General features: G+C 44.6%; 2 protein-coding genes across 5 annotated transcripts; one reads left to right on the forward strand and one right to left on the reverse strand.

Annotated features, from left to right (window-relative positions):
* Nucleotides 1-17,143: 17,143 nt before the first annotated feature.
* Nucleotides 17,144-104,513, forward strand: FLI1 (Fli-1 proto-oncogene, ETS transcription factor). Of its 4 annotated transcripts, none has more exons than XM_075723250.1 (9): nt 17,144-17,217; nt 65,314-65,525; nt 74,187-74,341; nt 77,690-77,893; nt 84,575-84,643; nt 98,205-98,270; nt 99,562-99,624; nt 100,905-100,952; nt 101,945-104,513. In XM_075723250.1, the coding sequence occupies exons 1-9, from the start codon at nt 17,179-17,181 to the stop codon at nt 102,472-102,474; spliced, it is 1,386 nt and encodes a 461-aa protein (XP_075579365.1). In that variant the 5' UTR covers nt 17,144-17,178; the 3' UTR covers nt 102,475-104,513. The 4 variants fall into 4 exon arrangements, with proteins under 4 accessions (XP_075579365.1, XP_075579368.1, XP_075579366.1 ...); XM_075723253.1 differs by lacking the exon at nt 17,144-17,217 and adding an exon at nt 26,819-26,845; XM_075723251.1 differs by lacking the exon at nt 17,144-17,217 and adding an exon at nt 28,277-28,454.
* Nucleotides 104,514-116,060: 11,547 nt separating this feature from the next.
* On the reverse strand, nt 116,061-117,176 carry KCNJ1 (potassium inwardly rectifying channel subfamily J member 1). The gene has a single exon (XM_009479343.2). The coding sequence runs from the start codon at nt 117,174-117,176 to the stop codon at nt 116,061-116,063; it is 1,116 nt and encodes a 371-aa protein (XP_009477618.1).
* Between the last annotated feature and the right edge of the window lie 26,466 nt (nt 117,177-143,642).

Here is a 143,642-nt window from a genome sequence, read left to right on the forward strand (position 1 = left end):
ATGCGCATTCCGCCGCAGTCATTTAAAAAAGGCCTAGGCAGAAATGCAGAGAGATTTCTCTACACCAGCAAATTTGATTTACTTGCCACTCTGCCCAGGTTTGAGCTCTGCCCTCTGCATCACTAAAGGTATTAAACCCCTGCAGCAAGGCATTAAGTAAAATAAATAAGGAAAATAAGAGCTCTAAAGCTGAGGGAGCAGAAACTGGCTTCTTTGCACAAATAACATTTCTTTCTCTGGGTGGTGCTGTCCTGTCTCTGGCCAGCATGGGAAGCTTCAGCGTCCTTCTCCTTGGCTGCCAAGGTTGCTTGCCTCCAGCCGGGTCCACCTCATGCTGCCGAGCCACATGGAAAATACCATGATGTATATCTTTCCTTGGCAATTTTGAGATGCATCAGGGCAGCGAATAATCTCAAGCCTTGAAAACTGGAAATCTTTCTGTGCCTTATGAAACTACCATGAGTGAAAGAAGGATTCTGACTAAAGCAGAGAACAGCAAGGTCCTGGCCTCGGTGAAAATATTTGCTGGTATTTCCACATGCCACCAAGTGCAGCAGCTTTCTCTAGGTGGCATTGTATTTTCTTCAATATGAAGAAAAATGCAACTAATGACAGAGAAACTGGCTGTGACCTTGTGCAGGGGCAGGACCATCCATGGAGCTGGGTTGATCATCATGACCTTGGCAGGTGATCTGAATTTAGCGGATAGGAAGTGCGTACGTGGGGTGGGGAAACTTAAAATCAAAAGAGATGTGATCCCAGTTACACTTGTGCACTGCAAAATCTGGGATTTTGAAGTATGCCAGGTAGCTCCAGATTTGGGGGAGGGATACTTTTTTCCCTAAGTGTTGCTGTTTCAACTGTTGCAATCATTCAAGCCAGCTCAGCTGGAAGCTGTGGCCATTTTTCTGATGCAGATGGGGAACGAGGACAGCCAGGCTCCGCAAGCTTGTGGGATAGCCGAAATTATCACTTTCCAAATCAGCCAGCAATCACAACACCCAGCACAAGGGACTTTTTAGTGTCAGGAGCTGCTTCACGGGCACACATACCACTCCTGGTATGCAAGTCACTTCACAGTGGTCTACCCATGGTGGGTGGTGGTACCCACTCCTGACTCAACTTGTGCCCAGACTCTCATGGGAGCCCCAGAGTAAGTGGTCTGGCTGTTACTTTCGTAGTACGCTAAGTAATAGGAATAATTTGCCCTCCTCCAGCTACTCAGCTTGTGATATGGCCGCCTGCCCAGAGACAACGTTTCTGCTGGGTGAGGAGGTGTTTTGGATGGCGAGCTTTCTAGGGTAAGGCTTGTCTTTCTCAGGAGTTTAGGAGACACGCAGACCACGCTGGAAACTTTAATAAGCACCACAGTAAATCCTCAGAGGATCTGATTTTATTCCAGGACAAAATCTGGGGCATGGCTTTGGAGAGGAATGGAAAGAATTCCCCCCTTGGAGGCAAAGCTGCGGTGTTTCGCCGTGTCACCCTCTCCTGAGGCGATACAGCAGCTTTCCACTTGCCGGAGAGGTACGGGGCGGAAGGCACGAGGGCGATGGTTTCCTTCGCAGACCCATTAATCTGCACGCGTGCTGGAGAGGGATGATCGCCGCGTCGCTTTACAGGCTGCTCATGCGAAATTTCATGCTGGTGAACGTAAATCTCCACCCTGGGTGACATCACGGCTGTCTCTATAATTACCAGGCAGATATAGCCTGGGCAGGAAGCCTCCACGCTCCGCTCTGCCCTGCCTGCAGCTCAGCCACAGCCTGCGTGGCTCAGCCTCGGGGTTGCGGTGATCCTCATCCTTCATCCCAACACTTGCCAAGCGCGCTGATACTAAAGATGCATTAGGACCGAGCCTACCTTTGGCAAATCATTTTATTTATGGTAGCAGTGTAAGCACCTTTTAGCTTTCAGACATAAAAACAGAGTAAATTTCCCATCGCCTGACAGCCGGTTGTGTCTTGGTCCCATTGAATTCAACAGCAACATGGCAGTGAGAGCAGGACGAGGAAGAGTCAGAGATGAGCCAGGTCCCCCAGGACAGGCAACTCCACTAAGCAGTGCAAAAATGCACTTTCTGATTCATTGGTGATTTTGAGGCTTTGACTATTCCAGCTAAAATATGTTTAAAAAAAAAAAGAAAGGGGGGAAGGAATCATGAAAATAGGAATATTTATTTTTGAAAGAATCGAAACACCTAAATATTGATAATTATAAATATTTCATGCTGCTTGAAATAGACTCAAAGGGCTCTCTCCAACCAAATGTTTCTCAGGATGGAAAAAAAATATAAACATTTGACAACTACCAAAGCAGGGCACTTCAAATTTGAAAACACTCAGAAGAAAGTGTCAGTTCAAGAGACATTTGTGAAGTATTTCAGCGCTGCTGAACCTGCGCAGCAGGGAGGGTTAACCAGACTCCTAACGAAAGGAAGCTTGAGCAATCTCCCCACTCGCCCGTCCGCTTTAACTCCCCTCTCCTCTTTACCTCCTTGACCAACTCCAACCAAACAGCCTCTAAAAGGCTAGATGTCCCCATCATAATTAAATTTCTACAGATTTTGCAAAAATCAGCAGCTGGGTGGAGGGGAGAGGCCCATTAGCCCCCCACCAAGGAAGAGGCGGGCAGGGCGCTGATGTTACGCCTTCTGCTCAGCGGCCAGCACTAATCAGCACCAGCCCAGCCCTGGCCTAATCTTCGCCTGTCGGAGAGGACACAGTGGGAGGAATGTGATGAGTTAGGGGACAAGGAACATGAGCCCACAGGAAACCAGGCTTTATTAATTTTGCTGTCCGCAGAACATCTTGTAACAAAATAAAAAAAAAAAAAATAGCAATCGCCATTGCAATGCTGTTGCATCCTTCTCCAGGACACTCCTTGCACCCTCTGCTGAAGCATTTGCTGCTGGGTGCCAGGGCAGACGAGGACCAGGGCAAGGCTGGGGGACTCCCCGGCTGGGGTGGGTGCCTCTTTGATCCTCCCTGCGGGGCTGGCCCCCTCCTGCTCCCACGTCCCGGTCCTCTACGCTCGCTTACGTTCTGCTCCTCTGTTTCTGTTTATTTGTCCTCGATTGTGTCATTGTCTTAACCAGAAACTTGGAAAGCTTGCTGGCTTGTGTTGCCTTGCCATCTGGCGGCTAGCTAATGATTACAGTAGCAAACAAAACCCAAACATTTTAAAATAGGCCTGATGAAAGTTAATTTTTATGAAGAGGATAATGGGATGGGAAATGGGAGAGAGAAACATGTCTGAATCCCTGTCTCCTCCCCAGCTGATGAGGAACTGTCACCAGGGCTCTTCAGACAGGGAGCTGTCGACAGGGCTCTTCAGACAAGCAGAGATGCCCGATGGTTTTGGATCTCAAAAGTCCCGATGAACAGGGTTGGGGAAACTGAAGCACGGGGTCATTTAGTGTGTCTGTGGCAGAGCTACCTGTCCTGATTGCCAGGAAATGTCTGCATTGTTCAGGAGGGGAACCAGCCAAGGGAAGGTGGCTCTGAGGACAAAGAATCTTCTTCTGGGTAGTTTAGGTCTTGACTCTACTGAAGACAGCGGCAGCCATGCCGTTCCTCCTGGAGTGATCACACTTGCGAGAATTGGCTGGTGAAAAATGGATTCTGGCTTAAATGAAGCGATCTTATCTTTGGCCTCTTTTCCTCCCCCTGAGGGGAAAAATGAATGACTGTAGCTGCCTGGCTTAGCTTCTATTTCCCTGGGTGGTTACGGGTGGTTGGGCCCTATGAATCAAAGTGTCGCAGCAGGAGCCAGGAAATGGGGAAGGATGGAGAACAGGAGCTGAAACCACTCTACCACGAAGGGTCCAGGCAAGGGAAAGCCCAAAAAGACCTTACCTAACTTCAGCTGGGGACTCAGGCGCGGTGTTTTAGCAGCCCCCCAGGCCCTCAGATTTCCACCCCATATTTTTTGAGGCCATTTTTTGAGGGCTTGGCCACAGAAGCTAAGTTTCTGCAGCTGCCATCTGCTTTCATTGCCCTTCTACTTCAGTAGCAATGCATAAACACGAGCAAGATGAAGGACTTTGCTGAGGGAGGTCAGAGACAGTGGTGCAGGGAGGTGAGAGGATGTGATGGAGCAGAGAATCCACATGGATTGAGACTTCTCAACAAATAGGAGATAGACGTCCACTTTCTTCCTTCCTAAAATAAACTCATCGGATACTTCAGCCACTCCCCGCCTGTGAGACCTGCACCCAGTTTCTCTGGGAAAGGACTGATGAAGGGAGGCTCTACTGGTTTGCTCCATCCTTTCCCAGCAAAAAGGCCATGCTTGACAGAAGCCAGCTCTCTGCCCTTAGCATCCCTTGCTATCTTCAATATTACACAGCCCTTGTTGCCATAGCATCTGAGCATAGTTATCTCCACAATGACTTTGTGTAATGGAGCCATGCTATTATCTCTATTTTGCAGATGGGGAACAAAAACACAGAAAAAATGAAGGACAAGTCTACAAAGTACTGAGACTCTTAAACTGCATGTGACAAAGCACATTAGGACTTAATTCCCACTGCCATTTCCTGGGGCCAGAGAGCTTTGTAAGTCCCACTGGGACCCACTTACATCTATAGGTACAGACATTTTTTTTGCAGTTGACTTGCTGCAAGTCAAGGAGCTGCCTCCATGGAGCGCTTGGTCACCAGCTGAATCAGCGGCTCATCCTCCTCTTTCAGCTCCTGGAGCTTCATCAGAGCCTCTCTGACCCCAGGAAATGAGTCAAGTTTTCCAAATGAGGTATGCCTGGTCTGTGGATAAAGAAGGCACCAATGGCCAGTCCAATTTTTTCTTTACTTTCTTACACTGCAGAATTTCTCCCTGTTTCTGGTCATTTCCAATACATTTGTTCCCAAAGACAATTCTTGAGAGGTTGTTGGTCTGAAAGCTGTTGTAAAAATCTGGGTGCTTCTTGCACATGCACCCTAAAGCTGCCTGGGTCTTACATGTGCACAGGGAGGAGGATTAGTGCCTCAAATTTTCCTGTGTTTCTTGTATTCCTGCTGTATCCCAGCTTCCCAAGGAATGTGTACCAAGGACTCCAAATTTATCACAACAGAAGGTCTGAATCTTGCACCCAGTGGAGTCAACAGCGGGTCTTCCTGACTTCAGCACCATCAGGAGATCAATTCATAAATTTACATAGCACTTTCCATGCAGGGATCACAAACTCTCTTTATCATTCCCTTCAGACCTGGGCTGCCTCGGGCCCTGAGTCATTATCTGATCCGTGGAAGTTGGGATATCTTGGTACCTCAAAGATCAAAAGGAAATTTTGCACGGTTCAGAGAGAAGCGTTCTGGGGCTGCTGGATGTGCTTGCTTTGAGCAGATTTCTCTTCCTGTAGGAGTCAGTGGGAGCTTTGTCACCGTGATCAAAATCTGTGCTAGAAAGCTTTTGCTGCGTTAACTGTAGTGATACAGCTAAAGGGGCCATCCCTGCCTTGTACAGAAACAGTTGTATAAAAGTGTTTATAGCCATGTAGCTCCAGAGTTTTCCTTCACCCTGAGCATTTTACCGGTGGTGTCACATACCCCACAACACCCCTAGCACAGACGGAGCTGCTCTGGCTCTGCACTGTAGCTGTGCAATAAAACCACCACATCAGCAAAGTCAGCTGCACCTGTAAAAGTACATTTTTTGTCACTATAACCACCCCAGCACCATAATGCTGCTGGCAGAGCAGTGTCAGGCAGGAATCATTGCTGCTTCACAGGCATCTACAGAGCTGTGCCTACCAAAGCCTGCAGTTAGACCTGACCTCCTCTTGAGCTGGGAAGTGAAGTAAGTTAGTTCTGCTGATGTGAGCAGCAGCTAATACGGACAAGTGACAATATCTCATCCAGCGCTGCTGGGATATGAAATAAGACTTTTCATGCATGCAGGAGAAGGGAGATAAAGGTTTCCTACCCTTCTGCTATTCCAGTTTGAGCACTGGGTATAAGTGTGTTCACACTGGGATTTTTTACCAGTTTAGTGATTAAGTCACGCCATTAGCACGGTAGCTCGGCAGAGCTTCTCTCATGTGGACACAGCCTGGAGCCCTTCCCCATGGCTTGACCACAGGGAAAACTCCAGCAAAACTTGGCCTCGGAGCGCCTGGAGGGAGATGGTCATCCAAGGGCTCCACTGCGGAAACACCACCTCCCCTTTGGGAATGGTCTGATGTTTAGGAACGGGGCAGGATAACAGGAGCACAGGGTTTACAAGTGTCTGTTGCACCGGGACCTTCATTGAACTTCCTTCATCAATCTCCATCAATCCTCCCTTTCGTATGACCTGATTTGGTCTCTAAAACAGCTCCCTTCCTCTTTTTTCCTCCCCTCTCTCGCTGCCCCCCAATGCACACATGCACATTTCCTTTTCCTTAAGCAAACAATTTTCAGATTTAAAAGTGAATTCTCCGTGCAGGCTGGAAAAAGACAATGTGGCCTCGCTCCTTATCTCCTGCTATCTGCTGCTGCTTGTACTCACAACAAGCTGTGAGCCTAGATTGGGTTTACAGTGGATTTCAAGTGTTTATGAGCCACAGGAGGGAGAGAGAGGAGGGGAAATCTGGTCGGTGAGATAAGTCCAGGAAATAGGGCTAGTGACTGGAGCAGAATCAACAAGCTGAGCGAGCAACCGGACACCTCTAAAGACCCAAGGATGTGTGACTCAGTGTCACGACTTCAGTTCCTGCAGCAAACAGGAGTGCTTAGAGGGGATTCACTTGAAATTGTTCAGGGAGGGGTTTGTGCCTGGGATGGAAAAGGGAAACATCTTGATCTCTTTATAGACTTGGAATATTTTCCAATTAGGAGCCCAAATTTAAGCTCCTCAATCCATAGGCAGGCTCCTAAAATAAACTGCTTGATTTTCAAGGATTGCAGAGCACATGCTGGCTTCAACGGCAGCTCACAGGTCCGTCTATCACACTACAGGGTTTTATAATGTGTTGTGTAAATCTAGAAGCTCTCTGGGGCCCGGAGCATCATCTGGTCTTTGTTCATATGCCACCTAGAGCAATGTGGCTCGGTACCAGCAGGACGAGGTAGTAGCTGTTCACATGGTCACTAGGATATTTTTATAATCACCTTTTATCCCCATGTGGACAAGGTTTGTGAAAGTAACTGGAAAAGTGTGTAGGCTTCATCTGTAATGTATTTCAAAGACAAAAATATCTGGGCTAGTTATATCAGAGAACAGTAATTCACATTGTTCTAGACAGCTCAAAAAACTGTCTCTAAACATGGCTGTAGAATGAAAAAGTGAGGTTGCATACTCTTTCTCTGAAAGCCCAAATGGAAGAAGTCTTCATGTTCTGAGGGTTGTTTCTAAACTGGAAAAATTTTGCAAACCATGTCCTTCAGGAGAGATGGTCTGGTTTTACCTTAAAATCTATAATTTATGACATACCTTTCATACCTTAGCTACTGAGCGGAAAGAGAGCCTTATGGAGACCATAGTGACATTGATTTCCGACAGCCATCAACTGCAGAAGCCTGGACCACCACAGATTTTGTACTGGTTTAGCTAACTGAGTTGACATTAGTCTCATTTGTTTGTTTTGTTTGTTTTCTCCGGTACTGGTACAACCTTTCATTTGGATGCAGTTATTCTGTAGTTAACTTGCTCTAGCATCTTCAGTTTTCCTCTGCGTGTTGTCACAGTCCTAGCACACATCCAGCTTCAGCAATGAGCTCCAACATCCCAGGGTTCGTGTGCTCAGGCTGCTAGGGATTAACCAATACCCCAGGCAGTGCCCCTTGTCCAGGCACCTCTGAGCATATTCCTCAAGTGCTCTCCATCGTTTACACAAAAGGTAACGGAGCCTTCCCTTCTTCGCAGATTCCCCTTTCACCCACACACTTCCCCTGTGAATCTCCTTCGAATCCCTGTTTCATCCCCTCCACACTTTTGTTGTCTGAGGCAAATGTGCACTCCTCCCGTCTCCTTTCCTTGCACAGGGAACGTTACTTTCTCCTTGTCTGAGACAATCTCTTTGGCCCATAAAACGCAGGTCAAAATAAAGTCTGTTGAGCTCAGTACTTTCTGATGTCTCTATTCTGGTAGGGATGTCCCGGAGGCCCCGTCAGCGAACAGGGATATGCCCTGACATTGAGCCATTTCATGATACAGCAAACGCTCACAGCAAGCACTTCATAATATTAACCAGAGAGATTTCCCAAATCATCGCTCCTTTCCGTATGGGAATAGTTATTCTCGCATAAAGCACCTTTATACCGAAAAGGCTGCAGCCTCGCTCGGGAGAAGCGGGCACTGAAACGCTTTAATTTGACTGGTATAGTCCAAGCTGTCTGATGATAGTGCGTAGACAAGGCCCGAGGTATAAGATCTCTTCAAGGAAAAGCCTTTTGTGGAAAGGGCTGTAAAACACCATTTTACAGTGTTGTTCTAAATTTCCTTTTTATTTTATGGTTCATCTAATTCGAAGAGAAACCTTCTCTGCAGAGAAGTGGAATGGGAAACATGCTTCCATGTCAAAACACTTGGAATCGCATCAAGCTCCTGTTTCAGCCATTTATTTTTCTTTAATTCACCTTGGTTTCCCCCCTCACCCCCTCTTTTCATGCATTCAGCTGTTTACGTTGCCTTTTGGTGGAGCCGACTTCCTTCTCGCTCTCTTCCCTCCTGCTCACCTCCTTTACCATCCACATTGGCTCAAATACAAGGTGAGATGTTTCCAAGAAATTAACCTCTGGAAAGAAATAATTGACATGTTTGCTTGCTTGTTTGTTTTTCTATGGACACCAGAGCAGATGGAGCCCCTTTAGAGCTCCAGATGTGTCTTCACCAGCTGCCTGGTCTCTCCCGAGCAGCAGCTACTCCAGGAGCTCAAGCCAAAAATGGCCGGGGAGGCTCTAAGGGAGCTGCAGACTCCCATCAGCACAGTGCAAGACTTCAGCGTTTTGCTGAGAGAAAGCAAAGATGAAACCCCAGAGCGAGCAGATGCAAAGGGTTCGAGCTGTGGAGCTGGACTATACAAGGAGGGGGAGCTGTGTGGGATACAAGAGCATCCTCGAGTTTTGTATTTCAAAAAAAAGATTTTGATTTTCTCTTCTCCTTCTTTTCTCCTGTAAAATCAATGACAAAAAAGCAAAGCAACAGTGAATCTTGCAGTGAACTTGAGGTCACCGCTACTTCTCTTTTCTTAAGAGGCAAAACTCCACTGCAGGAAGAGGCTTGCTTTTAATTTCTTTTACTTTTTTCTTCTATTTTTCTAGTTAGTGTCAGCTAGGCAGGTGTTTATGCTGGTGTGTGAAAGCAAAAGAGAGTGGTAGGGGCTCATTTGGGATGATAAATATTAGTATTATTTACTTAAAGGGATGCAATAGACATATGGGGCAAAAACAGGTGTGGAAGAGGGACACTTCTGAAAAAAGCAGGGCAAAAGAGGGATAGCTCTGAAAAAAGGGGGGCAAAAGAGGGACCCTTCTGAAAAAAGCGGGGCAAAAGAGGGATAGCTCTGAAAAAAGGGGGGCAAAAGAGGGATAGCTCTGAAAAAAGGGGGGCAAAAGAGGGATAGCTCTGAAAAAAGCGGGGCAAAAGAGGGACCCTTCTGAAAAAAGGGGGGCAAAAGAGGGATAGCTCTGAAAAAAGGGGGGCAAAAGTGGGACACTATTCTGAAAAAAGGGGGGCAAAAGAGGGTCAAGACAGAGGAGGGAGCACAGGGGTTTGGGGAGGAACGTGCCGAGTGCCACGGCCGCCATGGCGGCTGCGGGGAGCGGCATGACGGCAACTTCACTGCCCCTGTGGAGAGGTGTGGGGTGCCCGTGCTTCCCATTGGCTGCCCGTGGCCCTTGACCCGCCCTCTGGGGGAGACCAGCCAATCGCAGGGGGGCCGCTCTCCCCTGACTGGCTGAGACTGACAGGGCGGGTTGCTCCTCACGACGCATGCCGCCATTTTGTCTGCTCTGGAGAGGGCGGCAGGGCCCCCCCGCCATGGCCCCAATCCCCCTCTCCTCACCCCCCAAGGGCTGCAGGGTCCCCCACAGCACAGACCCCTCTCCGCTCAAGGGCCGTGTCCCCCCAGCAAGGTCCCCTCGCCCCTCAGCGAGCCTGAAGACCCCTCAAGGCCATGACAGAAAGGAGGCCCTGGCCACCGCCCATGGCTGAGGCGTTCCCCTCAGGCGTCTCTGCCACGAAGGGGACATCAGCGTGACCCGTCTTCATTCAGGGACCTGGGAGTGGGTGGCAGCCCTGTCACCAGTGGCCATGGCTGCTCAGGTAAGTCTCTTGCATGTGCAGCTGCAAGGTGTGGCATGGCCGACAGGCGTTTTGTCACCAAACGAAAGCTGAAGGGGCCGAATACAAAAATCCTGGTAAAAAAGGCGTCACCAAGGAGATGTCCAGAGTAGCGAGGTCCCAGGAGAGCGGAGGCTCCGTGCAAAGGCTGCTGGGGATCACTCAGGAGGATCAGAGCTCGCATGGTCTGAAGGGTGCGCAATGATTTCTGTCCCGCTTCTGCCACCAAGATGCTCTCGTGAGGCCTTACCACCCTGTCCTGAAACTTTCCTCCCTGCTTTTTTGTCTGTTAAACTGCATTTGGGTCAGGAAATGTCTTGCATTAGAACATTTCTATTCTGCCTAACCTAACCTGCAGGAGGATCTCTCTAAAGTCTAGTAAGAAAACTGAAGAAAAAACAAAACACATGAACTGAGAAACACATGAGTCCGGTCACAAACAAAAGTGGTTTAACAGGAGAGTTACATGACATCCTATGGAGAGTAAATAATTTCTTCGAATGTTAGTAAACAATGGGGAGTGGAAACTCCAATGTTTTGTAAATGATCATGTCTTTAAAAAAAGAAAAACAAACAAACCCCACTCTCTTTCTGACTTCACAAGAAACACTAGTCAAAATAAATAGTGCGAACAGTAACATGTCCTCAAATTGAGACAGTTCAGCAAAAGTGAAAGATTCTGGTTCCCATTAAGCAGAATTTATAATTCCTGGGACATAAATGAACCTTCACCTAATATTCCCTTTTCAAGAATAATACAGAATCTAACAATTATGGCAATTCCTTTTTTCCTAGCCCCTCATTTTATCTCTGTAACTACAGCTTTTCTTTTGTTGTGATAATGTCTTTATCAATAATTTGTGATTATTTATTTTAATGTACTAATCACATTCATCATTCATATTAGACCAGGGTGAAACATATTCTATTTCAAAGGTGGTTTTTATGGTAGAGAGTGATTTAGCAAAGCTGACTTTTTTTTCCCAAAAACATTTATAGCGGTTTTGCTGATTTTCAGTGGCATTTATCAAAGTGCTTTTAGTTACATGGACTAGTGAAAATGAAACAGCCTGTCTTCACTGAAATGGGTCTTTCTGATTTCTCTGAATGAAACCTTTCTGAGATGATCACTTCAGTTTTCCTTGAAGTAAACATTACAGAAATTTCTTCTCATGCTAAAATTCTACATTTGCCCTTCTTGTCAATTCTAAATGAAAATAAATGTTAACAGGTAGGAGTTTCCTATAGAATTAATATTTTAATTTCAGCAATATTGTACTATTACGACTAATGATAATGAAATTCAACTTTGAGTTCCAGGTATCTATTGTATTAGATGCTGCTTAAAGATAGTGCAGGGAAAAAGAATTTGCAGCCACAGAGGGGTTCTTATCTCATCCAAAAATTCCCCAGCAGTACACCAGATGAAAAATCAGATTAACATCTCTCCATGGTAGTTCTCTGTTTCACCCTTTCTTCCTTGAGGGGGAAATTTATGAGGCTATTTTCATTCCATTTCTTGGACCTATCTGTGAGATACGTTTGTACCAGCTAAAGCAAGTTCAAAGACACCATCCCTGCTTCGGGAACAGAAAGTGGGAAGGTGTGTCGAAGTCCTTCACGCCTGTGAGATTTTGCCCCTGGGTCATGGATGGGTCTTCAAGCTTTCTCCCTCCCAGACACACAAAGTTGGCTGTCGTGGTGGCCGATTCCACTGGGCTACTCGGACAGAGTCATCACCCCAGGCTTTGGCTGGTCTTCTTGACCATGGGCCCAGGCTACAAAGTGCCTTCAAATTTTGGACCAAGACCGTGAGAGGAGCAGGGGGAAAAAACGTTGCTGTTGTCATTTTCCCATAGCATGTGGGAATTATGATGGCCAGTTAAAAATCATGACATTTTCCTCCTAGGAAAGAGAAACTGAAGCGCAGAAGTGTGCGTGTGGTTATATGTCAAGCACTGGAACTCCTTTTGACTTCACATACTTTCCCCTTATTTCTAATTAACATGTTGAGGAATTTTAAAATGTAATAAACATTATGTCTAAACAACCAGAAAGTAAAGCTTGCTTATTTCTGGTTTGATGTAAACATTTATAGCGCAGCTCCATCCTTAAACAGTTAATCTTATAGTGACCTATTAAAATAAAATGAATTGTGTTATAATTCATCCTAAAGCAACCTCAGGGTTAGTGTATCAGGTAACTCCTGCTTTTGCAGTCCTCATGACGTTTTTAATCAAATTCAGCTGTAATTGCTGGAGCATACACATGCCTCTTTTAATACTCTGCCTACATTTGGGACTCATATGAGTCTGTTTTCTCTTAACGTATCTAATAAATAGAAAACATGAAAAGAGCACATTTTGCAGGACTCCGAGCTTTTCCACCGTTTCATTTGTTCTAGCAATTGTCCAACAGGCTTATGAGAATCAAGCACTTGTCAGGTTTCCCCCCCGCCTTGGATAAAATTCTTTGTGGGTTTTAAGTCACTGTTTGTGTTGCTAGCACCCTGTTAAAGGGGGCATAGGCGCAGGGAAAAGCAGCTGCCACAGGAGCCAACTGGAAGCGCCTATGTGCGAGAGGGAGAGATTTCATAGGCATCTTTAAAAAATCACTGCCAGTGATGAATGTTGAAATGTTGCTTACGTACAAGTCACCTACGGTTTGTTGATGAAAACTTGAAATGTCATGTCTGCTGTTTGTGTAAACAAAACTTCTGTAACTTTCTCTGCTCAGGAGTGGCGGGGGGGTGGTGGGGTTTTGGGTTGGGTTGGGTTTTTTTTGTCTCCAATGCTACAGCTGTTTCCAATTTGCCAGCAATTTTCTTTTGGGCTAGTAAAGCTCCCAAGATGACTGCAACTAGCCACATGGGTTTCTCGACTCGACTGTGGGGTTTGATTACAAGGGGTAGCAAACCCAGCTCAGGATTCAGGGCAAGCGTTTCCTCTGAACTTGTAAGTGCTTTACGTCCAAAGTTTTTGTTAACACCAACCTTTAAAGTTTATTTCATTGCAGCGTATTAGGTGCGTGTGCTCAGTGGTCCCTGTCAGAGCTAGGCTGAGGTTTGGGGGCACGTTTGGTTAAAAAATAAAGGAAACTCGCGGGGGAAAACGCACGGGGGAGAGATGCACACGCCTGTTAGCTGCCCCACAACGCAAATAAGAGAAAGGGGGTTTTGTTTACACAATAGTAAGCCCTCGGGGTTCCTCTTCAGCGACGTGTTTTGTGTAATTCACACGTGGAAAGGTGAGAAAAGAATGAAAAATGACTTTGAAATGTGATCTGATTCGGCCGCTAGCTAGCTCGGTTGCGAGTGTGCAGAACATCCCCACAGAATAATGAGATTAAGGCTTGCAAACGGCGTTTTAAACCCCGATGCACGCGATTTTTTAAAGCTATTTAAAAATGACAACGCCGATTATCTCTCTTTTTTTTCTTTTTTCCCCCAATCCCCTTTCCTACGCACCGCGCAGGTCCTTCCTGTCGCTCTGATTTTTCCTTCCATCGGTAGTTACCTTCTCCCTGAAATCCCTGTCGCTTTAGCTTGCCTGGGAAACTGTTTCTCTTCACGCAAACAACAACAACAATTATAATAATAACAAAGAATCCGAAGAATTTCTATATTAAAAAGTGGCTCTGGCGAGGTCCCTGGTCACTGGGTACAGGTCTGAGTCTGTTTTCCTTGGAAATTGGGAGGAATGCTAAACGCCTCGTCTACCAGAGAGAAAATTGTGTGCGGAGCTCTAGGCACGGCTCCCAAGTTGCCCTTTCACCTCTTCACTTTATATGTTCCTCTTATTAAGGAGAAAAATGTTTCAATATGTTGGAATTTGGGGCAAAGCTGGGAAGGAGAGCAAGAGAATAGAGAGTGGAAGGACATTTTCCACATAGTTTTGGTAACCCTTCTGAGGGTTACGTTTAAAATTGATGTCGTACTAAAATCCCTGGAAGTTTCTTCCCCAGGTTAGCGCAAAATATTATCTGCGAGCCCTTCTGAGATGACAACATGCGCCAGAAACGTGACCCCGTTGGGGGAAAGAAATACCCCTGAAGTGAAGATGTGTTTCCTTCCCCTCCCTAAATGCGTTACTGTTCTTAAATAGCTAAAAGGATCTGGAGGTTTCGGCTTGCAGAGAGAAAGGCTGAATTCTTGATCCGATAGAATAGTTTCGAGACGATTTCATCTCGCTTTTCCAGCCGTGCGCATCTGCAGCCTCGGCTGTCATATTTTCAGTTCTGCTTCAGGGGGAAATGGGTTAACTGTTTGCAAGGTAAGAGTCAGGGGAAAAAAGCTCAAAGTAAGGAACGATGATTTAAAAACGGATATTTGAAACTTCCTTGTTTAAAAAGGGGATTTAAAGCAGCACTTGAGCTCCACTCAGCGTCTCTTTTCGGCTTGACTCCTCAGCAATATTTTTTTAAGAAAGTTGCGAATTTTTTTTTCTTTTCTTTTTTTTTTTTTTTTTTCTTCCTTGGTTCTTTAAAGTTGCGAGTAGCGCCAGGCGGGCTCATTGGGCGAAGATGTCACATAGCCGTGATTAATCTGAGGGAACAGCCGAAATATTGATAAGGGGAAAAACGGAAATCAAATGAAAAGTAGAGGGCATAGAAGAGAGGGAAAGGAAAGCACGTCCTGGAGCTGCGAGCATTACAGAAGCCCTCTGAGGAAATGCCTGGTTGATGCAGCCTGTCTGGATGGGCTGGGAATTTTAACTTCAGCGCTGCTTTGGATCTAACAAGTTTAATCTCTCCTCTTTGCAAAACTGCAGCGGCAGGGTAGTAATCCAGAACTGGTGGGGAGTTTTATTTTCGGTCTCAACCTGGATCTTTACAAACTGGTCTGCCACTGGTTGAGGGGAAAGGGTGTAAAAGGTGAGTCATTTAAATAATAGTAATAAGAATAAGCAAGAGGCGAATCTAAAAGTAGTTTAAGAGGCCCTTTTATATTGCGACTGATGCTGCCAGGGCAATACGATTGATAAATAATCCACAGCAGACTTCTTAAGACCGGCTCCAAATATGCAGATGCATTTATTTATGTGAACACGCGTAATTATAAGAGGGAGGTAAGCGGGGGTGGGGGGAGCGCTAATTAGGGGTAAAGAGGGGAGCAGGGGAAACTGATATGTGAATCCTTGACCCTAGAAAATTTACTGGCTAAGCAAAATTACCTTGTCCCTCAACTCTGTCTACCCCCACCCCCCGTCGCAAGTTCAGAAGCAAAAGAAACTGGAATGTGTTAGGAGGGAGGACGACAGAAAAAAAGAATTGTACTTATCAGAAACACATTGTCGATTTTATAATCAGTTGCCCTCCCGTGCCAGCTGGCCGCGTAATAAATGCTTTAAAAATCAATAAAAAGGGGGGGTGACGTGCAGATAGCGAACTTTTCTTTTCCAGAGTTGTTGGGCTGTGGGGTTTTTTTGCTTGCTTGCTTGCTTTTTTTTTTTTTTTTTTTTTTAACATCAGCAGATGTTTCAAAGCAAGCCAGCGGCGCTGGCTTTGCGGGCACGGAGGTGTTTCCCTGGCTGTTTGGCATCGTGGGGCGAGGAGGAGCGCGGCTGCGGAGCCCTTTCCCCCGGGGCTTTCCCCGGCGGGTGGCAGCTTGGGGTCCAGCGCTTCAGCAGCCGAACGAGGGCTATTGCTGATGAACCAGCGGGGTCTGGGCTGCAGTAGATCCGGGCAAAGCGAACTGGCTGCAAAGTTAGGACCCCACAGCTTTTCTTGAAGAAAAAAAAACAAAAAAACAAACAAACCAACAAACACCCCAAACCAACCCAGGACCTCTTGTGCAAGTCTTTATGCATATTCATCATTCTGTAGGATAATTTGTGGTAAATTCTGGGTAGAATTCTGACTTTTCCCACCCCGGGAAAATAGGACGGTCAGAATAGCAGCACTTAGGAACTGAATGCTAAGGGCGGGTGGGCGTGCTCCTTAAAGATGCACTAATTACAATAGCTAATCGCTTTCTGGCGCTTTGCAAGGGGACTAAAGATCCTGAGAGGAGCGGGTAGAAAAAATAGCTGTCGGATATTTTAGTGACTGCGGATTTATTTTCCCACAGACCATTACATTTTTCACGATCGTTGTTAATCTCTGCATCTCTGTAGTGATGACTGGGGGGGGGCGGGGAGGAAGGCAAAAAAACCTGTTCATCAGGAGACCATCAAGTCTTAGAAATACAGAAAAACAGATGCAGTGCATCGATGCAAGCCTGAGATAAAGCACCGCTAGGTCTGAGTAACGACACTATCCAAAATAGGAGGGCTGAGATTGACAACCCTGGGGGCTTTTATTGCTATTTGGAATAATACTTCCCTTCGCTATTTTTATTTTTAATTTATTGTTTAATTATTATTGGTGAGAAAGGTCCTTTAAATCAATAGAGGACGGCAGGCTAATGGCTCGGAATGGTTTCAATGAGTCAGGAAAGGCAACTGCCCTTCATTTAGCCAAGTGAAACCCTTGGATACAAGTCAATAGGGTTAACTAGTCTCGACATGAAAACATGAGTATTTCAGCTGGCTTTTAATTGTTGGCTAAGAAATTCAGTTAATCAAATGTCAAACATTTCCCTCTGCTCTGGTCAAAAGTGAAGAAGGCTCTTTTCCTGGGGGAGGGGGGGGGCAGAAATCCAAAAGCAAAACCAAACTGTTGTTAAAGCACAGAAATAAAACCCTGCTTTATGAAGTCCTGTCTATTACCTGCCTTTTAGTTACTGTGGTGGACGTTTTGCTGTGTCCTTTAAAGGGTACACTTAAATGCTTGATCACTTCTCTTTAAATTTTATTACTAATCTTACTTCTTAAACAATGCTTTGTTTCTTTACTTTTCTATGTACATATATATGATTTTAATTTTTTTTTTCAGGTCAATTTTAGGACCTTTAAATACATCTATTAAACAAGTAAGGATGTTTCAGACTGTACCAGACACTTCGTCTTACGTCAAGGTAAGACATGACAGCATCTTTAAACAGGTAATGTCAAAAATTACAATCCTCCAAAACTCACAATCATTTGTATTAGTTGAAAAATCGTGTTCCCATTCTCACTGAATTTAGCAAGGGAAAGAAAAAAATCCCTCTACCTTCGGTGGGAGAGGGGTTAAGTCTCAAGTATCACAGTTATCATTCTGGAAATATGCAGGGTTGAGTCAAAAGCTGTATCATCAGGGACCAACGATATGTTAAAGTGGTCTTGTCTTTTATAATGCATTGATGCTTGGTTTGATGGGTTATACTAGTATTATAGTGAGGGTGTCCTGAATTACATTATAGTAGTGGTTTGTTGTTCTGAAACCAATATGACAGTGGTGGTGTGCTACCAATGTTATATCATAGTGGTTTCTTAAATTGGCTTCCAATTTTCTGATTTCCTAGATACCATTTAGTCTTGAACCAGGACTGAGTTTCATTTAATACCCCTCTACTTCTCTGCTGCGCCAACTACTGAATTCAATATGCAAGATGATATGTGAAGTTATGTTTTTTGCAAGGTACATTTCACAATGGATTTAGAGGGGGAAAAAATATTTAAGGAGTTAAACCAAAACATCTCTTTCAGTTACTGAAGAAATGGATTTTCACACCAGGCAACGCTACATAATACTGCGATTTCTTTCACAGTGTTACTTATGGTTTTCCTTGAGCAATGCTTCCATACAATTTAGTAGGCAAACTGACTTCAGTTGGTTTTCCTGATAATGGCTAAAGCCAGATATTACTAGATCTTGCACTCTAAATAGTTGTTTGGATATCTCCTTTTTTTAAGTTAAAAAGGGGATCTTAGAATTTTTTTTGATGGGCCACTTCTGGCTCTTTCTTTTTCATAAGATTAAAACAAATACCAAAGAAGGGTTGGCACAGCCTTGTCCCTTTATAACTCAATTGAGTACTATATTATATTTGACATCATATAGGTTTTTTTCCACAACAGTTCCCAAGAATGTAAATAAACCGAGCCTGGGACATCTGGGTTACACGTTTAAGGCAAACCCTGCATGCAACAGCACTTAGGGAAAATCTAAAACACAAGCTTCTTCTCTCCCAGGCTGAAGAAACACAGAAGGGTGTTAACTAGAGCTGGGTGGATAATTTGTAATGAATAATTTATCACAGGAATTCTGTCTTTTTTTTTTTTTTCCTTCTTCCCCCCCACTTAGTCAATGATCCATGCGCCAGTTGTGATTTTCATGTACATACACACTATTGGAAATGATTCACTGAATGATTTCTGTATATAATCCCTAGGCTACAGCTCATTTTGCAGGCAGTTTGTTAGGAGTATTAGGATTTGAAATGCAAGGCTGGTGGGATGACTCCCAGGTCATGTGGCATTACTTGTATTCCCTGATTGGGTGAACTTGTGCGGCTCTCTGGACCAGGTTTTTAGAGCAAATCTGACTGGGAAAGGTCAAGATTCCACATTCAGTTGATATACCCCAAAGTCACACTCGTAGTTCAATCTTTCAGGGAATGTCGGTGATTTAGTTTTGCTTATGAAACTCGTACAGCTTTGGACCAGATTCTGGAAGAATAGAAACTCTGTGGAAAACAAATGAAATTCAAGTCTCATGAAAGCAAATTCACTCAAAGTTCAAATAAAGAAACATGTTAATGCAGTCTGTGCCCAGCTTTAGCATTAATTTCTCTTTGGAGTTCCTGTATGTGGGAAATGATCTGAGATGTGTTCTGTTTACAATGAAGAGATGAAGGCCCTTTGACATCCTATATTATGGTATCATTGCCTTTTGTTGTGAGGCTAAATCCAGCTGCCGCTCCAGTTAGTAGCAAAATTCCTTTTGAATTAAATGGAACCAAGATCCAGGCCTACATAATTTAACATTCCAGCAGGATTGAGTGAGTCTGTCCATAACTGTGTTGGGATAGCCTTCTCATTAAGTACAATCCTGCAGGCAAAGGACTTGGACAAAGTTCTCTTCACATATGCATGTGTTTTATCCACCAGGAAGAAAGCATGAGGCTGGACTTACATCCAGTGTTTTAGCAGTGGAGGGATAACTGAGCTGTGTGATCCTGAACTCTCTGCCTTTTATTACAACTCTTCATCACCAGCTGCCATTATTCTGGGCAAGGACCTTGTCTTTGGTATTTTGTCTGTAAAGCTTCATTCACACCAATGTCATTGGGGAAATGACTTGCTCCTGCACTTAAAAAACTCACCAGGATTTTGACAGAAGTCTCTCAGGACGGATCCAAAGTCCTCTGAAGACAAAGGAAATATCTCCCATTGATTCTTAAATTTTTAAGTTGGGTGGCTCACTACCGTTGGTGCAAAATGGATAGCTCATTCAGCTTAGTGAGGCCCTTCTTGAAAGTAGGAACATGCTTAAATTCAGGAGGATCAGAGCCTTAAACGCACAGGTTAGGTCGGTCTCTGGCCCCTCTGAGTTTGGTGACAGTTTCCACCGACTGAAATGCATGGACCGACAGAGAGATCCTGAGTGTGACTGGTTTATCTGCAGAAGAGGTGGGATTGACTAATGATCTAGGCAGATAGTTGGGCAACGTGGGTACGGTTCCAAGCCCTGCCAGGGTGGGCTTGGTGCCCCTGAGCGAGACACTTCAACTCTCTGTTCCGCCATTTCTCCATCTTTAAAGTGCAGGTGAAAGTGCTGTGTAAGAGCAAGGCCCTGTTCTGATTTAGATAGCACCTGCCTTCTCTTTCCTGCTTCTCCACACTCATCTTTGAGGACTTCCCAAGTTGTGGTGAGCAAGAAGTTTGAAAAGCAGGAGGTTGAGTTCCAATTCCTCTCTCTTCCCAGGTCTTTTTTTGTTTATTATTTTCTTTCATGTCATTCCTTCTCCAGAAAAACTAATTTGATTGTCTTGTGGGCGGGAGAAGTATTTTATTTATTACTTTCATGGAATCTCAGCTGGTGGTGTGTAAAGTACCCCCATGACGCAGCAGAAAAAGCAAGATCGGGATCAATGTCTTCTATAAATCCTCTTCAACAAATGCATCACGTATATAAGCTTTATGTTTGTCCTGTGCCTTGTGCAGAAAAATGCCTCGTCTCTGTATGTTGTAACCGCGAGGGGGTTGCTAGCAGGGTGTTCCACGGGAGCTCCCAGGGGGAACAAATTTGCTGTCGTGCCCCTGTGGTACAGAATAGCCTACGACCACCTTCAGGCCACACTAGTTTTCTTGCCCTGGCTTTCAAAATGCAAAAGGGCTGGAGGAGGAAGAGGAGGATTCCATTTTTAAAATGGTTTGTTTTAACAAGGATGGTTTATGTTGAGTCATGCTGGCAAAGTTCAGCTTCTCGGTGTTGTAACCTTGATTTACATCACAACCATATAGGACGTGTGGATCTCTAGCTAAAGATAAAAGATCCTGCATAACCTTATGGCAGGACTACCCATTCTTCTCTCATACACGCTTCTTGTATGGGCCTTAACGCAGTAAAGGGGTAGGAAATCATAAATATAAAAACTCATTTTGATCCTTACCAGTTCGTTCTACATAACTGATAAAGTATTTCTGTTCCTCATACCATTACGGGACTTACTGATCTGCAAGTACTTCGTAATTTACAGCCTATCAGAGGGCGCTAATCTCTTCTAAAGATGAGTATTTGACTTTAGAGAATGAAACATGTAATATAATTGGGAAATTAAATTTTAAAAGATGGCACTGGAATCCTGACTGTAGGGATATGGAAAGAATTAGGGCTATAAGCAAAGCAACATGACCTCCGAATACTGCATTTTTAGTTATTACCGCTGCCACAAGCTTCTCTGGGCCGCAGCAGTCTTCGCTCCCCTCCTGCGCTGCCAGTTTGTGGTTTAATATGCGTGTAAAGGCGGTACAAGAATCATTTCGGGAGCGTGTTAATAGCCCTCTCTTTTCTTACGCCCTCCGGCAACATCCAAACGCTTATCTCCTCTTCTATCGGCAACATCCAAACGCTTATCTCCTCTTCTATCGCTCCCCTTCTTGCACAGAGAAAGTCATTGCTTCTGCTTTCGGTTCCCCAGCTTGTAAACACAGCTCCTGCCCCGCTCCCCGCGGGGCTCTGCAGAGCATCCCGGCGCCGGGCCGCACCTCCCTTCTCCCCGAGCTTTTCCAGCTCCCGGCTTGCGGCAAGACCCGCCGGGTAAAACCCCTTGGCCTGTGCAGGAGCCAAAGGAGAGGTGATGCTCCCCCTCGCGCAGGGGCGGGTATCCTGGCATCACCCCTGCTCCCCCCTCCTTCCCTCTGCCAGGCGCTGGGATGGTGCTGCCAGCAGCCTCCCGAGGGGGAGCATGGAAGGCAGCTCCCCCGACGGAGGGAGCGAGCGCCTTGGGACGCAGAGCTCCCGGGGGAGGCAGCGTGCTTGCTCCCCGCTCCGACCCGCGGGGGAGTTTTGGGGAACACCCAAAAACCAACTGCGTGCTCCCCCCGGCCGGGCTTGTGCGGGAAATGGTCTCCAGCCCGGACCTTTGAAAGGGCACGAAGGCGGACTGTCCTCCCGGGAGGATCCACCGGGCAAGCACGGGATTTCTCGCTTTAAAAATGGATTTCATGCAGCCAGAACGTTTGTGGTACCGTACAAAGAAGCATATTCATGGAGGCAAAATAGTCTGGGTGGCTGGAAACAATATTTGGTTTGTTCTTGCTTTCACTCTGCCTGGAAAGTTTACGGAATCCCTAAAGAGAGAGGGGGGTTTATTATTATTTTTCTTTTTTTTCTAAGGACAAAACAGTGAGATTTTCTTTGGAGCAGGCAAGACGAAGGCTGCTAAACGCTGACACGGACGCGTTATCTTTCCCGCTGAACAGTAGCAGCCAGAGGCTGCTCGGGGACAGGTTGCAAGGAAAGAACATCCCGTTATTTCTTTCTTTTTTTTTTTTTTTTCCTTTTTAACACCAGAAGTCTGGCAGCGGAGTGGTGCCTGAGGGATGAGCCGCGGGGAAGGCGCTGCGGAGGGAGCTGTGCGCGGCTCATCCCGCAGGTGCTCCGGGAAGGAGCAGGGATGCTGGAATTGCGGCTGTGTGGAGCGGGCAGAAACCTGCACCACGCTCTTGGGAACAGCTAGGGAGCCTTAGCCTGGCCGAAAAGGGAAAATCAAAGCCTTCATGGGCTGTTTTGTTTTTATTTTTTTACTTTTTCCCTGTAGTCTTATCCGTACTGAGAGCATCCTCCAGCGCATCATCCCTTTCTGCGCCCCGCAGAATTGCGGTTCCTCCCACCCGTGGGGAGGATGGGGCCAGGCACCCTCAGCGAAGGTGGGAATTGTGTTGGGAAAAGCTTTGTCGGCAGGAGGAGAGAGGGCAGAAGCTGCCGTGAGCTCTTACGTCATTCTCGCACTTCGTGACGATTCATCTACGTATCCCCCGAATCGTTCTCCTTTTGCCGCTCATTTCTTAAGGCAGAAACGCTGCGAAGTTGTTAGATTTGAGCAAGTCGCTGACTAATGCCTTATGACAACTTGGTGCTTAAGGATTTAGTTCTTGTTTGCACCTACCTCCCTGTTTTAAAGAGAAAAATCCCTTTCCATTTCCCGGTGTCCAGCGAATCCCGCCTGACACTTTTTTTTTTTTTTCCCGTGCTGAACCCCAGCACTGCATGGGGAAGGGCTGGCATTGTTTCTCCCCACCTTTACCTTCAAGGCACGGTTTGGATGTAGGTGGAGAAGGTGGGAGAAACGTTGTTTCTCTCCTGGAAATGGAGCCTGTTGGAGCTTTCTAAAATAAACCAGGCTCTCGGGCACAAGGGACGAGCTTTTACAGTGACTCCCGCCTTTAGACAGCAGCATTCAAGCAAACCAACCCCCCGCCCCAACTCTGCGACCTTCTAATGGCTCCATTCTTTCACGATTTACAGAAAAACGCCCCCCCCCCCAAAAAAAAAAAAAAAAAAAAAAGCTGGATCCAGGGAATTTTGTATTCCAGCCTTTCCTATGCCCTCCCAGCCCTGTGCTTAGAAAGAGAGGAGGTGTGGAGGGAAAGGGGAGCAAAAAGGGAGGAAAAAGAAAGTGGATGCTAAGGGGGAAAAAAATGCTTTAAATCTTTCCTGCAAATCTCCGAATATATGAAGTCTGAGGGAACAAATTCAAAGCAGGCACGGACGCCTGAAGAGAAGTTAGAGAGAAATATTCTGTTCCATTCAAGCGCATCAAGGGTCTAGCTGAAGTCTTGTTTGGCTAAGGTCAGACGAGACTGGGTTCTCCAATAAAAATAAATCTCAAATTAATTATGGCCTCAAGCGAGGGGCCAGACGTTTGGAGCTAGTGCACTGCAGTCTGTTTTTTTGGCCTTCGGTATTTTTGGGTTTTTGTGCCTTAGCTTTTCAATAATTGCGGGATGGGGGAGGAAGGGAGGGCGGGGGCTGTTTTATTGGGACACGGAGCTCAAATAAAACTAGCCAGGACACTGCTTACCCCACTCCTCGCCTAATTGCGATGCGGCTTCAAAGCTACTGCATCTTCTCCACGCCACTTTTAAGACATTATGTTTTACTTAGGACCGATTAGCAGTGAATAACTTTCCGGCTTCAAGTTCCTAAATCCCATGGGCTGTTCCTGTAGAGCAAGAGGTAGGAGGGACCCGATCCTTCAGCTGTGGGGCTGGGAAACGCTACTGATGCCCTTTTATTGCTGCAGCTGAAAAGCAGAGGCTTGCCCAATTAGTTTAGTTTAGAACTGGGATTCGTTTCTGGGGATCAAATCCCAGGGCTGTAGTTTGGGTTTTTTTGCTTGTAAGAATGTGGGTTTAGAAAATAAACAAAACACGCTGCGTTTTTCATTCTGCAACCGAGTCGGTGCCAGAGGAAACTCAGACCCGGAAATTTTAAACATTCACTGAAGTTGGTGGAGATTTTCCCCTCTGGTAGAGACCAGAGCAGAATAGACCCTGGCCTTCTGCAAACACAGCTCCGGGCAAGGAGGGATGGTAAATACTGCAAATAGGTTTGCAGGGCATAGTCTCTCTAGCAAGGTTTCTGTGTGTGTAATACACGATATACCTGGCACAAGGCATGTAAACGCGTGTCTAGGGAAGCTAGTTTAAAAAAAAAATAGAGGCCACTTCGTCGCACTTAGTGGGAAACGAGCCACTTCTTAGCGACAAAGTCCGGGCGTGGCTGCTGGTTTCTGGGGCTCCCACTAAACCGGGATTTAGTCCGGAGCACCGGTCCCAGGCTGGGCTTAGCGAGGGCTCAGCTGATGCTCTGCGGGTAAGAGAGGCTGAAATAAGCCAAAGCCCTTTCCCATCCTCCGAAAAGAACACTTCTAACCTGCAACTGAGGCCCGGGAAGGTTTTCATTATGTTTATTCCTACAGAATAACGAGACGGTTTTAATTATGAAGTGATGACCACTAATCCCGCGTGAATTACAGACAGAAAATCCATATCTTTGAGGTTATGTAGTCCCGCCAAGGACTGGCATTGAACTACACCGAGGGCTTAACTCCTTTGATACTGGACGTGAAATGGTCCCGGGCCAAATCCCCCCCAGCCTGTCCTTATTAATTTCAGCCGGATCACGCCAAACCCGGCGTTTTCACCTTCTCCGTGTGAGGCTGCAGTCGCTGTAACCCAATTATAAGGACGAAAAGAGGAGGTGGGGACATGCCAAGCGCTTGAGGTCAATATCGAACTAATTAAAAACTTGGGTGGAGGATTTCGTTTCATTCATAAGCGGAGTGAAAAACAAACAAACAACAAAAAAATCATAATTGAGGAGTAACCGATTTCTACCAGCCTGTCCCAATGTAAGCATTTGAAATCTTCCGCGGTTGCCAAGATCAAATGCTTTTCCAGATGTCTGGTGGTAACCACATTAAACAGACGATAATTCCTTTGCTGTCCATACATGTGCATCCAAAAGCTGAGCATCAGATTAAAAGTTGCGCACATTGATCAGCGGCGTGCCCGGCGGTGGCTTTGCTTTCCCCTGCCTGCCTTTGCTGCCTTCCTCTCAAACAGTTAAATACCCAAAGTGGCTGAACAATCACCTAGGATGATTCAGACCTTGGCGCACCGAGTTTATGAATATTCCAGCCTTTTCCAAAAAGTTTGAGATAACTTCAAGGGTGGGTTTGTTTTTGGGTTTTTTTTTTTTCTTTTTTTTGGGGGGGGGGAAGAAAAAAAAGAAAAGACGAAGCACAGGTTCTATTGTTACATTATTTAGGAGGAAAATAGTAGATTGTTCAGCTTGTCTGTTATAATGTTTAACTCTGCTCATGACCTTATCTCTTGGACTTTTCGCAAATCTTATTTTAGACCAAACACAAGGGGTAAAGCACGGCACATCCCTGACGGACCCGATCTAACAAGCGACCCGAACGAGCTTCATTCTGAGTCAGCCTCAGACATGCAAACTAAGCCCCTGGGGGTCATGGTGCCCGTCTGGCAATAAAATGCAGAGTTGGGCTCCTAAAATATCCCTAGGTGGGATGGAGGGGGGGCTGTCTGACATCTTCCAGCCCTTTGGGAGCCCCGGGGATCCGCGGCGGGTGCCGGACTCCTTTGGCCCTCCAGCCCGGGGATGGGGACAGGCTGTTCTGCAAACGCTGGGCTCCTCTCCTGTGGGCCGGGCACCTTTTCAGGTGGTTTCTCCCTGCATCTCTCAGCTCCCCGGCCCCTCCGAGACCTGTCGGTCACGCAGCCTAAAACCCAAATGCTCTGTGAGGTCCGTGGATGACAGAGGCTCCTTCCAGTTTTGGGTTTGTTTTTTTTTTTTTCCCTCCCCCCTTTCCTTTCGCGGTTAAGATCCTCAGCCTGTCCTCTCCCTCACCCCCCACCCCCGTTGTTTTTCGGGGCTGGTAGGGAGTGTTGTCTAGAGAGGAAACCATTTGGGTTTTGAAAGGATGCGTTTCACTCTTCCCTTTAACCTCTTGCTTTTCTGGTTGCTGCAGCCTGCCATGTGGTAACGCTGAAGGGGGAGTGGAGAAAAGAGTATTTGCGGGGGGGGGCAGGGGAGAAAGAAAGAGGCCTGAGGAAAGCAAAGGGTTAACGGTGATTTCTTTTAATTGAACTCCAGTTCTTGTGGCCCTAGGCGAGGGGGGACCTGACCCCGCTAGCAGCATCCAGATGTGCTGCTCTCCGGGGACCCCGGCGCAGACCCCTGGATTGTAAAGCAGACAGGGGGAGGACGGGGGCGGGGGGGGAGAGGGGAGGCGGTGGGGCTGTCCTCTCTGCTCCCCCTCTCTCCCCGCTTCACCTCCCGGCTGCAGACGGCCTCAATCGCTGGCAAGCAGCAAGGCAAAACCTCCAGGTCTGGTCACGTTCAGTCCCGTGTCTGCATCCGAACTAAAAAATTGTAGCTGAATTGATGAGGCTAATTTCAGAGGAGGGGGGAGGGAGGGGAGGGAGGGGCGAGGGGGATCTACAGCTCTCTCCTGCCAGCTTCGGTCTCGGAGAAATAAAGTATTAATAAGGCATCTCTGCCGCAGCCGAGCAGAAACACTAGTGGCATTATTGCATTTCCCTTTTGGAAGGGGCGGGTGCAGAATAACTTTGGATATAATTTTGCTTCCCCCCCCTCCCCCCCTTCCCTCCCCTTCCCCTCCCCGTGGTTGGACTAAAGACAGGGGGAAACAAAAAGACTGGACACAACCGGCACTGGACAAGGTAATCCTCTCCACCCAGAGATCTGACGTGCAGGAGTGCCCTCCTGCCTTGACACTTTTCTTTCTTGGCTTCGCCCTCCTTTTATTCCACCCTCTGCTCTTTTCCCCCGGCTGCAGCAGTTTGCAGAAGTGGGGAATAAAGGACGCCCAAAGTGTTGCATGATGTGTTCCGCTGTTAGCTGCTTGTTATTTTTGCAAGGGGGGGGGGGGGGGGGTAATGTGTGCGTGGAAGTGGAGCGGGTGAGCTGGACAGGCGGGTATTGTCTCCTTTCCTCGGGTCCTTTGGAGGGTTTCAAGCCTTTCCCGGAAAAAGGAAAGCGCCTTTCTTTTCTGGGGATGTTTGAATGAAAGAGAGGATTGCACGTCAGGGGCTCGCCAGGTCTTAAAAATGAGATTTAAAGGCTGGTGGTTGGGTTTTTGCAGTGCCCATTCTGACACGGCATCCGGGAACGGAAAACTCAGCCGATCTGACAATTATTGTAAATTTTTGTCATTTTTTTAGCTTATAAAGTGTGTGTGTGGGGTCCCCCCGCCTTTTAACAGCTTAGGGAGAAACCTGCGCTGCGAGAGGAGGCTGGGGCAAGCGCTCCCAGCCCCTGGAGCGAACTGCATGGACTTCCATCCATCGCAGCATCTCTGCCTCAGAGCCCGATATCCCAACCCCCGAGGTGACTGGGAGTGAAGGGAAGGGCTGAAAGTGGAAAAGAGCCTCCGCTTTCCCCATTTCCAGCCCGTGTTTAATTGCTGGAGTCGTTTGTCTGTCTCGCATTATTGCCCTTGCCGCTCATTTCTGGCAGGGACCGGACCCTCCACTCACGCTCCTTGCTGGGAGGCGTGAAGGAGAGGGGCCGAAGTATGTTTTAAATACGTTTTAATCGCCAGGCGTTTTTATTTTCTCCCTCTGCCTGCCGCGAACCGAATTGTATTTACGGTTTTTCTCCCCTTAATTTTTGCCTGTGACTGGAAAACGCATTAATAAGAAAATCTGTGGGAAGAGACGGAAATTCAGTGAGTCAGGCTAAAGCCGCTCCAGCCAAAAGCAGAGGGGAAAAAAAAAAATTGCAAAAAACATGTTAAACTAAACTGTGGGATGACACACGGCGCTCGCTAATACGGTCTGGGGTGCAAGGCAAGGGCTGCGCTGGACCGGCTGCCCTGGCGACAAACAAGAGCTGACAGAGGTAGCTATTGTTCTGCCCCTTCTTATCTAAATGGAGCAAATATCCTGTATGTAAAATATATATTTTTTCATCAAGAAGGCAGGACCAGTGGAGAGACGAAAGTTTCCTCCTCGAGTGACTTCACTTCCCAAAATTAGCAGAAAAAAACGTTTCATCCGGTTAACTGTCTCTTTTTCGCTCTGCTGCAACAACCAAAGTTAAAAAAAGAGAGAGACGGGGAGAGAGGGAGGGAGGGCGAGGGGATACAGAGAGAAAAGCAAAACCGCTGCAAGGGCAGGGAGAAGAGCGAAAAGAGAGAGAAGGATTTAAAAAAAAAAAAAAAAAAACACCCAAACTTCAGGAGGCTTCGGTTGCAGGCTAAACCGGGTCAATGTGTGGAATATTGCTGGTACCGGCTGGAAGTTATTCTAGATGGACGGCACTATTAAGGTAAGGGGGGCAGGAGGGGCTGGGGGACCCCTCCGGCCGGGGGGCGCTGGGAAGGGGCGCGGGGGCTGGGGTCCGGCTCCGTCCCTCCGCCCCGGAGCGGCCGCTCTCTCCTCCTCCTCCTCCTCCTCCTCCTCCTCCTCCTCCTCCTCCTCCTCCTCCTCCTCCTGCCCCGCCGCGGCGTGCCGGGGCTCCCCGCCTCCGCTGCCCGGGGGGCTCGGGAGCCGCGCCGACCCGCTCGGAGCCCGCTTGGCCGGGCGGTGCGGGGCCGCTGGCCCTCCCTGCCCCGCCGAGGGGGCACCCCGGGGAGCTGCCCGGCTGGGCGGAAGGCGGTGACAGCTCCTGCCCCGGGGCTCTGCGCCGGCCGGGGCTGCGAGGCGCCGGGGAGGGCGGCGGGGGAGAGCGCGGCTCCGAGCTGGCCCCACATGCGTGCCCCCGGCTCTGATTTCCTCGGCCGGCCCTGCTTGAAATGCGCTGCTGGCTCTGGTGGTCGCCCGTGCGTTTCCTCCAGCAGTTTGGGTTTTTTCTTTTTTTTTTTTTTTTTTTTTTTTTGGGGGGTGGGGGTGGAAGAGAGCGAGGGATGGGGCGGTTTGGAGGAGAAACATCACCCTGGCTTGGGGCGAGGCAGGGGGAAGGGGAAGCAAAGAGTGTGGCAAAAAACCACGAACATAACCAACCTCTGGTGGCCTTGAGCAACCGAGGACGCTGCTGGGACTTGGAGAGTGGTTCCCCCTCCTCTCCCCCATCCAACCGGCCGGTCCTTCAGCCTCTGCAAAGATAAACCGAGCCTTTTCCAAGCCCCTTGAGGTGGCTCACGCCGTTTCTCAGAGCCTAGGCAGCAGAAGGTTGGCTTTCTTGCTTTGGGGGACCCTTGTGCAATTCTTACGGGCTCTTCTTGGGGGAGCGCTGTAGTACAGAAGCAGCTCGAACAGAAGAGCCTTGAAGCGAGAGACGCTGTGGGTGTGTTTGGGTTGGAGGATTTCGAAAGATGCCTATCGCCTGGGTGGGGTGTTGATCTCTTCTTAAAAGTCGTCTTTTCTTTTTTTTTTTTTTTTTTCTTTTTTTTGCTGACCTGGGGAGAAAGAAGCTGCAAACTGGCAGGAACCGAAACTTTCTCCCTTAGATTGCAGCTTGCGACAAGTGCACTGTTTGGAAGGGTCTTAAAAGAAGGGGGAGGGAAAGAGATTGCCAAGAAGAGAAAATGGAAAGAGGAAAGAAAGAAGGAACGGGTGAATGTCAGAAAGGAGGAGAGATAGTGGGAGCGCTGAAAGCACAAAATTTGGCAGGTACGGCAGGAATAAGACACATCTCCCCCCCCACCTCCTCAGATCTGTAGCAGAAGTAACCCGGGCCTCATTCAGGATACATTTAGTGCACCACAACCTTCTTTGATTTGTGGAGCCCTAAATATTGTGCAGTGAAAGTGCAGAAATTTCCCATCTGTACATTTGCTGCGGTGCACACATGGACTTGCTTTTCTTCACAGGCCACGAGTCCTCCGCACCATCCTCGGGAAGGTGCTGAAGTATTCCCATGGCCCACGTAGCCCATGGTGCCTACTGGGAGCTCCTCCTCTCCCCAGTCACCCCGTGTTGCAAAGTATTATTGCTAACCCCCCCCAGCCTCCCCAGTTTGGAGATGAGGAACTGCCACACTTAGCAGCTAGGCCTACAGTCACGTTGGGGAGTCTGTGGCGAAAGGAGGAACTCGGCCACATCCCAGGTCACTGCCCCGGCTCCTGGATCTGCTCGCTGACTGCTCTCCAGCCTTTTCTTATATTGTCCTGCTTTGTTTGTAGTCCAGAAGTAATTTGGCTGTTTGAGCTAAGAGAGATGGGATCCAGATACACCAGAGTCTGCTCTTGGGTTCATTTACTGAGCAATTCCAGGATCATCAGCAAGTTGCTGCAGGTCCCCATGTCCTGTTTGCCTCCTCCTATAATCTACCCCTTTTCTGTACCAGGCATTTAGATCAGTGCTGCTGTAGTGCCCTCAGGATTATCTGCGATTTCTTGCACATTTTCTTACCGGGGAGAAAAAGAGCGGGTTCCTGAGGAATATCAGACCCGCGCATTGACAGATTTGCTGCAGTTCACCACTGAAAGGAAGGGGTTAGGCCACCTTGCCTAGCTTGCCTCAGGTGAAGGGCAATGGGAGAGGATGTGGCTTGAGATGCTTAAGTGTTTTTAATGTGCTGAGCTCTATATATAACCTGTGCTTCAGGGTAGATTTTGTAAATTCTGCGATGTAGTAAAGCAAACCTGTACTCTATCCAGAGGAAAGCAATTTAAAAGCAATTGTATCCTTAGGGCTGCTCTTCTGTAGGATGTATGCATTGATTTCTCTCAAAGCTGTGCCTTTGGGCTGGGAAATAATATGGCAGAAAGATGCACGTAAGTGACTAGAGGGCAAGAGAGACACAGAAAAAGGCTCTTTCTTTATCAAGAGCAAGAACACGGTGAGGGACCAGATGAAATCTGGGTACCGGCGTGGTTAAGAAGCACTTCCCTCCGTAAACTCAGAAATATACTTGTCCGCGTAGAAGAGAAGTGCTACACAGCACAGAACAGATACGGGAGAGGGCTCCGCGTTCCAGGTGATTGTCCTCAATTTAAGCAACACGAGTGACTGTTTTTGCAAGTCTGTGCATAACTATCCCATGGACTAATTGTTTTAATTGAGCCAAAGACTTTTAACTGCACGTTTGACAGACACAGGAGGAGTCTGAGTCCAGACTACTATAAAAATCTCTCCCTTCACCCTGTCATCCCCAATATTGGGCCTGTACTTTTAATCTTTTTATGCCATTCAGAAAAAACTTTGACAACAGACTCTCTAATGGCTGGTTTTGCCTACCTGGAATAATTTAACTGCAAACCTGCCCAACTGCAGGGCAACTTTGCGGTGAAGGGGTAAATCAGTGTATCCTTGAGCTGTTCTAAGGGCTCACAACCTGGAGAACCAGTTTTCCTGGGGAAACGGGGCATGGTCAGAGAACAGATGTGGCCAGGATGATCCTGGGCTACATTCGCATCCTTTGTGGACATTGCGTGCAAGTGTGTATTGTTTTCAGAGATCTTTAACCGAAAGCTCAGGGAATGCCATGCGTATAAACATGTCTTATGGGAGCAGCTCAGGGCTGTAAGTCATCTTTGCCCATCACGCACTGACTTACGTCACGTGTGATATCGCTGAGCCAGTGCACCGGGTCTAGAACGCGTCTTTATTTCTTCATAAATAATTATTTATCTTGAGGGGAATTAGATCACTTACTGAGGTGGTGGGAGGCAATTTTTGCTGCATTCTTCAACTAATCTGTTTAATACCTGACACAGGAGGTGGACTGGCTGGCTTGGAAAGCGACCTCTAGAGCAATGCTTTAAGGTCTTTTATGGAGAAAGATGTGCAGTAAATCTTTTATCTTTACTAGTTCATTTCCATATTCAGTTCATATTCTGTGAACAACACTTGCAGAAGATGTTTGGGAGCCAGTGAAACTCATGACGGCTCACGTTTGCACTAATTTTAAATAGTTGATAACGTTTTTATTGTATGCCTCCAAATACTTCACATCTTCTTTGGGTTAACATCCCGCTTTGACTTAATTTACATTGTGTTTGGGGGGGTTGGTTTTTATTGCCTCAAATTCAATCAAAAAAGGGTACATCTAATCGCAGCAAGATGCCCACACATGGGCTTCCTCACAATAACAAATGGTGTGGTTTCAAACTGGTTTAATTGTTTCAGTTCCACTTTACATGTGGACAATAATTAAAGTAAATACACTTGTCAAAGCCTGACTGTTAATAAAAAAAGCACATTTTGTGCAACTGCTGCCTTCAGTCTGCGACAAGATGTTTATCCTTATGTTCTGGACATAAGAGATAGACCAGCTGAAGGACATTCAATGAAAATTTTGCATTACTCAAGTAGATGACAACCGTACTTGTCTCCTTCCACGAGAAGACAACTTGTATGTTGGTGTTGCTATAGCAAAGGGTGGGGTAGGGTTTCTATTGCAATCACTGTTTCTTGTCATTTGTGAACTGTAGGCGTTCGCTCTTGTCCTGAAACTTGGCCATCAAGATCTTGAACTAAGAACATGTTTCCTTTTTGAACAAGTTTAAATGTCTGTTTTGCCATTTTTAAACTGCCCTGGCTTTGGCCTTTTAGAGATGGCCTTTCCTGGCAAAAAGGCGTTGACTCCTAGGGCAAGACACTTAACCTCCAGATTGAAAAAAGAAAAACAAAAATCACAAAGACATTTGTTCACTGGAGATTTTCCACATTGCTGTCCCTCAAAAGCAATTTTGAACAAAACCATCTGAAATTTCCAAGACATAAGTGATGATATTCCCTGATACCCTAGTCCCTATTCAGGCGACATTTATATTGCATAATGGCTTTCTAATACTTAACAGCAAAAACCTGTTAGAAATGTTTTGTAATTGGGATATTTTTATAATGCTGCTTCGTTTCCCTCCAAGATCTGCATGCAAATGCTCGCCTTTTGCCTTAGTATGAACTTACAACCACGCTGTAGCACTGGGTGCTGTCGGCTCGAGGTGTTCAGTACTAACTCCCTTTTGCTACACAAGTAAAACACTGGGAAAGTTATTTCAGAACTGGTAAACTGAGTAGCTCTGCTGCTCTGTAGTAGAATCGTTCCAGCTATGGGAAGGAAGATTGGTGTGAAGCAAACCTAATACACAACAAAACAGCATCAACTGCTTAGATTTTAGGCACTTGGGGTTTCACCCTGAGGCTTTAAAGAGGTGCTGCAAGCCTTGTATAGTTTCTCTCTACCACTGTGGATTTTACCCTAACAGGATGTGGTCACTTTAAGTAGTAGCATGCATGTCTTGAGGATTTCATGCTTTTATTTTATTTATTTATTTTAATTTTGTGATGCTCCTGCTGTAAGATGGGGGGAGAGGCCTAGCTTCTATCACTCCTTGCAAAATTTCTTCTATGGAGAGTTTTGCTGGAGCCCTGCTGCTAAGAGTAGAACTAGTCATTGGAGTATTATGACAAAGGGACAGAAGTCGAGAAGCAAAGGGCAAGGTTGCACCTCAAAGTGAGGTCTTAGATGACATGCTGATAAGGTGAGGTGTGCTGGGGGAAGGGCACTTATAGCAATTTTTGCAGGAAGCAGAGTTTATTTGCTTCAGGTCTCTCCTTCTTGGTCTTACAGAAGGCTTTCATCTTGATTTCAGCTCACATCTTCTCAGAAGGGTCAGGCCTAGAACTTATGAACGGATAACCAGAGCATCTTCCATTCTTTTTCTCCCAGTAAAACGTCAGTGTGTGAAGTTCTTTTACAGCACCCCATAAGTTGCCTTTGAAAAATGAGTGTGTCTCATTCTGCTTGAGTTTACTTGACCACTTAAAGAAAGACTCTATGTCCCATCTCAGCGCAAACATGCACAAGCAGGAAAATGAAAGGAGCCAAGGGAGCCTTAACTTCAGATTTTCAGATATTTGTGGGTTTGCTAAACACCTAATGCTGCAGAAGCATGGTGTTAGTGCTAGGGCGTGCATGAATGTGTGCACGGTTTGCCTAGGAAAACTGGTCTAATACATTAAGCTTAGCTCTACAGGTTGGTTTGAAGCCAACTGTCCCCCCCAAATATAAAATTCTCTTTAGATCTTTTGTTCTGAATTGAACAACAGATCTATTTCCAGTGTCTGTGCCTCTCGTGCTCTCATGCGCATGTGAACACGAGCGCACAATGCACATGTAGCACTGGCATGTAAAAAGAGCTGCCTGCAGTGCGCTTCTCAGTTATTCAAAGACCCATCGCACTTCCATGGGTGATGCCTAAGAACACTTTCTGAGTGAACAAATGTTTTCTTACAAGGCTGTGAGTGCATATTTACAGCTGGTTTTGAAAATACAGACTAAAATATCACCATGCAAATGTGGTTTTCTGCCTCCTTCTGGAAATAATTCACCCGATGGCGGACTCAAGTCTTTGCTAACCTGCGTGCTGCGTCATCACAGACGCCCGGTCAGTCAGGGCACCGATCAAGTAACGTACCACCAACCTAAATTATGCTGGTATAAACAGCAACGGATGGTACAGGACAATGTACAATCTACTCTACTGCGTTCCAAATATCAAAGCCTTCAAAATGTTAATGCATCTACTGCTTATTTGCTTTCTTCCTCTCATTACCCAGGCCACATAATTACTGATGCGTATCTACACAGCTAGTAACACTGATCTAGAAACCTGTCTCTTGTAGTAAAGCCACAAACGTTACCTCCCTCCTCCCCCACCTCCGCTACCAAAAGCTTTGCCTTTAGCTGTAAGACAGAGACCCAAACAAAAGGCATATATGTTACTGTATGTTACTGTTGAAGACATTTAAGTATGTCCTGATCAACCTTCTGTTTCTCCAGTGAGAAATAGCACCAAAGGCAAAATGTTGAAATAATGACCTGACAGGGACCATCAGTATTTGATGTCAGAGACACTTTGATGCATCTAATTCTGTTTTGTTTCCATGTTTTGAAGCCAGAGCCCTAAAAGTAGGTATGTAAGTGCATATTTATCTAACTAAGCAAGCAGCTTGATTTGTAAAGGTACCGATAGCCTGTAACTCTCATTAGCTTTTGAAGGTAACTGTTCCCCCTGAAGACCAGGCTGCTTTCTGGGTGCTTAACAAAGTATTTTGATTCTGCATGTAAACATGTTGATTAAGATTTGCAAAACTGGCCAAGGGGCATTGAACGTACAACTCTCACTGGAAATAGATGGGAGAAGTAAGGCTACATCCCACAGGCGTCCTGCAAAATCTCAGCCTCTGCTTCTCTTCAGCATTGGTATGATGCTGTAAAGAAAATGACCCTGGCTCTTCATGTATATCAAGCATTCTTTCTTTTCCTGATTTGGTTCTAAAATACAGTCAGAAATGCAGCTCAGTAGAGGCTCCTGTAGTAAATGCCATGGATATAGCTAAGCTTACTGGTTTATTTGCATATACCTTGTTCCTGTTCTTCCAGCATAGACTAACCCAGAGCTCAACCAACCACGGGGCTGTAAAGGAGCAAGAAACAATTAAAAAAAAAGAAAAAAAAAGCCCCCACACCCCAGCCTGCCAAAGCTGCACACCCAGGAATTGAACGTTAGCGTATTGCCTCACGCTTGTCAATCATGCAGAGGGAGTGAAAATAACATAACGGGCAGCACAGCCTTTAATTAGTCATTTGCTGATTTCTCACTCAGCAAAAAAACTGGCCTTCTTAACTAATGCTGGTTGTGATCTGAGGGGAGGAGATAAATCAGCAAGAATACAGTTGATGACTGAAAAAAAGAAACTGGAGTAAGGTATGGTGGGGTCAGTGGAAGGTGTGGTGTGTTCAAGAAACTGATTTTTGTACGATGAAAAAATTCTTATTTGAACGTTTTTTATAGCAGCTTTCTTTTAAAGAAGAAGAGAAGGAAAAGATTAGGCGAGGTTAAAATACCTTTTTTACAGCTAAAAGCAGAATTTGGCTTTCTGGTTTCTTCTGAATAGCTCTTCTTGTTGTTCCAAGCTTAATTGACTTATAACTGCATCTGAACCAACCTCACATCAGTTCCCTTTTATCAGCCAAAGTGAGACTTCCTGTGCTCCACAGTCTGGTTTCCTGATGTGTTTCCTTTTTCCTTTTAACAGAACAAAGGAAACTGTAACTCCTCCGCTGCTCCTGTTCCAAATCTCTTTGGGACTTCATATAATGTTAGCATCGAATGTTTGCCTTTTATTTTTTTTTTTCTGCCCAGTCTCTGAGCTGCCTAGAGTGATAGTGCCCTCTTCATATCTAATTGAGTTTTGCATTGTCAGCTGCAGAGGGGCAAGAGCTGTGGTGGCGTTGAAATGAAACCACTTCCAGAGCAGTGGGCAGCCACCATGTTCTAGTCTACCAAAGTAAAGCAGAAAAGGAAAGTCTTGGCCAAAGACTCTGCATGTTACTAGAGGTAAAAGATTTTTAATGTTCTGCTAAAGCAAATAATCAGCTGTTGAGGTCTCATTGATTTGCACAGGCTTGTCTGTTGTGAACTTATTTGGTATTTGAACTTGGGGCTGGAACTTTGTGTCCTGAAATATGTAGGCCACTGGCAGAAATGCTCCCCAAAACGGTCACACATATACGGTACAAATGGCATTGCCCTAGTACATACTGGAACTGGCAGCCCTATACATTTTGACAGGAATGATTCTCTTCAGTCACCACACTGAATGGCAGTTACTGTCTTCTTACAACTATTTTCCCCTTAGCTGTTATGGGGATGCAGTTCTATCTCAGTCCTGCCAATCACATCAGGAATATGCTGCGGATATGAAAGATTCCATGCACAATCCAAATTATGCCATGCAGTAAGGAGCCTGTTCCCTTGGGAAAGCACCACTTCTCCCCAGCTAATCCCCCCCACCCAGCTGACAAGCGTACTGTTTTGCTGAGATGCTCCGTCCCTTCACAATCCGCATGTCACAGCCAATGCTTTTTCTTTATAAGAATCACAAGTTCACTTGAATGACAAGAATCGCTTGTCTTCTTGTTCAGATAGAGGAACATGATCTCGGATCAGGGCTGAGGAGATGCCTATGAAAGTGCTTCTAAACACAACTAAAAGCAACTACAGAAGTATGGAGTTGTATGTTAGCACAGAGATAAGTGCAAACACGGGCCTGATTCTGAGAAATAGACGCTGGATATCTGCAAATTCCCACTGAAATCAGCGCAATTCGGTCATGTTTAGAGTTTATCCATTTATCCAAACAACCAGAGCTCAGACAGCCTTAGAGAGGAGAGGGGAAACTGCAAGCTGCGCTGCCTACTGCCCATCTGCATATGGAGGCAAAATGAATTTGCAAGTTCAGCCTCTCCAGAATAGGTAGCTTATATCCCAGGTTCATTTATCCAAACCATCAAAATTCAGGAACGGTGGAAGGAATAGGATAAAAGATTCTGGACTTGGCCTGTTTTCTGTATATGCCTTAATGTATGTATGTGGTGTCTAAACTTGGAAGGGTGGCCAGAGACAGGCAGTGGTTAAACCAGACTGAATCAGCAGAGGATTACTGCACCGCACCAGCGAACAAGGCGGCAGAGTTTCCAGGGAGCCCTGCTCACCCAAGCCTAAGGGAGGAGCAGGAGCTATGTTACTTTAAGCAAGGAAAAGAATTAGCATCGTTGCCCTCCTACAGAATTCCTTTTCTGCAGGTTTCAGTGTTTGAAAAAAACTGGTTTGAGGTTTTCTCATGTAATAACAAAATCCTAGGCCTCTACATTGAAAAATGTCATTTTTAATCAAATAACTTTGGCTTACCTAGGGAAAGGTATCAGAAAATTGTATCACTTCTGTAAAATCCAGGGGAAAATCAAGGAAGTTTCGCCTTTTCTGCTGTGTTCTGTTTATGGAACAATTTCTATACAGTATAATTCAATTTCCATAAAAACTCCATTGATTTAATCCCTATTAAATTCTGAGGATTTGTCCAGGAGGGTCGTGTTGCAGATCAGCCTTTAGGACTGACTCCTGATTAGAACCAGAAGTCGTGACTCGTATGATTAATTCCTTGTATTATGGTATTTGTCCCTAGAGGCTCCCACTAAGGGGAAGCATGGCACGTAGATGGAATAAAAGCCCATAATCTAAGCAGGAAAAGAAAAAAAAAACCTAGGAGGTGAAATGCAGGAAGCAACTGGTCGCTCAGCAAGTCACCATCAGAGATGCAAAGGGTCCTGGTCACAAGTCCCTGGCGTTAGAATTGCCCAGGAATTTGTAGCAGAAGGTGGACCTTAAACACCCTTACATGTCTTTTACCACTGACACACAGAAAAATAACCCAAGCCAGAAATTATTGATGCATGTACAAGCTCAAAACTCGGACAGATCGCCGTTCTAAATTGATCCCCAAAGACTGAAAGTCATTTTGAGTAGGTATCACTGTTGCTGTGAGTGTCTTTGAGGCATACCGAGAATCTAGACGACAGTCTGTGTAGCTCGTGGTCCTTCAGAGACAGTTTGCTGCAGCAAGAATAATTTTTCTGATGATGACACTCCTAACCCGAACTTGCTTGCAAAATTCATGTGACATGCGTGGTAACATCCTTCCTTAATTAGATCTAATATGCACATGTATATCTTTCCACAGCACAAATATTTATGTTTTGGTGATATTTCTAAGAGCCATAAACTAATACATCTGACTTCATTAGAACCAACCAGGCTTTAAAATAAGCTCTCACTGAAGTGATGTTAGGCAAGAACTCCCAGTATCATCCTGCAAATATTACCAAAATTGTCTGTAACAGCTCCACTCTGACAAGAGAAAGAATGATCTTCTGTTTAGTGAGGAACTGACGCAAAGAGAAACCCAATGTATCTTATCAGGATCTGGGGTGTTTTCAATTGCATATATTTCTTCTGAATCCCATTTTCCACCAGGCAAGTGTGCGTGCAAATTTTGTGTGTGCTACATTTTATCCAAGTGATGGTGAATTCCCTCGCGACACTAAGATTGTACTTGAAATCTGAGACGTCTCTAGTTAAGCCGATGGGAAACTGCTACCATTCCAGTGGCATGTGGCCCAAACTCCAGCTCCTCGCCGGCCTGCCACAGATCGAGCGCCTGTGCAGAATCTCACAGTACAGAGTTTTTGTGCTAAATCTGCCTTCTGCCTTGCATAAAGTGGAAGAAGGAGCACAGACAGGTCCAGGCCGAAAAGTATTACTTCTTACCCACGCAGAAATTTTACAGAGGAAGATCTGGAACAGGGCATTGCCACGGTACCTTCTAGTCCTTCTGAAAAGCAGCTCTGTCCTCCCCTTGACAATGGTACCGGGTCCTCTGGATTTTGAGTAGCGTTATATGAAAGGCTGTGTAAAAAACTTACCCAATATGCATCATCCCCACACTTTTTTGGTGGGAAAAGGGTATATCCACTTTTAACTCCGAGCCCCAACAAACTCATGCCCAGGACACAGTTTCTGTAAGTTGGTATTAAAGATGACAGTGGTGTCTCTGTCCGCTTTGCTGGTTGCTGTTTGGCATCCAAAACCCTGCTTTGCAGCTATAGGAATCCTTTGCCTTCACAGCACTTCCAGAGCAGTGGGCAGAGGTTTTAACAAATGGATGGAGTTCATCCCCTTTAGGAAGAGAAAGCAACGCCCTGAAGTTCAAGCTTGCTTGCAATGAATCCTCTGGATGTGCACCACTGTATCTGAGAGCAGACGTTTTCTCATTCTCACAGAATATGGGGTGGTCATTAATGGATGGAATAAGCTCGCAGTTAGTTCCCTGCTCTTCACTTTTGGTATTCTCATATGTCATCTCTACTTCAGGAAGGATGTAATTATGGTTGATCGTTAGTGTTATGAATTATTTGTGCTACAGTAGTGCCTACAGACCAGAGTGGTCTCTGTTGTGCTAAGGACCGTATGTAACGAGAGATTCTTCTTCTAAATTCCTTAGGAGTGAAGAAAAGTTAAGGCACTTAATTTGAACTCCAGAGTGGAAGCAATTCTTGAGCTCCACTCTGCTGTCAGACATGACCATGCTCTGTCATTCCTTTCCCAAACTCTTCAAGGTTTCTGTAAAGGATGGAGGGGTGGTTTTCTTTCCATCACCACTGTTCCCCATTGAAAAGGACTTCTGTAACTTCTTCATTCTGATGTCTGAATGCTGTCTTCTGATTTTGAACTGACATTTGCTCATGACTGATTGATACCTCTCTCAAGCCAGCACTACCAGCTTAAACAGCACTTTCCCTTCCCTGATGTTATGCCCCTGGTGTATTTACAGGCCACCGCCATACCTCCCTCTGTTTTGCCAGGATAAACAAAAATCTTCTAATCTCTTTCATAGCCTCCCTTCTCCTGGTTATTCCTTATCCCTCAGCTGCACCTGTTCCCGTTTGAATTTGTCTTTTCTCAGCATGAGTCACTGGAGTGGCACATGCTGTTCCCAGCGCTTGGCATTGACACACACTGGAAGAAGCCTCCCTGGTGCAATTCTGGGATTGCAATGTTTGCTTTTTTTTTTTTTTTTAAACTTCTAGTGAGTCAGAAAAATCTGTGAGCAGTTAATTCACTCCAGTCTTTGTCCTCAGCAGTGCCCAACCTGGTTCAGTTAGTTGTTCTGCCACAGGTTTGCTGTATGAGTTCAGGCATTTCACTTCATCTCTCTGTATCTCAGTTTCTCATCTGCAGAAGTAAGCAAATGCTTCCTTTCCTCTCTGCCTTGTCTGGTTGGATTGGAGTAGATGCTCTTACGAGGTGGGACTGACTGCGTTTCTATTCATGAGTGGCAGCTACAACGATCTCAGTGCAGGCACGTCCTGCAATGCGATGTACTGAACAGAAAGAAACCCAGTGGTTCTTGTCATTATGTTCTTTGTTAACAACCTGCTACCATGTTCCTGAGATACTGGTATAGCTAGCAAGCTTTTGGGTCATGCACTTATTTGTAACGTGGGTTTGTAGCATTGCGGCTGTGACGGGAAGGTATGTTTTCCCTTAGATCAAAGACCATTCCGAGCCGTCCAGAACGAGTAAGAAAGGTATGAAGTCCAATCGGTTTTCCAGATTTTTGCAGCAAGTGCCCTGGACTGCCTGGTGAAGGAGTCCAGCAGAGTACGTGCATGCGCCTGTGAAGCTGCTCCATTGATTCATACACAGAGCACACGCACGCAGCTAAAATTTCAACTAGGCCTAAATACCAGATGGTTTCTTGCATAAGCCAAACTTTTATGTGTTTTAAAAAATAGCAGCCAGTACACAGTCAGGACCCCACTCTGATTGTCTATTTCTTCCATTGATTTCTTACCCTTTCTTTCATACTTTGCAGCTCCAGGATTGGTCGTTTCAAAACTAGCAGCTGCAGACTTCCAAAAATAAAAAAGAATTCATTAATTAACATAACCCTAAACCACAGAAGCCCTGTCTTGTGAGCAGCACTTTTCTCACCACACACTGTTCTGTGCCAGCCTGAAGGAGGTTAGCCGACATGCCATGCAAACGCGTTTGGAAACGAGTGATGTGGAAGGTGTGTGTACACCCCCAGAGAGGCAAAACGTGGATGTGACAGGTCTGTGTAGCGAAGGAGCAGAAACAGAGTGGGCTGTGACAAGAAATCCCTCCGAGTCCTGGCAGACCATTCTCCCAAATGCTGCCTAGGTCTTTCTTTACCCAGGTCTTGCCCAGGTCATGAATGACACCAGCTATTTTCAGGTCCCAAGGGCTCAGCTCTGCGGGGACAGAGCCCTCTGTCCCTTCTTGAGATGAACCTCCATGGTAGGAAGGTGCATGCTCTTTTCACGGCCTCTTCTACCACACAAGAACCACCCTCTAGTTCCCTCACATTTACATCACTGCCTCAAGATGCGTCTTTCCAAGCCGTCCTCTACACTGCATATGCATGCATTCACAAATACACGAGTGCTCGTAGTTTCTCTGTGAACTTAAGTCTTTAATATCAAGTACAAGTGTGTGTATGTGATTTTTTTAATAGAGATTAGCAGGCCTGCCGTAGTGTTAATTCAGGTAGCAAGTAAAAAAGCTGTAAGGAATTTAGCTGTGTGGAATGAGCTGTACCCGAGCGTTAGGTGTATCTGCAAATGAGCTTTGTCCATGAAGCAGTTTTTGATACAGATGGTGTCAGCACATGCAGTGTTTATTGATACAAGGCTCAATGAATGTGCAATATACTGAGTAAACAAAGTGCTTTTGAGTATCATCAGCTACGGTGGATAAAAGGAGCGTGGTTCATCTCTTACTCAGTGTAAATTGCAGGTTAAACTGGTGGAGTTAAGCAAACTGTTGAAAAATGGATCTGTCTCAGGCAATGCTAATTTTATTTACACAAATAGATATATGTAAATATGCACCTTTTACACCTTTGCTGTTCCACTGACTCCATCAAAACTAACTTGGATTCAAACTAGGGTCAGGGGGGTGAGCAGGTCTAAATGATTACCAGTGTTGATTTCTGTAGCATTGTACACATAAAATGCCTCAAAAGTCATTTTGCAGAAGTCCTTGGCTCTAGTCTTTCGTCTGAGTCTGTTACCGCACCCAGCACTGCAGTGATATGGATTCATGCAGCTACCTACCTGCTTATGTGCAGACTGTTTCATCTGGAGCTGATAAGGTGTTGAAGTGGGGCAGGATGGCCAGCTCCCACACCCTGGAGGAATCCTACAAAGGAGCTCAGAAAGATTGTTTTGCTTTAAGAGTAACAAATATGTTAGGGAAAAAAAAAACCCAAACCCATGACGTTTCATGCTTAAAAGATGAGATTACGATCCAGGACACTTGACTTCCATTCTTGGCTCTGCCAGTGACTTTCTGTGCAACCACAGGAAGCCACTGAACTGCCAGGCAGGACTGATCATTCCCTGTTTTTCTATCTTGCCTACCCAGACCTTGAGCTCTTTGGAACAGGAGCCATCCTCCAGAGTGTATTCGCCCAGCACAGGGGCAACTTGAGGTTTACTCATCCTGAGTCAGGCGGTGGAGTATTTCAGCAGGAATTGCGTCCAAGATGCGTACTTCGTTATTCACACTTTGTTATGACTAACTTAATGGGTTACATAGATAAGAATACTTCTAGAAAAGCAACATGTTCAGAAACCTGAAATTATCTGTAACAAAGTTTTCTTAGCATCTAAGATCATAATCGGTCATCTATTATTTAGTAAAAAGATAAAGAAGAAAGATCTCTTATCTGGTATCGACTCTGCTCAGCAGATAACAATCATGCTCACATGTCCCTTCTTTCAAAAAAGCTAGACTTTTTGTAGAATGCTGTTCAGTCATTAGAGCAAAAGCCTGCAAGTGGAGTCTCCTTGGCTTTATTCCTCTTTCTTACCCAGAGACCCTGACCAAATCATTAGAGCTTTCTCTGTGCCTTGATTTTCCTAATTGTAAAATAATAATGGGTAATGCTCTTCTGAGGTAAGGCTGAAAACTGGCAAATCTTCACAAAGAGCTTTGGAAGTGCTGGACAAAAAATGTTGTAGGTGCCTAAAATGTCAATAGAAAGTTCTCACTGAAATAAAGTTCAAAGCAGCTGGATGCAAGAGATGGGGTTTTTGCAACTAGGAAAGGACAGACACTATTTATAGGATCTCAAATGCTCTAGTCACTTACGAAACACAGAAAAAACCAGTCTCTGCTCTGAAGCCCGTACAACCTAAACCAATTGCAGTAACAGAAATCTCATGCGACACACATTGTATTGAGCTTGTACAGTCGCAGACCCTCAGCGTGAGCAGGAAGGGTGCTAGCTGCACCCCACCACCGCGTTTCTAGAAGCCTATGGGAGAGCAGCGGCTATTGTCTGCTCGGTACTACACGCTCTCATGGACACTTCTTTCTTTCCAGCCCTAATAATCAAAGATGCAAAGGTCACGTTAGCTGTGGGTTGTTTTTCCTGAGCAGAAAGGTATGTAACGTGCATGTAAAGCACAAAAAAGTCCTTGCTCTGATGATCTGATTAAAAGGATCTGATGAGCAGCAGTAGAGCAGAGGCGTACCAAGGGGGCTTTCAGCCGCTCGCTTTGCCCTTGCCGCTTGCTAACCAACTTGCTCTCTCAGCGCTGTTATTGTTTGATTTCGGCCTGCTGAGACAGGTGCAAATCTGCTTCCAGATCACACTTGGATACGTGGCAGGCAAATTTTCATTAGAGGCTGCAATAACAAGAAACAGCTCTTGTCTCTCAATGCTCTATAGAACTGGGAACCTCTTCTGCATGCACCTGACAGTGGCTGCGAGCAGGGGTGCAGCGCCTGCCCTGCTAAGGACAAGTGCTTTCCAGCTGGGGGGGGCACGCTGGGAGGTTTGCACCATTTTGTCTGGTTAGACAGTCATTTAGCAAGTACCATTTGTTGCACGCTGATTCTTAAAAAACAAAGGGGAGAGAAAATGCAGTTAAAATGAGTTTTTGCCTTTTGAGCAAGCTCAGAGCCTTCCCCCGCGTCATGCAACTCTAGAGTGCGGTTGGGTGCGGGGGCGTTGGCAGGAGTGGAAACCCTGATCGTAGATGCGAACGTTTCCCTTAGAGAGGCTGGTTCTTTACTCATCCTAATAAAAAAGGTGAATAAAAAGATGCACAAGGTAAGCCAGACAGGCAACCTGAGGCACAGAAGGCCTGGTCTCCTGATATGGTCGTTCACCTGCTCTTCTGGGCATAAGACGAGTCTTAGATGAGTGCTTCTTATTTTACTTGGTCAAGTGCACACAGGACCTTAGTGCAGGAGCTGAGAAATGTACCATGAAGTCTGGGTTTTCTCTCTCTAGTCGCGCCTTAGGGGAGTGAGGCGGGGTGGAACAAATCTGTAGAAACACAAGGAAATTGAGATATATACCTGCATACAAACAGCTGGAGCTTCAATTGTTATAAACCCATTCTGGTGAAGATAATGAAGAAAGTCTGGGGTTTGCCTCCTGTATTTTTAGTTAGACAATTATATTGCAGATTAGATGAGCGATGGAGACCTGAGGCAAATTAAACGTGGGGAAAGAGGCATATGGCTCGAGTAACACAAAGAAACAAGTGAGACGCCCTTGCAGAAAGCGAGAGGGAAGCTTCTGCACCCAGCCAAACGCTAAGAGGGCAGCCCTGGTGTTGGGCTGAAATGCATCTCCCCTTTGCCAGAAAAGACCTAAGAAATCTGAGGAGCAATTCAGCTGACAAGAGTTATCAGGCAGGTGAAAACAGCAAACAAGGCCAGTGCAGTTGTGAGCTGCCTCTGCATTAATACTCATGTCACCAAGCTGGGCTCATAATAAACACTCTGTATGATACGAGTGCACGTGTCAGAAGGCGTTTGGTTCTGGATACCACATGGCCAGAGAGGCTTTGAGAAATAAGAGTGTACGAAAGAGAAGTGAGAAACAGGACAGTGTGGGGCTAATCGACTTCTGTAGAAGAACTGAAAGAGAAATGCTGGATGACATGGCAGTGCTGTTGCCAGCTCTTGTGGTATTTGGTTTTCATCTGGAAAGCCTGAATTGCATTCTAATTGCATAAGAATATCAGCTTTTATTTAATAAAAGTGCGTTTCTTAGGATTGCAAGGAAGAGCTAGAAATTACATCCTAAAAAGATTAAAAACCCGGTTAAAAATACAATTAGCCTTTTAATGAAGATTATGTTCAGCTGAAAGGCCCGTGGTGCATGTCTGCACGGGCGCTCCCAGCTGGCTCTGAACCAGGAAAGTGTGAAGCGTGGTGCAGAGACACTTGTGCTGGGTCTCTTACAAAGCAGGAGGATTGCACAGGGAGCGCGCTGCTCGCAGCCCTAAGGTGGTAAGTTGGGATGGCATAACTGTGAAGCACGTGGCTGTAAACCAACGCCAATTGCTTTACACCCCACGTTGTAAACCGATGCTGTAAACCAATTGCTTGCTGTATACATCCTCCTAATGATCATCATCATCTTTAAAAGAAGAAAAAGGTTTTTTTTTAAAAAAAAGATGGCTTTAGGCATCTACTTTTAGGCTGTGAGTGTTGAACAATCTGTAGATGCTGACAGGGCCTAATGCCAAGGATGCGCAACGATAACTTCAAGGGCTACAAGAAGATCCAGGTAGGTTTATACCTTAGAGCAAGGCTGTCCAAATCAGAAATAGCTGGGGGCTGGCTTGTGCTCTGTCAGTTTACTTGATGGAAAAAGAAATCTTAATGTGGTGCACTGTGCAAACTCCTCCCATGGGCAGCCCTGCCTAAAGGTTAAGACCCAAGCCAGTGAGGGGAGGGCGTGGAAGTAATTTGACAGGTAGGTGATGCAGAGATAGTGGTGTGTGAGCTCGTCATTTTAAAATTAAACCTGGCAAAACCCCAGAAAAGGCCTTTTTGGGAGATGGAGTCAGATTTGTTTTGCGCTCCCCAGCCCATTCCATTTCTATTACTCCGTCTATCACACAAATGATAAAAGAAGGGGGGTTGAATCATGTTTATTAATTCAGAATGACAATAGGACACCTGGACTAGCACCTGTCAGAATATGATGCAAATTAGCCCAGGAAATCTGGTCTTGATCAGTGCAACCACAATGAAGCGCTAATAGAACTGATAATGATTTGAACAGTATTCATAGGAACAAGCTTTGCTCAGATATTGGCTCAATTGCATTAATTAATGCCGTACATACAGAAATGCAGCGTTGCTCCCATTCACAGGGACTTCCTGATTGCTTTTCTGCTGCTGTTTGTTTTTTAAACAGACAAAACCGGGACTTATTGTATTTGCAAACAATGGCATCATGGAGATGCTCCGATTTACTGCAGAGATAGAAGGGGGGATGATGGTTGGAAGCTTAAATTACAGCAGGATTTCCTTCTGTTTTCTCAAAGGAAAGGTTGACATTTGCTAATAACTGTCACAGGCCGAAAATGGCCTAAGTGTCATATGATGGATTTTTCTGATTGCTTTTAATCGAGGTTTTTAGAGATCGTGGGGTAAAAACAGAAATGAGCTGAACGTTCACGAGCCGTTCATGAGTTGAACAAACCTCAGGAGATGTGACTACGATAAGAAAAAACTGTTCTGACAATGAAGTAAGAACAGGTTCTTTGCTTCCTGAGTTACACTGGTTTTTATCATTATTATTTGAATGTTCCTTATTCTGTATCTCTCACTGAGATAAACTGGTCTGCATAGATGGATATATGCTTACATAGGTTTTGTGAGTGGGTGGAGGGTTTTTTACCCTACAGAGATATTAAGTTGTTACACTATCTAGTTCATATCCCCTATGTGGGTTTATTTTTTTTCCCCTACCAAGCTTCAGGCCAAATTTAGACTGATGGGAATGAATTAGAAGAAGTCTCTTTACAATGTTCAGAATAGCAGAAAGATGGCAAGGCCGAGGCCAGGAACACGTAGATGAGCTTTCCATGAAAATTATTACTTTTTGCTGAATGCCTCCCCAGGAGAAAGGGATAAATGGGAAGGTATTTCATTATCCCACCTGGAAATAAAGGACATGGAAATGATTCTCCAAACAAAGAGAATCCTGGGAGTGGACTAATCTGTCCTGAAGAGCGAGCCCTGGGTTCTGATAAAATGGTTTTGGTATCATCATTTTCTTTGTTAATAGGGCCCAAAATGCACAGAAGAACTTTGTCTCGGTGCAGCATGGACTGCATTTTTCAGAAATTCAGGACGACTGGCATGTGCGGGTTTGGTTTTTTCTCATAACATCTCACTGTGGATTTGTAAATCTGGTGAAACAAATAGGTTTAGGCCAAACCTACTGGTTAGCAGGGTTCCTGTTTGCACTGCCGGGGCGGCGGGTAGCCCATTGTGTCAGCTGCAGAGAAGCCCTAGTACACAGCAAGCCTCTAAAAAGCAAAGAAAGGTGGACGGGGGGGACTCTGCAAGTTTAGCAGAGAGCATATTGGGTGAAGTGCATGCAAATCTCCAGCTGACACAAGCTGTATCCTCTCCCACGAAAAACTTCATAATAATCTGTGCAGAACATCACTTCAGGATAAACACAATAATGCTATAAATACCCCAGGCCATTTCCTGTTGTTCTTACTGCAGCTTGCACAGGGTTTGCGTCTGGGTGAGGGTGTGACTGTAATCCACATAGTAACACATACATTAAGCTGCTTCTCTGCTTCTCTCGCTGATTGTGTTACGGCCTTGAGTAAAAATGTGTTTTTCGTTCTAAACAAATGCATTATTTGTCAGTTAACCTGTGGTTTGTTCCACTGAGTGCAACGTTCATCATTAATGAATCGAGCAATATTCTTTTCTGTATGTAAAGAATTTAGGGCAGCAACATGGTAAACTCTTGTGCTAGCGAATCGACGTGTTGACCTGAATATAATGAATCACGGTCATATACATTTCTTGTCCCAGGTTATTTCAATTTATGCACATTCTTAATTTTGACTCTCATACTTCAAGGAAATTAATCACACCTTAAAACATGAATTGAGATGAGCAAAAAATGCAACCTCTTTCCTGAATGTTTTATTCTTGATATTTACTGAATTGTATATTTTGTTTAAGTGGCTTTGTTGTTTTAGTGAAAACAGAAGCAAAAGTTACACTTCCATCTGCTTGTTAATTACATAAATACGATGAGAAGAAAGCAAACAAATTGCAGAGGGAGGCCCCTGACTTCTAACGTATAAATTATGTCTTTAGAGGACTAGACTGAAAGTTCCTGTAACTATACAATTTTTAACTCAATTTTTAAATTCAAATCGATCATGTTTTAAAATAGTGTTGGCAATGTGCTTTTTACTACACAGAACAAACTAAAAGCCTGGATTATGAATACTTGCTGAACGGCTTAGGTTTCCCATCTAAATTCAGCCAAAAACTTAGGGCCTTACATAAAAAAGAATGTGGGCACCTCCAAAGAAGATATTGTACTGCTTAAGTCTTCAAAAGTTCCCACCTAAAGTGAAAAACAAACCCAGATTTACATTACCCAGTCTTACTAAGCTTGGATCTGACTTCTAAGTAAGTGGTCAGTTTTAATCAGACAGTCAATCCCATCTTCATTCAACAAAAGCAATAATAAATTGTTCCTTCAGTTTATATGAGAAAATGGTTAAAGCAGAGAATTTTGCTACGATAGCGTGAGATGGACAAACTGAAGAGAAACTGCCCCAGTTGTGAAAGGAGCCAGGACCCAATAGCTAATCCAATTTGCTGCTGTCCATGAGAAAAGAAAAAAATGCTGAGAAGCAGCATATTTTTTAAAAAGATCGTTGTGAAACAATTTGCCTGTGAATGTGAACAAATGCGGCAGAGTGGGTGTGTGCAGTGGATATGTTTCATGTGAAAGGCAAGGAAGGAAATGGGAATAGCAGGCAAGTATTGGGGAAAAAGGCCTGATGAATGAAACAGAGCCAGAATGCTCTGCTCCTGCTCCTGCTTATTGAGATGTTACCTCTACACAAGTTTTATGTTAACTGAGTTAAGGCAGAGAGTGGGATTTTCAAAAGCTTTAAATGAGGGATAAAATGCACTTTGCTTGCCTGATTTGTATTTATGTCCTTGAAGATGTCCCTAAAGAAAACACCTTCCTCCCATGTCATGCTAGGGCTCAGCACCTCAGGCAGTGTCATGAGAATCCAAATAATTGGGCTCTCAGCTTGATGTTACTGCAGTTGTGCTGTTTGACCTTCAGTGAATGATGTCTTTGCATCTTGTTTGACTGCATGTTGAAGAAAAGCTTTTCATAGATGAGCAAAGTGACATGAAATCTACCCCAAAACATGATGTGTGAGATAAAAGAAGGCAATATTTTGACATGTTTAACAACACCCACCTAACATTTTTCTTTGATGATACTGAAAAAATTGTTTCCCTGGTGATTAACCCTGAGGTCCTCTGACATTCCTAAGCATGTTACGTCTACTGTGACATGAAGAAGTAGCCGGGGAGAGCAGAGCATCTGTAATTACATCAGTGTAAGATATGTAAAACGTATTTTGCCGTGATCTCCAGAGGTCCTTTCCAACATGGATACCCATGGCAGGGGAGCTATAGGCCACGCTCCAGGCACGCCACTCTAGGAACAGACAGAGCATTTGGGCAGCGAGTGCTCAGAAAGGGCAACCAAACAGGGAGATTAAACCCTTGCCATTTCATTTGTTCAGCTGCTTCCCCTACAGCTCATTGTTTTTCTAAAGTCAGAGGCATGGTCTGATGGTCTGATCTGGTCTGTAGCCCTTGGAAGCTAACTGAGACTACCCAGCTCTCCTGTGAAAACAGAAGAGAGGGTGCTCCACGGTCTCTGCTTCCCCACACCTACATTTATCGGTATCATTAGCACGTTACCACATATAAGCTTTTGCCCTACCAGCTCTTGTTGGGAGATGACTCATATTTCCAGGTAGGCCAATCTATTCTCACACCTGCAGGTAGGGGTTTGGCAACATTAATATTTATTTTTGATCCCTCATTAGCCGTATTAACTGGTGCGTGCCAGACTTCCAATCATGTAGCCTTTTGTGGTTTATTAAGAGAAAAAACTTTTTCTGTCAGCTTTTATGGTGTAGCCAAATAGTGGGTGCCCATGTCTTCAGTCAGTGAATATTGCAAGCCAGCCTCTGGGTTTTCTGCCTGTGTTATCTTCTCGTTCCCAACCAAAAGGAGTGAGTTTTGGGGAAGAGTTGAATGTGCACAGCTCCAGGGCGCAAGGGAGGCCCTAATACCTCTCAAAATCCCTTGAAGTGCTGCTGTAATACCGCCATCTCCACTTTATAGCTTTCTTCTGAGAACTGCAATCGTTGTGTAAGTGTGTGGCATGCTAATACGAGCTCTTTCTTCCTGTGTTCTCTGGATTGTTCATATCTAGCTCTCACGCAGTGTTTTGCATCCATTAATTTTGAAGTGTTTTACCCAAAAGGTCACTTTCACTATTACCCCTATTTTGTAGTAGCTTTATAAGGTGTTTTGTCACCAAGTCACCCAACAGACGCCAGATCCCCTCAAAGCTACACTGTGTGCGAGGAGCTGATTTTCTGTCTTACTGTTCACTCTACAAACATCATCTGAAGCAGTGTTTCAAATCTCTTTGTTGTCCTCATTAAAGAGAAATTATCACGAACTAACAGGAACCAACAGAGCAGCTAACAAAGAAGCACTGCTGAATTACTGAGTACTGGCCAGCAAAAAAACTTGCTCTTAAGAGGATGCTGATGAGGAAAGTGACTGTTAGACCTGCCTCGAGGAAGACATGCTTCTTCCCTTGGATGTTCATGTGGTACCTTTCCAAACCAGTAAGAACCTGTCCCTTAAGAGGATCACCATTGTGCCTGGACTCATGAGAAGCTGAGGACTGGGAAGAGAATCAGACCCCCCCTGAGGACGCAGCTCAAGCCTGCGAGAGCTGGTCAGCCCAGTCTCTGTCAGGTATCTCAGAAGGGGGCTGCAGTTTTTATTTGGTCCTTACGTGTGTCTCTTGGAGACCTCCACTTCCATCGAGGATAGGAATCTGGCATAGTTATAGTCACCATGATATCAAAATGCCAAATCTTAAAGTTATTGAGGTACCTGCGCAGGCAAAAGAAATCAGCCAGAGTTAAGAACTGCACAGATTTTCTTGAAATATGTCTAAGCATCTAATTACTTCTTTAGGTGTCTGTATAAAGCCTTAAAAGTATCGTTAAAAGCCTACAGGTTATAACTGCTTAGATATTGAAATTTTGCCAGGACAGACAGCACATACTGTGTGCGCATTTGAGTTGGAGTCATTCATGCATTCACATTTAAGTGCACGAATATGCAAACAGCTACACAGAAGATTCGATCATACATCACCCCAAAGACAAAGGCAAAACTTCTGCTGGCTTTGCTGGCAACGTAGCAAGCCTAAAAAGGCTTAATTTGGCCCCGTCTCCAGAAACTGTAACAGTATTCACTCTGTGTTTGTACCAGGGAAGTATACAAGAAGATTCATGTTAGATATGTTACCTTTTTCAGCTTAGTGTCTTCTGTTAGAAAGATGCAAATTTGTCAAAGCCCTGCCTATTCACTGGACAGGTTGATTTTTGACAGTTTGCTGAAAGCCCTACTTGGTGCTTTCTCAAGTTTTCCCGGTTTTGTTTTGAAACTACTCTGCATTTAAAAACCTAAGCCAACTGCAATATTTTAAGAAAACTGAAAAGGTTAAAACTGCAACGAAACATTCAGAATATCTGAAACAAAATACTTCAGTTAACTTAAGGTGGACTTCTCTGGATAATCGTTTTGACTTTCTGTCCCACGTCAGGATTGGAAAATTTCTCACAGCCTCCGTAATTTTCTCAGGATATGAAAACGTTATCTCACCGCATTCTAGGTTTGTCCATCTCTTACCCTGTGGCCTTGACACCTACTTTTGCCCCTCATTTTACACGGAGAACTTTCACTTGAGTTGAACAAACAATTTTGCTGCCTAGATGGTAAATGAGCCCACATCTCCCAAATACCACTCTCGTATTGAAACCACAGGACCATCTTCTCTGTGCTTCCTGTACGCTTCCTGCTCACTTGAAAGCTGAGGAAATGAGGTATATTGAGGTGTGAACATTATTAGTGTATTTGTTTGTATTGTGAAAGCACTAAGACAGCAGAGATACAGACCATGACCAAATATGGACCAGCGTGCCAATGTGCTCAGAAAAGCGAAAAAGAAAAACCCAACAGCCCATTCCCCCAAGGCATTTACAAGCAGAATGTTAAACCAGCAGTAATATATTCCTTGCAGTGCCCTCTCCGTCTGGATATACCTGCAGGTATTGCCTGAAACTCTTAGTCAGGGCAAAACATAATGTTGGTATTGGTTTGGGACTATGCCAAAAGGTACCTCAATTTGTTTTCTTTTTGTGAGCCCTCAATTTCACTAACAAATCAGAAATGGGTCTTTGAAGGGTGGCTGGTGGTTGGGTTTTTTTATTTTCTGCAGCGCTCCCATTTTCTTCAGAAAGAACTGAGCAAAGACAAGAGCAGAACCGTACCTGGCCTTGAGCTAGCTGAAGACAGTGGTAAAATGCGTACCCACTGACTGGCGCAGCTGAAGCCACAGAGATGACACCCAAATTCCTTGGGCCAGGGATAACTCCTTCTCTGAAGTGGCTTGAAAAATTCCAGCCAAGCTGATACGTTTTTTTTTTTTTTTTAAATCCTCCTAAGAGTTTTAATAGCGAGCTAGCGTAGGTTCTCACTTTTGCACAGAAACCATAGCTGCCTCTCTGTAGGGTGGCTGTCTGGTTAGCACAGTCGGAATTAGGAGGGGGGCTATTTTATTAGCCGGTAAAGCTGATTGATTTATTAGAGCAGAAATCTCTTGCTAGCTCCAACACAGGTAATTCTCCAAATGCAAACTCTATTTCATTTCACACACACAAAATAGCCAAAGTGCCTGTGTTATGAATAGGCCCCTTTGTTACCCTGTGAATCGACAAGACAGACTGTTTAGTTCATGTCTGTACATTAGCAAAGGAGGACGGGGTCTGTGAGACAGATGTGGCCTTTAATTGCATGGAAATATTAGAAGATCGTTAAGCCATTTTTGACAGGGTTTTCCTCTGGCTGAGGGAGTAGAGCGTTGTTTCAGGGAAGGCGCAAGGAGCAGCCCTGTCTTGCCAGCCCCACAAATAGGACCTTGTCCTACTCCCTCACCCCAATGCTAAACAAAACCAGAAGAGATTTAGTCAGAAGCCCCGCTTTCCTGCCAGAGCTGCAGAACTACATCTCAGAAAGAACTCTCTTTAAATTGCATCTGATAAAAGGCTTTTCAACACAGCTCAGGGGACTTGCCCTGTTAGAGATAAGACCAGTATCAGCTCTGCTAAGAACATGGAGATGTGCCGAGAGGCCTGCTTCTTATTTATGTTAGCATGATTTGAGTGTAAGGACCTCTTCAGCAAAAGGAAAACATACTGCAGTCATCTCGGGAAACATCACAAAGCGTTGCATGTAAAAGCAGCCCTCTTTTCCATAGGAAAGCGAGCTTTTTTAGGGGGCCTAGGTTTTAATCTTAGTGTAGCTACACTCCACCAAATGACTTTGAGCAGAGCGTTTGGTTGCTTTGCATTGGTTCCCATGCTGTAAAATTGATGTAACAACCTTATGTCTGTCTGTCTGTCTGTCTTCGTGGCACCCCTGAGATACTGGCTTTGTCTATTAGACACATTGCTATGAAAGTAGGAGCCTGACAGCTCCGTGCATTGCAGTTATCAAGCCAGAGCTAATGATTTTCATCAAAACAAAACAAAACAAAATAAAACCATGAAATTAATTGCTCCAGGTGGGGATTTGCAGATGAGCTGAGAGATAGCATGGATCATGTGGAGGTCTGAGCAGAGGTCCTAGAGATGACAGGAACCTGAGAGAATCATTCCCAAACTGGCCCTTGGGTACGTGCGTTTTTGGCATCACCTCTGACAGAGGAGAACGCCGGGGTGCAGAGCTAAGCGACCTACCTAAAGCCATAGCATGGAATCGGTCTCAGTGCTGGGATTTGACTGCTGGCAGCCTTGGCTCCCAGCCTCCTCCCTTCCAAACACAGTGAGCCTGTGCTCTGCACCTCGCCCGATTGCCCTGCAACAAAAATTCAAAACTGCCTACCATGAACTTACTCATGGCCTCTGCCTCCATGGTCTGCTTCAGCAGGCCGAGCGGAGACGGGAAGGAGAAGCCATTAGTTCTCACAGGTGTGGAAAACTATCCCTGAGCACAGACTTCTTGAGGTGGCAGTAGCAAGAGGCCTCATTTATCTAAGCAAGGCTCAGAGCTCTTCTCAGTACCACGCTGATAAAACCCAACAGACTTTCTGTTAATGGTTACTGATAAGAGATTTTTGCTCAGCCTGAGAGGAGAATACGTTTTGCTTATGTCTAGCAGTTCTAGCCCTAGGATAACTCTTGTCACTTCTATGACCTCCTTTTTCCAAGGACATTGGAGCAGTCTACAAAATCTGAGCTCTTTCAGGGGCAGGCATCATACGAATAGGGAAACTGAGACATGGGGACATTAACACAACTGCAAAAGAGTCTTTTTTTATTATTATTTTTACTCTCACATCTTCTGCTGTTGAGTTAGCCGGCAGGCAGCATTCACTGGCTGATTCTAGTAGATGGGACACCAGAGTTGGAGTTAGATGTGTGTATTTACTCTCTCTGTTTGTCTTCAGCAATAGCTTCACTATAGCATTAGGCAAGAAGCTATTTCAGTATTTCAGTTTCTTGAAACATGAGTGTTGGTAGGGTAGTCTTTCCTCTGTGCTGTTTGGTATCACTAGGATGAATAGCACCTTGTCAACTCCTTTTTGTATTGTAATGTTAACTTTGGGTTCCAGCCCAGGTGCCAGTATGGGATTTGGACCCATAACTTGTTGTCCAAGAGGTAAGAGTGATGTCTATCCCTGAATCCTTCCAGGACCTTTCTCTTGCACCGAAATTAAAACATCAGTGTTTCTTTGTCGACAAATTAAAAGCCCTTGGGAACTTCCACTGGTGTAAACTGGGTTTTCCTGTTCAAGTATCTCGATTGAGATTGACAAAGAACATATCTCAGTGTAATCCCGCTGAGCTGTTTTCCTTGGAATGCCACGAGCAGGCTTGTTCACAAAATCTCTGCTTTTCCTATAGGCGTATGCAGAAACAATCTCGTCACTGGAGCCACAGGGGCTGGGCTCGGTGCACAAGAAAAACACAGATCCATGCCATCCCAGCAGGGTGGCAGCCGTCAGTTCCGCTGCCAAGTGGAGGAGACCAGTTGGGAACTGGATAAGGAGCCAGCAGAGGCTGGGTATTCTGCAGAAGGCATCAATGCACAGCTTTATTAAGCACTCGGCTGGGCAGTGATGGCACCTGTATTTGCAGCCAGGATCAGTGGGCAAAGGAAACGGAGAAGCTGGTGTGGGTATTGTTGGTAACCGCTCCTCTTTTGGCTGGCCTCTCTCATGAGGTTTAAACCTAATATTTCAGAGGGGTTCAAGGGACTGTGGCTCCCAACTCCTGCTAAATGGGAGTGCGATTTGTGTAACTTCAGGCTCTTTTGAAAATCTCAACCTTGGGACTTGCCCATCCCAGTAAATGGCACTTTTCTGGTTAAGAGGCAGATAACAGTTTCACAGCGCTCTATCAAGAGCGTGCATATGCTTCTTGGGGAAGAAGTAGGTTCCTATGAGTCCTGAATCACCTCCCCCGTTTCCTCTTATCTCCGTACTTCATGTGATGCACACTTGACAACAAACCTAAGTAACTAGCTCTGGGCTGAAACACTGGATTTATGCTCTGAACACCATAAGCACTGAGACCCTGAACACAAATTTAATCCAAACGTAGCTCAGGGACCGGGGCTAAACCCAGAACGCAAATAGACTGGAGCCCTAACGCTTAAAATCTCAAGCCACATCTGGTTTAGGATTCAGCTGCAGGACTGCGTTGGACTTGTATTTGCCCCCTCTGATATAGTGTCCAGACCTTGCAATATGCACTGTAAACGTCAGTGATGGATTATGCCTTTTATTTCCTTTTGGCTGAACCTTTCCATCGCTTAGCATTCCCTAGGTAAGAGGCGTTAGGCATTGCTCAGGACTCCTACCCCTGTTTCAGGGGAGAAGCACATACTGCGCTCTCTCCTGGAGACTCTGCTTTGATTCTTTCATGCTGTTGTTTTTCCTTAGTCTGGAATAAGTCATCTTGGGCTGAAAGTGCATGTTTTGTTCTCTGCGGATGGAAACATAACAGCACCCGATGAATGTTTCCTGATGGGCTTCCTGCGATTGTGAAGGGAATGGTGTCAGAGAACAAAACAGGATACGATTGCGGTGTTTGTGAATATAACTGGGACAATGGTATCAAAGTGAAATAAAAAATAATGAATGGGCATTGGTGTAGCGGTGAGTCAGAGCTCAGAGGAACGTGAAATATTTGTGTCTTTCTGAACTGCCACCTCCCAGATCTTGAATTGCTGGGAGAACACTCTTTTCACAGTTTCCAGTGCTTTGGCAGTAGGAACCCAAACTGAAAAGATAAGGTTTTGTGGTTTGCACCTATTCCTTCATGCTTTTAAGACTCTGCTTTATGTCCTTTTCCAAGGCAGCCTGTTAAAAGAGGAGACACATAGATGTGACATACCCTCTCTCATGACAAACCCCCCGTACTTTTGAGTTTCTCATTTTATAGTTTTCCTTTTTAGGGTGAATCTTTTATATTGAAAAGATTCAATTGCTCTTTGCATGTGGAAAACAAAACCAGCAGGATCGTTATATAGTCTCAGTTTCTGGTATGAGTAAAAATACCACCAAAAAGCTCTTCTTTGAAAGAAATGGTTGCACTGCTGCAAGAAGCAAATGCAGTTTAAAGTGACCTCAAGTTTTCTGAAACGAAGTCCTTGGTCAGTCTGCAAACTCCTGATGAAAAATTTGCCACCGAAAAGCAGCCTCTGGCATTACATGAAGGAGAGGAGCCAGGCAGTGGGTGCTTCGGGACAAAGCTGAGGTCAGCACAGAATTTCTGCGTACCAATAGACTGCATTTATTCTTCAGGATAGTTTGGGTTTGTCAGGAAGCCAGACTCTGAAACCATCTTGCAGTTTCCCTCCATGTGTCTGCAGCAGAAAAGACCATAAAAATGCTACAATAATATTTACTGAAGTGTGTATGTTCACAGTTATATCCATGTGTCTCCATTTACAAATGCATCTGCTCAGTGCAAGTCAATTATTTTACAAGGGTGAGGCAAAAAAATTAAAAGGAAGGTGAACTAGAGCTAGGTGGATTTGACTGCCCAGCTCTGGAAAGCAACCGCCCACACAGCGTCAAGTTATTCTCAGTGAGCATGGGCAACTTTGGAGCAGAAAAGCTGTGGGCGCAGAGATCAGTGGGGATAGAAGCACAGTAAACTGGCCGAGGATGGTGTTAATATATGGCAAAGGCTGATTGATTTTCTGGAAGCATGACATGGCTTGGAGAAGATCTTGAGGGATCATATAGTCCTCCCACCACGGCAGAGTTATGCTGATTAATTTATGGAGGCGAACCCTTTTGTAGTTACGTTAGCTGCCAACAAATGAAACCTGGCTCAAGCTGTGCCAACGGCAAAGCTTCCAGCACTTTTAACAGGCTTAATGTTTTACCCCCAAGGTTCAGTACTCATCCTAAATCATCTCACGTGTCTTGGTTGGCAGAACTGGGCAGGAATTCTCCCAAACCTTCCGGGAACAGAAGCCAGAAGCTGTGATTTGTCCCTCATCTGCTGATGGGCAGACAGCTCATCTGCTACTCCCAGCATGTATCAGTACAGCAGGGTGGGAAGCACCCGAGTCGGGTAGGAGTGCCTAGGGAAATCCCTGTCTACAGGCCCAGGGATGCAGGTAAGCCAGCTGGGGACTGGCGGGGGTGTTGCATGCTCCAAAGCACAGCTGCCGCTCTCTTTAAAGGAAGAGCCGCAGCACGCCTCCAGGATTTAGGAACTTAGATGATGGAGATGTGATTGTCTATCAGATGTGTCCAGTCTCTCTAGCCTCAGATTTCACCCTATGACTTTTAAGAGGTCAAGAGGCTACAGCAGTAATTGGGGCAGGTTCTTTTTTTTTTTTCCACTTCTCCTCCTGGTCCTGTGCTGAGGCCGCACAGAGGCATCTCCCGGAGATTCCCCGTGTGTCTGGGGCTGGTGCCCCTAAGCCTCCTCATCATCAGCCCTAATGCAGCAACTTGCTGGGGAGGAGTACTGCGTCCTGGTTATTCCCACCTGGTATTTAGCCTGTTGGAAACCAAAATAGGCTCTGAAATGATTTGTGCAAAGTCTAGACTGAGGAAAAAAGTCGTTGGTCCAGATCCTATAAATGTATGCATGAAGTCAAGTGCTCTTCTGAAAAGTGAAGTACAGAAGCATGATTTAATTTATGTTTCGTTTTTGAGTCAGGTTTGGGGGATCTTGATATCAAAACAATAAAGCATTCATGTTAGCAGCCTTCTTTTATCCACCTGACATGAAACAGTGAACGTAAAAATAATAATAATAAAAAAAGACATATTTCCTTATGAGAAATTCTGCAAAATCATTTTGCCCCATTTTTAGCTGGCTGATTTCAGTGTGGTTTTGCTATTTATGCCTATCTTATTCCTGCTTTGTTTCCTCCTAGCCTGAGGTACAAAGTGGTAGTTTCCCATTTATTTGAATTGTGAAGAAATGATGCTGTATTCTAAGACTGCCAAGTTACGCTCTGATGTAGTACTCTGGGTGGAAAGTGAAAGAAAGGCAGTGTGAGGTGCAGAGGAAAGCCTGCCTCACAATTTGTCCGGGGAGTTAACCTGCATTGTAGTTTTGAGCAAGTCTCCAGTGCAGAGTAAGAGCAAAATTATTGTACTGTGGGATATCATCAAAATAATTAAATGAAAGCCCTCCTTTGTACACAAAGAAAGCCTCAAATCTGCAGAAACTTCAACACAGTCTTAAAGGTATGCTGCCTTCTTCTTAATCCTTAGTCCTGCTGCAGCAGAGAAAGCAAGACTGCATCTCCTCCCATCCCTCCTCCTCAGGGCACAGATTGCCAGCATTTGGGTTGCCACAACCCAAATGCCATCAGCTCAGCTGGAAATACTGTGAACAGAACGGTTTATCCATCCCTGTGCAATGCTGCAAGTAGATAGAAGAGGTACAGAGCAATGCACTTAGGCAGTGACGTTTCTCCGCCTGCTGTTTTCACTACAGCGTCATGATGGATCTCTGGTGCTAGCTGCAGCCCGCAAATCCTCCGCTGTAGAGGCAGGCCTTAAATTGATTGTGAAGGGCACAAGATTGGATTGTGGTTGTTAGCAATAAAATGCCTATGATTATAATTTTCCAGGGGGAGTTATGTGGAGTCCCTGCACCAATCACATAATATCCTGTAAGGAAGGTGGAGCAGTGTGAGCAAACCTCAAGAAAAGTGTGCTGAAAATGCTGCAGAGGTCTTTCTATCTTTTTGTTTTGGTTAGGTGTACTGTAAAGACTGGATATATTAGAGTCTGGGATTGCAGTCCAGGCCTTGCTTTGAATTACCCAAAAGATTCCTGCTTGTTTTCCAGTAACAGGACTGGACGAGGCTCCAAGCCCCACCGAGCTTACAGTGTGCACAGATCAGGGCAACCCAGGACTGAAGGGAGCAAAAGGGCACGGACAGGGGAATGCATCACTAAAGGTTATGCCAAAGATCGAGGGCAGGGATGAGAATAATCTTCTGCCTTCCTGCCTCCTAATTCAGTGCCCAATCCATCCGAATTTGCTGCCACAAGATCAACACAGACTCTGCCTCTTTTTAAATTTTATATTTGACTCATTTTCTTGTAAGTCTGATGTTATCTCTTTTCTGCTTGTATGAGATGTTGGCAGCAGAAGTGCTGAATTGTAAAACTGCAGTGCCAAAGTAATTTCTATTCAAGGAACAGATTCTCTGTGCTAACCTCAAGCCACGCGTAAGGCTAGTTGCTGCTGGTACCTCATATTCTGGTGCTTTGCATCGTACATCTGGGCTCTTCAGACAGTGGGTCTGTGTTGGTAACATTCTCTTTACAAAAATATTTCAGGAGTGATTTTCCCGCAGGATTAAGAGTGGCAAAGATATACTCTTGCAAAGAAAAAAAAAAAAAAGAAGTCATCCCTCTAGAGGTGGAAGTACTCTTTCCATGCATGGCATTGATGGTTCAAGTACTCAGCATTTTTTTCTCTTGTATGTCAGGCTTTGTGGAGGAGGATGAACCTTTGATCTTCAGCAATGCCTTTTAAATGTGGTTATGGCCAGAAAAGTGCATGTAAAGAGCTCAAAGTCAATATTCAGTGTAAACGCCTTGCATGCACCTGGAAAGAGCCGTTATTGTAGAGGCTGGGTTATACCTGGGATGGTAGATGCTGGGTTATACCTGGGGTGAAAGCACAGACTACTGTCACCTCACTGGCTCTTGTTTTCATGACCTTTCTCCCAGAGCTGAACCCAGCGAACTGGGAACCTCTAGCAAGCTTTCCTTGCCAGTGAACTTTGGATAAGGTTAAAAACCTGAACTTTTAGGGGCCTTGTCCAGGCAAACCTCTAGAGGTTAGCGAGGACATCAGGATATCCTGGGGCTAGCTCTGTCATCAATGCAGTCATCAATGCAACAAAGACTGTGAATGGAAGAACATCACGGTAAATGATGATGTTTCACATCATATGTCTGCATTGCACAGTTGCCCCTGATTTTTACCTTGGGGTTGTTTCTCAGACCCATTTCGTTCATATATTGGCTCAAATGTTCCACTCAATTCCTTAACTAAGTGAAAACTTTTACTGAAGCTCGCATGCCATCCCCATTTCGGGGTAACTTGCTTGAAGTGTTGGTGGACTGTCAGCCCTCCCCAGCGTGCTACCCGTGTGACCAGAAGAACAGACTGGTTTTCCTGCAGCACACAGGGACAAAATCAAAGTGTACCTCACCTTAGACCTGGGACCTGGGTCGAGATGGCTCGTCTGGAAAAAGGAAAAGCTGCAAGTTGGACTTCTGACAACTGTATACGGTTATTAATAATAGCCAGATCATATACTCATGTCTAAGGGATCCAGAAATGTGTGCCAGCTCCACGCAAAGCTGTTTCAGCAGTCATAGCGACGGGAGCCTTTCATTTGTGGCAGTTCAGCGGTGGGCTGCCCTGCAAAGGCTGGGGCTCTGCTTCACAGGGACTTGAACTTGCCTATCGCTGCGCTGCAAGCTGCCGTAGACGGGACTTGCCACATTTATGCCAGGAATGTGATTAAAAACTGGAAAAACTGAAGCTAGCCTATTCCCAGAGGCAATATAATGTAACATATATGCCAGAATAATACACACAAGACCCCTGTCTCAGACTCAGTCTGGCCAGCTCAAGGACACAGCTCGGGAGGCAACAGCATGGGGGGAGCCCTGGCACGCTGTGGCCTGTCTGGTTAGGTTATGTTAGCACCTTTAACGCCTCGATGTGTTTTTCCCAGTTGCCCATCACCAAACGCCAAGTAGCTCTCGATTCCAGGGGATAGAAATTTGCCTCCTGGTATTCAATTTAACCGTTGATCTCTTCCTCAGCCAGAACTGAAGCCAAACACTTCCTGAACAAACTAGTCCTTCAAAACTGAATCTAGGCAAGCAGAGCCTCTGATAGTGAGTACAAGGAAGGTTGTACACGTTCCCCATCCGGGTCTGTAGCCTGAAACTCTGGCAGGGCCAGCCAAGCCCTGTCCTCTTCCAAGAAACTGAGTCCCAGGTAGTCCTCGCTGCTGGGACATTATCCGAGTGGTCCCCGTACTCTGACCCTGCCAGCTAAAGGCTACCTGTTGCTCGCCACCCCTTTGTTTTTCTCTTTAAGCCACAGTTATACATGGCACGGAGAAGCTGATTGCAGCAGGGGTTGGCAGCGTGCCATCCAACTTCCCTTGCATGCAATCAGCAATACTTGTTTGCTATTTGCATGCATGACCCGGATCGGATCGTAAGCAGGTGTTACAAGCCGCTATCTCTGCCTGATCTGCTCTGTTTGTCCTCAGTTCCCCCAGAGCCTTCAGTCTGTAGTTTTTGTGGCTGTAACTAACTCAGGGTTTTAGCTCACACGATTCCTGGTTCAGTAACTGCTTGGGCCTGCCATGATGGCAGCCATCGCATTTGAATTTCTTTTCCTGTGTGCGACAGAGTTTTCAAGACGGTACGGTTTGCAGTCTGTATGCATTCAAGCAGCAAAATGCAGAGCTGCTCGGTGCAACTGCTGCCTGCCTGTGAGATTATCATTACCCCCGTTAACGCCAGTTGCTGCTGTAGGCAGGGCCTAGCCGCCGCTTTGTCTTTCAAGGAAGATCCTTATCTGAGGAGACAGGCTTCTCCATCAGATATTCTCTGTATCAGAGAAAAGTGTGTACTTGCCTGTGTATGTAAAGATAGTTGTACTTGGATGCAGCACTAGTCATTGACCCTAGTCCAGGGCTGTCCAGGGCTGTTCTTTGGGGTGTTTGGGGGTTTGTTTGCTTTTTTTTTTTGGGGGGGGAAGCCAGACAGATCCCCGCTTTCCAATTATTTTCCGTCAGAACCTTTCTTCAGAAGAAAAAAGGCTTTAGGCAGAAAAAGCATTTTCCCAGATATTGTTTCCCTAAAAAAACCCCAACTTTGTTTATGTTTTTAGACTGGAAATCTCCAAACATTTTACAATTTTATTTCATGATTTTGCAGTGGTACTCATGGTTTCCTTGCCTCTGACCAGTCAGATCAATGCATAGACTAGCCTAGACTGGGTCTAGACAGCTTTAAGTCGGCCCAGCACCCCAGGTATTTGGGGCTCACTTACCACCTCATGCCATAATGTAGGGAACCTCACATTTTTTGTACTGAGAGGAAGCAGAGACTTACAGGAGATGTGTCATTTAGGAACCCCTGCCTGACATCCTGACTTCAGTAAATCAGAGAAGCAGCAAGTCATTATATCCTTACCTCTGATGGAAAGGCTTGCTCTCTTTTAAGAGCTGTCATCAGAAGATCTCGTGTTCTTGTACCTTTCTACACAGGCAAAGTTTATAGCCTGGAGATAGTCTCAATCCCTTTAGGGAGTTTCTGACACAAGGCTGTGACCATACAGGATTGCACCACAAGGAAATTCTTCTGAGGGGCACCTTCCACTCCCTAGCTTACTCTAATTAAAGCAGAAAAAGGTAAGGGCTATTTTTGAAAGGTTGTGCGTCCACCGAGAAAAAGCTGCTGCAAAGGATGAACACAGTCTGAGCTCCTTGCAACATGCAGCATTAGGCAGTGTGGGGTAAAAGCTCTCATTTTTGTTGTTTAAAGGCTGTAGCCATTTCTGCTGGTCAGTGTGAGAGGTTGCTCACAAAATTTTTACAGCAAATACTGTAACTTCAGCAGGATACACACAGATGTTTGAGGGTTCCTCTGAATTCAAGCTTAGTCAGACCCACTTAAATGCTAGGCCACTCAGGCTTACTTGGTTTTGTTACGTGATCTGAGATCTGAGATAGAAAAGTGCTCATATTTGTAAATGCAGAGCACTGACCTGACTGTTTCTAAGTGGGTTAATTTCAAGCTGAGAGGGATTCTCATGTTTACCCAGCTAACTATTGTCATTTTTTGTGGTGATATCATGAGCCTGGTAATATCTGATTTGCACTTAGATTCTCACGTAATCAGAGGATTCCAGCAGCTGCACTTTTCTAAGTTTTCAGAATTTCTGTCTCCCTCCCTGCTTGTGGAAAAAGTTTGCAAAACTAACCTCAGAAACGACTACTGGGGGGAGGGAGCAATAATTTATTATTTTTAAAAGCTCGTGATTTGTCCTGTGAATTTTGAGCACTGAGGGTTTAGCAACACACCAGCTTTCAAAGCAAAGACAGTGTCTGTGTGTTCACGGGTAACCCACTGCTGCATGCACATCGATGTTACGGGTCTTTTGAATGCTCGGTCCACAGAGTAGGTGAGTCTGTCGCTGCCTTTGTTTCGGAGGTCTGCTCCATTAACTCACATTAAAGTAGTGTGTGCTTTTAGTTTGAGAGGTTCCTCGTTCAGTTTCTGGCTTGCCAGCCATAATGGCAGCTGTGTTATGTGCGGTTAGCTTAGCTCCATAAAGAACATGCAGACCCTGTCAGATGCACTTTGAATAAGGCAGGGCTGTGCCAAAGCCTTTATGAGCCTGGCACGCTTCATTTAGAAAACCCAAGCGCATCAACGCAAGGAAATTGATAGTCACAACTTTTTGTCAACATTTGGAGTTTCAGCAGGAAAAAGAAAGGATAACAATTTCCTGGTTTTAAGCATTTCTAGAAATGCACAGTTTGGTAACTCACCAGTCCTACATTTCCCACAAAATAAACAAAAAGCGTAAAGTAATGCATTTTTTATCCCACCACTAACACCCATAACTCTGACCTGTACTGACTGCTTCTCCTTCACTAGTGACCTCAAAATACAAACATCACACAAAACCCTTTGAAAGAAGATGTATAGACCTTCAAAGGACACTCAGAAATGTTACATACTACATATCTCTTTGGTTGGTTTTGGACCAGCAAGTGCAGGCAGGTGGGCAGGTAACTATATAAAATCGCAGATGAAGCTGTTTACAGCAAGCAATGAGAATGGTGTAGCACCCAGCAGCCACCTTTACTGTTTGCAGAAGTCAAGTTAACCTTAACTCTTGCCCCACCCAGCGCAACACAGCAGCTAGCAAAGCAACCCACCAGTTTTGCATACGGGTTAATGGCCCCCAAAGAATCTGATTCAATCTGCAATCCTGGCAGATGGCAATTTCAGACAGCGCTGGGCAGCTGTGGGGCCCTTGCAGGTGCTCACCAGCTCAAAGAGAGAATAAGAGTGAAGTTACTAGTTTAGTCATGACTCTGAGCACTTGTTCTTTTTCTCCTCAGGAGGCTCTGTCGGTGGTGAGCGACGACCAGTCCCTCTTTGACTCCACGTACGGCGCTGCCACTCACCTCCCCAAGGCAGATATGACAGCCTCAGGGAACCCTGACTATGGCCAGCCGCACAAAATCAACCCTTTGCCTCCTCAGCAGGAGTGGATTAATCAGCCTGTCCGGGTCAATGTAAAAAGGGAATACGACCACATGAACGGATCAAGGTAAGGAAAGACCGTTTCCACATCTACCAAACCTTAAACAGAAGCAAAACACGTATCGCCCATTCGTGCTCTTGTCCTGCATATCAACAAACTCCACAATTTGTGTAGGACCATATCCCACTCTCCCTGGGGTTCCTTTGTCACTCATCTTTTAACGGCCTGAGGATCTTGCTCTTGCGGTTCTGCAGTGTGCATCTCTACCAGTCTCCATGAACGCTGTACAGACTGGGACATGAGACTGCCAGGACAGAGTTCATGCTGCAAACACTGTTGTAAATTACACATTTCATCACTTAGTTCAGCATCCCACAAATGGGCCATGGTTCAAAGGGCTCCTGAAGATGGAGTCGGTCATGCAGTAATAGTCGGTGTTTATACCAGTGCTCCGGAGTGAAGCAGTGAAAGCTGTGCTAGCGGGCCGTACGGGCTTCACTGGAGGGCACTTCTCATTGCATCTGTAACTAGGCTCATGCTCTGCCGCAGCAGAAGCAACTATATGACACTGGAGAGCTATTTGATGGAGAAAAGAAAAAGAGGAGACTGAGGTCCTTTATGGCAGTCTGTGAGGTGTAACAAAACAAAAGGCATATACCCACGTCTTCTGTGTGAATATATGCAACCACTGGTGAAAAAGAGAGTTCAGGAGTAGATTTGAGCAGTGATGTTAATCATCAAAGGGCCACTGGTTATGATGTATCTTCAACAGCTTTTAGCCAAAGAGGTAGGAGGCCTGCTCCCTACCATTGGTTGCCAGAGCTGAGGGAGCTGGATCATTTCCCTGTTCAATGAGAAATTCAAAGACTTGAAAATATTTTATTATCACAGCTCAGAGTGTCTCTTTTAAAAACATTTCTACGAGTCCAAAGCCGAGGAAAAAATTGCACCATCTCAGACAAAAACTGTAGGTGTAAAAGTTTCAAATTCTGTCAGTTTTAAATATATATAATAAAGAAAAACTATTTTATTTTTTAGCATTAGGTTTTAGAGTTCATATTAATTATAAATTTGATTTTTAATGTCAAAGTCACAAACATCTCTAACATTTGCACCATGTTAATACAGGACAGTTAAACAATCAAGGGTTTTTCTTCTTTAGGGTTCGTTTAGGGCTTCTGTAGCAGCCTATTTTCCTGGTTTCTGAGAACCTAGCAAAGTGTAGAGTTTGAAACAGAAAGCAGCCTCGCACTTTCAGACTTCTGTAGTGAGATGATGGTGTTAAAGACTTCAAACAGCAGCATGTTTTTTTTCCTCGTAAGTATACAGTAGATGCTGATTTTTTTAGAAGATAAAGGTGTTTGCGTCAGTTGGTCTTTGATGGTGATCATTTGTAGACTGAATTTGATCTTGCCCCGGCTGTACCTTAGTATCATTTCTGGACTTCAGAAGAACTGCATGGATTTTTGCACTAGTGTTTGCAATCTCAGAATCAAGGCTGAAACATGGGAAAATTAAGTTATTTCCTGAAAAACACCATCCCTGGATAACACAGGATGGATCTTGAAAGTGCCAGCAGGCTGGGGTTTTTTGATAGTCACAAGGACTACCTTTGGCTACCAAGGCTAGTCTTCTTAAGCCATCCCTAAAATCTTCAAGAGGGCTATGCAGTGTTGGCTCCTGACCGAACGAGCGAGGCTTGTGCCTGGTGCTGTGCAGGTCTGACTTCTCCATCCTGTGGAGAGGTGAACCAGTCATGAGAACTGAGGTGGCAGAGTCAGCCTCACGGATGGCGCAGGTAACACGCTCCCACGATCATGTGAGGAAGCCCTTTGTAGCATTGCATCGGTTGCTCACACCCATTGCGTCAAGACCAATACACAGAGTGTTTCCTCCCATTATGCTACTTGTCTGTCTCACTCTAGCAAATTTTGGAGGGCCAAGGGAACAAGTAGTCCTATCCCATCCACTGAGCTACCACAGACGCCACTTATTAGTGCCTTCCAGACCCTCTAAGCACATGTTCTGTATAAATTCTGTATGTGTGGGTACTTGTATGTCCAAAAGTCTACGTAACGTTCTCATTGAATGTGTGCTGCCTGTCTTGGGCATCAAATGTATTGGGCTGTCCTTCCATTGTCATCTTTGTGCTACAATGTCCTCATCCGCTCCAAAAAAAAGGGAAATAATACTGCTTTGACACACTGATTCATTAACAACTGTAAGTGCTCTGATACGCCTAGAGAAAGGCCCTCTAGAAGTGTGTTTATTCTGGGCAAAAAGGAAATCCTTCTTTATGGGCTTGCTCAAGATTACAGGATTCTTAGGCAGAAACTAAGTGTCCTCAGTCTCTCTAAAAAAGGGGTAACAACTTCCCAACCCGTTAGGAAAAAAGAAAAGACTGTTTTGAATGTCAGAACTAAGCACTGAAAGAGCTTCCAGTCTTGCCTTTTGATAACTTGTTAGCACAAGAGCTCCAATCTATCCAAGAAATGAGAACGTTCATCTGACTTACCCACCCTCTCCTCCTATTCATGGCTAAAAAATTACCCTTTTCCCCCCATGTCCAGCACAGTTCCTTGTTACGGGCTGGGCCGCCCCAGTTGCTTGTTCCTCTGCCCATCAGCTGCCTTGCAAAACCGACACAGTATCTGAGCGGCAAATGCCAATCTCAATACAGATTAACTTGAACTGCAGACTGAAAAACAAAACCTGTTCCCCCTCCCTCTCCCTCTGCCTCTCCTTCTCTCTCTTGTTTTTCAAGCACACTCTCTTACCGGGTTCCAGCTGCCTCATTAGAGGGAGCAGCCTTTATTCTGTGTTTCACCTGTACTCGAAGCGCTAGCATTTTCTGCTTGTTGAGAGAATGGTTTATGTACTCTAGGGAGTGATAAAGCTATAGGAAACCTGACAGTGGAGGGAGCTGGATGATGGTAAGGGACAGTGTCCAGTTTTTCTTCTTTTTCTTAGCAACCAGAAGCAGGTCTGACTGCCATGAGGTATAGCGCGATGAGTTGGTTTGGTCCTCAGCAGGGCAGGAGAAAGGGGTCTTTGAAGAACCTCTCCAAGCCTGTTTTGCAGAGCCGGCCCTCCAAGTGCTAAGCAACACAGAAACTCTGACTGGCTTTCTACCCCATGTCAGGTTTTCCTGGTTTACTCCCAAATTGGAAAGAATTTCCCAGATAACTGCAACTACATATCCTCTAACTGCGTATAGGGGGTATTCAGTCAGCGGCAGGGATCTATGTCTTAGGGGAGAAGATGGGACTTCTGTATTATTGCAAGGTTCAGAGGTAGAAATTTTGTGAGAGTTTCTAGTATTATCAGGCCTGGATGCAGTATACAGCCTCAAAATCTGTCCTTGCCTTCACAGACACAAACCCCAGTGCTACGCTTGTGTTTCACAGTGATTAGCGTCCAAACACAAGGCCGTTGAAATCCAACATAGAAAAATAAAAATCCTCGTGCTTCTTACACCCCCTTAGGCATTGGGAAAGGGAAATGGTCTCGTATTTGTAGCACTGACCTGTTGCACACGAAAAATGGAAGTCCAGCTTTCCCATGGGTTTACTGCAAGATCTTCTGTATCCTGGTCATCGCTCTTTGCATCCATTCAGGGACTGGAAGCATGGCTCGCAATCTTAGTTCTTTGCTGGGTTTGTGTCTTTTGTTTATTTTGCTTATAGCCCATTCAGGGAAAGATCTGCCTCCTACTATGTGCTTGTACAGTTCCCAATGTACTAGGATTTCTGTTGGGACCTTTAGATGCTTTTGTGATATAAATACGCTCATTTCTATTTCTAAAAAAAAAAAGAACCAAAAACTTTCACATTTAAAATTCCAGTTAATAAAGGAGGAGGATTATTTAGAAAAAAGCTGGGTAAAGTTTAACCCAATTTACAGTCCATTTTAATAATATGTTTTTCCTTATATTTTACATAAATTCCAAATGCGAAGAGCAAACCAAACAACAGACGTTCCAAATTTTGACTGTATTTACTGAGCTACTACAGATCTGCATTTGGACCTAAACTCAGAGAGTGATTTTTAAAAAGACATTGCAAAATCTGTATGATCTTCAAATGTGAAAGAATATTCTAATGCGCTGGATGCGTGCATGGATGCAGGCAAACTTCACTGTGTATTTCCAACTGATGTTAGGAATTTTGTCTAGCTAAAATAATGAAGTCAGTGCTTTGAAAATGCTTTGGAGACATTATCTTCCTTCAGAATATTAAAATAACGCTAAGGTTCAGGGATCTCAGACCATTTTTATGCCACGATAATTTTCTCAAAACAAAACAAAGGGACCATCTATGATGTCTAGAAGAATAAAAATCCCCGTTAAGTAGCGTGTGAGCCCTCTAGTGGGATTCACTGTGTTGTTCTGGTCCCCAGCCAGAGCAGCAGCCTGCAGTTACCTACTGCTTGCATTTACCTGTATGTGATAAACACCATTCTCTTAGACCCTACTGAGCCTCTGTGCTTTCCTCATGCAGTTTAAGTTTTGTAACCTGTAAGTCTTTTTCCACCTTTTTACAGCTTCTTTCTGCAGACTTACAGTCTTTTTCAGTGTGAACCTCCTCCTGAGGCATTCCTGAGAGCAGGATGAGAGCAGGGTTAAAGTGCAGTTAGATGCAAGTTTCGAGGAGCTGCTGGTAGCTCTGGTCACTGCCTGTAGGAGGGAACCACAAGCAGAGTCGCAGTATGTCTGTTCTTACTTCCTTCACTGAACAACAACAACAACAAAATTACAATTGAAGTTCAAGTGTAAAGATTAAAGCTGAGATGATCAAATGGGGACTTACACCAAAAAGTGGCAAATTTAAAAAGAAAAAGATGGGAAGAGAGGAGGAATGAAAGGATAGGAAGAAAGGGATAGAAAGAAGGAGGAAACATCCCACTGACCACAGCTGAGTCAGGTTCAGAAATCACTGAAATCCCTTGTTTTGCTCTTTCGAATGAAAGCCAAAGGTGATTCCTAGACAGAGGCCCTGGGACAGTAATTGCTTTATTTCCAGGTATCTGGAACGCAGGCTGAAGCTGTACAGAGGGTTTATTAGTCAATGCCAGGCTAGCTGCTTGTCCATTTTGGCCAGTCTAGCATAAACTTTCCCAAAACACCAAGCTCTTGGCATCTCCAGAGACTGCTACTGGAGCTGCTGGAACGAAGTGTCTTTGGATGGACAGTGGGAATGGGTACTGCTTCATATTCCTTGGCCTCTGTCACTGCCACAGTGAATATACTTAAGAGATCTTGTGAAAGCAGCCTATATCCATTTATCTTAGTAGATCTACAACGTTTTCTGCCCAGAACCTGAGCAAGTCCAGCATGTATAGCCACTTGAAAGTCTGAAGTCTCTGTGAAAAGTCAAGGATTAATCTGGCATCTGAAATCCCACACACAAACCATTCCAAATAATGAGGAAAATTTTATATAAATCTAAGTCTGCTTGCGGGTAATGCATGAACCAAGAAAGGAGCTATATTCAATGAATACACTATTCATGGCTCGCAGCTCCCTGTTCTCATTTGATACTGTAGTTGTTCCCCACACTGAATTCTTCTTTGTGTTGCCCACAGCTACACCTACCTTCTGCTGCGATACTGTTAAATCCCTCATCTTAGGCTGGGGCAGTACAGTAATGGGCATCCAGGAGCTGCAAAGACGATTTGGTCTGGTAGTGCTGTCTCATTTCCCAATAAAAGGTGCCATTTGGCTCCGGTAGGAAATGCTGAGTTACAGAGGACACAAAAGTAAGGACCTTCCCGCTTGCTGTCATTAAAGATTTCATGGTATTTTTCTTAAGGGAAGGACAGTTCGCTCTCCTGCCCACTTAAGAGCTGACAATGCTATTCCCAGTGATGTCTGTCCCTCTGCTAGCAGATCAGTTCGCTCTGGATCCAACCATCCTGAAAAATTCCTCAGAGGGAAGGGAGGCATGTACTCAGCCACACGGACACAACCCTGTCAGGTACATGGAGCACATTTAACATGTCCTGCAGGATTAATGGAGTGGCTTCTCTTCCCACAGTGGTAAATCAGTGGTTGGTAAGGACACCTCAGTCCCTTAAACTTCTTTTCAGATCTCAGCCTCTGATACTTGGTTGTCTGGTTTTGGCCGCAGAGCAAGGCAGAGGATAAGCAGGGTCCTAGCTGCCAAGCCGAGAGTCTGCAAAGTGATGCATCATCACAAAACCGCCGAGGAGATATCTTACAGTGTTGGTGTTATTTTTGTTACTTCGCTGCCTCGGTCATGTGAACGTGCACAATACTTAGCAGAGAGAGCAGAGACAGCCAAGGACCCTGTGGTCTTTTCATGTGTGGCATTTCATGCCAGTATATATGCATGTATACTCCTAGGCAGATAAGCTTTGTAGAAGATGTACTTACCTGAGAGTCTGGATACACCCCGTAGTTCTGTATGACTATTATATATGTAACTATTCTATCATAAATATTGTGTATTTCAACTGCGGGGGTTATTTTCCAGGGAAATTTAACTACAGAGCAGGGGGGTGAGAGTGAACCCATTAGAAGCACCTTAGGCAGCAGGCGGCTGTGCCAGCGCTGCTAGCACCTGGGAGGTGCCGACTGCAGGGAACTTGAAGAAAATTTTACTGGTGACTCTGAAGAAGGGACAACTTCGTCCCAAAGGCGAGTGGGAATCCATACGTCCTCACCGCGCGGGGACGCGTGCGTTCGGGTCTGTCCCGCCAGCCGGGCCGCCTGCGCCATTTAAAGTCAGCAGCCGGTGTCCAGGCAGGGCGGGCGAGGAGGTCGGTCACCTCCCGGGGACGGTCAGCACCGCGCCGCACAGAGTCTGACACCTTGAAGCACGGATGCTCTCGCCATTTCACCGAGTCTTCTCAGGACAGCCTGTACCTCGGGGAAGAATAAGATCCTTTGTGCTGCTTCAGGGCTTTTTCTCTGCCAGTAAAGGCAGCATTTAACACCTGACACAGAGTATTTCAACAGAAGGTTAGAAATGATCGCATTCCCTGTGAAAACCCTGGTGTCCCTGCAGTTGCTCAGACTCTCCTCCGACTGCCACGGGGACATTAAACCTTCAGCAGTTTGCCTCTCTGAAGGCGGATTTTGGTTCCCTGCCTGGAAAAACAGTAGGCGAAATAGTAAAACCTTAAATTCAAACATGTGTAAGTTATACATCTTATTTCCATTTTCAAGCAACATTCCCTCAGCAAGACATGAGGAAAAAATTACCATCTGCCTTAGAATATCTCGGTGGAGCATTTATCTCCTAGCCATGATAACTGAATTTCAGTAATTTCTCCCTCCCCCCCCATTCAGATTAAGAAACAAATTTGTTTAGTGTCCAAACTTGGAAGTCTTGCCAGCTGAACTCAGAGGGTGGGATTTGGTGCACTGTCACAGTTCTTACCCTTCAGCGAATGGTTTCCTCCCAAGTCACTTTGCTTCTGGCAGAGAAGAAGGACGGCCGTGCGATTAAAGCAGCGGACTAAAGTGCACTGGATACGGGCTCTGTGCTCCCTTTGCGTAGAGGCTGCACACTAAAGCACCCTTGTAGAGGTGAGGGCAATAACGCTGCCCTTCCCTGGTACGTTCTTCAGAGCCGGGATGTGCTGTGTGCATGTGTCAGGCTGTGGACTGGTATTTTAAGTGACCTCTAAAGCTAAAAGCATGAGTTACGACTGCAGCTGGAGAAAAACAAAATCTGTGCTCCCTATCTGTGGTTTGGAGGCTCATAATTCTCCCGGAGCAGGACAGAGAAAGCCTATTGCTTGCCAAGGGTCTGCATGTAGTCCAGGTCTTAGCACAGTGCCACCTGAGTTGCTAAATGTTCCCGCCTCATCACTCCATCGCCTCAGAAGTAAAACTGGGGCCAGAGCTTTTTTCGCACACCGTTTCTGTGCTCTGAAGTTCTTGACTCACGCCTAAGGCACCTAAGATTTCTAGATCTCCTATCCAAGCAGCAGACAAGCCTGGGACTGTTTCACTGTTAAGAATAGACAAGATCAGTTACATTCAGCCCTGTAAAAATAAGACTCTTTAGATACCATGCTAATATTGTAGTATTCTCCTGTGACTACCCTGTCATTTTGGCATGGGTATTTTGTGTTCTTTGTTAATGAAATGAAGGTGGGTGTATCTGTAGCTCTGATCAGCTCTGCAGAAATGCCCTAGGTCATGAGGTGAGAAGTACAGCCTTTCTGTCAACTGACAGACTCCACTATAACAGAAAGACGGTGTGCGGGGTTGTATTTAACACAACGCAAGAGTGAAACAGTCCAACAAGGGCTCCTAGGAGCATCAGGCTGTGTCTGAAGGATTGCTAAAATGCAGCTGAGCGATGAAGGGGGAGTGGGGGCTGTAACCAATAGACCTATGCGGTAGGCGCTTGCTTTTTATCCAGTTCATAAACGTTGATATTTCAGAGGTATCGAGTACGACCTTACAGCTACCATTGCCTTTGTCTGAAAGCCACTCGTCTTTGCACGTCCGACTCTCTTTCCTCTGACTGATTTCATTATCAGAGATCCCCTCCATGAGACTTGTGATTCACAGATCACCTTATGACATTCATGTGACAGGCCAGGAATGGCCTCTCCCACGTGTAAAGAAACTCCCCTTAACTTTTCGCCTTCGGGATGCTTGCCATTTCTGTAACGCAAACCTCCTTCTGCTACTGCAGGGATGAAAGGTGCATAATAATGAGAAGTCATCTGTTTCCTTTCACATTTCAGGGAGTCCCCCGTAGACTGTAGTGTGAACAAATGCAGCAAACTCGTCGGAGCAGGGACGGAGTCCAACCCAATGAGTTACAGCACCTACATGGATGAGAAGAACGGGCCTCCTCCCAACATGACCACCAATGAGAGGAGAGTCATTGTCCCAGCAGGTACCACCACCGTCAAACTCTTTGTGTCATATTTCCTTGCACTGTCTTAAATATCCAGCTGAACAGATATGGCTTGTTTATCCACTCTCTGAGGAATTCTCTTTCTTACAAACCATGTAAGATGTAAGGAAAATGTCAGAGTTTCTGGCTAGTGGGAATTTCCCATGTCCCAGTATATGTTCTACCTTGAATCAGAATAAGAAGTGGATAATTAGTGCTGCTTCCCCCACCGCCCCTCTGGAATGAAGTGTTGTTTTGGTGTGTTGAACAAAATCCATCTCCTGTCATGTGTTAGGGGAGAATCTGCAGTGCTTCTTGGGACATGCACAGTATGATCAAAGAGCACAGTTCATAGGCAAGAATAAGCATGAAGTGCACCCAAATTACAACTCTCATGATGCTCTGCAGGATCCAGATGCACTTTCATGTCATATTGATTCAGAATGAGCTATTTTGTTTTCATTTTTTTGTTGGAAGTAGAAACTCAGAAAAATTCTATTTTGCAGGAACTACATTATCCTTCCAAAAATTGTTACACAGAAACATTCCTGTCCAGTTCTCTGTTTGTATTTGATATCCACATCTGCTGTCTGAAATTGGCAGGATGCATTAGATGCATTTGGATAGTCAAGGATGAGAGCTGCTGTGGCAGGCAACCAGTGAAGTCTGAACCTGGAATAAGAGGGAGTCTTTTCCCTGCAAAGTTTATAAACACCATAGATATAAACAGGCTAGCCCAGGAACTTTCCAGCAGGGGAGATATTATGAGCCAAGTCCTGGCCCAATTTACGTACCAAAACTTCCACTGATTTCCAGGGGTGCAGCTTTTCACCCAATTTTGTGAGGGTTTCACCGAGGGTTGTAGCTGATTCAAGCAGATGAACTGTTGGCAGAAAGAAATGTACTTGTGAAATTTAGCTCTGTTTTCTGATCGTGGCTTGACCACAAACAGATGACAATTCCCAAGCATTTGTTTGCCATTTAGGATGAAAAGGAAAAGCTTGAACTGAATGTAGTGAAGGGAAGCCAATAAAGGATTGACAGCAAATCTTGAAGTACCATTTAAGCCGTTGTTAGGATCTGCTTAGAGAGACTGGCTAATCTAATTGGTGACAGCATCAGATACATTTTCAGCATCAACTTTGCCTAGAAAGGTGTTGGCTGATACCAACTAGTCATTATATTATTGAAGATATTCAAGAGGGAACATTTATTCTGCTCTTCACCATGCTATTTATGCATATTTAAAAAGACCAAGGGTGGGCTAAAGTTTAGCATCGTTGTTGAAATAGGGGAAATGACTTTTAGTGCCCTCGGTGGAAGAGAAGGTTTAAAATCTCCTCTTTGAAGGAAAGTGGAAAAAAGGACTTTTTTCCCCCTCATGAGCATCCACAAATCAAAACCTTGAGATACTTGTGAAAGAGCAGTGATTTACCAGACTTTGGAAGAGAATAATGAACATCATCCCAGATCTCTGGCTGCAGGATATGAGGCCAAATTCATCCAAGAAAGGCATTTGGAAATTTTAATATAATCCAGAGTAAAGATTTATAGCACATTAGGGTGAAGATAGGCAAGAATAATGTCACATTAGGCTTGCAATAGTAATAATAATGAACTCTAAGCCATGTTTCAAGAAGGCAGTTTTTCAGAGACCATTCAATGTCTTTTGCAGTGACAAATAGGCTGAATGAATATCTGAAATACAAAACTGTTTGTTTAAAGGGAGACCACAAATTCACTATGCCCTCTAAATGCTAGGGTTTTTTTTCAAAACTCAAGACAAATAACTCTTTCAATTAAAAAAAAAAAAAAAGAATCTTCCCTTGAATATTTGCATTGTAAAATATGCAGTCTTTTGCCAGTGCTTAGGAAGCAGAATTTAAATTAGCTTTTGCCAAAACATAAAGGAAATCCATCTTTCTTTCCCAAAGCAGACTTGCAAAGGTACGGGGTTGTAAGTTCCATGCTTAGAATTCAGCTTTAAGCAACCCAGGTTTACTAGAAATTCAGTGAGGAAATGTCACGGTTATAATTTTAATATTCCTTGGTCTTACTTCTCCATTTCATGTTTTCTTTCTGGAACTCAGGTGCCCAGGAATGCACCAGGTATAGCCACTACCTGACCTTTTGTGTCAAGGGATCCCTGCTGCCCAAGTACACACAGTTTACAGTCCTGGGCCAAGGCATTATTTTATACACGATAAAATGTGCGGCAGAGGCATTTCTTGTCCCTCCCCAAAGCGCAGCCTACCAGCTGTGTGGAGGCTACATGATTCTGATCCATTTTCTCAACTGCCTCAGGACCTGAGGTGTTTGAGGTTTATCTGAGAGGAATGTACCAGCTGTGATGGACAGATCGAATGTCTCCAAAGTTTAAGCTTGACTTTGCAATTCCTCTCCAGTTGCAATGGAACATGAATTTGCAGCTTAAATTTTGAAATGGGATACATGGGGAGAAGCAGCACAGGAAACATCTGAAAATGCAGATATGCTCTGAAAATGACTCTGTAAAAAGGGTATCATGGCACAAATTCTTGCTGGGACTTTATGATCTAATGCTCTTTTCGAAACTCAAAGGATGATTTCTTTTTTTAACTACTGATGCAGCAAACCATCACCATGGGGTCTGAAACTCCAGCCGGGTTCAATCTCTCTCTTACGTCATCACCAGTAATAAAGATTCCACAGCTGGAGCTTTGCTGACAGTTGATAATGATGCATGAGACAGTATAAAATCCACATTGCCCTCCAATAGCGGTGTTGGTTTTACAGGGTTAGCGGAGGTAGAATTGTGTTCTTGTCAGCGGGGTGAACAAATGTGACTCAGAGATACATGGCAAGCTGTTCTGTTTAAGCAATAATATTTTTTTCAGCGTCCCTTTGCTGACCATAAATACCGCCATCCTCAGACTTTAAAATGCCATCTGTTGGGACTTTGTAACGCACTTGCGAATGGTGGTGTGACTCAAACAGCACTGATGTAATTATATAGCATTGCAGAACTGAAGCTGTGACAAGCATACCCTTTCAAAGGGATGAGTTTGCTTTTGGAAGCTTTTTTCCAGAGGGAGAAAAGTCACAGTCAAATGTCACTAATATTGTTCCTGAGCACAGGTATAAGATTCAGCCAGGTGGGAGACAGTCAAGTGAACTTACCCTGCCAGTGGGTCAGTGTGATCAATTTAGGCACACAGTGCTTGTTCACCTTGGCAAAATGCATTGGAGTCAGTAAATTAAATCCATTTGGTTGTGGAAACAATGGTTAATGCTTTGGCTGGGCTACAGTGGGTGCTAGAGGCTTGAGGCTTGCGTATAGCGTTACCATCCTTTGTGCTTTTCTGCCAGATCCCACCCTGTGGACCCAGGAACATGTGCGCCAGTGGCTGGAATGGGCTATAAAGGAGTATGGATTAATAGAGATTGACACCACCATCTTCCAGAATATGGATGGCAAGGAGCTCTGCAAAATGAACAAGGATGACTTCCTCCGAACCACCTCCGTCTACAACACAGAAGTTCTGTTGTCTCACCTCAGTTACCTCAGGGAAAGTAAGTATTGCCCTGACTCATCCCAGCCCTAGCGTGCCATGCTGATAGGATAAACTGCCATCAGCATTGAACTTCTGGGGCTCTTCTTGCAGGATAAACAGTAGCAAGGATGAGGGAAAAAGAACAGAGAAAGGCAAGCAGAGAGAGTGAACAAGGAAGACAGGAATAAAAAGTGGGTTGGAAAGTTAATTTTAACTTAGATGGAGTTAGTGGTGCTATCAGGGAGGTGAAGAACTGAGCAGGACTCTGAAGAAGATTAGATAGTCTTATAGATAATAAAAACAGCTGTGGCTGTATGATAAAAATACATAAATTTGCTGTGGAGATTAAACCAAACATTAAGTGATGGGTCACAGGCAAATCATTCCGTAACTTCACAGTTAGAGGGCTGTGCGCTTTCCCCCGAGGCTTCTGGTAAAGACTGCTTCAGAATAGGACCCACAACTGGCCAGAGTTTCTATGTTCTAGAGGCCCAGGTTTGTTGGAAAGAGGAAGAAATGAAAGAGAAATTCCCCAAATGTAAGCGCACTGAAGCAGACGTTGTGCAAATGACTCAAAGAACAAGTTTTGCTGAACCTCTTTATCGCTCCTCTCTGTCCCACACTGGAGTATGTGATAGATCCAGTACTCCTTTCTGCTGTATTAAGCCCCTAAGACAGAAGCTGTGAGCAGCCTTCTGAGCTTTCTGGAAAAGCATACCACAGCAGCCCGAACAGGAATGACCACATTATGGTTAGCATTGAGGTTGGGAGTCTTAGATTCAGACCTTTCTAAGACTTCCTGTGCAACCACAAGCGTGTCCATAGTTTCCAAATGTCTCCTTGCCATCTGTAAAGTGGAGGTAAAAGCATTTCCTTCCTTCACAAAGGTGTGCTAAGGATAATTGTGTTATGATGGGGCCAGAGAACTGGAACTAAATCCCACATGCTCCAGTATTTTTTCAAGTGAAACAGCTTTTCTAGGAGTATAATTATTTGAGGACTGAAAAATCAGGAGACGGTGCTGTAAAGTGAGGTGGGAGGGCAGGGAGAGAAAGAAAAAAGTATGTTTTATCCACTGGGAAATCAAATTGTGATGTAAAGGCAGCTGAAGATGTCTCCATCTGGCCAGTGCAATAAAGCAGCAAGACCGCATTTATTTAGGGTGTTTCTTCAAAGCTGTTCAGCGCTGGTCTCTCCCTGCCTCCGCTCAAATCAGTGGGAGTTTTACAGATTACAGTGGGACAAGAGTTAGATCACAGATGGGTGCCTCTGTAAGCCCCACCTTTATTTTTTTTGAGAAGTCGAGCCAAAGAAATGATTCACAACAAATAACCAAATTGTTGGATTTGAACAGTTTTTGTCTCTTGCGACTTCACAATAAAATAATTTCCCATCCAGAATAATTTGCAAATTTCATCCTGTTTCATGAGCAAAGAGCTGCTGGTTCACAGAACACTTCAAGTTTATTGCAGACGCAAACTAACTTTCTAAGGTTTGCATACGGAATTACACACTTTTACAGGAAATCGTAAGGCAGTTTTGTGAAGCCAGCGCTGCCTTGGCCAAACCTGCTGACTTTGGCTGGGCAAATCAGACGCTTTGTAACCGGAAATGTTTTTAAATTCCCACAAGATAAATACTCAAGTGAGACACTTGAATTGTCTCATTGATAAGACTTGAGAATTGACAGAAAGAGATGAAGAAGCAGTTGTATGTTTTTTGAATCAAAGAACCAGGCTGAATTTGAAAAGGTTGGCAGAAGAGTTGAATTCTTCTGTTGCTTTAGCTCCAGACAGCGTCTTCAGCGATAGTCTCAAGCGTTAGGGATCCCGTTACTTGGGGTGTTCAAAGGCAGTATCAGAGGAATTGCGTCCTTGCTCTCCTGGCATAAATCTGAAGAGCTGGATTCAATTGCCACCTTTACCATTTGCTGCTGTCCATTTGTTCAGGAGCAAATTCCTGATTGATCCTACCTACCTTTAGATACCTGAAGTCCCTGAATTAGAAGTCTGGTCATGCTGGTCTCTGTTTATAGAAAAGAAGTAACAGGGCACGTTGAAATTCAGGATAGTCATCCCGTAGTTCACACGTCACCTTTAAATGCCTGAAATGAGGAGGGATAAACCTTTGCCTCAATTCCTCTGTGCTTCAGTTTTACTTTCTGTAAAGCGGAGCTAGTGATCCTGCCTTCTTGTTGGTCTTGTCTGTTGAGACGGCAAACCTGTGGAACGGGGATTGTGTCTCACGTCCCTCAAGACCCAGCACAATGGCGTCCTAATGCAGTTGCAACATTAAAGTGCTGGCGCGACGCGTGCTGAATAATAATCATAAAAAAACAATGTTCTGCCAGGGGAATGCCTACAATGATTTCTATGCTAATAAGCTAGTGCAAAACCTGAGCAACTTTGCTGGATTTAGACAAATTAGTTATTCCAATTTTGCGTGGATGCATAAGAAAGGAGAATTCAGTCGCAGTCCATCCCCAGCTTTTACGATTATAAATTTCTCTCTGTTCAGCCCCTTGGGTTGTTCTAAGACGTCATGCGAGTGCTGTCCTTATTAAAGCAAGCTCCTGTCTGAGTGGAGGTCAGGCAGCCTCTGAAGAGCATTCCTTTCCGTGCAGCTGTTCCTAGCGCTGCCTAATGACAGTCTGGTTTCTGGATTGCTGGTTAACTCCCTCACGGAGTAACGCCTTCGAAAGGAGCTTATTGTTTTTCCAGACTGATTTCCAGCGGATGTTTAGTGCTGAGCCTCTGAGCTCAGTGCCATGGGGAGATGGTCTTTTTTCATGAATTTTCCCCTTTTGTACGGTTGTTTGTTTCAGAGACATCCAGCTCTGCTCCTGCTTAGGGTGGAGAATACGTGATGGCAACAAATCACAGGAGAACTTTGGGGAATTGCAGATCTATAGGCTAGATTACATCTGCCCAGTCTCTCTTGAAAGGTGTTTGTCCTCTCAGGATGTTAAGCTGGATATGTGATGACTAGTGAAGCCTAAACTTCGGTGTTTGTTTTCCAAGAAACAAAGCTGATTTGAACTTTCTGAGCCTGTTTGCTAGCCAGGCAAAGAGACTCCCTGAAAATTAGCTTCCTCAGAAGGTTTTCAACATTTCACACTCCTGATCAGAGTGAAAGCATTCTTAAAACTGACTATGAGGTACATTATTTTGGCACATCTGAGTGCAGATTGAAAAAATAAAGTGTTAACATCTGCAAGATCTCAACAAAAGCTCAATCTTAGTTTTGGAGATAGAAGGTTCAGGTGAGTTATTTAATATAGTTGAGACTAAATCAAACTCATATCGCAGCACCTTTAGTCTTCAGGCAAAACTTAGGTCTGGATCAGGATCGTGCAGTTGTTTCCTGTTTCCGTAACTGATTGAAGCAGTCAGGAATTCAGACGTCTCTGATCTTTAGGAGATTTCAGACTTGCAGAACCCAGTTCTGCAGCACACTCTATCCTTTGGAATCTCTCAAAACATCCCCCAGTAGTTTTTTCAGGGAACCTACTGCCCCCCCGCCCCCCCCCCCCCCCCCCCAACAATTATCTTTCTTTAAGTGTTTCTTCCAGTTTACTCTCCGAAATTGTGAACCCTCGCCTTGGCCTTTTCTTCTTGCTCATCCCCCTGCACCTTCAGTCTCCGGCTGACTGACTGCCGTGCCGCTATCTTTTTCAGACACAGTCTGGTGAATCTTCCCCAGTCAGCCAGTGGGCAGAGGGAAGGGAGATTTGAGTGTTTTCGTGCTATGTTTGGGATGAACGTCAAAAGAAGCCTGAACTGAAATGTCACCTCCCATCTTTTTCCTCTCTAGTTATGGGGGATCGGTTGTGTGTGGTGTATACAAATGAAAAGAGCCTGAAGGGGAAAGAATGAGACTGTGGTGAGAAGCAGAAGCAAACTGCTTTGTGGTTTCGAGCCATATATTAATGCCAAACAAAACTATACCGATAAATGCAGCAGAACCCTGATTCCACCAAGAGATGTGGAGGGAAGGCCACATGGCTTTCAGAAGGTCAGAATAAAAAAGATGTCCAGGTTAAATAGACTTCAAGATTGTGAAACCAAGATATTCTTGCATCTCAGAAGGATGAGCTGGCACGTGCAAAGGAAGACTTTATGGGGTTAACTCTCCTGCTCTGGTTTTCGTTCCTTTTCCATCTTCCTTTTTAATTAATACAAGGGAAATAAAAGAAGAAAGAAAAAGGTGGGAGGAACCATAAGAGAACATGTTTAATATTAATTATAGGAGAATAGCTTTGCACTTTATTAATAATACCAGTGTTTCCAGAAAGAGCTGATTTAATCTAAGCTGTCACTGACCCAGTGAGGGGAAGTGGGAATAAGAAGAAAACGAAAATTCATCACAGCCAAAGTTTTGCCCAAGAACAAGTAAGGGAGGGAGCAGCCTGGCCTCTGTCTGTCTGTCTGCTTCTCTCTGTCCTGAGCTGTGTCTCTGGCTTTCTCCTCCTTCATTGAAAACCCTTAATAGGAAACACATTTCCTTTTCTGTGGTGTTCCCACCAGAAACCTCAGTCTGTCGGGCAAAGGTGAGAACTTTTAGCAATTAAACTGGGGGAGGCGCCGTCCCTTTCCAGTGACTTGGGCTGCATTTTTTAGTGTAAAGTAGCTATAGGTTGATCGTAGAGGCTTGTTCAGTGCTATTCATCACCCCACCCCCACCTCCTCAGCCAGTCAGTGCAACCAGGCATTTGCAGCCTATTTAGTCATAGAAAACTGTGTTTCTGAATTCCCCAGCACTTCCCTGTCTGGGGCAAGCTAGGCTGGGCGTTGCATTCAGGATCTACTTCAAATAACCTGAAAAGGAGCGAGTGGCGGACAGCAGTTTCCCCACAGATATTCAAGAAAGAAATGCCAAAGCCAGAAATCATCTGAGGAAAACATGAGTTAGGTGGATAAAGCTGTTGCAATTCCTCCAGCAGCAGCAAAAGACCAGCGAATGTCTCTAAATATTTAAGCCAATCTCTCTGGTTATCTACAGCTTTCACAGTCAAGGTACCCTTGGGATCCCTTTGAACTCCTTCCTTCCTAGTTTACCATGTCAAGTCTACCCTTGATTGGCTTAGAGTAGACTTGGTAGTGTAGGTTAATGGTTGGACTGGATGATCTTAAAGGTCTTTTCCAACGTGAACGATTCTATGATTCTGTGTTATCCACGCTGCTCTTTTGAAACATCCCCTCTCTCACAGCATCTGGTAGCATCCATCCTCCGCTCCCTAGGAGCACGCTTTGTTTTCCAACACCTTCTACCTCTGTGTACATGCTGGCTTGTGCATGTCTTTGGCTTTGTTTGCATTTGGGGAAGAAAAGAAATCCATAGGAACACAGGGCTAATAAGATCCAGCACCTGCAATGGCTATTGCTTCTGGCAGTGAACCGCCTAATCCTCAGCTCTCACAGGAAAGTGAGACATACTGTGAATACTACTGAGGGGCAAGTGAGGTCAGTGTTATTTGGGATCATGTGGATTAGAGGAATGTGGAGACTGCACGGCTTAGTCACAAGATCCTAATCAGTTAGTATTATAGTACCTGCAAAAGAGGTATTCTTAGCCCTGCCAAAGGATCTGGGGATGCTCAGGGTCAGCATAGCCTGTACAGAAATCTCTACTGTTTGCTGTGTGTCGCTTAGGACCAAGTACCTTAAATGGGACAGAATCTCACTGAATATAGGGATGGGTAGATATGAATAGCAGGAAGTGTCTGTAAAAGCACTTCTCATCCATGCCAATCCACAGCGAGATTGCTGCGCTGCTCCAGTTCACATCATCAGTCCCTACCAAGACGGGCCCTGGGCCTTGTTATCAATGTCACCGCCTGATGCAGTGGAAACTTTCTCAAAGAGCCATAGGAAAGGAGACCATAGAAGATTATGTAGGATAAACACATATAACTAGACAACCATGAAATGCATATTACATGCTGGCTTCCAAGAGCTCACAGGGCCTCTTCCTCCATTTCCAGAGGAGCTTGCAGGAGAATCAAAGTTAAAATGTGTGGAAAGGAACATTTCCACCATAGACTGCAAAACAAAGACCCTTCCAGTGGGTTCTTTTTTGTGCTCCTCTTGAATAGTTTTGTTTCAAGTGGGGCTGGATGGAAAGGCCACTCTGAACTAAGAAAGCTGCTTTCAAACTCCACAAAACATGGGAGATGCTGGAATAGCAGTGAGATTTTTGCAGATGTTGGCCCAAAACCAAGCATGTGACACTCTAAAAATGTTCAGATCCTGACAGTGCAATTCATGTCACTTCTACTGTATGTTCCTCAAACAGGAAATTTCTCTATCACAGCTAGAAAGGAAAGCTTCTTCCTTATCCTGTAATATAATCTGTGCCATAGTAATTTCTACAGGCTCTGCTGTGATAGATACTGTACCTGTATAAATATACTATACAACCTCACCCTTTTATATCGGTTTTCAATGGAGAACATCAAGGTGCTCAGTGAAGGAGGCAAATGTCTTTATTTTGATTTGCAAGTGGAGAAGCCATAGCACATGTGTGACATACAGCTACTAAGCTTTTAAAAGAATTTCCTATCCATCATAGAAAATGTGTGCCTAATTGTCTGAAAAATTTGCTCTTTAGATCCTAGTGATAGCATTTTCTACCTGCCTGCATGGTTCCCCATGAGCAGAGCGCATTCAAACTGCAATAACTCCTTTTCTTTTCATTATAGGTAGCTCACTGCTGGTCTACAATACTCCATCCCACACAGAAGCTTCCTCGCGTCTTGCCACCAAAGAAGGTCAGTCTTTTGCATATAAATGTCCTGGCTTCCTGTGCTCTCACGATGGTTTTGATTGGGTTAAAACTAGACCTTTTTTATAAGCTCCTTGGCATGATGGCGTTCTGATCTCCTGTGCATGCACAGCATGGTTAAAATGGAATAATTCACAATTTGCATGTCCGTCCATCCTGAAAATCACATCTCTGCTTCTTCAGCCAACACTGTGGCATAAAATGTATATCTGTCATTTTCACACTTGTGTATTACTGGGTGGATGAACTGATGGCATATATTCTGTTCTTTATGTGAAACAGTTTGAAATCTCAGAGATATAGCAAGGACTGAGATACTGTTTCTCTCTGAGTGAGTTCGTAGTTGAAAGGATAAAATTTTCTTACAATAGATTCCATTACTGAATAAAGGCCACTCAGCTCTTCCAAAACCATTCATGAATCTGTCAGCTAGTTTCAACCAGCAGGGAAGACCAAGTGTGTCTTTTTGACACTTTCATTTTGGAACATTTTGATTTTCTTTTTCAAATAACACCAAATTTTTAATCTATTAGAAATTCTGATCATATAGATGGGGCTTAGAAACCTTGAAGTTTAAAAGTTAATAACACACTTGAGGCTCCTTCAGGCTTTTGAGTTGTTTGTATATCCTTCACTCAGGTTTTTCTCTGCAGCTACAGTCCTATTCCTTTGTCTTATTTTTAACAAAAAACTGGATTCTCAGTCACAATAAGATTATGAGAGTTGGCGTGATGGGTATGATGCACATCCCTTACCTAAATAAGACAGTAAGTCACAGACAGTTGAATTGCTAAAGGCCAAATAGGATGTTTAAGACCAAAAATCTGGTCCTGTGCTCTCTAACTTACTGTGTAGGACTAGGAACCTTGAGTTTGGTCTTCCTTTCCCTTTGTGTAACTGCAGGAACATTGGTTTCGTTCACTGAACTGAGTTCAGCTCCTCCATTTGGAAAGCTTCTGGGAAAAGTGTGAAATCTCACGTCTGTCATATGAGCTAACCCACCTAGAAGCAGTCTGCTCTTGTGCGGAGAATGTTTCCTCACCTCATATATAAACATTTCTATGCCTTTCAGGAGAACATGGCTTCATTGATGAGCCACAAGTTTGCATTTCAAAGAATAGTGGGGAAAAGCAGAAAGTCTTTTATTTAAGCAGCTGGAGAGAGAGAGAGACAAAACCCCCCATTTCACTGAAAGGCTACAGCAAACTGAGATCACACATTTAACAAGCCTCTGCATGGTGTGTCTGGCTGCTGCAGTGACTAGCACTGCTCTTAGAGCCAGCACTTCTTTCTCATTGCACCACGCTGCATTTCATCTCCAACATCTGTCTTGGACCCTGGACACAATATCAGTGCTGGTTTTTACAGCAGCTTCTTTTGTCCAGCACATAACTATCCACTTGAGCTGTCTGTTCCCTGGCATGCTCTTCTCTCTTTATGAGACAGGCATTAGTTGATAAAACAGGGTGCATTACAGAGACAAAACCATTCAAGCTTTTCTGGGACTATTTTGATGCTAACAGTCATCTATTTAAAATTAATAAAAGCTAGGCTTGCTCCTATTTGAATAAAGCAGACACACATGCACGTGTTCCTCCGCAGTTTCCCCCATAAACATACATGCACATCCAAGACTGCTCCTTCTGTCTCAAGCCAGGTGGTTGCTAAAAATAAAAGGAAGAAAGCTGCGATTTTTTTTATTAAAGAGAAATGCTCTGTGTAAAATTGCAGTCCTCTGATTTTTTTATACCCTTTATCTTTGCAAGTTGGGCCTAGAGTCACTCAGGCAGAAAGAAATTTGAGGGAAAAAATGTTCCTCCCCCTCCATTTTTACTGCCCTCGAGTGTGTTTCTTTAGTGCAGCTGACAGAAGTTTGCATTTGATTTCTGTCAGCTAGGTACTTTTAACTTTACATGGTACTTTCATCATGTGTCAATAAAGGACTAAACACACCCATGGGACAGTCAAATAAAAATTAAGAACTAGCATAGAAATGTTGAAATCCCATCTATTCCTTTTCCATTTCTTCCTACAATGCATAAATTTCCTCTGCATTCATTTGATGTCTCAATACCATTCTAGGATAAACCAACCCACTTCAACCTGCTGTATCTGATTCATGCTCCAAATAACTATTTGTGAGATAAGATGGCAGAGTAAGAGACATGTGAACGTGACAGGCTGACAGATAAGGAATTGGGGGAGCGGAGCAAAGTGTCTTGTCCAGTATCACAGAAGAAACTCATGATGAACGTAAAACTGGACTTGGAATTCCTCAGCCTTGGTCTAGTCTGTTAGGCAACAAGATTTTCCTTGCTTCCTTTTAAGGCTTTTTAATGGGCTGGCTTCAAGATGATGATAGTCTTTTGGAAAAGGAATTTCAGGTTAAAAAAGTCATGATTTTTTATAAGTATTTTCTTGTCTCCTTAACTTCTCAAAAGATGCAACATTTTTCTTTATGTTAATGCATCCTGAATCTACTACTCCTGTAAATATTTCTTCTCTCTATGCCTGTGGATAAAAACAGACAAACAAATTTTTCTAACCATCTTGCCTTGAGGATTCAAAAGCAGGAGGAGGTGATGAAATAGTACACTACATGTCAGAGACAGGAAAAAAAGACTGTTTTCTTCACTCCTCCAGTAATTTTTCTTGCACATTCCCTAAGATCACATAGCTAATGCAAATAACCTGCTTGTGCAAATTCCAGGGAGAAATGCATACTTTTTGCATATGCTTACACTACGCTTTATACAATGTATTCCATCCGCATACTGTAAAAAAGAACCTACATGGCAAAAAAAGGCCTGGCTGCAACACAGACAGATGCAGATGTTTCAGATGCAGCAGATGGCTCTACTCTTTCCCGACCGCGTTACAGGCAGAGCAGGGCATGCTCTGCAGCCACGGCAAGCACGGTGTCACCCAGGAGCACGGGGCACTGCTTGACCCGCGGCCCACGCTGGCAAGGGCAGCGCTGCTGTCACAGGACTGGGTTTCGTGCCACGGCTCTGGAGGCAGAACTGCTTTGGCTGTTTGCAGCTGCAGACTTTACTCCCTTTTTCCCTTCTATTTTCTGCCCTTCTCACTTCTCTTCTGCCATGCCAGCTCTCCATACAGACAAACCTGTAGCACTGCTTTAGGGGAGTTAAACCGCTTTCATAGCAGAAACAGATACTGTAAACTTACACAGCTGGTGCACAAAGCATATGCATTTTGTTCTCAGATCAGATAGGTAGAAACCTTGTGTTCAAAGGATTCTTGTTGCCTGAGCTTCTTTGCTTCTCAGCCTCATAAACACTCAAAAGTATGGTATTTAGCGTCATTGGTACAAATTGTCTTCAGCTGCCTTTGAGAAATAAATTGCTCTAATGAAAATCACCAGTATTTTTTGGCTAGAGAACAATTTTCTGGAAAATGAAACGAGGTTGCTCTCATTGCTGAATGGAAAGATTTGTGTCCCACTCCCAGCACTCCACTGGAGAGATGGTCTGTTTCATTTTCCGTGACTCTTTGGAGCAATGACTGACCTACTGTAGGTACTCGAGACATGGGAGAAGAATCTGAGACTACATTATCTGCCCGGGTCCGTGGAGGTTTTAAATCGCTCACCTTCAGAATGGTGTCATTTTAAGTAGGTTTCCATAGGGAAATGGAAAGTATATTCACATACAACAACATTTAGGAGGCCAAAGGGCTGTCCCTCGTACAGTTGTGAGCGTTCTGGCCTCAGTCCAACACATTTTTAAAGTCCGTGCATACTTTTAAGCATGTTGGGGTCTGCATAACTCACGTGTTTAATGTACAAGCCTAAATGCTGGGCAGGATTTGAACTCAAGCAGGGTAGTGCTGGCAGTTTCCAAAGAGGCAGAATCATGACACGTTGATGTGTAAAATTGCACGTGTCTAAACTGGCACGTAGGAGTGTCTGGTGTGGTACGTGTGGTGTTTTGTAGTATGTGCTGATTCGCAGCGAGGTGGGTGTTTGTGCAGTGAGGTGGCAGAGGGGGATGAAGGAAGTGCTCGGCTGATAAAGGCTACGCCCGCGCATCACGCGTGAGAAATTAGCGGAGCGATTTTGGGTGGCTGTTTGCTTCCAGATTACGGGTTGTGTATGATCTTGTTCAAAAGGCTGGATTTGGCACAGGGCTTTATCCTCCAGCGCTGTCCTCTGTGTACGTCAGGCTCAGCCTAAGGCAATAGAGCTAGCTTAGAATAGTGGTAAACCAGCACTAGCCCGAAGTCTCATAAATCCAACCTAAATTCAGTCTCATAAATCCAACCTAAATTCAGTCTCCTAAGTCCAACCTAAATTCATGGAGAACATAGGAAAAGCTGATGTGCTATCTGCATTTTCAAAGAGGGAAGAAATTTGTATGTGAATGCACGAATACGGACGTAGGAGACGAATTTTAAGGATTTAGTCTGTGGTTATTACGTGTTTATGTTTGCATTATAGAAGTGTTTGTGTGAACAATAAGGATGTTTGGGTATGAAGTGTGTTTGCTTGTATGTTTTGTTCAGTTGTTGGCAAATTTAAGAAGATAAACAAACCAGTGAGCTCTGAAACTCACACAGAGTCGTTTCCCGCAGGTTTGTACCCATGTTTGCTGTGAGCCCCTGAGGAAGAATTTCCTGATGTTGGAGCATTAATAACATCTCTCTCACACAGGGTCCCTGGTACCTAACAAAGTATGAGTCCGTGCAGCTGCTTTTCTCATAGTTGAGGCTGCAACCTCTCTCCTCTTTCCCCAGCAATTTCCTTTAGATTGGCAGGAACTCTTTAAAACTCATCTCTCCCGCTTGTCAAATTCGGTGACAATTTTGGGTGACAGGTTCAAATGTTTTGGGGGACAGGAGAGAGAGGGGCAAAGAGACCACAGGCAGCATGATTGCATAAGCATGGCTCCCACCGGAAAAAAGTCTCAAATTCCTGCATAAAATTCTTCTCTTGAAAAGGCCATTTTTCAGATCTAACAGGTTGTCATGTGAAAAATATTGACCAGTTTCAGTAAACCCTTCTTTCAAGTGTGTCAGTAAGACCCCTTGTTCACAGCAAAGGTTACAAACCCTCCAGTCTCAGTCATGTCAGAGAAAAAGCAGTTGCAGTTTTTTGCCCTCTTAATTGTCTGTACATGCTGAAACATTTGTCGATGATATTTGTGTGCCTGGTGATGAAATATCCATTTTTAGCTCCGTAGCAGAAAAAGGGGAGGCTTTTTTGGTGCTTCTCTTATTGCGACTGTGTGGCCAAACCAGGGATTTATGATTTCAGGAGACACAGTAGCTAGCGCTCTTGGATTTTTCTTTTTTTCTTTCTTTTTTTTTTAATTGTTTTCCTTTGAAATTCCAGAGTTAGTGTTTTGTCTGCTTTCTCCCTGACCCTCTTCGGAGGCAGGCGTGTGTTTTTTCACCAGAAAAACTGGAAACAAAGAATCGTTGTCTTCGAGCTGTAGCAGGCAGGAAACCCAACTCACAAGGGATCACCCTGAGCCAGCGCTGTCCCAGAGTAGACTCCAGTTCTCTGAATTCAACCTGACAGCTTGTCTGGAGCACTTTCTAAGTAACCATTATCCTTCCTTTTCTCCCAGCAAAAGAGCTATTATTTTTTTGCCTAGGGTGCACTGCGAGCAATGTTATTGCACATGTGTGTGTGGGTTACACGTTTGCTGGGGTGCAGTCCCTCCTGTGAAAAGCTCTTGGAAGCGCTTTGGCTGTTTCCTAAGAGAAGAGTAAATTTGTTTCCTGATAATGAGTTAAATGGGCAAATGCTATAAAAATGCTAGCTGCAATGTCTGCGCATGTGTGCCTTCCCTTCCCTTTTCTCTTATGTGTGTATTGCTGCGTCTAGCTTTTTTCTCCATGAGTATGCGTTTCTTTTTCTTTACTTCTGCATTTGTGTAGTTTTCAACAAATGCGAACTGCAAGCATGTTAACTGGTTGGTTTTACCCCCCTGTGCGCTGGGGGGTAAAATACGCACAGTCCTGTTTGCATATTTGTGCACACTCATATACGTGTTTTGGATGGATGTGTACATACGTGCGCGAGGGGTGCTCAGAAACGCGCCTTTCAGAATATGCAATTGTGTGTCTGCGTTTTTGCTCAGTAGCATGCCTGTCTGCACGTGGCTATTCGTGTCTGCAGCCCTGCGTCGCTCAGTAACATGTATGTTGACTGGAAAGGGACTGCTTTTCAAAGCTGGCTCTCGGAGGGATTCTTAGGACATATGCTTCAGTCTTCATGCACTGTGCATTGGGACTTCTGCTCCTGATATTAAAAAAAGCAACAACAACAAAAAAAATTCTCATTACTTCCTCCTTTACTTCATAATGTGCCTTTGTAAGCGTTGCACAGGGTAACTCAGACATGAATCAGGAAGTTCCACCGCTGCATGGCTCTGGGATGTTTTTCTAGCCACACTCGCACAACTGGGGGCCGTCGCCTATGGCTCAGAGCAAACAGGGAGTGACTCCAAATTTTGGAGACCAGAGCTCTCCTTCGAGTTGGGGAGCAGAGCTCCAGGCTCTAGAGCTGCGGTGCGTAGGAGCTCCTTTGTGTCACCCTGCCAGGCTAAGTCTAACGAGGGAGAGGGATCGCAGATCTCAAGCTGGAGTGCTCTGGAAGGGACCAGGGCTATCCTAAGCACGCTCCTGTCTGTGCAAGCTGAATGAGTCCCCTTTGAAAATCCTGAATCCTAGTTCTGTGCACACACTAAGTTAAGCTCCAGATCCTGTCTGATGCTGGAAATAAGTTGGCTTCAGCCATGGTGCTTTAATCCAACACTGGATCTAGAATAGGAGTTAAATCGGAAGTGTTTGATTGCTCTGATCTGTATTTCCGTAAGGATAGCAATGCATAACCGGGCTCTCAGCTACTTTCAGATATTTCCCAAGTTAAACCTGTTCTTCATCTCCAGGCTCTGCAAGAGATTTCTTATGTAAATCCAGCAGTCGGTCCCTTCTCACTTGGTTTGAGTTGACTTCAAGTCAAAAGCCAGTGATGTTCCAAGCCTGGACTTTGCTCTTTGTGTCAGTTCCTCATTTGTAAAACAGGTTAACAGCAATGTAGAGATGTCTGACAATTTTTTTTTTTTTAATTGCGGAATCATCAAATTGTCTGATAATGTAGAGTAGACGTTATTTTGAAATTATTCTGCACTCGGCTAGTTACTTCCTCTTAGTGGATAGACTTAGAATTACTTAATTCCACATATGATGCCGGTACTGGTGATTCACTAGTACAAGGAGCAGGACATTGTGGTCTTGAAGTAGAAACGAATGAATTTGGTGCTTGAAAGCACTGGAAAGTCTTATGTAATCATGAGAACAGTCGTAGTAATACTGGCTGTGAATGACATACAGCATGACATATGGCATACGTGCTAAGCAATTGTTTTAATTAGCAGAAATAGTACATTGAAAAGTAATTCACTGCAAAACAAACGATACCGTGGGTGAGATTTTGAGGTCTCAGTGTACACAGCTAGGACACCCATGTAGCTCATACCTGGGTGTATGCCACAGGGCTATATGTTAAGGGAAGCCAATTGCTGATTTTCATGAACCACCTCTTGTAGCCGTTTGAAAAGGCCAGAGGACTCCTCATACTCTGCTCTGCTTTCTAGTCCTGTTCCTCCATCTCTGCCACACACTGTCAAACCTCTTGCAGACAAATGATAGCATCCAGAGCCTTGACGGCTTTGTGCTAAGAAAAACTGTATCTAAGCAAATCTTTTGCTGCTGACATTGTGAGGTTTTGCACCGTAGGTATTGAGCATTTAGTATGTATCCTTGGAGCCAGAATGGGCCCAGGAAGAATCTTACAGACTCTACAACCTTTATGTTTGCTGCCATCATTTAAAACAATGCGTCTAATGTTTCTAGGAGGAGCTGGAGGTGTTTTTGGCTTCCTTGCCCCTCCAGAAACCCACAGTCTAGGTTTCTTCTCTCCAACTGGCTTTAAACACAACCCCACCTCTTCAATGCGATCTCCAGGAGGTTAAATGACGGGAGTGTGAGGGCTGGACGCTCAGCAGCTTGGCAGGCCTTGCTTACATGTTTGCTTTGCAGCAGTAGTGTTTTTTGTTCCCATGCGCCTACGTTGGGACTTTTCCAAGATACCAGAATAGTGCCAGTCCTAGCCACCACACACAACCTCACTTTGGGAGGAAAAGCAGTGAGGTCCTATGCCCTCCTTTCTCTCTCTCCCTATAAAGTAGTTGCCGCAAAATAGACCCCAAGTGACCACTCAGATTAATCACAAGTCTGGATCCCCTAGGACGCCTGGTTCTGCTTTCCCCATTTAGAGAAGCTAATTTAAATTCCAGCCACCAAGCCAGGATCCTTTCTTCCTACTGAAGCAGAAGGATTCATTGCAAAAAACAGTCTCTGTTCTGCATGGAGAATCCCATAGATCCAATAGCCTACTTCAAATTTGCAGCCTTCTCCTCTTGCCTGATTTGCTTCGTTGAAATCTGTAAGGCCAAGTCCTGTCTGGAAATATAGTGCCCGTGCTCCTGAACCAAGTAAGATAAGATATTCAGGAGCAGTTCCTTCTGTATTTCAGGTTTGGGGGTTTTTCCATCATGTGATCAGGGGTCATTTGGCCTTTTTTGGTAAAGCACCCCAAGATGCTGTGGTAAGGAATCCAACAGAAGGTGGCTAAATGACTACAGTCTTTGCTGCTGTTATTATCCAGCTGAGTCAGCAAGTCAGACTCGGTCAGAGCCCTGCCAGTGTGCTTCAAAGGGAGATGGAGGCAGCGTTAGTAAGCGGTCTGACAATTCACTGGGACTTGGGAAATGGGCCTTTATTTTCTTCTTGGCTCTGCCCCCATGACTTAGCACAAGTCACTTTCCATCATTTGGCTTCCTATTCTCCTTGGAGGTACCAGCTCCGCTGGGCAGATCGGTGGGCTCTTTCTATCACTTAGCACCTCCCATGCTGGGGAATCTAGACACCCCTGCGAGTTTGCTGCACGTGTGTTTCCCCAGACAACTTCCACAAAAGTTAACCCAGACGTGACACTGCCCACGGGTCTGACAGAAGGAGCTCATGTTCAGACCAGTCACTCTGTGCCTTGACCGTGAGACCCTGCAGTTCGTAGAGCAGACAGTGCCTGGCTGGAAAAGAGCTGCCGCTGCTGCCAGTGATGCCATGAAAATGATAAATACGCCATGCTGTTCCTTCCCAGCCTTGCTCGCAATTAAGGGCGCTATGCCAGCACAGGCGGTATTTCAAATAAGATTCCCCTATAGTGCCTATAAAGCATTTAGTCCGTAAATGACCCAGCCCCACTGTATCCATCCTAGAACAAAAAAGCCTGAAAAATGAGGATATTACAGACCCAGTGCCTATTGTTCTCCTGGAAAGCCTTATCAAGGCTGGCAGCACGAAGTAGTGCCTGAATCTGGTTTGACTGAAAAAGCTCCTACGGAGAGAGCAGCATGAAGGGGCTGTCAGCACTCACCGAGCAGCTCAGGAAGCACAGGGACTGTGAGCCTATTGTTCAGCTGAAATCCCCCTGCTTGCTTCTCCTCTCCGTCCCAAGCTTTCCGATTTATAAAACACCATATCTTTTTTTACATTTTTAAGAACTTTTTAAAGCTTATCAGAGAGGGTTTGCTCTCTAATACATCATATCTTAAACACAGATTCCCTAATGGCTTGTTCCTTGGACTGCATTCAAGCTGAAAGGACTGCTAGGCATCTGGGATGGTCTTTGCTGTGGTGTGGAAATCTGCTTGGGGATTTTAAGCCCGGTTTCTTAGGGAAATGAGTCTGTGCGTGTCTGTCCGTCTGCCCCTCGCCCACAGCAATATTTGAGCCTATTAGTCTGTTCGGCCTAAATACGATCCAGAGGTGTGGGGAACAGGAGCAAGGTAGCGCTCAAGTCGTGAGATGGGGGGGGCAGGTCTGTAAAGGTGGACGGGTGGGTCGGTGGAGCCTGCCTTATCTTCCCAACTGCAGTGCCAGACCTCCTGCACTTACACAGCACAACGTGCAGCCGTTCTCCTCCTCCGTGTCCCGCGATCTCAACCGGGGGATCCCTGGGACACACTCTTCAGTTTCTTCCCCACATCAAGTCCTTCCTTTGTTGTACCAGACAGTCTGGCCAGAAGGAAATGCAGAGGTTTGGATAATTTAGCTCATCTCTTGAACTTTACAGTACAGCCTACCTAATGCCCAGTCTTGATCTTGCTACTTTTGCCATGTTCTAAGCCTTTTCTCAGCCTTCCGCATAGCCTAGCAGGCTGTTTCACTACTGTTGTTATTTCTGATTTACATCTAATTCCAGAGGAATCAACGTACTTTGAAAAGGGAGTTGCACAGCAGAGGATGAGAACTTCCAAATGGCACCGAGGGTGGTGAGGTAGGAGCAGAGGGAGATTTGGGGTGAGAAAGTATAGACCAAGGTTAGAAAGGGTCCAGAGACCGATGCTACGCAGTCTGTTCCACACAGCCTGATTTCTGGGAAAGCCACTTCATCTGGAAAAGGCAGCTAAAGCCTGAGTAAAGTGCATTTATGCGTGTAAATAAATAAAATTATATTTAACCTTCTTCCCAGGCGTGCTGTGAGTGTGAATGTTTGCAAAGCTGTGAGATCCTTACTTGAAAGGTGCTGTGAAAGTGCAAAGCATTATTAATATCCTTTACCTTACTCATAATAGAGTATGCATTCATTCTGGGGAATTTCTGGACATAAACCAGACAGCTGCAGAATGACATTTCTTGAAAGCATCTATGATTTATTTTCTGCTCTTTAATTCCATTTTGTATTGAACACACATTTGTCATAGGACTGTTGTTCCACTGGGCCTTTTAAGTCTAAACCAGACTTGGGGACCTGATCCTTAGCTGGTATATATTTGCCCCTAACTTCACTGCAGCTATTTGCTGATTTACACCAGAAGACCTCAGTCCAAATCTTTTAATTGAATTTCCATAGCACAGCAAGTTTTGGTGTAAAATCCAAGTGGTTTTAATGACAGATAAGACTCTCCCTGTAACTATCCGTCTGGCTGGAGTTCTGTAGGATCTCTTCGAGCCACTGGGCGTCAGGTCCTGAGAACGATATTGTTTTTGCAGAAACTCAAGTCTCTGGATAGGTTCCCTGGCTCTGCCTTTTCCATTTTGTTTTAAACACGTTCAGCTTTAGAGTCTGGGCCTGGAAGCTGGGAGGGCTGGTGTGGTTCTTTCATGTTGCAGGGATTTTTGTGAAAACAAAACAAAAATAGCTTAGTGGATTTGGACTTTTTATTTTTTTTTTTGAGAGGGAGAGAAGGAATTGGAAACTTGCACTAGCTGAGTGAACAGTTGTTTCAATAGCAACGCCTGTATTGCTAACTATCGTACTTAACACTTCTTACCATTGCAAAGTCACGCTCAGAGCTAAGCCTCATCCTAACAACACAAGTGTGGCTGCCCCTATACATGCCCACGCTTTACTCCATAATCCATTCTACATAGGGAAAACTGAGGCAAAGGGACTTATCCGAGGTACGTACGCTAAACCTGGATTAAACCTGGGCTGAGTCACCTGCACACCATCCTTCCAAGCTGACATTTTACGTCCTAAAATGTACACTACAAGGAAACCCATTCAGAAAGGTTTTGAATGATAATTTTGACCATGCTTAGCCAAACCTATCTGGAGAACCAAGCCTTGATCCTGTAAAACCCAAGCAGCCATAGCAATACCTGGTCAGCACATCTGATTGTAATAGTGTCACTTACTGGTTAAAAAAAGCCCTCAAATGCATTTTACACTCTTTCTGTGACACTGTGAGCAAAGAAGGCTCCTCCTCTGTGACAAAGTTTCTCCATCTGGAGGAGGAGGAGGAGGAGGAGGATCATCTATCCAGATGATGGCCTATTTGTTTACTCAAAACATCTGAATCAACCAACCCATTTGTAGCAGTTGATTCACTTTGGTCAATTATCTGACCCAAAAGAATCAAGAAAATTGAAAATTTTCAATGAGTTCTGCTACTTTTTGGAAAGGAGTTTCTTCCCCAATTTGAAAATAATTTTTCTGCTAGAAAATTATTTGCTACCTTTCTTTTTTAACAGGATCACCTTTTTGTGACATTTCCATTAGAATTACATAATGCCAAAACTGTTTCTGATTGAGCCAACCAAAATGTACATCAGCATCTCGATCGGTGGAAATTTCTGAGGTTTTGCCTTTCTCTCTCAATGCAGAACTCTTATGTTTTTTTCAAAATATTTCCCAAAACATTGCTTTAGTAGCTCTGGTTGTAATACTTCTGAAGGATATCCCAGGGGAGAAATGAAAGTCAGAGAATGGCTGCAAAGAGGACATGGGAAAAGCCAGTGGTTACTTCAGACCTCATCTCCGCTCTCCTGATTTCAGTCACTGATAGAGCAGCAGCCCAAGCTCCGGGTGCACTCGGATGAAGTTAGGATTTGCACGACGGGTTTCCAGCGAGGAAAATGCCACCCGTGCAAATAGCATCTTATTTACAACAACTGCAGCTGCTGAGGACTGAGCTTGGGGATCAAGTTCCCCGGCAGCACCAGGTTGCAAGCCCGTTTCCAGCCCTGCTGCCCCTTGCCTGGCCGCAGGAGCGGGGACAGGGCTCCCTTCTGGGGACAGCATGGCGGGCTGCTGCCTCCCTTTTTCAGAGATGTCCCATCGCACTCTTTGTACCAGGCTGAAACCGTAGCGGTTTGTTTTTCAGTCTGATCTATTTGCAGGGGGGTTTGTGGTTTCTAGTAAAAAGGGAAAAAAACAAATAAGTAAAATAAAAATAAAACCAGGCAGATTACATGAGCTCTATTTTCCCCCGTTCCCCTCTCTTCCCTCCTCCTCTTTCTCTCCCTCTCTTCCCCTCCCCTTCCCTCTCCCGTCCCTTCTCTGTTTTCCTTTTCATGCCAATAACTAGAAGGCTGTAATTTCAAAGCTGCAGCGGCTTTCCCAGCGCCGGGAGGAATGTGCAAGTGCCTGGGATGTTTCCGCAGGGAGCTGTGCAGCCCTGCTGCGCTGTGCAGCCCAGCGGGGCACGAGGCAGTGCTCGCTCCTTTCCAGTGGCATGGTCAGAGTGGCATTTTGAATTTCACTTGAGAGGATGCTTTTTCCCGTTTCCCCCTTCCTTAAAATAGCTTCGTTATTGTGCGTGTCAAGTCTTTGGCCTCGCTGGGTTTTGAAGTCACCGTTTATTTTCCGTGAAATGGCAAAAGGGTTGATCTCATTCCCCTTTTCTGCCCATGGTCTTCTGTCATCTTGGGGTAGGAGGAAGAGGGTCTCCTTTTGGACGGGATGAGTTGCACTCTAAACTCCATTGAACGCAATGACTGTACTTCATCATCAGATTGTGTCAGGCACGAGCATTGCCCAAACAGGTAGTCCCAACCGCTGTATTTACAGCCTGTTGCCTTTGTGAGAGGGCCAAGGGAGCGTAGGAAATACAGGAAAGGAGAAATAATAGATCTGCATATTACCAAGACACAAAGCTAGACTCTTGCAAGGGTTTTTGGGAAGAGTTGATTTCAACCCCTCTGTGCCTGTTGTCTTTTGTCATTAGATCCCTCCTATGATGCAGTCAGGAGAACAGGATGGGGCAATAATATGAATTCTGGCCTCACCAAAAGTAAGTTGTCCCAATGGGAATCACAAACTCTGCAATAGAAGATCAAAATGAGACTGTGGGAGAAGACGGGCATGGCTGGCTTGTCTATGAGCATCAGAAGGGCAGAAGATTTGGGGATAGTCAGCAAGATAAGAGCTTGAATTATGTTATGAAAAGAAATAGAGATTGACACAAATATTTTTATTATTGAATTGTGTGTTGCATGAACCTCTAATACTTTCAGGATTTGCTTAAGGGGCCAGGAGCACGTCCTCCATACAAATGTAGACTCCACGTTAACCACCTGCCTGTAGTCTGGTGTAATTTTTTTAGGGACAGATATAGACAGCCTGGGCAGATTCTGAGTGTTTCTTACTACTTTTCAGAAAGTAAGATTCTACACAAAGTCTAGCAGGCAGATAGGGCTGGCCCATACTGCATGAGCCCTACTCATGCAACCGTTCTTGTTTCTTACTGGTTTTACAGTGTTCTTGAATTCATGGTACACTCCGGGTGACATCTCGTTAGAAATATCAGTTCCCTGCCCCTAAAGACTGTATTCTAGCTAACATAACCAGGTGATACCGAGCCACACTCTCCCCTGCTTCCACTGCTGGGGCATATCCCTGTGCAGCAGTGCAAGACAGGCACATTTGACTCTCCACAAGATACTACCGGGTGCAAATAAATGTGGCAGAACCTGGCTGTCCGATTATACTTCCTTTGCTTCACAGCTTTCTGAGCTATGCGCACTCTAAATGTGAAGACTGTTCTTTGAGTTATAGTTTTCTGTTATGAGAAAAGATATGAAGAGGAGGAACAGGCGTTAATGTTGAAGTGATTTATAGAAAAGTCTGTGATATTTTCAACCAAATGTTTGATTTGATAAACCCAAAAGCTTTTGCATAAAAATTCTTTTTTGAATTTGCTTTTCCAAAAAATATTGGAAAAAAGTTCCAACATGAAAGAAGGTCAGAATTTATACATTTTAAAAAATCCAATTTTCTGTTCAAAACATGGATGTAAACTAGAATGGAAGTTTAGTTGCAACAAAAGACAGAAAATTAATAAAGTATCTACGTAATATTTTTTCTTGCCTCATCTGCATATTTTCATTTTACAGTGAATTTTTTAATTTCTAGTGAAATCTCTTAATTTTATAGTGCAATTTCAAAAATATCAGCTCTTAGGATTAGAAACCTTTTCCCATCCCAGTCACTGTTATTCCTGTTCAATGTATCTTGTACTTGCCTTGTTCTCTCTTCATTCCATTCTGTTCTAGTACACGTAAGACCTTTGTCTGTCTTTACAGGCCCTCCTGTTGCAGGGACGCAAAATGTGAATAAGACAACAGAACAGCAGCGGCCCCAGCCAGGTAACTGTTGATTTTGTCCCCGCTGCATTTGCTAAGCAATTAGATTCATACTAGATTGGGTGAGTAAATGTGTCCAGCAGCACCAACCATGGGCACAGGACAAACAGGCAGAGCCTTACAGGGAAGTCTCAGAATAATGAGTCAACTGTGACCGAGCAGCAACAGCAATTGTTCCAAACTGTTTTCTGTTTTACTGCATTGTCCTTCCCCATTCAAAAGAAACATCCTTGTTTCAGCTGAGTCACATGCAGTGCCTAGCATCAGTTGCATGTCCTTTGAAGCGTCACAACATGCCCGACATGCCGTGTGAAGCAGTTAGGGTCACGGAGCTGTTTATTCTGCAGCGGTGGAGTGTCTGCTCGTTACCTCTTCACCTCTGCTGCAGTGATGTTCAATGGTAGTACCTCCAAACAGAATCAACAGGGCTTCCCCTGCGTCAAAGAAAACCAAATAAGAAAAGCAAACCCTGTTGGGCAGCAAGCAGTAGTGTTTCCTGCTAGTTTCCCAAGGGGCCTTTGAAAAGCTAAATACCACCTTCTCTGCTTTGCACAGCTGCTTTCTATCCCTTTTTTTTTAGGGGGTTGGTTCTTTTGGCTTCGATTCAATCCACGAGCAAATGCTATAGATCCAAATCACCAAAACCAGAGAGAAGCAAAGGAGAAGTGTAGAGATCAGGGCTGAGGAGGCCCCACAAAAAGGGAAGGAATTCATTCCTAATAAATGCATTGTGGAGTTTTCAAGAAACACTCAGCCTCATTGGAGCCAGTGACAAAACTCCTGTTACTCTCGTTTGTCTAATGCTCTGTTTGCTTGAGCAAGGGAGATCTGGGTGAACATTTCATTGACCTCAGAGGGAAGCAAGCTCAACTGCTAACAAGTGAATTTGGAAATCTCATCTGCTGTCCAGCTCTTTTTATTAGGGGAAATATATTTGTTCCCGATTTGTTACTGTTCTACTATCCCACACTTCTTTTTTTCACGTTTCATGTTTTCTGGTTGACACGTAAGTGTAGGGTAAGTCCAAAGAGATTACAGACTTTCAAAGCACATAAGTCTGAAACCAGTGCCAGAAACACTGTGCCATTTTGGATTCCATAAATAACTGGTGGTTGCTCACTATAAAAGAAATAAGGAACACCAGGCCCTAGGAGAAGAGGCAGTAAGAGCAAAGAAAGACAATGAAAATTTGAACTGGTTTCTAGAATAAACAGTAACAAATTGTTGTTTCTTTTTGATGAAACATTTTTTAAAATAGCTTCTGTTGGGTGGGTTTTTTTCAGATCCCTATCAAATCTTGGGTCCCACTAGTAGCCGTCTTGCCAATCCAGGTGAGTTCGTCTTTACATTTCAGACCCCCATTATCAAAGGGATTAGCTTTCCTTCTGATCTACTGCTCCAGTCTGTACTGAATGAGTAGCTGTTGTCCTCTGCCATCAGGCTAGGCTGGGAGAGCCATTGACCTTAGTAGGTGTGCTCTCACAAGTGCTTTGGCAAAAATCCTTACAGAAAGGTGAAGAAAGTGGTGCAACATCATCTTTGTCAGGACAAAATCACCATCCTGAATGGTATTACCCAAAACCAGCATTCCCTAAGAAGATTTTTATAGGGGAATTAAGTGCTGGTCTCTCAGATTTGCAGTACAGGTTAGTTTTTCACTGTCTGCTATGGATTAGCTGAATGGAAGGCACAAAACTTCTCTGGAAGTCACCGCATAATAACTGTCCCTAGCATGTCATCTGCAGAAAACAAGCCCTGAGTTTGGGGAATAAGACCTGGAGTAAATCTTCCTTGAACTAAGCAAGCTTGTATACATTGAATGCTTGTAAGGAAACATCCTCATAAGGTTCTTTACTATTTGTATAACCACACCGAATAAAACTAGGAGTCATCCAGCCTGGGGAAGAAATAATCTTACATAACTCAGATCACCAGCTGGAAAGAAAACTGTAGGTATCCAAAACAATATCCATGGTAAACAGTAAGCAATTAAGAGTTGAAATATACTGTGTTAACCATTCAGTGAAAAATTTTGCCGAACAGCATGCTTGGGAAAAAGCCTGTTTATGAATAGCCCGAAGATTTTAAGGCCAAAGGCGACCATTATGAAATCTAATCTGACCTCAAACTCATGAAGAGAACAAAGGGTTGACTAACTTGTTTGCTGGGAACAATTTATCCATTCCTACATAAGACTTTCTAAGGCTTGAAGGAGCTGTTCCCAGTAAAGATCGAGATAGTCCTTCTGTTTCCTGCCTTTGTCTTTGCTTTTAAGCAGGAAACACAATGTCATTTCCTTTCCTCTTTGGCTTGCTTCTCGCAGGGAGCGGGCAGATCCAACTGTGGCAGTTCCTCCTCGAGTTGCTGTCGGACAGTTCCAACGCCAGCTGTATCACGTGGGAAGGGACCAATGGGGAATTCAAGATGACGGACCCTGACGAAGTGGCACGGCGCTGGGGAGAACGCAAAAGCAAGCCCAACATGAATTATGACAAGCTGAGCCGAGCCCTCCGATACTACTATGATAAGAACATTATGACCAAAGTGCATGGCAAAAGGTATGCCTACAAATTTGACTTTCATGGCATTGCCCAGGCTCTTCAGCCTCATCCCACCGAATCGTCAATGTACAAGTATCCATCAGATCTCTCCTACATGCCGTCTTACCATGCCCATCAGCAGAAGGTGAACTTTGTACCCCCGCACCCTTCGTCTATGCCTGTCACATCATCCAGTTTCTTTGGAGCAGCCTCACCTTATTGGACCTCCCCTGCAGGAAGCATTTATCCAAACCCCAATGTCCCTCGCCATCCCAACGCCCATGTATCACCACACTTGGGCAGCTATTACTAGATGCTTTTAACTTCAAGTGGCCTTTATCAGTCTGGTTGGACTTTTTCTTTACTTCAGAGATTTTTATGGTTTTTTGGGGGACCCTTAATGGATAATTGTGGCCTTTCTGGGGAAGAATTGAAACTGGATATCGGTTATTCCTGGAGCAAACCTTTTACTTTCGTGACTTCGCCTCTTGTGTCTTGAACTGAGAGATGGATGCTTCTTTGGGCCAGACTGTGCATTTTCTTTGGTTTTTAACGCTTATGTCCTCTGTAGGAATTGACTATGAAGATTGTTCACCATTACCTGGAATGATTATTAGCTTTTTGATGAGAGAAATTTTTAAGGATTCAAAGGCTTTTGACAAGACAGATCCAACTGTGGGTCGTAGGAAAAGACGACTGCATGGGTTTTTTTCTTGCTGTGGAGAGGGTAGGCAATTTGACCATTAAGTGGAGGACGCTGGGCTGCAGGGGACCGCAACTGGAATCTTAGGTTTAAGACAGATGAGGATTTTCACCCAACTGGAAATTAAATATATATATATATTCATATATATATATATGTACATGTATATTTTAAGAAGTAAAGGGCATTGAAGGAACTTTTCTAGAGTGTACAACTTCATTAGACGGTGTATTAACTCCAGAAACATCAGAAACCAGAACAAAAAGTAACCTAATGTCAAGCACAGACATTCCTTGAAAGCAAAAGTGAAGTAAAATAAATGACAGCAGGCCCCTGAGTTCTGCCAGAATCTTAGGGATCGCTAAATGCTACCGATTCGCGAACGCTGTGCGTTTGTCAGACCGTCATCCAAAGTGGTCAACAAATCAGAAGGCAAATTACTGTATAAATTATGCAGAGTTATTTTTCCCTATATCTCACAGTTTTAAAAGGAAGATTAAATAAAACGAGTTGACCTCGGTCACAAATGCAGGTTTGTTTTTTACTATCAGCTCAGTTGTTTGTGGGTTGTTTTTGTTTTTTTAATGTAATTTGTACATCTTTTCAATCTGTACATTTGGTCTGTAGCTTTGTACCTTTTGCCAAAAAAATTAAAAAATAAGACATGAGTAACATATCTGTTTGAGATAGCCTTGGTCCTGCAATTGGATCCATAATTAACTCCCAAAGTAGCCAGAAACCTTCCAGGTTTCCCTGGGTTTGTCTAGAGTAGAGTTTTTTCTTGTATTAGCCTGTCATAGTTGTCTGCAAATTAACTCCACTTAGCTGACATGTTTGCATTGAAGCTGATTGAAAACATGCACCAGCATTTTAAAGCAACTATTTAAATATTTCATTATTATTTTTCAACAAAATCTTGAACTTTAGAAAGACCTTAACCACTTCACAGAGAAAATTATCATCAGATAATTAGAATTATATTCTCGTAACATCTTTTCGAAAACTTTCAGTAGGGGTTTTCATTTAAATTTTAAACATTCAAAAATTCTCAGCCATCTCTAATTTTGCACATGTTAATTAGATGATCCACAAATGGCGGTTTGGTGCCATAAACAGAAGGGTAAACCACAAGCATTTGTGTTTTAGAACAGATGTCTACGGGGGGGTGAGGCTTACATGTACAACCTATTAGCTAACTTGTATTAACTGGCAGCCAATTAACAGGATCACAAATATCTAGTCTAGACATAACCTCTGGGACTCTGTGTGGGTGCAAGATTTGGTCCATGTGCATCCGATTGCAGGATGAGAGCCTGAAACCAGAACATTATAGTCTGCTCATAACTTTAAACAGAAGCACTGATGCCGTTATTTAACAAAGTGGAAAAATAAGATCAAGCTAATCAGTTTAGGTCTTAGTGCTTTCGGGGTGTTTATAAATAATGTTACTGCAATAATCGCAAAATTTAAGTATGAAAAAATTACGAATGGAAATGGGGCTTTTGCTACTATATATATGCAATGTACTTTTTGGATATTAAAATATATATAGTTTTGCAAGTAATCTTGGTCGTTTTTAAAAACTGTATTATGTGTTACGATGAAACTTTTGTATGAAGAAAATGATGTAAAAAAATGTGACCAAATAAATGGTGGTTTTCTTCTCTAAAGCATCATATCGTCCCACTCTCTCCCTCCCCTCTCATACCTGCAGATAAAGCACAAACTTTGCCTCTAAATTAAATTTAGCTAAAAAGGAAAACAAAGCAGCTCCATGGTAGTGGCAATCATAATCCTTATCAGTATAAAACAATATCGACCTCTTATTCCAGAAAATGTGTGTCTCTGGAGCCGGTGTTTATCAGACCTAATTTAGTTATTGAAGTCTCTAAATCGGAAACCTGGGCTCCATCTTTTGTCCATGGAGAGAGAGAGAGAGAGAGAGAAAGTGGTAGAGTAGCCAAAGCTCGAGGAGGTGAAGTGTCTCGCACGAGGACGGTGGCAGAGCCGGGAGCAGACCCCTGCCCGGTGCCCCAGCCATGGGGTCACAGCACCGCGCCGAGTGCCAGGACACGCAGCCTCCCTGCGAGAGCCATAACTGACCTAATAGACATCTCCGTCTGTTTGCTCTTTAGGGTACTCAAGAAGTCATTGACAGAATGTATATGTGCAATGCTGTACGTATTACCAGCCTGCCTGCCTGCTCATGTTTCTCACCTATCCCCAAACCCCAGGGAAAGCCAGTGCTCCAAAGCATTCCTGGGATGGAGTAAGAGGCTGCAAAAACAAGCACTGCCAAGGAATCTTCTGATTGTGTATAAAGGTCAGGCAAAGGCACTTCCTGTATTTTTGCAGACACACGGTGGTCCTGAGAGATAGCTTGATCTTTCTGCCGATTTGATAAACCCTTAGAAATACATAACTGCACAAGTACACCACTTCCTTCCTCCACACACAACCTTTTGTTGCTAAGTTTCTAGTACAATAGCGTTCACCGGCTTGATTAGCGAGCCTGGGCTCTGCAAGTGAGCGATGTTAGTGTGTTCCACCATCAGAGAGCCGTTCCCTTTGTGTATTCAACCATAGTTGCTCAATTTAGTCGTAAGAGTGAGTGTTTTTTTGCTTACCTCTATTGTTTTTCACTTTAGTGCGATCCAGATGCGTTCTGGCTATGCATCATCAGTAGAAACATCAAGTATTTTCTTTCAATACAGCGTGCCTGCCCAGTTGCCAGTAATAGGAAAATCTGAAGACCGAGATTGCACAAAAACACCTAAAGGCAGAATCTGAAGGTTATCAGAGTGCAAAGATGTCTTTGATAGCAAAATTTGGCCAGCAGGATCCTTGGTGAAAAAAAAAGGCTTTTGAAAACAACCAGCGATTTCAGAAGCATCAGTTTGTGGCTGTCCAGCTTGCAACATCCTAAAGGAGCCCAGACTGAGAGGGAAGGTGATCAGCAGCATCCCCAGCTCAGGCCCTTTCAGCCTCTTTTCATCCGTCTCTTCAGGGTACTTGCTGATATTAATCTTTGCTGGAATTTGCTAATATTTAGCTCGGGACAGAGTTTGCTGCCCACTGCAGGCTGCGTTCTCATGGAATAAAGAGACCTTGGAGTAAAGAGATCTCACACCGATGTGCCAGACAGCCTCAGATTGGTGGGGCACTTCCCTGGCACCGTTTAGCCTTTTCATAAGATCTTAATAGTTTACAGTCCTCAGGTGAAGAACAAGAAATAACGTACAGATTGGTGTAGCCCATTTGTACCCCCCGATATAAGCCTGACTTTGCCACGTTGGAAGCTCTAGGGGTGATAACAGGGGGATCTTCTGTCCCAACCCAAGTTTCTAGGACACACTGAGAGAAAATAAACAAGGAATGCGACAGTACTAATGCTACTTTTTGCTTTCCCCAGGAGGACAAGGCAGATGGAATTCAAGTATTTCAGGCTTAAATCAGAAAGTTTACCAAACAGATGGTTGGGATCACATGGTTGTGAGTCAACAGGGATAGCAGAAAATCTTCTCAGCATCGAAGTTCAGAATTCAAACCTCACCAGGAAACCCTGCTCCCATTGAAATCAGTGGTAATTGAGCTATTAATTTCTAGCGATCTAGTATTCACCCAGTATTTCTGTTCTACTCCCCAAGTTCAAACACTGAATGGGATCTAGCTTAAATCTGCCAAACTAGAACTAGCTTTACATTTCACCTTCTATAAATAGATCGTATATTAAGTAGAATCGGTGATGGCTTTAGTCTCTGAGCTCCAGCTCCTTGAGCTGGGATCTGTGTGACTGTTTCTATTCGAGATGTACCTGCCTCAGTGTCTGCATATCAGAGAAAGGGAGAACGAGAAGGTACTGCTTAATTACAGACATCAGGTTTAGAACCTGCTTTCAACTGTATTTTGAAGAAGGCTTTTTATCCCCATGAAATGCCTGCTTAGAGTCTAGAGGATGGAGCTCCCAGCTTAAACACTTGTTAGATGCTTTAAGTTAGGAGATGCCAAAACCCTCTAGTGTCAAGCATCTGAGATTACTTTTATCTCTAATCCTCGTGTGCCAGAACCCCTCCTCTGTATACACGAGTGGCTTACTGCTTTTATATTCCTAAGAATTGTATTTCAACCCCGAAGATGAATTTCCAAACAACTGTGGATTTCTAACATGCACTTAAATCTATTGCAAGGGAGAGGGATTTCCCCGTGCTAAGACCTTCCCGTTAGTAAAGAGAAGGACGTATTTCTCATACTGCTGCCCAACGAGTATATTCCAGTCCTAATGAGATGTTAACTATGTGGGAAATTTGCCATAACTTCTGTTGGTGCAAATATTTGATGTGAAGCTGGACTTATCCGGTAATATTTCATCTGCACTCTTACTATTCACAATGACAGTAAATGACTACGCCTGAAGCTTTGTGTTAAAAGCACAGATGAACACAGCTGCTGTTTCCCACCCCTACTGTCAGAAGAAAAGAGCCATCGGTCTGTAAATTCTGGCTTAAAGGAGCCAGCTTCACTTTATTATACTATTACAATAATAGATTTTTTACAGGCTGCTTTGCTGTGCTGATACAGTATTTTTAATGACCTCTGTGAAATCAGTTCGTTAGGCTTCAGCCCGCATCCTAACAAAGTAGGTTCTCCCAAGTCAGACTGAGTGTTGCTGCATTTGGTGTTAATTAGAGCTGTAGTCTGGAGGCACATCGGGGGCTGGGGTTTATAAATTCACTTCAAAGACCCTATTTGTATACTTTTGCACGATACCTAGCATAACATACATATTATGATTTTCATCTGTAAAAGCAGAACTCGTTGCAAATAAAGCTCAGACTTTTCTATCACTTTAGAAAGGTATTAAGAGACCTCTGACTAAGGTCATGTGAAGAATTGTAGGACACATAACATAATTTAGCTTGTACGTTACGATTTTTTCACCTACAGAGGTAGAAATCCCTGCACATAGAGCTCAGATTCTTTTATCGTACCAGAAGAGAGTTACAGATCCTTGGCAAAAATCCGCTCTTCAGGCTCCGAGAGTAGCAAACAGACCCCGACACTAAACCCACAAAAAGAAAGACAAGAAAGAAAAGCAGCTTTGAGGCCGGGACAGCAATATCCCCCGTCAACTCCGCAGCGGGGAAGGAGCTGCCCATAATGGGGCGCTGGGCAAGCAGGTGTGTCAGTGATGGCCGGCGTGTTTGCAGCTGAGCAGCTGCTTCAGCCAGTATAAATAACTGCAGCAAACAAGCAGGAAGGTTTTTTTGGGCAGGGGAAGTTTTCTTAGAGGAGGGGACCTAGCTGCTCCTTATCTAGGAGCAGGCAGAAAAGGATGAAGATCTGTATCTCTTATTTTAAGTTGTAGTTGCTGAAGGAAGAGGAATGACCCAGGGACTCTGGCAGTTTGATGCACGGCTATTTCAACACAAGAGCTTGCTTCTTCCTTTCCAGGAACTGCTGCAAACTTGTTATTTGCTTTGGCTTTTGGTTAACTTTCTGTCTCCTGGAGCTGTAAAGTCCAATGCTGGATCTACTTTACCTTCCGTGCTGCTGTAAAGCCCTGTGCAGAAGCCAAAGGAGTCTCCCCTGCTCCAGGCCTGCGCTGGCTGCTGCTGGCGCATCGTGTGTGGGGATGAGGAGCATCTCCAGCCCTTGGGGAGCACAAGGTCTGTTTTGCAAGTGTCTGTGCGTGGCTGCCGGAGGAGGTTGTGCTGTGAGCATTGGCAGATGGTACCTGTAATAACCTGAGCCCTACCCTTAGGTTTTCTGTCACCCTTAAGACCTGTAGGGATAATACACCATCCTGTTAAGTTAAAACAAATACAAGGGGTTTCTGTTTAGGGCAGATGTTACTGTGAAGGGTTTGAAACTTTTCTTGAAGCTCAGGGCTGATACAGTGCCGAACAGCCACAGTCTAAATCTCCCAGTCTAAACTTGCAAGCTCTGTGGGCACAGGGAGCTTTGGCAGCCCCCAACTTTGCTTGGTGGGAATTTGGGGATACAAAGTACTGCGCCCAGCTCTGGAGCCCTCAGCACAAGAAGGACATGGAGCTGCTGGAGCGGGGCCAGAGAGGGCCACCAAAATGCCCCGAGGGCCGGAGCCCCTCTGCTGCGGGGCCAGGCTGGGGGGGCTGGGGGTGCTCAGCCTGGAGAGGAGGGGGCTGCGGGGAGGCCTGAGTGCGGCCTGGCAGCGCTGAGAGGGGCTGCAGGAAGGGGGGGGCAAGCTTTTAGCAAGGCCTGTTGGGACAGGACAAGGAGTAATGGATTTAAACTGAAGAAGAATAGATTTAGACTGGGTATAAGGAAGAAATGTTTTACAGTGAGGGCGGTGAGGCACTGGCACAGGTTGCCCAGAGGCGGTGGAGGCCCCATCCCTGGGAACATCCCAGGCCAGGCTGGCCGGGGCTGTGAGCACCCTGGGCTGGTTAAAGCTGTCCCTGGCACCGCAGGGTGGGGCTGGGTGGGCTCTGAAGGGCCCTGCCCACCCAAAGCGTTCCAGTCTGTTCAGCCTGGAGAAGAGGAGGCTGAGGGGAGACTTCACTGCTCTCTACATCTGCCTGACAGGAGGGGGGGGGGGGGGGGGGGGGTGCTGGTCTCTTCTCCCATGTAAGAAGTGATAGGATGAGAGGAAATGGGCTCAAGCTGCGCCAGGGGAGGTTTAGGTTGGAAATTAGGAAAAATTTCTCCATGGAAAGAGCGGTCAAGCATTGGAACAGGCTGCCCAGAGAGGTGGGGGAGTCCCCGTCCCTGGAGGGGTTCAAAAACCATGTGAATGTGGCACTTTGGGACATGGTTTAGTGGGCATGGGGGTGCTGGGTTGATGGTTGGACTGGTGATCTTAGAGGGCCTCTCCAACCTTGATGATTCCTGGTTTTACCTTCATTAAAAAATAATCCAGCCCCCAAGCCAGGACACATGAAATTATGACTCTGCCCTTGATTGGTTCAGTGTGGACTTGGCAGTGTAGGTTACTGGTTGGACTGGGTGATCTTCAAGGGCTTTTCCAACCTACACAATTCCATGATTCTAAATCTGGGGAATTGGGGGATGGGGGGGGGGGTGTGTGTGTGTCGGCCCGCACACGGCACGAGGAGGGCGCGGCGGCCGCCAGGGGGCGGGCTGGGGCAGCGGGGCTGGCGCGCGCGAGCCGTTAACGGTCGCCACCCCCCCCCCCCCCCCCCCCCCCCCCCAGCGCGCGGCCCCACGCGCCCCGCTGAGGCGCCGGCCCCGCGGCCCCGACCGGCCGGGTCTGTCCCCCCCGCACCGCGGAGGGGGCGGCCGGTCCCTTCCAGCGCCCCGCCAGCCGCCGTCGTTCCGCAGCCCGGAGCCTTGCGCGGGGGCCTGGGGGCTCGGGCGCCCCGGGCGGTGCGTGTGTGCCGGAGGTACGGGCCAGGGCAGCTGCGGTGCCGCAGGCCTGGGCCTGCCGGGGCTGCGTGTGCGTGGAAGCCCCGCAAGGCTCTGGGCTGGGGTCTGCCCCCTTAGCGTTTGGGAGGAGCAGCCCCGCGGGGATCAACGCGCCAAGGGTCCTGTGGAGGTGTTTGCAGAGCTCCTGGCACAGGAGCGCAAAGGGATGTCACTTGGACTTGTAGAGGCTGTCAGGTGATAAAATACCTTTACAAACACCGCTACAGCTGCAGTGAATCCTTTGCTGTAACGTACCAGGAACGCTTCCAGATCAGAGGGGGCTTCAGCTGAGCAGACGCTTTTGGGCACTGTTGCAAAACTAACACAGAGCTAGAACTCAAAGCTTTCCCAAGGTGGCCTGTGTTGCTGCTTTTTTTAAAACAGCTGGGGAAACTGAGGCTCAAAGCAGGCAGCGGTGGCTTGTTTGAAGTTACAGAACAGAGTTGCATATGGAATATAGGTCTCCCCAGACCCAGCCGCGCTGTTACTAACCCACCCCACCTACTGCAGGCTCTGTTAAGGGTGCCTTAGGTGCCACTGCAGACGTGATGTTTACAGCCCCCGACCCTCCACTTACACATCACCTCTGAATTCATTGCAGTGAATTAAGTCTCCCCACACTTCTGTGAAGTGGCTAAATATATCCAGCCAGCAGAGCTCCTGCCAAAAATAAGTCACTTAATGCATTAAGCTTTGTGTAATAAAATAAGGAACAGTCCCAATAAATTCTTGCTTTGAGCTTTCGAGATTGCCCCAGCTCTCGGCCCGTGAAGTTCGCTGCAGTGCGGGTGCGGAGCTGGGAGCTGGCTGTGCGGCTGATCTGGAGGTAAGGGGTGCCATCCAGCGGCAGCGAGCCAGAAGACATTGAGGGGATGGCTCGCATCCCTCTGGCAGCACCCCTGCGTGGTCTCTGGCACCCTGGCCTGCCTCTGTGGTGGGTCGTAACAGAACCAGGCGGTAACTTTGCCTCTGCAGAGCTCGCTTGGGATGCGGGCGCCCAGGAGAGCAAGGGCTTCAATACTTTCCGGGCTCCAATTTGGCCAGCGGTATGCAAATTGAGATACGAAGCGAGATTGTCTCATTTCCAGCCTCCCCTTGCTTGTCCACCTCCCTGGAGCAGGGAGAATTTATGTCTGTCTTGTGCAGCAGTGAGTTTGTTCAAGTCATAAGCTTCCCCAGGCAGATGCTTCCACCGCAGGAATGTCAACTTGGCCTCAGGAAACATATTGTATATTCCAGCAGCCGTGGCGAGAGGGCTTTAGCCTTCCTCACTCCTGTTCCAGTGGCATCGTCGCAGGGTTATCTGTGATTTAGGGCCGGGGTCGGTGCGGTCACAGAGGTTCCCCAGGCTGCAGCAAGAAGCTGTGTATAGGCACGGAGTCACCAGAGGCTTTAGGAACTTGCTCAGCTTCCCCCGTCCCTGCCGCGGCAGGGGCTCCGCTCGCATTCCTTGCGTTGTGCTGTGGTTTCTCCCTGCTTGTGTGGGGAACAGGAATTGGGCCAGCACCATGACGGTTCAAGGCGGGGGTGAATGGAAGGGGGCAAAATAAAAGGGAAGGGGAAATAAAGGCTCTTCCCAGCTGAATTCGCATGAGTCTAACCACATCAGTTTGCTGCCTGGGGAGAGGAAAGAGGATGTGACACCTCAGCTGCTCTCGCTTGTGTCGGGGCTTTGCACACTGCTGACTTGTTTATGGGTGAGTAGTTGAGTTTACAAGGAAGCGTGTACATGCAGAAGTTATCCCGGCAGTTGCTGTGAGCTAGTTAGCAGCGGTCTGCCACATTCCAACAATGCGAGCCAGTATGAGTATCTAAACAGTTTGCCAGGGTTTGGCTTTTTTATTATTATTTAAGGGTCTCTTTTCACCAGTTACTACCAAAGAGTGTGTGGAGACAGCTAACTAGCACATGTCAGTTTACTAAAAGCAGTTATTTTAATTCATGGCCCTTTCTCCAGCAGTCAGCAGGATGCCTTATTCGTTTGCCAGCAGGAGGGTAAATCTATTTCAAAATGATTGAAATATTATGCACAGCTTGAATGAATGTTTAAAATAAATACAGTAGAAGAAACATGTTGTTTGTGAAATGAGAAGATAAATTAAGTTTAGTGCAGACACATTATTCCCAAGCCTAGCTGCTTGGCTAACACTTTCACAGCTAAATCCGTTAGGCCTTAATCCAGCAATAAGTACATGGCCTGATTTCTTCTCCTGGAGAGACAGGACTTTCTCTTTGGTCCTTTGCTTTGTATTGACTGGGCTTTTGGCCTCCCTAGCGCGTTCCTCTTTGTGGAAAGGACTAACTGTGGCTGCGACAGTGCGGGCAGCCTGGATGGACAGGGAGGGAGGGAGAAGAGAACCATAAGGCTTGAGAAGAGTGCTGTGGAGATGTAAAAATGAAACGGTGCCACGGGTAAAGAAACCAGTCTGTTTTCTAGTATCGGGTCTGTGGTTCCCTCCAGCCGCTTCTGCTCAGCAAGATTAAATTTATTTTCATCCTCTTAACTGAACTTTCTTTTAATGGCAGTAGGGGTGACAGCCCCCAAAATAGATTTCCTATGGAGTCTGTCCTGAGTGGCACTGTGTGCAGCGTGTCTCCTGATAACCCTTTTTCCCTGCCCTGGGCCTTTATCTCTCTGGTGACAAACAGCCCCTCTGGACAGAAAGAGGAAATTCCACTCATTGTTCTCTTGCTGCTGGGCTCTGACTGCAGTGCTCTATCTCCCGCCTGGTGCACCGCTGGCAGGCGGGGACTGGCAGGCGTTTCCTGAAGTGACAATCAGCAGGAGGCTCATGGGAGGAGGGTTTCGTTCCGAGATTCCCATTTAGGTCCCGGTATGATCCCCCTCTAAGTAAGCTTGATAGCTCAGCCATGGCCCTGTCAACTTTGGATATGTCCCCCTTGTACCTTCTCTGTTGGTGCAGTAGCCAGTCCCCGCTCTGTAACACCAAAACATGTAGAAGAATGCAATCACCCTTCCCTTACTGTAGGCAGCATAGCTAGCTCTTGGGGCAGGTGCAGCTGTCAGAATAGAGCGAACAACAGGCAATCATCCTTGCAGCGAGATCAAGTACCTCCTGTTTGAGTTGTGGTAGCACTTAATACTTCTAGACATGGAATAACGCCTCCTCACGCTTGTGCTGTAGAGACGTAGGGCAAAAGGTTAAAAGGCTGTGCAATGAAGAACTTAGAGGGCTAGGACTTTGAGATGGCTTTCCAAGGGCAGTGCCTGACAGTGCATTGTGTAGGGACCCTTTAAACTTTGGAGGAGGTACAGCACCTCTTGGACAGGCACTGGAGTGGTGTTTGATTCTATTTTTCCCCCTCCTAGCACTCACATCCTAAACCAGCTTTACCTAAAGAAAACAGGAATCTTTCTTGTCTCCTCATTGCATAGCTGGGTTTGACCTTTTAAATGGATTTCCTATCGACTTGCCTTTTTTGTACAGTGAAGACTTTCTTTCTATTTTTATTAAGGGCATCTGGGTGCATCTCTTCTCCTGGGGTAAGAGGTATAAGTTGTAAGCCTTGAATACTGACAGTACTGCTTTCTAGGGAGGTTACACACAGGGCAACTGTACAGGAAGCCTAAAAAGGAAACGTAGCAGCAACTATGGAAGGACTGAGCAGCACAGTAGCCTTTTGGTTCAGACAAGCCTGGGGCTCTCGAGACTTCATTTCACTTCCCTGCTCCCTCCTAGAGTTCTGTGGATGGCCACTATAGCTCACTGTTTGTTCTTTGGCGTGCCATTCAGAGTGAAGGACAAACCAGCTGTCCTTCCGAGCAGCCGATCTGAGATGCACCAGCGGCTGGAGGGGCTCAGATGCTGTGGTGATTGGGACAGTAAGAGTATTTTTACAGTTGACGATGTTATGTTGCAAGGTTGCAAAAACAGTACCCTTAAAATATTGGGCAATATCTGTGAACTACCTTGAAGGTTTTGGCTGGCGGTTCTAGCAGTCTATAGTCCTAGACATAGTGCAGCCATTTTTAGTAATTCTGATGTGTGATGAGAACAGAGCTTTCTGTGCTGACCTGTCCGTCTAGAAGTGAAGGGTGTAACGGTGGTGTGTTGAAAAGAGGAAAGATTGAGACAGTTGAGAATTGGCTTTTAAAGTGCTTTAGTGACATAATTGTTCATAACATTGTTCTTTGTACAGCTTAAGTACTTCATGTCCCGTGTTACAGATGGCAAATCTGAGGTTCATACTAAAGTGATTTGTTGGTTCAGAGCAAAGGAGTTGATACTACACTGGGACTGAGACCTGAACACTCTTGGTTCCCAGAGTTTGCTTTCCATACTTATGTTCTTTTGCAAAATAACTTTGTCTTGTCATCATTTGACCTGCTTAATTCTCCCCTTCTTTTAAAACCGCTCGGTCCAGCAGCTTTTAAAAAGATTCTTCCATTTTACCACAGTGTTGAAAATAGATGAGCTGAATTACATCACTGGGAAGAGTTCCCCAAAAAACCTCTCTCTCTTTGGTCTGCCACTTGAACTCTCAGCAAAAGAACTTAGTTGGGGGGGGGGGGGGGGGGAAGGCTGTGAGGAAGTGGAAATTCACCAAAAAGTTATTGATGCTTCTTGTTGCATTTGAAACTTGAATGTCAAAAATCATACCCAGAAAATGTTCACCACTACTTAACTACCACTGAGCAGAACTTGTTTCCTGTAGGGATGCACATTTTGCTGTGGTGAGATGAACCGTTTGGAACTAAATCTGAAGCCAACTGTTGGTGGGAGGCTCCTATGCTGTGTTTTTGTTTTAACAAGACCTTCATGCTTCAAAGGAAAAGATAATCTGTGTTTGCATTGTGGATTTTTTTGAAGGATACATCTAGAGCTGGGAATTTCCTCTCTTCTCCCAGTGGATTGCTTTTCTGCCAGGTGTGAAGTAATCAATGTGTTCTTCATCTCCCCACTGACTCACCTTCTTTCTGGACAGTTGTCTTCAGATGTTTCCTAATTTCACAGTTAGCCAGCTCCTGGGGAAGTGGAGAGAAGAGTATCTGAAGGGCGAGACAGTTAGGAATAAGCTGCAAAATTCCTCTTCCCCCATAGTGGGTCTCTGCTTCTCCTTGTTTTTTCACTTTTCATTTCCATTTGGCTATTTTTCCCTGAAAGGAATCAAAGGCTTTCACAGGAGAGAAGCTGTATTTTACAGAGTTCTAGATGCAGCAGCATGGCCCAAGCTTTGTCTTTTCTAGCTTCCTAAGCATGTACCAGCCCTTAATGCCCCATTTCTGTAAATGTACCAGCCTCAAAGAAGGAATTGTTTCAAAATGTTCAAAAGTGCTCAAGTGTTCCGGAGCCAGAGAGTTTGCTTGCACAGAAGACTTTAGCAACCAAGAAACATAAATTTTTTTGAGGTCTTGGCTCCTAAGTCCCTTAGGTTTCTTTAGCTTTGCCTTCTGTCTCCCCTTTTCACATTCTCATTCCAACAGCTGTGTATCTCTTAACATGTCCTAAAGTTTCTCTCCATCTTTTGAGGCTTTTAAACAGACTTGCATGCCTCTGGGAACTTGAATTGGACATTCCAACATAGCAGCTTCATAAAATGTCCCATAGGTATAAAAATATAAATTCTATGAAATATATATATAGTGTAGTTAAATAGTGTTCTGGAGATCACTGGTATTCTGTTCCTCTTTGATTTGAGGCTTTTGAGAAGATAAATGCTGTTTTAGAGTAAAAACAAACCTGTGTTTCTTTTTTGGTTTACTAAGTTATTAATCCTCTCAAGATTGAATTCATTATGAAAAAAAGGTACAGTCCCATGAATATCTGGAACTACATTTTTGTGTCACTGGTTTCACTAACTTCTGACAAGACAAAACCAGGATTGTCATAACCTTTCTTCTCTTTGGCTTTAGCTTCTTTCTCATTGTAGAGACAGAAGGCACAGTGAGGAGTCTCCACAGCCACTGTCTTACTGAAGTTCTGGAAGTCTACTCTGTATTTCCCTTCTTTGGTCTTGGACACAATGGGAGCAAAGCGATAACCCCAGAGCACCTCTTCTGGGATGTAGGATGTCCTCACTTGACAGGTAGCGCTAGTGGCTTCAACAGTGCCATCTAAAAACACCACCAATTCAAAATCTTGCTGCAGAATGGTTTCTGCTGCCATGTGGAAGAATGGGCTGTTCTTATCAATGATATGATAAATAGTTAATGGGGAAATGAAGAAGAGATTCTCATTGCCAGCATCAACTACAAATTCTATGTTGACCTGGTCCAAAATGATTGTTTCTCCTTCTGGCGTGATGGTGGTCTTCAGCAGCTTTCCGTAGATGTGACTCCCAATCAGCAGACTCTTCCTGAGGTTTGCCACCCGAATGAGGAGGCAGAGCTTCCCGCCACGTTTGCTGATGACAGCATTCTTGCTGAAGGTGATGGTCTTAGCCCGGTTTTTGGACCTCGATATCTTGGCCAGGATGGCACCACACATAAAAGAATTGATGATTACCCCCAAGATAGACTGGAAGATAAGCAGGAAAATAGCAGTGGCACATTGTTCGGTGACACATCTGAAGCCGTAACCAATGGTTACCTGGGTCTCCAAGGAGAACAGGAAAGCTGAAGTCAGGCCATTGATATTCTCAACACAGGGGGTGTGATTTATGGAAGGATTGAATTCTGGAAGATCTTTGTGTATGTATGCCACGACATACCAGAGGAGACCAAATAGAAACCAGCTGCCTAAGAATGCTGAAATGAAGATAGTCATTTTGTATCTCCATCTGAGATCCAGGATAGTTGTCCATATATCAATCAAAAAGACAAACCTTGACTGTTCTACGTTGCCAAACTCTATGTTACACCTTCCATCTTTAGAGACAAGCCTTGCCCTTCGCCGGCTACGTTCTCTGATGTGGCTGGTAAAGCGTTTCCGGAGGTAGTTGAACATTCCCTCTGCTGACAGTGTTCTGGAGAGTAAGAAACGATAAACATTATGGGTAATGCAGGTTTCATTTCTACCCGCAGGCGGGAAGCAAATTCTGACGAAGTCTCAAGACGCTTGTTTAGGAAAAAGCTATATAATTTACATATTTTACCTCAGCTGGTGGGGAAAAGTTCCAGTATGTATATGAGGAAACTAACAGATTCTTGCCTAAGGAGCATTCCAGCAAAAAATAATCATTTTGGCTTGCTCAGTAAACTTCGAATCAGTCAGCTGTTAATATTGTCCTCTGCTTGGTTGAGTAAGTGGAGGCATAGAGAAGCAGGTACCTTCATTGTGGACATAAGCTGGGAAAACTGGTGGGGAGTGGCTGGGTTTTGAGGAGGTCTTTCTGCCTTGTAGAAGATGAAGTGGGGCCTGTCTATGCAAATGTGTGTGTGTAGATTGGCATTAGGAGACCCTGGATGTGATGTGCATAGCGAATTTAGGAAGAAATGAGGGTAGATGCAGAAGGCATAATTAAGCCAGATATGCAGTTATTTTTAACATAGTTATAGACTGGGTTTGAGGGTGTGAATTTCAAACTCTGGAATCTCAAAAGCATCTCAAACAGGACTTTTAGGTGAGAATAAAAGAAAAGATTAAATTTCAGCAGCAGGAGAATTGAATGTTTGCTCACCACAAAGGCAATGCTAAGACTAAAGAATCAGAAATCCATTCTTAAAGGAAAGTGTAGATCTGTGCCCCTGTTAATTTTGTCCTTTATTATTGGCCATGTTAACAAGAGACCGAGGGATACAAGTCATTGATGGAGAAGATACTGCAGATGTGTTCAGACTGGAATTCAGATAAACCTATATTTGGAAAATTCCCAGTCTTGGAGTTATTCAGACATGCAGGCGCAGGGAGAGGTTGATCCACTGTAGAGTTAGGTTGCCTGCTGTGTTCATAGACAGATCTAGGGTCCAATTTTGACCCCAAACTTAGGAATGTTCTTAGAAGAGATAATTGATTTCAGAGTTGATCACCCTTCAAGCATAAAATGTGTTTCCTTGCTAGAGAGGATGTGTTTGATTAGTGCACAGTGCTAGCCCACCCTGAAAGTGTACTCCTGTGTGCCTATTTATTTAGCCTTAAACAAATTTTTTCTCATGTAGCTGAATTTAACTGTGTATTGTAATCATATTTCTTGGGGGCAAAATGCTTCAGCTTAAAACCAACTGAAACAAGAACTTGAGGGGAAAATATTCTCACTGGTGACTCACACAAAGCATGTTCAGAGTTTACTGTGTCTCGAAGGACATAGCATCCCCAGCCACACAGAGCCCTGAATGTTTTGGGGACCTGCAGCTGCCATGGATGATGATTTCTTTAGAAGGACCTGGACTTGAAGAGTGCATCTCAGATCAGGAGATGCTGGGCGCTTTGCAATGGTTCACTACTGTTACTTTACTGCCTCATTACCCTTGCCAATAGAGGATGACACTAAAACAACCCCTGGAAAGATTTTTTTTCTTTAGATGCAAGCTAAATATGCTACAACACTTATCTGAAGCCCTGCATCATATCACTGTCCCACCCAGGCTTCTTTTTTGGCTGGGAGCAAAATGCTTGGGCTCAAATTGTTATCAAATGGATCAAATCGCTTGATTTCGGGGGTAATAATGTGCTTAAATATCTGTGGCAAGAGTCGTTTAGCTTAAGCCCTAATTTCATATGTCCAAAATGGGGATAAACCACAGGCATGTAGTGGATTAGATGTACTGATGTGAGTTATTTCATGTGAAATTTGTCTTATTAAACTTCAGCCATTTAAATGGTAGATAATTGCCTATGCCAGTTGTATGGCTGACTCCTAATAGACAGTAAAGGAAGCATATGCACTCTCTGAGGGTCCACTTACCTTCTCACCACAATTGTTTTATGAAGGAACGAATGGCTCTTTGGCAAAGTCTTTCTTTCCTTTACTCTGTAGGCATCTAGATTAACTTAGAGAAGTTGCCTAATGTTTTAGTTGGCGAAAACAGAAATCTTTCCATTAGACATAATGAAGAGATGGGGAGGGCCAGAGAAAGCCTTTAGATATAATCAGTAGCAAAGGGAAAATATTAAATTATCAGTGATGGAGTCTAAGTACAAATTAACCACATTTTGTAAAGCCAGAGGTAAATTCTGTGATTTTATGTCCTTGTTTGTATCAACAGCCCTGAGAATGAATTTGTTTCTATGTCTCTGCAGTTGCCTTCTTTCTGCACTTAGGCTGAAATCACCTTTCTCTTCTGCTCATTAAAATTAGGATGAAAAAAATGAAGGTCACTTTTGTTGTAATGTAGCTTTTCACTGTTTTAAACTTTTGCTGTTGAATTTATTGGTTGCAAATGTAGCTGACAAAGGTTAAACTTTAAGCACATATCCGAGGAAGGGGGGAATAAGGTCACTTTCTAAACAATCCTCAAGTTTTATTTTCCTCATATGTTCATGTTAATGCATAGTTTGAGCAAAAATAAGATATTCCTGTGCAACACACTATTCCAAGAAGTTTTCTACTTTTTAACTTTTAACACCCCTATTTCTTGTGCAAAAACATGCACCTTTGGCCATCATTGGCATTCATTTTGTCCTTTTCTGCAATAATGTGAACACTGACTGTCATTACAAGAACAGACACAGTGTGCAAAATGCTGGGATGCTACACCTTGCGCATCATAAGCTGCACACGTGTACCTTTGGCATAGGTGACCTACAGCAGGCTTACTCCTAATCCTAGTGAATAGATGTGAAGAAGAAATCTGAAGAAAAATTCTGGTTTCTAATCTACCCGTCTTCTCATGCCCGTGACAAATTGCTACCGCAATTCTGGTAGGTCTGATTCAGCCTTCATTGGAAATCTTTGGGAATTTGACTGATGATCTGGACACACAATTCAACAGATGATAATCACAGAAGAGATGAGAGCAAGCTACTCAGCATGGTCATTAGACTGGAACCTTGAAAATAGATCCCCAACCTTACCATTCTTCTCCTGCCTCTTTAAATCTTGCATGCCCTCTTCAGAGGCTGTTTTACAAGCCCTGCTTAAGCTACCCCCAAGCAGATCAAAGAGGCAGGAGAATTACACCCTTCTTCAGGCAGGATGACAAAGGAATTCTGCCTTCAACAAATCTTTCTTGCTCCCACACACAACTGAAGTGTGCTGATTTGCTTCACCAGGAGAAAAATTCCCTCCTGTGTAAGCATGCTGCAAGTATATCACAGACTGTCTAGAGGAGATTATGTAAAGCAAGTTATATAATACAGCACTTAAAGGCCTTTCCGTTTAAATCAGCGAAGGTAACCCAACTATGTCTTAGCTAATATTTACCAGGATATGTTTCCTGTCGGGCCGAAATAAGCACAGTATTGCTGTCTGTCTTGCATGCGAAATTCCTTGTTGCAGGAGTTAGCAAAGTTGCTGCTGTCCCCAGGCATAATATGTTTATAGAAGGTGCACTGCATGTAATCTTAGACCATGGGGCATTTACTAATAAAACTACTCAATGAATAAAGAAGACACATCAAGGTTAGCTATGAAAACAAGGAGTCTCCACTTCCCTGTTCCAGTCTTGCATTTCACGGTGATCGCTAGAGGAAGCAGAAACTTTGGGATTTCTGTTCTCAAATTCCTGACCTTTCCTAACTAATCTAGCAGTCCCTCTACGCAGAATATTTGATAAATGCCCAGAAAGTTAGTTCTTAACAGATGCATTTCTACCTTTTCCTTTCCCTGCATTCCTGCAAGTAGGTAACAACAATCATTACAGTTCCTGGCTGCTACATACCAGCTGGAGTTCCTCTGCTCACCCAGAAATGTAACTGAGTGGTCCTCTTCACTCCTACTTGCTTTCAATTGTTTTGTTTTGAAAAATTTTGAATGTGGGGGATAATGACCAGGCGCTTTAATTGTTCTTTGGGTAAGTCCTTTCCGCAACGCTGTGTGCGGAGCGCATTAATCCAGGGAAATGGCTTTAATCTCAGCCACGTGCAGCACTTGAGGAGATCAGTGAGTGAAGGAAGGGGAAGGTGTTTAACGTTTGATGGGGGCCTGACAAGAACAAAGTTCTGTCAGCTGCTGTTTCATGGGAATTCTGAGATCTGTGGCTTCACACGTGTTTCTTCCCTTGCAGCAATGGATGTATCAGCAAAGTTGGCAGAACCAAATCATTAGGGGGAGACAGCATAAATGAAAAGCACTGAACCCGCAGCTTTTGTTAGAAATACATCTTTGTTAGGGATTCAGATGAAGTTCTAAGAAGCTTAGGTAGAAGAAAGGGGGATACAGAGTTAATGGATTATTTTTTTCAGTCCTGTTCAAGTCTTTTCAAAACACAGATCTTCTTTCAATCCTTTCTGTGTTACTCTTTTTGTTGAACTTTCTCTGAACAAAGTATGTGAAATATCCAATTCCTAATACCTTATAAAATCCTTTTTATTAGAAAAGCAAACTGTAACACTTAGTCTCATGGTGTATTATCTGCTGGCTGCTTTACTACCGAGACCTTTGGAGAGTGTAGCTCATTTGCCCTTCACCAGCTGCCCTGGGTAGAGCAGGAATGTGCCTGTTGTGATGGGATGACAATTGCAGCATCCTGTCTTGCTGCTTATATCAAAATGATATCAGAATCAAGGACTGCCGAAGAGAGCTGGCCCTGTATTGAATCAATTGTAAGTACAGTAAGAATATAAGCTCTCCTAAAGCAGCCAGTTAGCCCTAGGGGTATGTCTAAAAAGAATCTGATTCACACCATCCTCATGCCCACTTTATCTTTTTGATGGACGCGTTAGCAAAGGGACCAGATCTACTGGTACTGGCAAGCTGACACAGGCAGCTTTCTTCTTGGGCCTGGCAATGTCGTCAGAAGTATTTATTCCCGATAGCAGATCGGAGCATTGAACGCAGTGGCTGTGCCTCCAAAGTGTTGACTGAAATGCCAGTTCTATCTGGGAAATACGATCCTTCAATCCGGCTCAGCAGGCTAATCTGGGAGTCTTCTCACAGCTCCAGTCCAAGTGACTACATTTTGCCAACCTAAAGTCCAACTGGAATTTCTAGTGGGTACAACAAAGGATCTTATCCCCTGTCTTGCCCTCTCTCCTGCTAAGCAGAATTACTGTAAGATGTTAAAGAGCTGCCCTTTTCCATTGCAATGATGGCCACTTTTCAGCAGGAGAGGCAAAGTGGTACCTGCCTACCTGTGGGTTAACTTATGATATCCACTGTGAATATGAAATATCTTTAGAACAGATATCCTTCATCTCAGATTACTGTAAGCACACAGGTATGATCTAGCCAGCTTTATGTGAGTATCTAATGTAGAAGTCCTCTTAAGTGCCTAACTTTCCTCTGTAGTTGGAGGGGAGGGAGGGTTCATCCTTCTGTCTTTTAAACTGGGGGAACCAGGATTGTTCCAGCCACCCTGACAGTGATATAACAAGGACGTGTGCAGTTCCCCTCCCTTGCTTCCCCCATGTCCTGATTTTTAAGGGAAGGAAACGTGTATGCTCTGACATATGTGGCATGTATGGACTCTCTAGGAGCTGTTGTTTACTTAAGGGACTAAGTCACTTCAGGAAGACTGCTGTAATACCTTGCCAGCCTATACAGGGGGGCTCCGAACCTCTGCCTGAAAATTTTATCTTCCTTCTCATTATGCTTTGTACATGTTTTGTAGAGCTTGCTACCTGGTGTGGTCTGCTGCTGAGCAGCCCTAGTGTTACTTGAGTGCACCGTGGAGTCACACTTCCAGTAAGGTTTTGGTGATAACAAACAGTAGCTAATTGCATCCAGAAACGTTGCTCACACTATGCCGTGTATACGTGGTTTGAAAAGATAGACTGCAGTTTCCCCTCATGAAGCTGACTTGAAGAAATAATTCATTCATGAGAACACAGGCAAATGAATAAATGAAAGAACAGGCACTGCAGCAGTGGAGACTCCAGCAAATCATGTTTTCTGAAAGCTCAGGAGTGTTCGGGGTTTTGAGGCAAAGGTTAAAATACTTACTTCAGGTGTACAAATAAAGGATTTACAGCAATAAAGCCATTACTGTCATTGTTAACAATTAATAATATTGTAATTAGTGCTGCACACAAAATTAATCCATGACTGCATTTACTGGGGGAGAGAGTCTAAAGACTTCAGCTGACTGGAGAGCAAATGATGTCTCATATAAGCAAACACCATTAAGGTTTCGGTAAATTTACAGAAGTAGCATTTCTTCCTGCCCTATGTGCCGCAGAGGCAAGAGGCCAGCCCTGGCCCACAGTCGCTCCCTTCCTGCCACTTACTAGAAACATGGCACTTGTAAAATAGCTCTGTCTAGACAAAAACATTTGCCAGCGCTCTCCAGCAATGATCACTTCATAGGCACTAAAGAAAACGTCATCATTTGATATTTTTGCAGTGCCAGACTAATTCCACAGCTAGACTGTATCTCCCATAGCACCTTCTACTGTGAGAGAGAAATCCCATGCAGCAGATGATCCACTTCACCTTCAGGGTGCGTCACAAGATATGCAGCTGTGCTGGGTATCTTGCCTCTGGAAAACAGAGAACTGGGAGCTAAGCTGTCTTTACTGTACAGCAGGATTTCCCAACAGAACTGTTTCTATTTTCAGACAATTAGGTTTCCACTGAAAATACTAAATTTTCAATAGGGAGTGGCTCTCTGGGAGAAATTATTTCTCAAGCAAATGATATCTTTTGGGGTTTTTTTCTTTGGTTAAAAAAAAAAAAAAGAATTCTCATTGCAGTGGACTTGTGTGTGATGTGTTGTTGTGGTTGCAAGAGAAAAAAGTTAGGGATTTAACTCACCAGCAGTGTTATGCTAATTTTTTTATTCTACTTTAAGAGAATTAATTTTGATTTACTGAGAAGCCTTGAAAAGAAAACATTTTGCTTCTTGTTGAAACTTTCTAAAGGAGCAAGGCAGGTTTTGTCTAGTCACTTTTCCTCTCTGTTGCCAGTCAAAGGCATTGCATTCTAAACGTGCGGGAAAGGCAGACTGAAGTAAGTTCTCACCTGTATGACTGAGAGCAGAAGCTATGTATAACCAAAGAACTATATTGCAGCAAGACGTAGGCTGGGGAGGCAATACTGCATAAACACCGTCCGTAAAAGTCACAGGGAAAATGAACAGTCATGTGAGCCAATTCGCATTCCCGCATTTTGTTGTTCTTTGCTGAAGTATTTAAGGGGTTGAATCATTAACTCACAATTTGTTTCTACAGATTGGTAATGTCAAGTCTCAGTCACCAGCATGGTGCGGCAAAAGGGCTTTCTGCAGGAGCCCGGAAGGCTGAGAGGCAGCTGACTCTGGCATCAGCGACACAGCGAGAAGACAGCCGTTACCCAAGGCAAAACCACCTCCGAATACCGTGACACTTCTGACCCTGCTTTGGCATCTAATTTCAAGGTATCTCGGTACTCAGCATTACCTTGTCATATAAAAGCTTCCGTTCACATACCCTCTTTCTTTCCAAAGTGTCGGTAAATTTAAACTGATAGTGGCTTTGTATCACCCCCAAAAGGACCCACTGCTGGGTCTGGGGAAGATTGCTGACAGAAAACATTTAGCACTTGCCACAGCTTTCAATGTGGTTGGAAAAAAAAGTTCTTGCTTACTCAATGCACAAGAAAAGCATGAAGTTGCTCTCTGCACTCTGCACAGTGCTAAAGGAACAAAAGCAAGAAAGCAAATGTTGCCATGATATAAAGTTTACTTGCAGTAGTTCACATCACGGGGAATTGCCAAATCCAGCTCCAGAGGAGTGACGCAGCACAAGAATACTCAGAATAGACTACTGCAGCCTTGCTAGCCCTGCTGTGTGGTCATACACGGCACGCTCAGTCAGCCTTAGAGACAGGATTCCATGTGCTATTTGCCAGGTCTGTAATACTCCCTCTGTGTGAACCTGAGGAAGATGAGGGAAAGGCAAATGAGCACCTAACCTGGACGATACTGCAGTAGGGAGAGTTCCTTTGAATTCTGCCACTGTGTTTTTATGATATAGACTGTACATAGCTTGTCAGTGCTCCCACCAGATGTTTGTAAGCCATGGTATGAACTGCATGCTGCACGAGTGTGTTGCTCTGCTGCAATCTTTCACCTGCTTATAGCCCCAGGGCGGGCAGCCTAGTGGGTGCTTATCCTAGTCAGCAGTTTGGGAATATTTTCATGTCGTGTTAAGAGCACTGTCCTGTTGCAGTCCTTAGCTTCAGCTAGGCTGTCATTTTAGTATCCCAGTCTTTTGTGGTTATTGAGGTGACTTGGATTTCTAAGCTGGCAAAAAACCCACTATGCTGTGCTGGTTTGTTGCCAGTAAGCCAACCACAGCAGCATAGATAGGACTATCACTTTGGTCTGGATAAGCCAGATTCAAATCCCTGCTTTGCCAGGTTCCCACTGGGAACCCCAGCCCAAGCGTTTCTCAGTAGGACTGCGAGAGAGAAGCACTGGAGATGTACCAGCTGACATGAGAGATGGTAGCGGCATTCTGCAGCAGTAGGCTGCAGCTTCACCTGAAATGGTTAAGGATATGAACAGGAGAAAGCTGGATACATTGGTCTGGAAACAGGCAGTTGCTGAGCTGTAGTCCTGACTCTGTGGTCTCAGACTGTTTCCATTGCTTTCTAACTCATGTTCCCTGTCTGCAAAGGAAATAAGAATAATTCCACTACTTTACATGCGACTGTGAGGCTATTTTAATGTTGATAATGGCTTTTCATGATGTAGAGTCTTATTTTATTACAAAGCAACTTTTGGGCTACCCTGCCCTGTTAGAGTAGCATGTTGCTTCAGTCGTAACTGAAATGATCCCTGAACACAGCTGTCACTTATAAAGTATTTTGAGATCTTTCAGGAGCAATGGTGTGCTATAAATACAAATTATTGCTATTTTTTTCCATATAGAAGGCAGTTCTTTCATACTTCATTCTATTGCTTTCTTAAGGCAAACAAAGAACAAAGTGAGGAAGGCTTTCTCGCAAGATGAAAGTGTGTGTACATGTGCAGCTCTCTCCTCGGATAGTTCGTATCATCACTGAACTGTGTGTAAAGTAGTTTTCTGTCTTTGTGTGTCTCAGTTGCCAGAGATTAAAGGCATGCTACGTTGCAGCGTAAGTTCTGTACTGCTTATTACTTAGGACTTCTCATCCCCCTTCCTTTAATAACTAGTACTCTCAGTACTAGTTAATCCCATATATATAGTTTATAGAGGTCTTTTCTACTATTACTTCTTTTGCTACTTTTCTGTCTGTTCACTGGTTCTCTGCTAGTTGCTTCAATTTGTCATTCTTTTGCAATCCAGTTGTCCTTGTTTCTTGAATTTCTGTACTGAGGATCATAATTTCTCTTAGACAGGAATATTAACAGACCATTTCCTACATCAGCATGTGTTAGGTTCCTCTGACTGTGTCCTGTCTGTCATTCAGAAGTTTTCCAGCAGATGTGTTGAAAGGAATATCGTTCCAGACTTGCTCTCCTTTAATAGGCATTTTGGACTTAATTTTCCTGAACTTGCTTTTTACCTCAGAAGTATAAAGAACCACCCTGTTTGCTGTAATCAGTCAGGTGGGCTACAACTGGTACCATAGGGAATGGGAGCATCTGGGGGGAAGAATGGAGCCTCTTAATTCTTACTGTACCTCTAAAAAGCAAAGGCACCAATGATGAAACCATAGAATTGTTAAAAAGGGAATGGATTCATTGCATTCCTGAACAGATGCACATTTTCATGTACCCTTTTGGATAATACAGGCTCTCTGCTATAGGAGGTCCTTTATGTATCTGTCCATTTGACATGCTGAGCTTATATTGAAGCTTATCATCTGCTACCTGTTGATCTTCCATGCTCCCTTTTGCGCTCACTGGGCCTGCAAGTCTGTCATATAGCAGCTGGGAGGTAGATTGGCACTTGCTGGCTGATGCTGCGTGTTTAATCAGTTGAGGTTCAACAATAAGAGTATCAGACACCAGTAGTTTGGAAGATTTCATCATATAGTGCTCTGAGCACCAGTGCTGGCAGCACTGCAGACTTTGATTGACAGATTTTGTCCTACCTCTGGTTCCTGAAGCCTGATTTCTGTGATGCTCAACCAAGCTGTCTAGATACATCTTGTCCCATTCCAGTCTCACCTCAATAGCTTCCTTCCCTCAGCTCTTCTTGGCTGCTGCCTTGTGACGTGGGTAATAGCTGTCGTTCCAGTGCCTTTTGGAGGGATGTATTGCATAGCCTGCAGCCCCTGCCATGGCTTTTAAAGTCAGTTTGTGGTCCCAAGACGTGGGTTGTGAAAAAGCCTGACTTCAGAGATTTCCAGCTGAAGTCAGAGGTATTACAGGCATTTGGTGCTCTTTCATACAAGGTCTGATGAAGCAAATTTTGTCCATCTGAATTAGAGTCTGCTTGTGCCTAGCAGATTGGTTAAAATGTTCCTGTGATTTATTACAACCGAATGCCATGAAAACTAAACAAATTTCAGGAGCAAACCTCGAGGATCAAATCTCAGTAGGCAGCTATTTGCCTAATGTCCTATTTTTTTTCACATCTCCTGCAGGAAGCAAATAGCTTTTAGTTACATGAGTACCCGATTATTCCCTGAAATACTAAAATTGCCTCTTTTAAGTCCGATTTCTGCTTTCAGGGGTATGTACAGTGCCCTTTGAAGGTATTGAGGAACACCAGCTGCAAATCTAAAGATGGGGACAGAGTCTGCCATCCCTGGGGCATGCAGTATTTTACCAGCAGAGCTTTTTCTATTCCAATCCTTCAGTTCCTTTCGTGTTCCTAATTATTTCTATAAGTGTAATTTGACTTGCAAGACATTCTTGGCTTTCAGTATGCGTTGAGTGAATTATTGACCCATCACATGGGTCATTGATGTGAAGAGACGTATGAAGAAACTGGGTGCAAAATAGCTACTTTGCATGCTTAATAGCAAGTGTAAGCCATTAATAACTTTGCTGCTTGCTGCACTCAGAGCCTGCACAATTTTAGTTTGACATGCATATGGCTGAGTTCATCCTCAGTGTAATTTGAAATTCATTGGGCATGGACTTCATCTCCTTATGCTACTTTAAAATCTCTCCGGTGTTGAGATGTGATATGCTAATTCCAGAGTTTATGGCTGACTTGAGATGTTACATTTGAAAAATCAAATCCAATTAAATCAACTTATTACCAAGGTCAGAGACCAGTATTCAGCACATTCTATTCCTTGCTATTTTGCAGCAAAGAGTAAACATAGTGAGCATATTGTGTCTCAACCCATAAACAAACTACTCTGCCCTAATAAGAAGGCTTCTGACTGCAGGACCTAGGAAACGTAATCAAGTTATAAAGCATTCCCTGGAGAGTCCAAATACCTGAGCTCAGTTCCTGGCTTTTCATATTTTTTTTTTTTAGGTACTATGGGACAAGTGTTCTCCCCTTTGTGTCTGTTTCCCCATCTACTCGTAAGATGGAAGCAAAACTAGGGTGTTGTGTGGATAAATTCAACGGCTGCAAAAAGCTTTGAGACCTCTTGAATGTGTTGCTGTGGACTGGCAACACAGCATCAGCTTGCTGTAGTCAGAATTTTAATGGAGCTCAGATTTTAGGAGAATATAAATGAGAGATGCCCAGTTGCTTATCTTGGCAGAAACTTGTTTATTATCTAAGAAGAAGAAAAGCTTCTGCATGTGTAATATCTTAATATTCTCAGCAAGGAGTGAAACTGAGGGGAATATACTATGGCTTTTTGAGAAGGACAAATATTAAGCCAATTTGCAGATACTTTTGCAAATTAAAGTCTCAAGTTTAGATTTATTATGAGTTCCCACACTGTGCAAGTCTTTGTATTTAAATTACACTGTCACCAAGTGCCCAGTGGCTCGTTCTGCCTCTTATTGTTCAGCATCTAATGCATTTCCTGCAGGAGGTCCTTATGTTCCAGACAAAACGAGACAGAAAATTGAGAAGAATGTTGAATTCTTAGACACCCTTTACAAATAGCCTACCGTCTCATTTCCAGTGGAAAATATAGCTTAACCTGCACAGGCATCTTACATCTTTCCCATTCATTTAGGAGCTTGAGTCTTGCTGGAACTTTCTGCGATGTCGATTCATTCCACCAACCTGAGGGAACTTACTGAAGTGCCCACCTTAGTAGCTCAGGTGTCTCAGAGTTCCTCTCAGTCGTTAGAAACTGGCATCTCAAGGCAAATTGCTTCCCTCCAATTACTCCTCTCAAACTTACCTGTGCCTCCAGCTACACAAGCAGCTCTAGGTACCAAGACTCCTGTTTTGAGTTAAGTTTCTGCTTCTGTTCAGTGCCTAACTTGAACCTGGGACTAAATTACTTCCAAAAATGAGGCTCTTACCTCGGTTATTAACAAGCTTTTAAAAATCTTGTCTTGGTTGCTCTAAGTCATGCAGAATTCAATTATGAGGCAGATCTTGGGGTGTGATTTGAGATTTCCAGAGTCCTAGTAAAGTGGTGTAAACCCTGTGAAGGATTTACTCTCACCTCACTTTACCCCTCAAAATGTTAGAAAAGCCCAGGCAGCTAATTAGAGACACACAAAGTTCGAGTGTATATGAGGACTGTATAGGAGCTGTTCTTCATGGCATCTCATCTCACCTGCCCACCCCCAGGTTGTGTGAGCAACCTGGGTGACAAGATTAGACATAAGCTCCACATTTTAGATGAATAAAGGAAGTGAGATTAACTTCCTTGTTTTATCTCTTGATATTAGCAAACATTCACGTACAGGGTGGCCATTCAGATTGCAGTAGCTGTATCCTGTGATGCAAGTGTCACTTGTATAACTGCTTGTTTTTCTCTTTGGGACAGAAATTCCTAGGGCTTCAAACAATATCTTGCTCTTTGTTACCTGCTCCGTGGTTACTCTGTGCACATTTGTTCCTACAGCACCGAAGGTAGTTGAGAGAGTTTATTAAAATATGAGCCAACTGAAATTACTTTGCATTTATCAGGGGATACTGCAGAGAAAGCACACTCACATGTCAAAACCCTGGGTTGTGAAACAAATAAAACCATCTTACCTCTGTGAGCGCTCAGTATGGAGAGTGCAAACTCATCAGCCACCCACAGCCTAAATGTGGTCCAAGTTACCTGTTCTGTAGAAAAGACTTGTGAAGATATTCAGGGTGGGCTAACAAAAACCTCTCCTTCTTAAATACAAAACTCCTTCTCCAATATGCAGGCTGAATTACAGTTCTGTTTCGCAGACAAGAAATAGAGCCTCAGGGTACATAGTGCTCGTACATCTTTTGGTAGATTTTGCTGCTGAGGGAATAGACAACTGGCACTGCCATAGCAACTTGGCTTGGAAGGTAAATCTGCATTCCTGTGTCAAACTCCCCTCATTCCCACTGTAGTCCAGAGACTTAAGGATGCACCTTAGTTAGCGAGTGTTAAGGTGAGCTGCGAGTTATAGTTGAAAGGCAAGAGTAGCTTTCAGGCACAGGATGCTCTGAACTCTGTGGCTGGGAAGTGCTTTCACCACGACCGCCAGTCCCTTACCCCAGAATATCACTGCTTACCAGCTATAGGGGTTGGTCCACAGAACTTCTGGCAAGAAACGTGAATTCCCAGAGCTGCTCCCTGTTACATTTCTCCTGAAAGAGTCAAGGACAAACAACAGATCTGGATGGAGCTGGAAACCAGCAAGAAATTCAGTGAAAGGAAATGAGACATCAGAGCCTCTTTCCACCACCTGTCTCACCACCTCCCAGCCCCCCATCTCCTTCACACCCAAATACAAATCCATGATTAAGACTCAGTGCCCTTTGCCCTCTTCCTTCCCCGCTCCACACATTGCGAAACAGGGCTGTGTTTCCAAGTCCTCATGTACCCCCCACTGCTCTTTGCCATCTGCTTTTCAACCTGAGAGCCTAGCCCAAGAGTCCAATTCCCTCTGCTCATCCATCTCAAGCGTGCACCTCCTCACCCACCCGCTTTGTGTCGCCTTGTTCGGCTCCCCTGCCCTCAATTGGGAGCACAGCAAAGCAGGGTCAGGATCCAGCAGCCCAAACCGTGCTGGTATGTGCAACAGCAAATTACGTCTAATCAGATGTATCGGCATGTGCCGAGGCTCTTATGCAAAGGCACCTATAAGACTGTGCATAGAAGGAGAGTGTGCTTGCTGCTGCTGACACTGCCCAGCACGAGCCGACCGTTCTGCAGTTTGTGTAATGCACGTACCACTGCTCAGAAGCCTCTGGCCTGATTAGGCATTAGCCGAAAGGATCAGTCCCTGGGCATTACTGTATCTGCATTAAAACTGAGCTGGTCAGTCACTGCACTATGCACGTATAACGCTTGTTAACAGGTAAAAGCTGATGACCAAAACTCTTTTACGCTACGCCTTGTTGGGCTTTTTTAACAGAATTTAAGAAAATAGTGGCAGTTATTAGATAAGCACCTATGGAAAAAGGCTGTGGTATAGAAAATAGAGGCAATTGGTACAGAAGGGGCACCTGTTACTTCCTGATCATTCAAACCATTACTTTGTTATTTTCGTAATTTGATTCTATAATGGAGCTTTTTCCCCTCTTGTGCAGTGAAGTTGCATCATGCAGAAAATTGGTCTAAGTAAGAATTCTTATGGTGTCTTTCATCAAATGTTCTCTGAGAACGTTACTAATAATTCATTAAAGGGGCACTGTGAGCTGGAACACTTTTAATTACCATTTTCTGACAAGTCAACCCTTAAGTGGTATGCCCTGATTTTTAAAGTTATTACTAACACATATGCAGATTCTTCTTTTTCCCTGCTGATGTTTATATGGGTTGAGAAAAGTAATTGACTGTGAGATTAAGGAAGTGAACCATGCACTACATGTTGTCATACCCACAATGGAAGATAATTTCAGGGCGGTTACTTTTTTTAACAGTAGTTTTGAGAAACTCGTTACTGTAGCCTCTGAGCATCTCAGTGCATCTGAATGTAGGGGACTTCTGCTATGTGCAAGTTACTGCTGTGAAACCGAAACACGTTGAACTTAAGGTATAGCTGTGAAAATCGTTAGCTGCTACTTGTTAACTGTCCAGGTATACATGCTTAGCCTTTAAGTAACTATGAGGTGAAGACAGTACCAATACAGGGTTAAAACAACAGCACTGGCAGTTACCGCACCACAGCTAATATGCTGTAAACTTGTATCAGCTTATCCCACCCTAGTTTGTTTGCATAGCCATAGTTTAAGGCCCTTCCAGCCCCAGTGTCACAGTCAGAAACACCACTCGGCATTCCCAGAGAAGGGTAATGCCTGAGCTGCCATCTTCTGTATCTGAGATGACTACCGCAGATGCAGAGATTTTTGTTGACAATGTTTTCTTAAGCCTCAGTAGCCTGTTTTATGGGAGCAGAAACTGAAGCAGAGAACTATCAAGAGGGTTGCCCTGTTCCACAAAAAAAAGGACACTCTGGTTCCCTTGTTGTAGTCATTAGGTGACAATTTGTGCAAGGAAACAGAAGGGACAGTCTATCTGGAAATACCGTGGATTTTCTCAGTCAGCTATCAAGAAAGCAGTCTGGCACTGAGCCTCTTACCTTGTGTCTCAAGCAGTAGAGGTGACTGCAGAAGGGAGGTGGGAGAAAAAGCTGCCCAGCTTCGTGTCCCCTAGACCATGCAATTTCCACAGTACTTTGGTCCAACAGCTTCTGTATCAAAGGAAGAGAGCCCAAGGCCCTCTTTGGCTTTTATGTGTGGCTGTGTCAGCTCAGACTGGTTGCCAGCTCATCTATATGCAATGGCTCATTAACATTGTGGCTCGGTTTGTATATTGTACATGAAAGGCAGAGGAATGTCTGCTGGATGGATAAAAAACACAGGAGAAGTGTTGAGCTGCCGAAGTTAGAGGAAGTAGTGCAATCTTACCTGAAGAAGGTGACGTTACTCTGTCACCAACATCCAAGTCTCTTGTCCCATCCCACCAGTACAAGCACAACAGAAGCGTCTTGACTGCTTGTGAGGATCAGGCCTTTTCTTTGCATGGGCAGTGTGGTTTTGGAAAGAACCAGATGCCTCTTGATATGGCCCTTATTCTGCAGAACCCTTTGCAGTTTGATTAATTTGGTCTGTGCTGGATGAGACGCGTGTGCCCTTGCCCAAATTCCTGCTTAGACCTTCCTTCCTAGATCTGAGCTGAAACTCAAGAGTCCATCTGAACTCTTTGCAGAGGACTGACTGCAGGAGTTAACTCATTGCTGTAAAGTTGCTGCTACTCTCTCTGCATTGCTGGCATCTTGGAGCTTAAAGAAATGTGCACCTCTTGGATTTCTCAATCCTTTGGTAGAGTGCCTTTGCATCCTGTTGATAAGTGATTGAGTGATGTAAGCCTGGAATCATCCTGCTTACCTATAGGCATGTAAAAAAAGCTAATTCTTCTGTTTCCCTCTCGTGTTCAGAAGGCCTTTCTTCTCACTCTAGGACAGGCATCTAAGGATGCATTGCCTTGTAGAGGTGCCCATCCTTCTCCACCAGTAGAGAGAGGACTTAGATGGCTGGAGCAGTTTATATCTTCTGGAGGCCTACTGTAAATAAATGAGTTCTACCCTCAACATTAAAACCCCCAGACTGGAAGCTGATCTTCCCTTCATTATACACCAATAAGAACCCAGTGCTTCTAGCCAGCTACCAGGGACGGGTGGAAGACATCCTGCAGGCAGGATCCTCTGAGTCTTAGAGGAGGTTGGGAACGTTATGGATTTGTATGTTAAAAAAAGTTATTTAACGCTTGGGCAGAGCCAGAGCATTTGTCCCAGAGAGTTCTGAAGACAAAAAGCACTGATATAAGGAATTAAGCTCTGTTATTAGCCATCCCATTGTTTTAATAGCTCTATCATTAATAATAAATTTGATAATACTCAAGCAGCACTTTTCATCTCCAAAGCATGTTAATCCATCTGTTACACCTCTTAACATTCCTGTGAGGCAGGTATGCTGTTAGCGATACCAACACATAGAGGCTTTTATAGCACCAGGAATTGACAATGGAATTGCTCCAGATACTTTTACCAGGAGCTAATTGATGTGGTAGACTCTGAAATAATCTGGTTATTTCTATACTGTGCCTAGTACATGCAGGAATCCTGTCCTTTTCACCTATTGGCGGTTCATGATGGCACAAATTAATTTTCTTGCATCACACAACGTACTGCAGATTGTTTAACATAATTTTTCAAAGCAGCAAGCTAGTTCTCCTGCAATGAAACTCAATGGGATTTTTTCCCCACTAGCTTCAAAGAGCACAGTTGAGCCCTTAAAGGGATTTACTTCTGTTAAATATTATCCTCAAAACTGAGAAATTAAAAGCAAATGTGCTTTCTTCCTTTTTCCTCTAAGACATGTCAAACGAATATTATAAAAAAAGAATAGCTTTCCACAGCTTTCAGAAACTCCCCAAGTGAATTTCAATTGCAGGTTTTTAGGAAAGAGGGCAATTAACAACTTTATTCAGTCTGAAGCCAAAAAATTCTTTCTATATTTGGCATGAAAAAGGCAGAGCAGGAGGAAGGGAGTAAATGACCTAGATTTTCACAAGTGACAAATGACTCCTAGGTGCTCTGTCTGAGACCCCTTAAATGGCAGAGATTCCAACGAAGTACACTGCAAAATGACTCCTCTTTATTGTCTCTCATGTAGGACATTCAAAATCACCCAAGACACTCTTGGAAATCTAGGCTATTGTGTGTGTTAAACTGATTCTTTATTCACCTTGGGTAGCATTTCCAAAAATGCATCCATAACCAAGCAATTAAATCCCATTTTCAGAAGTGACCTCGGTATGCCAGCAGCTCTCCTAATTCATAACGATCTCCCCTTTTCTGAGCCTGCTTCATTGTTTTCCTGGAAACGTATGCTTTGAGAGATTCTCCCATAAAGAAGAATTGGGGAAAACAAGATGTGACTAAGCTAACATTTTCAGAATGTCCCTTGCTATATTTGCAATTTTTTCTTGCTTTTCAGTGTTCTGCATTCCACAATAAAGTCAACATTTTCTATAAAAAGCAATTCTTCTATGAAAAGCCTGTTTCCCTAATAGCAGTTTTTCTGTATAAATGTTGATAATCTCTGTTTTGTCAAAGGAAAAAAGACTTAATGCCTTTATCTTTTGGAATGATTATTTATAGAAAAGGAGGTCTCCCTAAGATGTAATCAAAGATACATATATTAAGTATAGTAGGCAAAGTCAGTACTGCAGGCAGTTGTTTATTCATTAACCTCGGTGTAGCTAGGCTGGCAGCCTCCCAGTACTTATTTACTTTGTGCTTACCATGGGGAGGGATTTGAAATCCATTGCAATTTTATTCTGAGTCCCCGGAGAGATGATTCTGTCCTTCCAGTTATGTCTCATTTTGTATGAGTAAAATGCTGAGCATATTCTAGACAGTACTGTAGCAATGAGGACAGCAGTAGCAGGAGACCGAATATTCAGTCTGATGTATGTACAGTCGCGATTCATTCCCAAAGCATTCTTTTCTGTGAACGAGCACCATCATAGCTGAGAGAGAAATACGAGAACTGGATTTTTGCTCCTCTTAGCAGGGAGTGTCACCGACACCCTTCCTTAAATAAACAGCCATGCATGCCAGCATGCAGATAAGCTTGAAGAAAGTGTACACCTCTAGGACAGCAAGTGTCTGAAATGGAAGAACAGTGTAACAGATGAAGCTGATTACATCCCTCATCCCTTCCAGCACCTTCAAGCATTGCTACTAATGAAAGTAAAAGGTTCCTAATCACTTCAGCCTCCTTATTCTTAGACAGCAGGTAGTTGAAGCCCTTGGCCTCCTCTGCTAAGTCTAATGACAAAATTTAAATGCATAGGCTATTTAAATTCAAGAACAAAGCTGGCTGTAGTGCTGGCTGGGCAATGCGTGTGGAAATCCAGAAAGGCAGCGGCCTGTGTTGTTTAACTCCTTGAAGTCATAGTCAGTAGTTGAACAGCAACAGAGGCCTCGTTTGCAGCAAAGTGTTATCTGCCCTCTTCTTTGCAGAGCAGTGCAGGTGGGCTTGAGAGAGGGGAAAACGCTACTCGTGACTTCGTAGCATGAGAGAGAAACTTGGCTGCCCACTGATGAGTTGTTTTGTGTCTTTTAGGCACGTTCACACACTTAACTTTTCCGTGACTTTTCAGAAAGTGCACAGAATTGATGACAAGAATTTAGCACTGTCTTTAAGTTGTTATGGTAGAACAGAACAGCTGCAATAAAGATTTCCTGGAACAGTGTGGCCTAGAATCCCGCCCCCCCAGTCCCCTGGCAAGCCCGCAAGGTAGAACACCTCTGCTGATAATGCCACATGGGGAAAGTGGGGTTTATGCAACTCTGTTCACGGGGGAAATGATGCCAACTTCTCACTGGAAGGAGTAAAGCTCATTACTTGTATTTACTTGTAATTCAGCTGCTTGGCAGAGAAGGTTAGTGCCAGAGAAGTCCTTACTTCCCCTGAAAATGTAGGGCATGGGTGGACTGCAACAAAGGCACTTCTTTCCTTCCTGGTTGTAGTAAGCTGGGTGTTTAGCACAAGGCTGCGTAGCTGCTGGAGAGGGAGCCTGCCAGCAGTGTCAGATGCGGAGCAGGGCAGCTGGATCAGCGAGCCAACAGCACCTCGGACTAGTCCTTAGCTGAGTAGAGGGTGTGTAATCACCCGTGCAGAATACAGTGAGGATGTTAAGTCATGAGTCACTTCCCTTTTTCCAGTCACTGAATCCTCCTTTTTAAAAGTTAAGCTAAGCATACAGAGGAAAAGATAAGACTTGTATTGATAGAAAGCACCATATTCTTATATTGGCAGCTGTGTCTTTGTCACCCTGCCCCTTCTCATCGGCACTCCTAAGCAAAGCAATCTGCAATGAAAATATGAGTGTGTGATGCTACAAACCTAGTGATTTCTCTGAAAAATGACATTGGCATCTGACTCGGGGGTGTCTGAAATCTTTTTTCCTACCTGAAGCTAGGAAAAGAGAAGTTTAAAAAACACTGTATGCAGGAAAGTGTTTGAAGTCATTGAACAACTGGTGTCACCAGTTGACACTTGTTGAAGTTTCGTTTCTAGATTTTCATTTGGGTTTGTCTAGTAGCATCAGGCTTCTGCATTAGACATTAGAGCTCTCATCCATCTGTTACATAGGATGGTATTAAAAGTGGTAACTAGCTGCAACTCAGTGACAATGTTTATTAATTTGATAGAAATAGCACAGATGACTCAGGGACACACTGTGCTCTAACAAGGTTTTTTTGAAGCCTTAAAATGGGATCACACCTCGTTTCATCCTCTGCGTGTTTTGTCTCTCATTGTTTTCCAAATAAACGTGCTCCTGTAAGCTCTACAAAGGTAACTGTGGAAGTTTAAGTCGTTCTCAAGGGCACGAGATGTTTCTAAAATGCTGGTCTCAAGGGGTTGTCCCTACGTCAACCTTTGAGAGCCCCTGAGGCTACCAGGTCCAGGTTTGCTGTGAGCACAGATGTGTCTAGCCAAAGGCTTTTTCTGGAGCATGCGATACCCTGCTCGCTTGAGCAAACCTGGTATCTTCATAAGGAGTGGGGTGGCACACGCTGCACAGCCAGGCATACCTGCGTGGGGACTGTCTCCTGTCTGCCAGAAAGCAGCCATACGAACAGGAATAAGCAGGTAGGGTATATGGTACTTACTTGCAGTTGCCTTTCCAGGGCTGTGTTAAATATCGCCAGCAAAATTCAGTTTCTGGAGAATAGACTAGGCACTTTAGTTCTGGAGAACAGAGAACAGGGTTCTGGAGAATAGAATATGAACTTCAAGTAAGTCTGTTGTCTGTGCCTCAGTTTCTCCACCCTGTGTACTTTGCAGATGAAGAAAGGAAGGGTCCTATATAGATATAACGCTGCATTGTTCTTTGCACAACAGTGACCATCCCTTGTACTGCCATTCCTTAAGGTCCCTTGACAATCGAATGAGTTGATCTTGCTGCTCCTCAAAAGCTCCCAAATATTACCATGCCTCTGGTGTCCTCTGAGGCAGGACCTTCTGGATGGTGGTCGTGTCCCCCTTGGGATGTGTTTCTAAGGTTACTTTTTGGGTCAACTGGCAGCTGACCGTTTTAGCCTTCTCTTTCTTCTAGCTTTAGGAATTCATTCCATCTGTTGTCTCTTTACCTGACAGCCCTCAGCTGCATTCTATAGACTGTTAGACTCAGGTTTTGTTTGTTTGATTATTATTAGTGTTTTTACTCTGGACAATATCCCAGTTGCCTAGCAATGTCAGTAGGTGCTTTGAAAAGAAATAGTAAAGCATATGCTTTCTGCAAGGTAGAATGTTATATTCTGCTTCACATTGAGTCTTTTTATCTGCAAGTCTCCATGGACTCTATCAGCATTAATAAATGAAACTCACCCTCTCTTTTGGAATGCAGGGGAGGGAGAGGAAGATACAGGAAGCAGTCATCCTCCTATTTTTCACAGATGATAACCAAGGCAGAGAAAGGCAAAGCAAGGTAGAAAGCCTGGTTTGATATCCTGACCCACTGAAGTCAGGCATTGATCTCTCACGGGAGTCATGAAGAAAGCTGAGAGCATATCGCTTGAAAGCATTAGAGCTCTGCTGAATTCCCTTTGCAGCTAATGGGCTGGATGGAGCCCACAGTGTTAGGCAGAGTAAGGAAGTGAGCAAGTTGTGTGGAGTGATTGTTTATTTAGTTATTTCCCAAGAGTAGGAATATGGTCCCAGAGGCAACACAGGCACCGGGTAGTGAAGAAATCAGCACATCCTCTTTACATGTATTATGCTCTTTGTTCCGTTCTTTCACTGGGAAAAGGGTTATCATTGATTGTTGCCTGAGTCTAGTTCACAGTCCCATGGAGCCTGACCCTGTGAAATTTAGGCAATGCCTCTATAGAGAGAGATGGATCCAGGAGACAAGTTTGTAGGTCTGAGCAGCTGCAAGCGTGACTGAAAAGTATGGATGCCATGTAGGCAGTGCTAACGGGAACAACAGCCCCTGTAGTTCCTGCCCTCTCTCTCGTAAATCCACAGCTGACCCTTTACCACTAGTAATAACAGAGCTGGATGGTAAATTTGTCCTTGTTTCTAAGGGCAGCAGAGTGGGCTGACAGTCTCACATTGTACCCATAAAAGTTGCCATTGATTTTGTGCGTGGTTGCTGTTATCAAAAGAAAAAAAATATGAAGCATCTTGGCTTTTCTCCCCCCAGCAAAGAACTGCAGGTACTTTGGCTACATGCTGTCCTTACAGAAGTGCATTTACTAGACGATCATGCAAAAAACCCTGGGCCTTGCTTTTGAAGGTCAGGACATTAGAAACAGCCGTGTAAAGAATGACTGTTTTACAGATGAGTGAACCCATCAAAACGAGTCACTCAGCAGGGCAGTAAGAACAGGCTTGATAGCAGAGAGCTGTTACCACATTTGGTAATAGAAAGCAGCCTGAAGTATCAGCTATAGCCTGCTGGTTTTGCATGAGCAATGAAAGCGGTCAGTGGTGTGTCTTCATGTATGTAAGGCTTAATATGCAGGCTGGAAAAAACACTGTCTCTGAGGGGCAGTGATACAGCGGGCACAGCTCTGGCTGGACTGTTCCTAGTTAAGTTTTGGACAAGTTGCTCGGGGTGACACACAGCTTCCTTCAAGAGGCAGCTGGCTTTAGATCCTCTACCTTAGCGCTGGAAAAGGAAGCGGGAATTTAGCCAACTCTGAATAAGGTTGGCTCCTTATCTCTCTTGACCTGATAATGCCTTAACAGATTCAATGACCAGGTTAGGTAGCTGAAGAGAGTCCTCTGTCCTTCCTCTCACAATGTGTCCATACAACAAAGTCTCTTTGTGCTGAAGTTTCCCCTTTACAATGTGTTGTCACGCCCAGTTCCACAGAGCCATGAGGTGCTTTCTGAAGAGGAACTTGATTTATGCCCATGCAGGCACCTTCACCTCTGTAGGTCTCCATCACCCACACTGAGATGAACCTCAGTGTTGCACGGCCTTTTCTGCAAATGGTACATGTGCCAAAACATGCTTGTCCTGCACAGTAACTCCTAAGTACTTTCTAAAACTGTAAACTCATATATAGTCCTCATATATTTAGGACGAGAGGAAATGGGCTTAAGCTGCGCCAGGGGAGGTTTAGGTTGGAAATTAGGAAAAATTTCTTTACGGAAAGGGTGGTCAAGAATTGGAACAGGCTGCCCAGAGAGGTGGTGGAGTCCCCATCCCTGGAAGTATTTAAAAAACGGGTAGATGTGGCACTTGGGGCCATGGTTTAGTCTAGTCTACCCTTGATTGGCTTAGAGTAGACTTGGTAGTGTAGGTTAATGGTTGGACTGGATGATCTTAAAGGTCTTTTCCAACCTAAACGATTCTATGATTCTATATGGGTAAAGTACTTAAAATTGGCATGTATCGTTTCCATGAAAAAGCTGTGGGGAAAGACCTTATTTCAGTAAAGCTTCTGCTTCATGCTTAACCTTTTGTGCTTTGTTGCAAATAGGATGCATGGTTAAATAATGTTTCGGAGAGATGTGTGGCTTTACCCCCGAGAATGGTCAGGAGAGTAAGACACCAATGTGGCTGCCCACCACCCTCTACTGGCCTGTGCAGGGACTGCTGGAGGCAGTGCTGGCTCTGTGTTTGAGGGGAGAATCTCCTAAAAAGATGAAAGAAGGGATTGGGGGACGGGGGGAAAGTGAAGCTTTTGGCAGAAAGCACTTCTGTTAGCATTTTCATGCCATACCTGCCTGAGTATTGCAAAGCTCCATCTTCCTTTTTAAATTAGGGCCAGTGTCGTCAACTTAAAAAAAAAAATTTAGTCAACCTTTTCTTAAATGCCAAAATCATTTTGCACAGCAAACAGGTGAAATCAGAGAGGCTGAACCTTTTGTCCAGCTGTGGTTGTTTTGCTGATTTTTTGGGGATGGGGTGGACACAGAGGGGAGTGTAGTTCTGAGTTGAAACAAGGGGGATAGTAGCACTACACGTCTGTGGGCTTTAGTAGTTTTAACTCAGATTTAACATAGTTCAGATGAGAACAACATCTGGTCTAGGTACATGAGGGAATTGTCTTGGCATTGGCTCAGAGTGCTGAATAAGTCCCAGATAAATCACCCAAAGCAATGATCGTAGCCTTTCTGGCAATTCAGTTTCAATAACTTTATTGGATGACAAGGTGTATGCAAGCTGTCAGCAGAAATCAATCAATTCTCTGTGAATGGGACAGTGCGGAATCGGCAAGTTCCAGTGGTGTCATTAGTGTGGAAACACCACAGCCCAAGGCAATTTAAGTGCTGAGATGGCACAGCCCAGTCATCTTGCTAGAAAACGTTATGACATAGAAAAGCCTTGGGGAACTGAAAGAAGCCTCACCAGAACAAAGACCATGTCCATATGGCATCACATTTCCTGGGAAAACTTATTTTTACGCTTTTTGACATGTCTACAATTCTGGTGTTATGCCTCATTTACCCTGGTACATTCTGGGAAATCTAGCCAATAATTCCTCATGTCTGCTCTTACCACAGAGCGCAGCGTGACTCGTAGAGTCATCCGAGTTATTTCTATGGTTGTACTGCACGTTTTATACTGTTGTATTGAACGTTTTATAATGGCCTGAGATTACACTGATCTCCTTATATCAAGGAGTTCAGATATATCAAACAGTGGACGAATTTCATGACTAACAGAAAATTAAAGGAAATTCCATCCATTTGGGTGAAGCATCTTTTCTTGTACAATTTTAGCACTAGGCAGATGTGAAATTTTGAGTTGGTGCATCGAGTGGCAGAGGAATAAGCCCCAGGCAAGTCCAACCAGAAAGGAAAAGCTTCACTGAATGACTGCGGGGTAAATCCAACAGTTTTGCTGTAACTTTAGTGAGCTGTTGCTGCACAAATTACAGCATGTAAGGGAGCACTCTAGCGAGCACGGTAGTGTAATTGAATTCAGCATACTTCCAGAGAAGTTTGAAGATTGCAGAGGACCCAGTTTGTCTCTCAGCAGCGCAGTCTCTGTCTCCGGACTGCCTGAAAAGCCTCGTCATCACTGATCTGCATCCTGGTTTCATGCAGTTGTAAAGCAGGTCACAGCAAAACTCATCTAGTCATGGGAAACACTTTAAGGAAGGTCTCCAAATTAAGGGTTCCCCCGAAGTCATTCTGCAGTTTGTGTTCCAGGCACGACAGCCCTCTTACAGACTGTGTAAAGGGCCAGGGACTGGCAGGACTGAATAGCAGGCGTCTGCATCGCTCTTTTTTCTGGGGAATTCAGATCCCATAGTCTGTAGCATCATCTGCCTTAGCACGCTGCTGTGCTGCCGAGGTGTGTCCCATCACACACCAACCCACTACTTGAGGGAAAGGAGTTGTTACAGCGGGCAGCAGCAGGAGGCTGCAGTCCGAAAGAGGTGTGCATTTTTAGAGATGGCTGCAAAGCCTTGCTGTCACAGGAGCGGTGCGCTATGGCACGTTAGTCCCACAGCAAATGCTTCATCCTCTCTGTTTTACGTGCACGTGCGGTGATAATGAGCAGTAGGGAATCTACCCCATCCCCTTGCAGAGTAGGGAACACGGGGGAGGCAAGAAAGGAGGGACCCAAGTCAAAGAGTTTTAGCACATTTTACCCTTAGTGCTTTAGCCAGTCACTGCCTGCAGTTTTATATTTATGAACCTGTATCGGGGGATTGCTTGATAGCTCTTTAATTTCCTTTGGTTTTGCTCTGAACAGGCCTCTCTAGGGACGGTAAGAACATTTTCAGTGTTATTGAATGTCATCTCTGTGCAAACTGAACAGAGGAAAAATATTCTGATAATAACTGTGAAATATATTGGGGGTGGTAGGCTTTCTGGCTGCTGATTTTCTTGTTGTTCGGTTTTGTTTTTTTTTTTCCTTCTGATGAGAGGTTCAAGGTCAGCTAGCTCCATAGATACAAATATGCCAAGAACAAAATGTACAGATGCGCCAGGAGTCAGGGACACAGACATGCTGGCACTGTAAACAGAGCTGGATCATGTCCAGTATTGTCAGGCAGCGAGCATACGGGAGTGTTCATAAAAAGGCACTTTATTACAGTGACATCAAGATTTATCTTTTCTCTCCATTGCATCATTAAACATGAGTTATTCGCATTTTTGTGGAAAAGCCTAGATTCAGCACAATCTCAAAATTTTATTTGGAGGATGGGGAAGGGTTTTATTCATGTAAATTCTGAGCACGTAATAGACAGTGTAGTTCCCTGAATAAGTGGCTGGAGTAGAAACCAGAAGACTGGTTCTTTTCCCGATTCTGCTGCTGATTTATTGTGTAAACACAGAAGAATCTTTTACTGTAGCTGTTATGAGTTCCCATACACCCTCTCCTTTTCCTCCTAGATATGTTTCCTTTTGTCAGTTATTTGCTTGAACTAAATATCAACCAGTCAGGCAAAAGCTGGAAATATCTTCATCTAG

The sequence above is a fragment of the Pelecanus crispus genome, chromosome 19 (genome assembly GCF_030463565.1).
Source record: "Pelecanus crispus isolate bPelCri1 chromosome 19, bPelCri1.pri, whole genome shotgun sequence".
NCBI classification, from domain to species: Eukaryota; Metazoa; Chordata; class Aves; order Pelecaniformes; family Pelecanidae; genus Pelecanus; species Pelecanus crispus.

Bases quoted from the DNA above. Each gene is read 5' to 3' on its own strand.
- FLI1 (XM_075723250.1), top strand. From the start codon at position 17,179: ATGTTTCAGACTGTACCAGACACTTCGTCTTACGTCAAG. The intron at 17,218-65,313 runs GTAAGACATGAC...TTTTCTCCTCAG, and splicing joins ACACTTCGTCTTACGTCAAG to GAGGCTCTGTCGGTGGTGAG. The intron at 99,625-100,904 runs GTAACTGTTGAT...GGTTTTTTTCAG, and splicing joins ACAGCAGCGGCCCCAGCCAG to ATCCCTATCAAATCTTGGGT.
- KCNJ1 (XM_009479343.2), bottom strand. From the start codon at position 117,176: ATGTTCAACTACCTCCGGAAACGCTTTACCAGCCACATCAGAGAACGT.